At 45.2% G+C, this 144,179-nt stretch overlaps 1 long non-coding RNA gene across 2 annotated transcripts; it reads left to right on the top strand.

The window, feature by feature from the left end:
- Positions 1-41,451: 41,451 nt before the first annotated feature.
- LOC132649191 (uncharacterized) lies at positions 41,452-98,733 on the top strand. 2 transcript variants are annotated; one of them, XR_009587634.1, is made up of 6 exons: positions 41,452-41,829; positions 59,585-59,738; positions 61,604-61,740; positions 71,786-71,894; positions 78,931-79,020; positions 98,301-98,733. It is a non-coding gene; the product is annotated as an uncharacterized LOC132649191 (long non-coding RNA). The 2 variants fall into 2 exon arrangements; XR_009587633.1 differs by lacking the exon at positions 98,301-98,733 and adding an exon at positions 84,511-92,669.
- The last annotated feature ends 45,446 nt before the right edge of the window (positions 98,734-144,179 follow it).

A 144,179-nucleotide genomic window follows, 5' to 3' on the forward strand; every position in this document is an offset into this window, starting at 1 on the left:
ATGTTGACTGGCTGTGTGCCTGTAATGGTTTTTGGTGGTGGTGGTGGTGGTGGTGGTGTTTTGTTTGTTTTGTTTTGTTTGGCCTGCTGATGAGAGGGGAGAGCTACACTTACCTGTAGATATAAGGATGAATATTCAGAATGCAGTTAGGGATTAGGCTGGTCTCCTAGAGTGATGATAGGAGGCTCTCTTCTAAGATCCATTACCTCAATAGCTTTGGGTAGTTGGCTAGGTTTCCAGAACCAGGCACAGTTTCCCTCCTGCAGAGCTGCCCTTAAGTCCCTTAGAGAGCTCATGGTTACTGCCTGCCCGTGGTAGGAGTGTCACTATTGTACTATTAGGGACATCTTGCTTCAATGGCCATTATTGAGGTTCATAAACATCGCAGCTGGGTAGAAGAACTGATTGTTCTTCTTCTTTGATAACTGGCAAAGTACCTTCTAGTAATATGAAATCCAGTCTCCAGGAGGAGGCTTTCAGGTCAGATCTAGCTTGAATCTTCTGATTCCTATGGTGGAAGTTCATGGTGTCTTTACCTTTAACTTCTGAGTTATTTCCCACATGAAAAAAATATATATATATATCAGATATCCAAACATGTATTTTATGAACTGTATAGATAATTGATTTTTAAATGTCATGGGTATATAAATATAACAAATACCCCAAATATTTATTTTATGAACTGTATAAATAATTGGTTAAAAAAAAAAAAAGAGTAGAATATAGAACCCAGACTTTAGAGAAGAACATGGCTTAAGATGATTTTAGCCAGGGAATATTATTAACATCTCATATAATTGTCAAGGTAAGTGTTGTGGGAAGGTCCTTAGTCAGATCCCTTGGATCTTGAACACACCAGACCTAGAACACACCAGAGCTAGAGGACCGAGAACACACCAGAGCTAGAGGACAGAGGAGATACTGTGACCCATGAAGAGCCTTTGCAGTGCTGTGAGAGAAAGGGTCCACCGGAATGGCCAGGACCAATCATCAGAGGCTGACCAGGGTCCAGCCATAGCCTGAAGGTACGAAGGTGACTGAATCTCTTTCTAATTAAACACCACATCTCCATTTCCTGAAAAAGGTAATGTCCCTAAAACATTACTTAAGAAGACAACTCATGTTCATGTTGCTGTGATGACAATGGCGTGAAGGTGGTACTAAGGAAACTTTAAAAACATAACAGAAGTTAAAAACCAGTTGCCTTATTCTGTGTTGATGATTTATTCCCTTAAGGCCAACCAAACCCCACTGAGACACTCTCCACAAGCAGGCTGAGAAGGCCAGCTCTCTCCTGCTTGCTGCTACTGCTGGTCTCAATGGAACTGTCATTCCCCACCCCCCGAGACACACAGCAAAACAAATCTTTATTTACTAAATCAAGACTTTATTTGTAACCTAAAACTAATCACACTTGAATAATCACATCTCTCTTTTTCATGCTTGGGAATTAAATCTCTATCACTTGGAACCAAATATTCAATTCCAGAAATATTGGAAGTCTGCAGACAAGCCAAGGTCTGGATGCAGGGACACCAGGGTAGTGGGCATCCCTAGCATCACAAGGAACATATATGGAGAAAGAGCCCTTGTTCCAGTGGCTGCTCAGCCTGGATTAAATGGACCCAGGCTCCGTGAGCCACTCTGCTCCAGGAAAAAAAAAAAAAAAAAATGGCACAGGCTGACAGGGAGAAAAGGATTGAGTGTTTCCATCACAATCCAAGCCTCTGAATTTCATTTTTTTTTCTTTTTTCCTGGGCTACCCTTGTCCTGCCTTTACTCATTAGATTCCATCACCCCAAGTCACTTCCTATACGCAGCCCAAATTTCCTGTAATGAGGGGAAGCTGAGATGCATACTCTCCACAGCTGCGTTAAGTCTCAAGTTATTGAATTAGGTTGGCATAATTTTAAATATTAACAATCTTTCCAGCCTCTGGTTATTGTCACTCAGTACAGGAGACACATGTCACATTATCTGCCCAACATTGTTTCCCCTTGTCTGACAACAGCACCCCCTTTTCTTTTTGGGTAATTATCCTCCTGCCAATCCAGGTAGCACTGAGCATCATCTGGAGAAGAAAATGGCTCCCAAGAAGGGACATCAGGGGATCCATGCTGGGTTTTCTATGCAGACATGACAGGACAGCAGTCTGTTTCTTAGGTCATCACTGTCCTGCCTCAGGAAGCTTGGGGCATTCCCTGCAGACATGCCCAGGTCCCTCAACCGAAGAGAACTGACAGGATCATCCCAGATGCCTGGATCCAGTCATACCTGAAGCCAGCTGTACCTTGGAACTCTGAAATTCTTTAGGCCAGCCCTTGATCCGGGATACTTAAAGAGCCCTTTCTGACACGCGTACTGTTTAAACTGCAGCTCCAGCCATTATGAGCCTGTCATTTGTCCTTTCCCCACTTGCCCTTCCCCAGGGTTGTTCTCGGGTTTTCTTCCCACAAGCCTAACTAACCTCTATGCAGACCATTTCACTGTTGGTTATAAATTCGGCCCATTGTGTATCTTAACAGTGCTGCACCCAGGCTCTGTGTCCTCAGAAAGTTCTAGAAATGCCTCGTCCCAATGACCTCACAATCTGCACTTTCCCTTACACCTTTTGCTTTTTCTGGGCTTCATATTAAAGATTTTCTATAGCAAGGGTTATCAGTGAGGCCCACAGCACAGACACTGAATAGGAGCTTTGGAGATATCGCAAAGTCTTATGAAATTATATGTAAGTTTTTTCATGAATATTCATATTTACATGCATGAGTCACCAATGCTATATAACAAGTTACACCATATTTTAAGAGCTCGAAACAACAAACATTTGTTATTGCACAATATCTATGGGTCAAAAGTTCAGACGCAGCCCAGCTAGGTACCTCGGGCAATCAAGGAGGAGCACAAATTCAAGATTGCTGATGGGGTTATTTTGCCAATTGGAAAGGCTCTGGTAAAGGAAAACCCATTCTTAGCTTGCTGTCCTTGTTGCTTTCAGGAAGCGGTCTTTCACAGGTTGGGGCTCATAAGCAGCAGGTGCCATACGGAGCCAGTGGGAGACGCTTTGGCCTTTTTGCAATCTAGCCTCAGATGTGGTATCCTTCCACCTGGGCGGGCTACGGTCTACAGGGGAGGCGCCAGCACTTAGCTCATGCTCAAGGTGGGAGGCTTGCACAGGATCTGAATGCCAGGAGGCAGGAGCCACGGGGCCACCTGCCAGGTTTTCTGGTACGGTGCACTCTGAAAAGGATACTCGGAGCATCTGATTTTAAATCACCACCTATATTTGTAATCTCTCTCTTAGTTTATGTCTCCATCAGCAGTTTTAGCTGAATTCTTTATTTTCATGAAAGAAATTGCTGGAAAGTTCTGTGTAAATAGACTAGGGTCAGCTTCAGCTTCGGAACAGTCCTTATAGCCCCTGATGCTAAAAGTTTTATGACACAAAGATCGTATTATCACCTGCTCCCCCATTGGTGCACCCACATCGTACATGGCCACTTGATAGGAAGAGGAACGCTTTTTTAAAATAAAATTTTAATTAGCATATAAGATACCATTATGACTTGTTTTTTGAGACAGATTCTCATGTAGCCTAGGCTAGCCTTGACTTTGTTATGTAGCCAAGGCTGCTCTCAAAAAACAAAATTAAGTTGTCCTATTGGGTGAAAAACATGGCTAGTATTTTTCCATGAATAAACCAATCATACTGCCTAGTATACTGAAGAAATATTGAGCCATGATTACCATTTAATCATGCAGAATATCCCAAAGATATAAAAGGGTGAGATTTAAGATAGTTCATAGATGAACTGATTTGTTTGTTTGTTTTGTCTGTAGGTGATGCTGGCTTTCCTTTCTATTGTGAGTGTGATGGTGTATTCAATGTCACCCTTGCTGCCAGGCACCACTGCCTAGAACCCTCCTAAGACAGCAGACTTCATCGAATATCACTTTCTCAAGAATGCAAAGGTCATCAGCTGTGAGAAAAGGCAAGCAACACCTTAGCATTCATAAGAAAATAGTTCTTACTTTGTCCACACATTGAAAGTGACTTAGGGATCCCTCAAAATGCAGGACATCCCTTAGAAGCCACTGTCACAGACCACTGTACATATATACATATATACATATATACATATATACATACATACATACACGTATACACATATACATATATACATATATACTGCCACAAGTTTTCATGGTGGTTTGATTATATACTTCCTTCTGCTTTTCGATGTCTGCTGGGAAAAGAGGCTTCTAATAAAATGTTCTCAAGTAATGAGCAGGAACAATCCGACATTTCCCAAACATCACTAATTCACAAGTTTTTCCAGAGGAATACAATCACTCAAACCTAAATGAATATTTAAAAAGACCTTTTCTCAATCTGGAAACAAATGTATCTTTCCACAAATAGCACCAAGAAAAGCACAGTGTTGTTTTTAAAGTGCATAGATAACTACTCAAACTTTCACAAAAGCACTTCATCAAAGTCCCACCTGAAGGTCCCACCACTGAAAACTCACCTGTAAGAGCGGAATAGTAAAAAAATTTCCCTCCCCTCATCACATACTTCTGAGCTCATCCCATCGGTGAATTACACTGTATGAAAATGCACTTGCTTAAATCTTTTAGATCCTTCTACCTTCACATTGCAAGTCGCTCCTGTTGGGAATAATTAAAGAGAAGGAAGCTGGGATTGGGTAAGAGGAGAGGGAGGTGAAACAGATGGCAAGGAAGAAATACAGCTTTGGGCATGAAGCTCTGGGAGAAATAAAGGAGAAAGCAGAGGAGGAAACTTCCATTTGAATGGTCCTGTGGGTTCTGGAGAAGCAGAGGGGCGAGGTGGGTGTGGAAGGAGCGAGCAAAGTGCTCCTGTGAGTGAGCTTTAGCGGTTGAAGCCAAATGCATCTACCCAACTGTGTTAAACAAAGCTTTCTGCAAAATCTTTTCATTGAAAAAAAAAAAAAAAACACTTTCAAATATTCTTATGTCTCTGAGACTGGGGCAGAAGACAGGATGTTGTTGAATGTTTGGATAAAAGGCACTTGTCAATAGCCTTGCACAGACACGCATCACACGCTCGAGCGTGCCATCTCTGTGCCCACCACCATCTCCAGTTGATCAAAACAACTCGAGAGCATGGTGTGATCATGGAGACTGTCCTGAGAAGTCTCTGTCGAGGAGAAAGCATAAATGGCAAGGAAGACAGCAATGCCCACTGTGAGAGTCTTGCTCCTATGGTCTCCTTGCAGCTGATGTCTGTAAGGTGCCTATGAGAACTTCGCCTAGCTCGTTTATTACCTCTGTTGTTCGACTCCGCCTCTGTGAGGACAGTAGGTTCAAGATTTAAATGATAAAAAAATAAAATAAAATAAAAAAAGATTTGAATGAACTTGATCAGAGGTCTCCATCCAACCCACAGTAAGAGTGTGTCTCCTGTAGTCTCTGACACAACCCTGAGCTCTCCCTCTCTCAGACTTCATCTGAAGAAAGTGTTCGGATGCCATCTCAAAAACAAAACAAAAAAATCATAACAATTTAAGAAGCCATGTTCCTAGGTCTAACGTCCCTCATAAATTTGAAATTTCTCCTTTCAACTTTTTAACTTTCAAATTTTCTTTCTTCTTTCAACTTTATTGGTTTTGAAACAACAAATTAAAAAACAACAACAACATTGAATGCCAGTATTACATGCAAAATCTCAGAGCCACGTGACTAGCATCATCATAAAATAAGATACCAAATGGCTATAGCATTTTAAAGTGTATTCTACCCTGTATTCATGAGTTTCCCTATGAGGAAAACCACTCCAAGACTGTTGTATAGTCATGAGAATGGCTAAGCTAAAATGGTGACATCAAGTTTCTCTGCGGGAAATGGAGAAATTGGAGGTTTCACTGAATATGGGGAAAATGAACATTGCATCACCAACTGGAAAGCTGGGAATGGCCACTGAGCATCAAATGTAACCTACAGCCCAATTGTGCTCATAGGTGTCTACAGACAGACAAAGGCAGTCAAGAGGATTCAAAACCAGACATCAAAGTAGGAGAAGGATTGGAAAGAACTGTTTCAGTAGACACAGGGATTTTAAAAAAGATAGGTGGGTATGGAAATAACCCAAAACTCATTGTAATCATGAATGAAGCCATTGAAAAATCAAACAAAACTAATTAACAAAAGAAAATTCCTCTTACTTACAAAGTGGGTTATAATGGTAAATGTTCTATTATATGACTTTTACTACAATAATAATAATAATATTCCTGAGACAAAATGAGAAGAATGTTCACAGAATCTCTCAATATGCAAACACTTAAAAGGAAGCCAAATTCTTTCTTTGAAAAAAAATTTACATTTATTTATTCATCTATTATTTTCAGGAGTTGGTTCTTTCTTCTTGTATGCCACTCCAGGGATCAAATTTGGGTCCTCAGGCTTGGTGGCAAGCCCTAACAGTCTCGGTTTAATGGGTCACTACTATGAAAACAAACAGATCCACTCTCTCCTTTCTAAAATGATCAGTAAATCTAGCCCACACCTGTGAGCACACAGTGAGGTCAGGCTCTGCACTTCCCTCCGGAGCTGGGCAGACAGAGGAGGCCAGCAGAGCTTTGATTAGGAAAGCTGACTATCTGTCAAGGGAAATCAGGCTTGATTGCTGTGGTGAGTCTGTGCTGAGCACCACGAGGGGCCAAAGATCAGGATATCATGAAGCAGGATGGAGGCTCCTTCTAAAGTTCCCGGAACCATGTTTCCCTCCTCTGTTTGCAAAAGCCAGTTGGCCTTACAGTCGGTACTATGGAGTACAGTGACTGACAGGGTCCTGTCCCCATTGATCACTTGCCACACTCAAATAGAATACATTGAACTGAACTGATTGGAGTATCCTATCATAAAGACTTTTGGGCAAAAAATTATCCTCCCTAAAATACCGTCTGAAGCCCAGTGTTAGCCAGTCCTGGACAGGCTGAGACAAACAGGGGTTCTAAGTCAGCCTGGACTATTACAAGAGATGGTCTCAAAAGAAACAGAAAATGCAGACTACCCAATGGGGTAAAGAATGAGGTAAAGAAAGAGAAATCCAAGCAGTGTACCTATAAAGAGAGAATTTGAATCCTGAAGAACAAGAAGGAGCAGGAGGCATCTTGCTAAAAGGCTAATCCTTGGATAATCTCAAAAATAACCAATCTAAACCAACAAAACTGAGAAAAACATTGCCATGACTTAGCTTCTCTGCTATGGAATGTTTGGAGACAGAAGAGAGTCGCCACAAAATATGGATATACAACTTGGAAAACGTCCCCAGTGGCTCACTTTGCTCCACCTAACGTCGGGAGGTAAGAAGACAACACACCAAGTGTGCTTCCTGGCATGCTGAGTTCTTAAAAAAAAAAAAAAAAAAGACGGGGGAGCCAAAGGCTTGGGCTCTGTCCTTCCAACCTTCCCTTGTTCTCCTCTGCCAAGCATACAGAAAACTTGTGGACTTATCACTTAAAAGGCTCCCAACCAAAAGGAGACAAACGACCTTCAGTCTTTTTCCTGAGACTTCCTAAGTTCCTATCACAGCAGGGCAGGCTCCAGTGCCAGCTATTGTGTGTTCGCCATCCACCCAACTTCCAGAAAGCATCACTTCCAAACTGCTATGTCTTGGGGCCACTCGGCTGTCTGAAGATCACGTATCACCCCACAAAACTGCCTCCATTCCCACACCCCTCTTCCCTGTGAAGAAGGCACGTGAGCCCTTGAGTCTGATGGAGTTTTCAAGAGGCCAGCTTTCTCCTGTGTGCCCTACACACATTTTTATTTCTAAAGATGTATCATGAGTTCATGACCTTCACCGGGCAGAGGAGATGTTTTCCCTCACCCTGTGCAAATGTATCGACAGTCCTTCCACCAAGAAGATGTAGTAGAGGCACAGAGGACTCACCTGATAAGACACGGATGGGGAACCTTTGCAATGCTGAATCCCGACAGCAAAGATGCGAGCAGCTCACACTACAAGAGATATAACAGTGAGGATAGTGGAAGAAAGGAGAAGACGCTCACACAAAGATTGTCCGCCATAGCCGGAATACGTCAGGATGCTGAGAAACCAAGGAGAGGGATGCTGAGATGACAGATCAAGGATGGTGGGACTCCAAACTTAATGGCGCCTTCCTTTCTAATTACAGTTCTCCTCCCGGGAACATTCCAGAACCAGCAGGGATTGTTGTGATTATTACTATCGCTTATTGCGTGTTGACATCCAAATATGTAAATTATGCACCCAATCCTTTCACCTGCTGCATTCTAAATGAATGTTTTCCGGAATGGAGTCTCAGAGCATCAGTTTGTCGACAAATTAGGTAACGTGCAGGCCTACGTCTCTGTCATAAAATGCATCTATTCACCTCTCTCTGTCCCTCAATGCTGATGTTACCAGAGTCACAACCATGCCTAGCTCTTTATGTAGGTGCTCAGGATTTGAACTCACATCCTCATGATTACCCATCAATGCTTCCTTTCTTCACAGCCCCCAAGACAAAACTCTTGACATTCTTCTATGTGTTGAATTTCAACCTATATAAATATGTTCCTTCGAAGATGCGCAGAGTTGTGGCCCTGCCCTGACAGTGACCCACTCTCAGGAAAGGCGAGGATGCAGGTCCCTAGCAAGCATTAAAAGGGCACTTTGCAACTGGCTCCTGGGTTTCCTATACATTAACTGCACTATGAAGTTCCGGAGGCTGAAGCCTTCAGACCCTTCCCCATCCAGGGCATTCATACTTCCCTCGACCTATTACAGCAGGATCTGTATTTATAATTCATGCTATTCTATTGGTTTCCTTTCCAGGTCTCTCTGGGCTGGTGCTTAAACAAAATCTCTACCCACATTGAGCACATGTCAGTGCTTCCTCAATTAATAATTGATAGTAATGATGATAATCATGTGCAAATGTTTAAGAGTATTTATCTTTTGTCTTTCAACTGAAGGTAGTGACCTTGCTACAAGGGTACTACTGAGGCAAATGAACTGAGACATCCCGAAACATCACTGACTGGATTTCATGTAATAGTTAACAACAGGCATACACCAAACCTTGGAGACATGATATACTGTATTTACCATCATAATTTAAACTGTCTCCCAATGTGGTTCCAACTGTATTTTCCTTAAGAGAACACTTTTCCCTTCTACCTACCCCTGCTCTCAGCTCTTGTCCATCCTCAGTTAAGGCTGAGGTCACCATCAGGCTACAGGGTGGACAGTGATGATGGCTTAGATGAGGCGTGTCCTCACACCAGCAGAATATGTGTTGTTTCAGAGCTTGTGAAGAGGCAATCTCAGATCCACTTGAGTCAGAACCTGTCGTTCATCCTGCCTGCTAGGTAAGCCCCAGTGTTTACCCTCAAACTAAAGTCCCAGGTGAGTCCTAGACATGCTGTGGTTTGAAGGGTGTTGCCAAGGATCCCTGCATAGCTATGGGGATTAATAGCCTGAGGATTACAGACTTTGGGGATTACAGAGCCTAAGGATTACATAGTAGCACCAACAGGACCTAAGGCCGTGTTAGTGGCTGGAAAGCAAATTCTGACTGTGACTAGATCTCTGTGTCTCTCTCTGTCTCTCTCTCACTTTCTGTGTGTGTGTGAGAGAGAGAGAGAGAGAGAGAGAGAGAGAGAGAGAGAGAGAGAGAAAGTATAAAGTTTAAAGCTCAGAAGACAACCTCAAGAATCATTCCTTGGACAGCTTCCACTTTTCATTTGAGACAGGGTCCCTCAGTGGCTTGGAACTTTGACAAATAGGCAGGCTGGCTGGACAATGGGCTTCCAGGGATCTGCCTGCCTCCACCTCCCACCACAACATTGCTGAGACTACAAGCCTGTGCCACTACCCTTGGCTTTTAACATGAAGCCTGGAGTCAAACTCAGGTCCTCACGCTGACGAGGCAAGCACTCTACCAAATCATCCATCTCTCCCACCCTAGGTTTGAACCTTGAAGTCTATATTCCCGGTGGCTGGCAGCCTTCAGGCAAACAGGAAGGAGGCAGGGCAGTGTGAAAATCAGTCCACACTGGGGAAGGGAAAGAGACCAGCTAGGTCTTCAATCATGTCGCTGCACCTTCAGTCGCAGCTGTGCCTAAAGCTACAGCGGCAGTGAGGCAGTTCAAACACCGGACTGCATTCCCTTTCTTACTTGGGGAAACATCAGCTTGAGTTTCTGTTACTAGAAACCGAGCAAATCCTAAAGGATCAAGACTCAACTCCTGAAAGAGGATACCTCCTGTCCATTGACACCCTTGCCACACCAAAAGCAGAGCTGGGCTACATAGTTTTTGAATGTATTCTTACAAAACATGTCCTCGGGGAGCCTTCTTCAATGTATTACCCCAGTGGGGAGAAACTCACAGGCCACAAGGCTACAGGGCTCTATTTTGCTGATGTGACCTCAGCTCCCCTATTCCTCTCAGGGATATAAAAAAAAAAAAAAAGCCATCTCAGAAGTGCAAGGTGCACTGCTATCTTTTGGAAAGAACAGCCAGACTGGAAAAGATTAATGTTCACATCACAGATGGCCATCTTCTAAGTTGGTTAATGGGCCTTCCTAATTTGCCTGACTCTTCACTCCTTTACCAGATAGCTCACTGAAATGTCCCTGTGATATAGCTGCCTTGCCCAAATGCTGGAACTATCTAGGTTGGTCCCCAGGTTTGTCCAACAAAACACATCTGTGCCAAGGCTGCTAGCAGAAGAATTTGCCCTGTTTCTGACTTCTGTAGAACAAAGGGATAGGGAGAGTAGAGTGGCTGACCTAAAGGATCAAATACAGAAGGCTTTGCCTGCCTGCTTCCCTCCTTTGACCTAGCACCCCCCTGCCTACATGTCTCACGGAATAGTTCATGAGTCTTATGTCTCAGATCTCCTGGGGTTGTGTACTCTACCTGCAGCTCTGGGCCTCTTCTTGCCTCCTCTGGACTGCCTTAGCCCCACATTAATTATTTCACTGAGATTGGAATGAATGAGCTTTATAAAGGTCCTTTTCAACCCTGAGACTCTGGTGTATTGTCAAGAGTGCAACGTAGCTGTTTCAGATGGGCTGGAGTTGACCATCACCAACTGCCAGAGAACTCTGTAAGATCAGGCCTACTCATATTCCCTCTTGGAGGGAATGGATAGCCAGAAGGCTAATGAACCTCTCGAGAGCCTCATGAGCAACCCCCCCCCCATCCATTAGATTACATAAGATGTGAACAATTGACTGGGATTTCTTCTGTGGCAGGTTGCCCATCAGTCCCCTTCCCCCCCCAGAGGACTTCCCCATGGTATGACTTGCTTAGGCTTCCTAAGTAGCCCCAACAAACTCAGTGGCTCACCAAAATGGACTTGGATAGAATCCTCTCTTCAGTCTGTGAGAATACCCTCTCTCCCTAGGAAAGTATATACAACTCTGATTCCCCAGAAAATGTCACTTAATAAGGGCTAACAGCCTTCAGAGAGGCAAGTGTTAAAGACAATCAGCTGAAAGGATGAGAAAGAAGATTCTGAGGATGGGAAGGGGCTGGATGTGTGATCCTGGTCCAACTATGCTGACAAGTTGATGGCTTTGGCCAGTGATGCTGGCCTCTTGCCAAATGAAAAACAGCATCGAGAGAGACCGTGATGTTTGGGAGATGAGTGTGAAAGTGGAGAGACAATGGGCTTCTTAACTCAGAAACATACTCATTCCCAGAAAAACAGGAGAATCCTTCCGCACACGTTAGCTGAGCTGGTGAAGCATGTCAGGTTTAGTTGTCTAAGACTTCTTTTGTGTTCAGAGTTTTGAGGCAAGGTCTTCTGTAGCACAGGTTGGCCTCAAATTCACTATGTAACTAAGAACAGTCTTGAACTTCTGGTCCTCCCGACTCTACATCTCACATGCGAGGATCACACTGACAGACTGTCTAAACACTGGGGGACGAAGAGACTCTTGGTTTTATATCTTGGTCGTGAAGAGCTCCTGATATCATTAAAGTGAAAAGTTAAATTTGTGAGGCTACGGAGACAGATAAGAGGTTAAGAGAGCTGTCTCTCTTTCAGAGGTTCTGAGATCGATTCCCAGCACCCACATGGTGGTTCATAACCACCTATAGTGATATCTGGCACCCTCTTCTGGCATGCAGGTGTACATGCAGTCAGAGCACTGTACACATAATAAATAAATAAAATATTTTTTTAAAAAAAGAAAAGTTAAATTTGTTTGTGGGATGTGCTTGAACGACTTAATTATTTTACTTAGATCACAATGTGGGTTAGATTAAAGCAGACACCAAAAGGGACAGTCATCTGCTCAATTTCCCTGTCACCCTAAGAAGTAGCCTTTGCTACAGATCAGAAATAGCTGCAATGACCTGTGAAGACAGCAGTGTTATGCAGTCAAGGCAGAGGCAGGGCTTTACAGGTAAGCTACCGAAAACCAAAGAACCATGGTCTCCCAGCTAAACACTGTCCACGTGGATTTATTTCCCATAGAAAATTACAGATTTCACAGCAGTTTTTTCCCAATAGGTATAAGAACTGGGGATATGTAAGGGGTACTATTGGGCTGAAATCAACATGTTGAAAGACATGGATCATTCTAGAGGCTTCCATGGCTGCCAGTCCTTGATTTCTGGCCACACAGCACTGACTTCTGTGGACAAACGTCCCTGTACCTCTTACTTACAAGGCCACTTGTGGTCACTTTAAGAATCTCTCCAGGGTTATCTCCCTCCTGTGGTTTGCACGGTTTATGTTCCCTAGGGCTCCTGTGTTGAAGCTTAATTCCCACTGTGAGGAATGAAGAAAGCGGAAACTATCCAAGCCTAACAGGTGATTAAGATTAAATATTGGTGGCCTTAAAAGAAAAAGGAGAATTACCAAGACCTATACACATATGCTTTGTCTCTTGGTGTGTGTTTCTCTGACCATGTCAGGACTCTAGAATTTAGAAGGTCATTGCCACAGGCAGACCCTTCAACCTTCAGAACTGTAATATGAATGTTAGCCACTTTATAACATTTCTAAGCTTCAGCTGTTTTATTACAGTAACAAAAAAATGGGCTGATATATTCCATTCTCAAGGTCATTCATGTAATCACATTCTCAAAATTCTTTTTTTTTTTTTCCCCACACAGGCAGACATTTACAGGCTCCTCGCCTGGGATGAGAGTATCATGGGATGCCACTGTTCTGCCTACTACAACAGATATGGGAGAGGAGGTGTTTGAAGAATAGATTGTTAGAGTAGAGAAAATACAGTGCCATTGACTTCTAGGAAGCCCAGGGTCAGTGTGGGAAAAACACACACAGGCAGCAGTTACCAGGCTCCATGCCACAGGTCCAGACTCTTTAAAACCCTCCCAGTCGAAAGCATGAAGAGCAGTGTTTGTTTTGCAGGTTCAACTCCAAGAAGTGAAGTCAGGAAGGAATCCCCATCTACACCGCTAGTGGTTCGTTATCCCTGTTAGACTTCAATTGATGCCAAATATGGGTTAAAGAGGAAAATAAATCTTATGGGTCTCCATGGCAAAACAGACACTGCAAAGTAGGAACCAGTGACTCAGTTTCTCCCACTGCTACCTGTCTTCTGTGTGGAGCCTGGTTTGACATCAGAACCAGGAAGGAAGGGTAAAAAAAACTGGAGGTTGTCATGGATGCAGAGACCTGGGCCTTTCTACATACATACGTGAAAGACAACATTTTAAGCCACTCTGGCGCTAGAGTCAGAGAACGCATTTAATATCTGGCTTTTGTGCCTTTTCATGTACACTTAGAGAAATAATTCTTCTAAACCCATGATTCTTTGAGACAAATTCCTGCAGAGTAAAACGGTCTGCTCTTAACACATTTCTGGAGTTCTGATGTCACTCTGTGACTCTCCATCATGCTGAAACCACATTTGCTACTCTAGATCCTAAATCTTCTCAGTTAAGCTGGTGACTTACAAAAGAATAAAAGCCAAGTTCTTGGCTCTGGACACTGCACCCTGTGAACTTCACAGGTGTGTTTTGTTTGTTTGTTGTTTGTATCAGTAGCCTTTGGAATTGGGAAGCTATTTGGGAAGCATTATGACAAAAACAAAACAAAAAAAACCCAGAAGCAGCATAATCACTTCAAGGAATGGACAACTAACAAACAGACCTGCTTGGTTTAACTGGAGCAATGGATTTTTATTTTTCATTTTTTTTGCAAGGCCTCCTTCAGCTAGACTTTAGCTGCTAGAGGATGATAAATAACAAGGAAGACAACAAGAGGTGAATCTGTACGCCAAAACAAATCCACCCCTTAAAACTCTTTGGCTTTAAACATGCATCTCTTTAAAATGGTCCCAGCAGTCCAGTAAGCGAGCTGTATAAGCATTCTGCATGTCTGCAGATGTGAACACCTGCCAACATCACTTAGCATTTAAAGGCTCCTGTGGCTATCCTTGTGTTTTCAAACACCTACCTATTTCAAGGCATGTTTTCAAAACTGACTTCCCACCACCACCATCACCAAGAGCAAAGGAAGTCAACCAGTCAGAGAAAGGGAATAACTGTATAGGGGTTGACTTTAGTGGCACTCGACTGAGGGGTCCAAGTATTGCTATCGTCTTATAAGGAAACTCAGTCTCCACAGGTCTGTTCAAAGAGACGCCTGTTTGGGAGTCCATAGTTCATAGGAGACTTTGGTCCTAAGGGATGCCAGTAGAGACATGTGACCTGGCCTTTCTGTTTAGTGGCATTAGGTACCTGGCGTTACCCAGTCCTCAGTTTCATTCGGGGCACAGAATGTACTCCTGTTCACAGTGCCCTATGCATCCAAATGAATAAGATTACTCTGATTCACAAAATAGGCCCAGGAAGCTTGGGCCACCAACAATCTCATGCAGATCATGACTAGTGCTGGGGTTTGAGCCACGGGCTTCTAGATTGGTCTCCTGAAAACCCTTAAGACTGGGTCACAGTGTGTTCTCTGAGCTGCCTGCTAGCTCTGTTTTCCTGTGATGCCTATTATTTGCTAAAAACTGATTAATTCCAGTTTAGTTACAAATCTCCTTTTCCAGCTTTGCTTTTTCTGGGCCATTTCTGCACTCCAGCATGGGTTCTGTGCTGTGATTTTTGTGTCCCTGTTTCTTTTCTTGTCTAGCTGACTCACAGAGTCTCTCTCTCTCTCTGCCTCTCCTCTCTCTTTCTTCTCATGAGACTCCCTTCAGATCCTCAGGTGGCATGTTTAGAGCTAATACAAAGGCCTCGGTAACATTTGCTTTTAACTTCTCGCTTGATTTCTTCGTATCTTATTAGACCTCCCCTCACCCCACTGTAACCCAAGTAGGTAGATACTGTTGTCTGCACTGCACAGAAAAAAAAGCTGCAGAGGTCTGGTACACTAACACACCCTTCTCCCTCTCTGGCTTCAGGAACCTAAGCCTCCCCCCTTTCCCAATCCCAGCATCTTGTGTTTGTACCGGTGTGCTGTGTATGCCCAGACTCCTTCTGGCCAGCTGCTGAGTGTCATGAGACGTTAGCTCATTCAGCTGTCTCCACGAGGAAGCTCTCCAACACAGCAGCAAAGGTTCTGTCCATGGGGTTTGGCTGTTCAGAGACATAGGCCTCCTGGTCAGCAGTGTGATGGCCTTCAGTTAATTGACAACAATTCTTTTGAGGCTTGTGGTCAGAGAGTCAGGGTCCTAGGCAGTGAGCACCAAAGGCCCCTGGCCACAGCCACCAGAATCCCTGACTAAGCTGTCTGTGTTCCCAATGGGTAGATAGGGTTCATATGCAAGCAAGTGTCTGTAAGAGGATAGCTGTCTGTCTGGCTGGTCTGATGTTGTTCCCTCCAATTCAGAGGAAAATCTGGACCAGGAGCCAGAACGGTTCTGTGGCTTTAGGTTTACCTCTGACTTCATGCCCAAGTGAAGATGATGAGGTCAGGGGACGTGATTGGCATCAAACCAGTGGTCAAACAACTTGGGCTGTACATTTTGTAATAAGCCCCACCTCCCAACACACACACACACACACACACACACACACACAGTGCGTGGCTAGTGTTTAAAATCTTTTTTTGCTGGTGGATTATCCAACTCCACTATTTTCTTTCTGTGCTAAGAGCATGTGTTCCTTATCTGGGGGTAGATAATCTTCTTTAATAGGCTACCATGTTGGGTTTGTGGGCCACACACAGTCACTATAAATATTCCTGTGTTTTACTTCTTTTGAAAAAAACATAACCTCTTACAAATACGAAAACTATTCTTAGTTCATAGACTGTGCAGAAGGGCCCTAGTGCACATCTGATATGTGAACCATCTTACTACCCCTAAATGCAAATAAATTCATAAAAATGTTGCAGTGTTTGTGATGCTCTTGTTTCTTCTTCTCCTCTTCCTCCTCCTCCTCCTTCTTCTTCTGCTCCTCTTCCTCCTTCTTCTTTTCCTTCTTCTTCTCCTCTTCATCCTTTTTCTTCTTCTCCTTCCTCACTGACTATCTTAAAACTACAGGAGTGGCTGTGATTGATGTCTGCCCTGGCCAGACCTCGTGGGAATGTCTTCACTAGTCACTATTTCCCACCTTGTGGAAATAGAACAGCAGAAAACTGTCATTTTCTTATTGTGTTTGGACAGATCTGCAGGAAGCTTGTGTACTCATCTTTGCCCCCGTCTTTCCCTGCCTGTGGAATGGGTATGCCATCGACACAGACCCCAGCCGTAACCGCAGGCCTTTTGTGCTTCTCTGGTCTGACACATTCCACTCACAAACTACAAATTTTGAGGCCGGTTCATAAGCTGTGGCTTTGCAATGAAAGCTTTTTACTATCTCACAGACCACAGCGGGGGGTGTGGGGAAAACTGTTGGGTGGCATGAGTAATCCCAGAGTAGCCTGAGGAATGCTGGGGTGGGGGTTGGGGTGCAGTGGAGTGAGGGTGAGGGTGGGGTGGCTTTAGGACCCCCCGGATTCTCAAGCACTTCTTTTGCTGCACAGTGACACCCAGCACCTTACAATAAGGACCTGTCTTTTCTTAGTGGGGCCCTGACCTGACCTCCAGTGCTGTGGGGAGCCATAATGTCCCATTCAACCCAACTTCCCAGTGGAAGGCTGCACCCTCCCCTCAGGGATGTTGCAGGTGTCTGCTGGATTTGAAGGTTCGAACCCTGAAGCTAGCCTACCTCGGTGTGAGTCCCCACTGCAACACAAATCCACAAGGCAGTTACTCTGGAAAACTAAATCCCTCTCAACCATGCTGGCTCTGCCATGAGGGCTTTGAATATAAATTATCTCCAAGATCTTCCTGCCATCAGCATCCTAGATCCTGTGGAAGCACCTCCTGACCCGCTACAGACACCTTTATTCCCTCCTTCCTGGAGAAAATAAATAAATAAGTAAATAATAAACTCCCTCACCTCTGCTGCCCTCCCACCCCTCTGTGACTGGCATCCTGTTTCGTGTTTCTTTCTCAACTGAAGTAGAAATAGAAAGAGAAGGAAGTAGAGTGTCCTTTCTTTCACTGATGAATGCCCCCCACCTTGAGTCCCACCTCTCTCAGGGTCACATTCCCTTAGCCCTTAGCTGTGTCCTCCCACCTGAGTCTCCAGTGTCCCCGTTTCTGTCCCCTCTCAGAGGCAGAAGCACACCCAAATGCTCTCTTTCATAAACATATCTGTTCCCCTGCCACCCTACCCCACTCTCCCTCTGAGAGCCTGGTCCTGCACTGCTACCTAAAGTCCTGTGTCCTTCCCTTACTGCAGCAGCCCAGCCTGTGAGTACACAGCTCTCCCTGTCCAGGCTGAGAACCAGGACTGGAGGACACCAGGCCCATCATATCTGTCCTCTCATTGTCAGCTACATTGAGTTATGGGAAAACAGCACCAAGGAAACAGGCTTTGGCAAGTCATAACTTAGACCTGTTTAGAAGGGAATTTCCTACGAAGGTCTGTTCCTCAAGAACCAGCCTTTTCAGTTTTGATCCATCAAGAGTCCTTTGCCTGTCGGATGCACGGGGGTGCTCTCTAAGGGGAGGCTCATTTCCCAGCCAGTTTCCCCAGTCTCTTCTTTTAAAACAAGAAGAAGAAGGAGGGGATGCTCTAAGGAGCTAAGATTTTAAACCTCCCCAGAGGTCAAACAAATAGCATTTTCACCATAAAGATGGTTAGAGCAGGAAAGGGGCCGGTGATGAATTAGCTGGATAAGCCCCTTCCTGTGATGGCTCTCTGGACGCCCCCAGCTGGCAAAGCTTCACTGTAGTGAGGGGCAGCCCCACCGGTGGGCAGATCGGATCACAAATGGAGAAACAAGGCGAGCCAGCAGGAGCCGCAGCAGCAGGGAAATTACTTCCTAATAAAACTACAAAGGGAAGGGCGATAACCCTGCACCGCTGACAAGTATTGTTGTCTTGTATCAAAATCTCTTTATAAACCTGTTTGAAGAAAAGAGTCCTGTTTCTCTTTGAAGTCCCAGTTCAAAGCCATTGACTTGCGGGTTGGGGGATGGTCAGGGAAGAGAAGTCGGGAGCACTAATTATTAATAGTCATGGATCCCTACCTCTGTACTAGGACCTCCTTGAGTCCATCTCATTTAACGTTCTCATTTAACGTTGACATTTTCTACAGGCTGGTGCCCTGTCCTTGCCAGTGATTCTCAGAGAGGGTGGGAAAGATAGAGGAGAGATACTGCCCCATTCCATGATGTGCAAGGGGGTGGGGGTGGGGGTGGGGAGCTCTGGCCCCACTCAAGATGGCTCCCATTCAGTGTAGGATTCTGGCAGCCAGCTCCTGTTTCCTGGTGCCCTTCTCTTCACCCGTCACTGGCAGCCATGTTCTTTAATCTGCATCCACTTACATACACAGTCCCTCTCTCCAAAACCAGGTTTCTCCAGTCTCCAAATGAGTGCCTCTCCAAGTGTAGGCTCAGGACGGGCAGCAAGAGCGTGGCCTGGAAAGCACACGGTCGAGCTGCATCCCAAACCTACTGTGTCACAAACTCTGGAAACCGCTCCTGGGATTTGTGGTTTCCCAAGGCCTAAGAAGAAAAAAAAAAAATCACAGCTTCAACTACCACAAAAGAGCACAGCAATGGACTGAGAAGCCAACTGATGGCCTAGAACAGGAGTTTGTTCCTACGGCAGCACCACCTTAGCCATACTTCGAATGGAGGATGTGAGGGCAGAATGAGGGAGTTTTCTTTGAGGCTGACTCCCCTCCCCTCTGCAGGGTGTCTCTTGGAGAACAAAATAGGCCCAATAAAAAGCTAGACCTTTCCCTCTTTACAATGCAAGGTCATAGGCCTTCTGACCTTCTGGAACTGGCCCCATGGTCCCCCACAGGGTGGACAAGAGATGAACACAAGGTGAGCTGTCTTGTCTCAAGAAGATCAAAGAAGCTCTCATTGTTCTCTCTGTTTGGTGTACGAGCTGGTGTAAGCTGGTGTGACATCCTGTCTGTGCTCTGCAGCCGAGTCTTCACTTCCTTCTCTGCGTGTTAAAATGGCCCTCTCTGTCTCTCTTCCATAGGAAAGACTTGCAAGCGAGACGGTTTTGCTTCCTTGACGCCGGGGCAAGGGTTGGCAAACACACCACGGGCTTCTTTAGCTTCATCACTCAAACCGGGAGGAAGCATTTGGCTAAAAGCAACCTTCCTCAGACATTCTGGCTTTCAGGATTAACACCCCGAAAGACCTCACATCAGTGCACAGCCCAGACACTCATTCCCACAGTCCCAACTTCACAGCTTTTATCTCATGCAGTTATCCTCTTTTCCTTTGCCTTAGGTGAGGTGAGGCCAGACAGGTCCGAATGGAGACTTTTCCGTTGCTGTTTTGTTTGTTTGACTTGTTGTGCTTTGCTTTAGAGAGAGTCTCCCATGGCTTATGCTGTCCCGGAACTCATTATGCAGCTGGCTGAGGTTAACCTCCAACTTCTGATCTCAATGTCTCCACCTCTCAGGTGCTCAGGTTACAAGGGCGTGCCAGCCCACCTGGATTTATTTAGTGCTGGGAACGAAGCCAGGACCTTCTATATACCTGACAGGTGCTCCGGAGGTTCCATCCCTGGTTATCTGGTTATCCATTGTTATCTGCTCATTGTTTACCTCCCACGGTTAGGATATCGGCTCCAAGAGCCCCGGATCCAGGAAAGTTCACTGCTGTTTCCCTCCCAGCCTGAGCCAGCACACTGTAGGTACCCACTTCCTCCCAGAGTCCCTTTGCCCCTGACCCCATCCTACTCTCTAAGAGCGGGCCTGAACCTCCATTTTCAATGTCCCCTGAAACCAAACAGCTTTCAACACTGAAATCTGATAGGTGTGCTGTGTTTACTTGTGGCCGGAGAACACTGCCCCTCCTATTTATCCTGCTCATCACCTTCAGGGCTTTCTGAGACATTAAAAAAACATCTTTTCGTGAAGTACCCCATGGACCCACTGCCCAAGGAAGCAGGGGTCACAGCTTTGGTGACAGCAGAGAGGTGCCGCAAAGCAGAGGTGGGGCATCAAGGCAGGCATCCCCTTCGGCAGAGAGTCCTTGAATTGCTGTTTCACTTTATGCCATGCAAATGAGGGGCCGATGAGGTCATTGCATTCTGCTGGATTATTATCTCTGACATTTTATTCATAATAATTATAGGGCCTTTCCACCTTCAAAGTGCTTTGCAAACAATAATTAATTAATTAACACTCGTCACACCCCGGTGAGGTAGCTCAGTATTATTAATTTATCTCTCCAGTATATTATTATCTATCATCTCCTCCCTCCTCTCTGAAAGGGCCACAGAGCTCCCACGCTGTGCTTCCTTGGGGCGAGGGGTCCCTCCATCTCTCTACACTCTTCCACTGTCCTCAACGGTACCCTACCTCAGGGGTGTGACAGCCGTGTAGACACCTCTTTCGATTTTAGGACAGGTTCACCGTAACCACCCACTCAGTCCTGTGATAGGGGAGTAGTATCTGAACCCAGGATGCCCAGGCCTGTGTTAAATCAACTCTCCAGCTTCTCCTGTCAGCCTCCTCATGTCCTGTCCTGTCTCCTGGTCTTTATTACTGTTCCTACTATTAATCGTTCTAGCACAAGCAGATCTCCAATCCCCTCTTCACCTCCTCTTTGTGCTTTCTTCCTGTCGTTACAACTCTATGCCCTCTTCATTCACCATTCATTCTCCTTCTTATTTGGATTTTAATTATGCAAATTCAGCGTCTCTAAGGGATGCTTAAAAGAAGGGTATGATTGACTCCGCTCTCCCAGCTCTCTCCCTCCCCATATTTTTTTTCTTTATCTCCTCTCCTTGGTACAGATTATTCCTGCCCCCTCCCCTCTTGAATATTGCAACCCACAGCTGTGTCTCGGTCCCTGCTCTCATTGCACAACAGACTCCGAGCGCCCACTGCTTGCCAGGCTGCCATGCCCCGTGCAAAGCACAGAGGTGGGGGCAAGGAGGGTGACAAAGATAAGTCACAGGCGCCATCTCCAAAGAGGGTGCCAGATCCCTGCAAGAGAGTGTGGCAGAAGGGCTACAGCAGGCCAGAGGGGTGGTAAACTGTCATTCTGCCTGGTAGAAGGAAGAGGGAAAGGAAGGCCGAGAGGCTTGCCTACAAAACCTGGAGAAATGCACCATGTGGCCGCAAAGCATTAGGTAGGGGTGAGGGATACAGGCTTCGGCTGTCTCCGATTTCACCATGAGCTACCCAAAGGCAGGTGCCCCATTGCCACTCATTGAAAGAGACTAAAAAGGTAGGGAGGGGATTAATGTCATGAGCATCCAAAGGGGTTGGTAATTTTTCATGGATAAGATACCCAGACAGACAGAGAGAGAGATCTCCAGAAAGTTCCACTCATCTCTGTCCTCCAAACCCCTTGGGGTCCAGCCTTGGACAGTGCTATCCCTGGCTTCCACAGCTTTACAATCGCCATTCCTGGCCCTGCGTTCCCCCCTGTCTGCCCTGCTCCTCTCTGGCATCTGCTCCCTTCATCACATCAGTTGTCTCTGGGTTGCAGATGGCTGCAAACAGAAGGCGCTCCGGGCACGGGATCTTAGTGGACTGGAAGAGTAATGGCAAATAGCAAATGATGTCTTTCCATCACCAGTAAACTTGTCAGCCACGTTTGCTGGTAGCAATTCAAATAGTCTGCTGTGTTCCAGTGCGTACTTGAAAGTGTGGGCGGGGGGAGCTCTGAGAAGTCTGAACTGGCTCCTACAGTACAGCAGTGGGGCTGGAGCTCATCGCCGAGGGCAGCTAGATGGAAGTAGCTCAGCTGGGTGGATTAAAACAACGGAAATGTACACTCACATTTCTTCACACGCAAAGTCCAAGATCAAGGTGAAGGCATGGCTGCTTCTCCTGTCAGCCTCTGGCGTGGCTGGAAAATTGCTTTCCTTTTCCACATGGCCCTCTGCAGTCTTTGCGTGGCCACCCTTCTACAAGAGCGCAGGCGCTGCTGAACTAGAGGCCCAGCCTATTCGAGTGTGGCCTTGTTACAGACAGAGCCTGCTTAAATTACGATGGGGTTGTACACCCCCCCCCGTAAACCTATCGGAAGTGAAAGTGCACTTAATGCAACTAACCGCAGCTTAGTGTATTTGCTGCAGACATGTCCACACTCTGCTCATCAGCCTGCAGCTGCTCAAAATCTACCACAAAGCCGATTGTACAGTGGGGGGTTTTGGTTTGGGTTTTGGTTTGGTTTGGTTTTCTTGTATCTTACAACACTGAATGGATGCAAACTGGGAGAGAAGAAGAACCATTTAGACGTATTTCTTCTCACCAGTGTAAAGGGAGATGACCACTGTCCAAGCGTCATGCCGAAAACCATCTGTAATTATACTAATAATCTACCTTCTCTATACAAAGCCAAATCCTGAGATGCTAGGGGTTAGGATTTCAACTTTTAGAGGGTCCTGTTCAGCCTATGTAAGCTGGGGGTTCACCTGATTAGAACTTAAGCAGAAAGGCACTTGGGATTAGAAGATACCAGAGAGAAACAGCAGGGAGGGATCCAATAGGGATGAAACTGCCTCGGTTTCCCCCAAAATGACCCCAATGTAACACCCTGTCTCGACTCCTCTCATCCCATATGTATTAGCTGCTTTTCTTGCTCCCTGTTATAAAATTCCCCAGTGAAGTCACTTTAAGGGAGGAGGGATTTGTTTTAGTTCACAGTTTGAAGGACTAGAGTGGTTTTTCCACACTCAAACCATAAAATGCCACCTTTCATATGTTTGGCTCTAGCACAATTCTAAATAATTACCTCAACAGCAACAGTAACACTTGGAACTTCTCATGTGCTTACTGTAGTTCAGATACAGTGCCAAGCACCTTGTGAATAACATCTCATTCAATCCCCATAACTTCTTTTTACAGTAGGTGTTTCGCTCATGCCACTTGGCATGGCACCAGCTCTGTGCTAGCCACCTTTGATAAGTGCTTCTGAGCTATAAACTCATCTAATCCTGTTATAATCCAGCGACGTCGCACCCTATTTTATAGATGCAGCAATGAAGCTTATAAGCTTGGAATAGCTGAGTCTTCCTACTCAGGGAGAGAGGCCTTCAAACCTGCTCCTGGCCACAGAAGCGCCATGCTGCCTCTGTAAAGCACAATGGATGACCCCTGCAACGCCAGAAGTTGTTCATTGTTGGGAGCACGGATTGACAGGATGTGCAGAACCAGAGAAGGGTCTTTTGTTGTTGTTGTTGTTTTTGTGTTTGTTTGTTTGTTTTTCTTCAGGATTTTAAGTTTGGAAGTAAAGAAGGCTACACAGAAAAGAAATGAAAAAAAGGAAGCAGGAAACAAACAAAAAAAACCCTTGAAATAAATATCTCCCTCTGATATTCAGACCCTAACCCAATACTATAGTCACTGGGGGTCTATAGAACATCGATGGGGGGTCACTCTGTGGCAGAAGACTTGCCGATCATATCTAAAGCTATGAGTTCTAGTCTCAGCACCTCCCCAAAGCACAAGAGACAGGAGATAAGAGCAGGAGTCCTCAAGACAACAAAAGTGCTCCTGAATACAAAGGAAAGTGTGCCACAGATGACAGTGCCCCTGGCGTCTGGGGTAAAGCTTCCCAGAGAGATGAGCAGGGGCTTTTGAGACAGGCAGAAGATGCCCTTCCTTGAAAGTCAAGCCTGGGTGGGTCCTGCGCTGGGCTCAGCCCAGTCTTCCACACAGCAGTGAGCACCTTGCTCAAAGCCCAGTCTGATTATGTCACCTTCTTTCCTGTCACTCATATTCAGTGACTCCCCTCACCTGCCTTACAGGTAGCCCGGAGCTGGTTAATTCCTTCCCTCGCACTTTCCATGGCTTCACTTTGCATCATGCCAGGCACTGTTTGGGATGGACACAGAAGCAACATCTGAGGCATCCTAAGACCACATCCCCATGTGGGATGTGGCGGGGAGATGGCGGGTGCCTCCAGCCTGACTACCTGAGTTCATCTCCTAGACACCAGACAAGGTGGCAGGCAGCTGTAACCCCAGCACTCCTATGGTGAGGTGGGAGGTGGAGAGAGGAGAGTCTGCCTGAAGCTCATGGGCCAGCTAGCTTGGAATATGTATCAGAGCAGAAACAAAAGACTCTGCTTCAACAAGGTCGACAGAGAGATCCACTTCACAGATCCATGTACCATGGCATGAAGTACACAGACACACACACACACACACAGACACACACACACACACATACACACACACACACACTACAAATAATAAAGAAAATTTACATTAAAAAAAAAGAGTACAGTTCAATTGCAGTGAATCACATGTGTGTGCTCCCATCTCCAAATTTCTTTTGACTTTCAGGAACAGAAATTCTGTCTGCACTGAATACTGACCCTCTGTGGCCCCTCCCCTAGCCCCAGTTTTACTCTCTGTCTGTTCTTACAAAATCGGCTGTTCTGGACAGCTCTGAGCCCTTCACAGTTATGTCCAGGCTTATGATATGAGAACTCATCTCTCCAGGGACAGAAAGCACTGCTAACTAAACCACAGAAGATCCTACTGAATTCCCCACCTTTGAGGAGAGTAGAAAACTCAGGCATGATTTCCAACAAGGCTACCTGCCTGGAGGATTACACAATAACCAGCTTCCTCCACTGCAAACGGCTGAAGAAGCCCTATCCACTCTTTAGTTGTTTTCGGCCTTTCCTGGTGCCCAGATTTTGCGCTATACCAGGCAGCACCCCCAACGCCCTGGACCAGCAGTTGGGCATTAAGTGAGTCTGAGATCTCCAGTGTCTTGGAGCTATCATCTCCAGGTCTCCCACAACTATCCATTCTCCATTTTTTATACCTCTCACCTCTGTCTTCCTCCCTCTCTTCCTTCTTCACTCTGAAGCTCTCTTTCTCAGCCTCATACCCTACACTCATCCTCCTCCCCACTGCTGCCCTCAAAGCCCTCCTCTCTTCTCTCCACCTCTGGGATTCCTAACATCCCTTTTTCAAAGAGCTTAGAACTTTTACAAAAGCCTTTGACTTCAAGCAGCTTCTGTTTTCTGCCCAGAAAACATCCCGAGGCAAGGACGGGCAAAGGGCCAGTCTGCCCGTTGATGTCGAGCAAATTGCAAAACAACCGCTTAGAACATTCCTCTGCCGTACTTATGGAGTTTCATTCTTTCCTCCTGACTACACTAGACCCAGCTGTGGAACGGGCGTTATCTTCCTATCTCAAACATCTCCGTGGAGTAGTTTTTCAGTGAACATGATGGACTACAAGAACTAAAGTCAGCCAGAAGTTTTCATCTCCTCTCTTTTTGATGTGTACACAGAAGCATAAAAGGCTCAGGCTTCAAGACAGGTAGGGGATGTAGAAATGTAATCCTGCTGCTGATAACATTTATTTTATTGTTGGGTTTCCCTAGCTTGAATAGTATGCACGATTCGGGATTTTAGACTAGAAGAAAAGCGCACTGAATTTCAAAATTGGGGTTTATTGATTGGTAAAGGAGGAAACAGCCCACCCCTCTTGCTCCACAAGGAAGCCCACACTCACTCACCGCTGTGGTGGCTCAGGATTATTTCTCTCTAGCGTGGTATGGCTTGAGGATTCCTTACTCAAAATGCTTGGGATCAGAAATGTTTTCCATTTCAAATTTTTGAAACTTACGGATATTTGTGCAAGATGATCTGAAAACTTGAAGTCCCAAATACTCAGAGATTGGATGCGTTCATTCATTCATTGAAGCATTGGAGGTTGAACACAGGGCTAGCGGATGCTCTGTATAAACGTTCTATCACAGGGTGCTTCCCTCAATCCCTGTTACCTTGGGGCAAGGGCGGAGGTTGCAGGGTGGGGATTGTGTTTCTTCAGTTGGGAGTTTTGCTCAATTGGTGTATTATCTAGTTTGCTTCTGTTATTATGATAAAACGCTCCGACCAAAAGCAAATTGGGGAGGAAAGGGTTTATCTCATTTTATGCTTCCGGGTCATAAGTCGTCACTAAGGAAAAGTCAGAGCCGAAACTTAAGCAAGAACCTAAACAGAATCCGTGAAGGAATCCTCCTTACTGGCCTGCTCTCTGGCTCACGCTCAGTTACACAGCCCAGGCCAACCTGCCTAGGGCTGGTGTCACCCACTGTGGGCTGGTCGCTCCCACATCAACCATCAGTGAAGAAGGTCTCTCACAGATATAGTCCCTGTTCTCATCAGTTCAGGTCCCTTCTTCCCAATTGACTCTAGGTTTGCATTGACAGTTACAATTCCCCTGCCTCGGCCTTCCCAGTGCTGGGATTATATGTGTACGTCCAGACAAATTGGAAATGTCTTAAAAAGTGCTAACATGATGCTCAGAAAGTTTCAGGTTTCATAGCGCCTTGGGGTTTGGGGGCTTCAGATTAGAGGTTTCAGCGGTATGACCTGGCATGGGAGCGGTACCCACTCGCTCTCCTAGTAGGGCCAGCATCTGGGAAAGATGAGAGAGAATCAATAAGTGAGTGACTTCACATCCAAGTTGGGAACAAACCCCAGAACTCCAAGGGCCTCAGGTGACCTCAAAGCTGATGAAGAACAGCATGTGTTCTGTCCGGGTGGGAGGCTGGGCAGCAATGGCTGCCTGGGATTCTTGGCCAGTTCTGATCAAGAGAGCCTCACCATGCTGGGTCTGGGCAGAGAATAGTCTCCTGCAGCGGCGCGGCGGCCGGACAGTTCTCCCTAGCCAGCCATCTGCAATGGCCAACCCCATTAACTGACCCTCAATTCATCCTCTCCCATTCACTTCAAAGGACACCCCATGAGGGAGAGAGACAAAAGGCTGCCAAGGGGAGTTGGGGGGAGGGAGGGAACTGGCTAAATAATTAGCTCCACAACTTTCAAAGTAGTCTATAATCATTAATTAATCCACCCACCTGCGGTCCGTGGGCAGATGGACGCTCAGTCTCCCTCCTAGACACGCCCCTTGCTAACTGGAGCCTGGGGGCTGTGTGAAAGTGCACGGGAGCCGAAATGCCACCTGAGAGCAGAGCGACTGAGACCATAGGCTTTGGCTTTGAGATCTGCTGAAGATGAAAATCTATGCTTAACCTGAGTGAGGTGCAGGGGGGACCCAGGAAGCTTTGAAGACAGCCCCCCCCCCCATGGCTGGGGAAACAGGACAAAGGGTGGGGCTTATTTTGAAAGCATGGAAAAGGTGACAGCTCTGGATCTGCAATGACGCAGCTGCCATTGTGTGTCTGTGTCTAAAGGTCTGGCTGTCCTGAGCAGACCTAAGGGAAGAGAATCCTCCCACCTCCCAGAACAGTAGTACTGCCTGGGTCCCCCACCCCCCCACCCTGCCCTGAGAACTGTTCCCACCTGGAGCAGAACTAAGGCTGCGCAGGCAGATGTCTATAGCAGGGGACACGGCCTCATTGCAAGGCTTCCCAGGCCAGCTCCATGCCTTGGCTAGGAAGCCCAGCCCACATGAACTTGACTGCCTGGTGGGTTGGAGTTGGGGACACTGGAAGGGATCCTGGGGACTGAGCCATGTCACACATGACAGCGCCCTCTGCCATGAGCTTCATGCTCAGCCCTACCACTCTACCAAGAGCATCATGCTCAGCCCTCTTTTTTCATTTCTTAGTAGAGTGTGGTGTTAGTGTTACCTGTAATCCTAGCACTAGCCTACCTAAGGCAAATGGGTTATTATAAATCCAAGGCCAACCTAGCCTACTTACTGAATCTCAGGCAAGCCGGGACTGCAGATTGAGATACCGTCTATAAAACAACACACACACACACACACACACACACACACACACACACACACACGGACTTAGTAGGCTCTCAGGATGGTTACACACTTGTGATCTCCCTGCTTCACACTACCTGCCAAGCAGCTGGCATCACAGGCCTGTACCAGCAGGTTCAGCTGTCTCATGGATGTTAAAACTTACAGGCATGTCCAACTGGGGTATATGATTCAAAGGCCACCATATACCCCAGGAAAGCTATAAATACAGCCCAACGCAAAATTGTAAGCTTAATTAAATTACTTTGAGGTTGTTTTTCTTGCTGACTCAACAGGGTAGTTTTTCAAGCACAAGCTTTGTCACTGTGTCAGAAGGGTCAGACAAGCTGGGGGAGGGAGTCTTTCACTTCCTGATAGGCAGGCTATAATATACAGCATTATATAATATATAATGTAATAATAAAACCGGGCTGCATGTTAAGAGTCTGTCCCCACAGACGAGGTCACACTTCCCAGTTCTGCATTCCTATCAAGCCTCAGGAACCACCCATCACTAGACAATAAGTCGACAAAAATCTCACTATGAACCCGGTGATATTCATTCCAGCAAACTCATAGGAATACCTGTGCCCTGTGCGTGTGGATTCCAAAGACAACATCCTAAAACTGTTTGGGCCAGAAGAGAGGAGTCATGCTAGCCAAACTTCCCAGAAACTGATAAAAACGCAGCAGAGAATGATGACCGTGGTGGTGGTGTCAGCTGCTGCTGGGTGCTCACCACAAGCCAGCCTTTTCCCAGGGTACTTTCACCCACTGTGTATATCTCCCTTTTCTTTGGCTCGTCTGTAGCTAGAAGGGGGCTGTTCTTGTCATCCTCATTTTCCGGAAGTAAGAACTGTATACACAGGTGACTCCAAGTGTCATGTAAGTGGAAGAGCTGATTTCCAAACTCTGAGGAAATTATCTATTCCCGAGATAAGAAAGCGTCAAAGCAGCCTTTGGGCTGGCAGCCCTGCCTAGCTGCCCCCTTCTGCTTGAAGGCTTGGTGGAGGGGTGGGTTTTCAGGAGGTACTCTCTGGAGATGGACTCAAGGCAAGTCTTCCAAGGGCTTCTTTTGGCTTCTGCAACACTGGCCACAGCTAGACAAACCCCCCAGGCAGTCCCCAGTGGAGCATGCCCTCTGCCATACATGGGTCACCCTGTCTTGGATGGCTCCCTTGCAGGGTCCATGGATCCATGAGGACCCAACTCCAAGAGAGTGATGCTGTGTGCTGGTCTCCGTCTTTGAGAGCACTCTCCAAATCCCTTCTGTTCTATTCTGAGCTCCAAATGAAATAAATAAATAAATCCACAATAGTAAGATTCATAAACAAATAGTAGAATGGAGGCAGGCAGATCTTTGTGAGTTTGAGATCAGCCTTGTCGACAAGGCAAGCCCAGGACAATCAGAGCTGTTACACAGAGAAACTCTGTCTTGAAAAACAGAGAGAGAGAGGGATAGGGGAGAGAGACAGAGAGAGGAGGTTACAGGGGACAGGGAGAGAAGGCAGTGGGCAATCTCTGCTTATGGGTGCATAGTTTCTAGGAGGAACAATGAGGGTTATATAACCGATGGTCAAATAGTGGTGTGGCTGGGCGGAGATCCACTGAATCATATACTTGCAAGAGTTAAAGTGATAAACGGTACCTCATGCGTCTGTATTTTTACCATAATTTAAAAAAAAAATGCATCACAACAGGAATGAACTTGAAGATGTTATGTGAGGTTAAAGAAGCTGGTTGCAAAAGGGCTGATTCTGTATGATCCGTGTCCTCGTTTGAGGAATAGAAGTGACATAATGACACACATTAAAAGGGAATTTATCAGATTAGCTTACAGGAAATGGTCTGGTTAGCCCAACAATGGTTGTCTCCATGCTGGAGAGCCCAAGAACCCTGTAGCTATTCACTCTGTGAGGCCAGATGCCCGGATAATCCCAAATCGTGACGGAGGCCTGGAAGATTCCTAGAGAACCACTGGTCTCCGGTCCAGGTTTGACAGGTTCAGAGGAACGGCAACAGCAGCAACAGATTAGCTGAACTTGATGGTGAGATAGGACAGGGTAGATGAACATGCAAGCAAGACTGGAAGGCAGCCAGGCCAAAACCAAAAGTTTTCCCCTGGGACTTCCTTTCACCTGGCTGTCACCCACCTGTAGATGGAGTCTCTTTTCACTTCATGCATTAAGAAAATCCCTTACCAGTGTGCCCAGTGGCCGCTCTGTTGGTTGATTCCAAGACCAAGGTATATGAATGTGTTCAGTGCCTCTCAAATATGTGCTTTAAGTTATTAAAATTACAAATATTGTGTCATGTATATTGTGCTGTGATAAACTTTTTATTATTATTATTATTTAAGGACAATATTGTGCAGTGCTCCCTCTAAGACTTTTCTTTGCCAGAGTGTGAATTTTTGGGGTCAGGTACAATGGTATTGTTGGTTCACAAGTCGATGCACTAGCCCACTCCTAGGTTGCTGTGCCACCTGTGACATCACCATTAGTCACCGCCACCAGGGGCCCAGGATAAAAGGACCCCTGCCTCTTCTTATTTCTCTCTCTCCCTCTCTCCTCTCTTGTACTCTCTCTGCCTTGCTTTCTTTCCTGGGGGTCACCCATCATCTCTCTCTCTCTCTCTCTCTCTCTCTCTCTCTCTCTCTCCTTTCTCCCTTCTCCACCTCCACTGAATAAAACGCTTTCCTATCAGATCTGTGTATGCGTGGCATCATTTTTTTAAATAAACACTAGCAAGTATAGAGTATCCTGTAATCCCAGCACTTGGAAGACTGAGGCAGGAGGATGGCCACTCTGGGCTACACAGTCAGTCCCTGTCTCAACCACACAAATCAGAAGCAGGCGCTTTTCCTAGAGTAAAGAGAACACTGCCAGTTTACCACTGCTCCCAGGACAATGACCATGATGGTCTGCTCAATCTCATAAAATACTGTGACCACCTTCATGGTCGTCCTCCCCCACCCCTCCCCAAAACCCAGTCTGTAAGGAAACTGGCCAGCTTCCGGGTCCCTGACTCACCCTTTGGAAACAGCTCCTGAAGGGGAACCCCTTGCTTTATTGAGCTGGCCTATCCTTGTGACCCTGGGGAGAAAGGCCAGTTTCCAGTAGTCTGCTGCCTCTCCCAACCCCAGGAGTTGGGAGCGAGAGGGGGCTGCAGCAGGCATCTGTGTGACTTTGACATTGACAGCAACAAGCATCAGGGCCAGGCCTGCTCAGAAAGTCCTTGATGGCCAGGCACGGAGACCACAACTGAGTGCAGTGGGGAGCCTGCCCAGGCTGATGTCTTCAGACTGGTCTGCTCCTGCTTTCTGACAAGGGCCTGCACTCCTGCCTCCCTGTCTGCAGACTCCTTGGGCCCAGCCTCTGGTGGCAGCTGAGCTGTAGACAGGGTTGGTTTTATGACTGGAGCTGTCGGCTGGAGAGACATGTTTTAAAATTCATGACCTTTCCCATTAGGGTTCACAAAACAGATCAGACTCAGAGATGAAAGCTGCGTTGATTCTTTCACGGGCGTCTCAAGCCCCCCACTCCCACCCCTGTGCCCACCCCTCCTTTTGGCTTCTTTCTCCTCCAGCCTTCCCTCTCCACTGTCCTCTCTGATCTTTTGCTTTTAGCCCTGTTTTTAATCCCAAGGCTAAATGAAAATTGCCCTGTCTCTAAACAGAGGCTGCAGTGAAGCCTGACTCTCAAAGGTATCTCCCTTGGTCAGGTAGGGAGAGGCCAACCAGGGGACAGCTGTCCCAGAGAGATAGAGCCCAGTTTGGAGTTAAAAGGGAGTCAGGCAACAAGGGCCAAGGAGTGTAAAGGCCCATTCTGGGGACAATCCTTCTAGGCTGGAGGAGGCTAGGACATAAGGGGAACCAGAGTCAGGCCAACAGGCATCCCACAATGCTCTGTCTGCCAGGGAAATTAAAGAGGATGTTGCTTTCTGCCAAGGTATAAACAACAACAGACTTCCCGGGGCATCTGTCCTCAGCTGCCCTTCCTTGCGGCATATCGCTCCGCCTGGGCTTCTTCGAGGGCCCCAGTGAAAAGCAGCGCCTCACAGGGTTCTGGGGAAATCTGGTTCTCTTTCCTTGAGGATTTCTGTTGGCTGAAGGAGACCCACGGACAGGGTAATCTGTTTCACTCAGACTGTTGACTTCTATGTTAATCTCACCACAAGATTACCTATATCTAAACAGGTGCTCACGGGAGCTCCAGGAGGACTCCGGCTCTCCCTCAGCTCACTTGCCACCCAGGAAACCTGTGGACTCTTGCAGCTGCAGGGAGAAGGGGAAAGAAGAGATGAGAATTCTTCTGACTTCAGGAATACTGGACTTGTCACAGCCACAGCGAGAGATGGCGTCCTTTTTTAGGAATGATGGATAAATGTATCGAGAACATATTCACTAAAGTCTCTGTATGTATATCAAGCGCAGTTATTCTGTACATAAGCCCCAGAAAGTAGATCATATCCGTCACGGTCCTAATTAATCCTGTGCATCAACTCAGCCACGGTGCCCACGTGCTTGGTCAAACAGCTGTTTAGATATAGGTATGGATTTAATCTCATGGTGGATTAACATAAAAGTCAACAGTCTGAGGGAAACAGATTACCCTGCACGTGGGTCTCCTTCAGCCAACAGAAATCCTCAAGGAAAAAGAACCAGATTTCCCCAGAATCTTCAGGCCGGGGAGAACACAGGGACTCTGCTTCAGAGCTTTGGATTTGTGCTGTCACCTCAGCCCTTTAGTTCCAGGCACTGTGGGTTGTGGGTTTGTTTGTTTTGTTTTGTTTTATTTTGTTTTTCCCTACCTTCAATGAAGTTAACCCAAGGTTCCCTTTCAACCAAACAGGAAAATTCACTGAAGAAATAAAAAGACTTGATATACAAAAACCTAAAAAAAAAAAAAAAAATCAGGGATTTCAGTTTTTCAACGGGAATGGGAAAAGCCCTTTGCAGAGAGGGTATCCATTCTGTCCATCCATCCTGCAGATCTCAGAATTTCCACTCTGGATCCAGTTCCTTAACAGGAACACTCCTCTTCGTGTTTCCCTGGAGAGTCCTGACTAATGCCCTTGGTGTGGTTTGAGTGTGTTTTCAGAAGTTCATGTGCCGGGAGTGGAACTGATGCCTTGGTGGCATCTGGGGGTGGAGCCTTTCGGGGCATCGTTAAGACTTAAATTCAGGAGGCCATGAGAGTGAGATCCCATGACAGTATGAGTGACTTAAATAAGGAGAAGGCAGCTTCCTCTTAATCATGTATGTCAACGTTCCCATTGCTCTGACGAAATAGCCAAGAAAAAGCATCTCGTGTGTGAGGGTCGGTGGTGTGGAGTCTGTCTCAGCTCCCGGCTTCAACAATTTCAGTCTATGATAGGACCCTGACACTTTGGGCCTGTACCTCACACCCCAGTCAGAATGGATGGTGCAGGAAGTCTGACCTAAGGGCAGCCAGAAAATGAAAAGGGAAACAGGGAGGAGACTGGGCCCTTTGTCTTTGGACACCTCCTCAGTGACATCCTTTCTTGTACTATGCTCTATCTCCTACAGTTTCCAACACCTCTAAATTCAGTATGGGCTCCCACCTGAGCCTATAGACCACAGACTGTGGGGACATTTCTAAACCACAGCACATGTGATTAACAGAGCAGGAAAGCCCTTGGCAGACGTCAGGAACTATGCTGTTTGGTACCCTAGCCTCCTGAACTATCGAAAACAATTTTTTCTTTTTTGAAAATGATTGTCCCGGGTATTCTGTTACATCAAGTCAAATGGGTTGAAGACAACACCCGTACACAAGCTTTGCGGATGAAGAAACTAAGGCACAAGCAGTTTGAAGTCCTGGCCCATGTTCTGAGGGTAGCCTGGCATCAGATTGTACCACTTGCTTAGACATACAGGAGAGGAGAGGTAAGCATTAGAGGTGTCTGCAGACTTCTGAAACCAGTGATCTGTGTTATCCAGCTAGGCTTCCCTTTGATCTGTGACTTTAAGTGTGTGATTTAAATCTCACTGGGCCTCCATCTCCCTGATCTGCAAAGCACCGCTGAACACTTCACAGGCTGCTGATGGATTAAACAGGATAATTTCAGGTGCAAATAATCTTTCCCAGGATAGGAGTGTGAACACATATGAATTGTGGGATTAAACAACAGCTCCTGATTCTAATAGACTTAAGTCCCTACTCACCTGACCTACCAGAAATAGTCTTCCGTAAATAGCTTCCTCTCAGATGAATTTCCATTCAAAATCTTTTTATCGGTGTAATGACTACCCATGCCTGTACCGATGGTTAGATTCCCATCTGCTGGTGTTCACAGCCAGACAGTCTAGCCGTCTCTGTGATGCTGCTGATTTCTACCTGGAGCCAAGCAGCACCTCCAGTCGGAGTGGGTTGAGATCCCAAGTGGGACCCACTCTGTGACAGCACATCAAACGATGCTTGATCAAGTGTTTCCTTCCCAGCTGGTGGCACTATTGAGAGTGGATTGGATAATGAGCAGATTGGATAACGTTTTCAGTGGATTAATAGCAGAATGAGCCAGTAGAGGAGATAGGGTCGGTGTGGAAAAGGTAGGTCATGGAAGGGTTGCCACCGAACCTTCCCTTGCCGTCCAGTTCTCCCACTGATAGTTTGTCAATAACCCTACTCCTCCCCCCCAGGTTATGGGGAATAAAACTGAGGATAAATGATGAGAAGCGAGATTTACCTGCCAGGGAGGTTCCAATCGAGAAGAAAGAAGAACCGCAGAGGCTGGGGATACAGCTTAGTGGGGAATTAACTTGCTGCTCAAAAGTGAAGGCTTGAGTGTGAGCCCCAACACCCATGTAAAAATCTGGGTGAGAGAGAGTGTGTCTGTAGTCCCAGCACTGGGGAACCAGAGACAGGATTGCCGGGGCTCCGGGCCTGCCAATATAGGTGAATCAGTGAACTCTGGGTTTAGTGAGAGGCCCTGTCTCAAACAATAAGGTGAACTAACTAAGACACATCACGACCCCCTTACCCACTTTCTCTCAGAGGGGGAAAAGAAAGACCCCCCCCCAAGGAAAATTAACATACTAGTTCTTCAGAAAGAGTTCCAGAGCCATATCCTTGCCTGCCTCCAGAACCTTCATCTGTGTCACCATGCTGAACCCTCATAAGGGCACATCCATCCTTTTTCTTATCAAGTATTAAGTCGCACCCCACCCCGTGAGGAAAGAGACAATGGCTCTTTCCCAACTCTATCCTTTGAAAGTCCAGTGGTGATGAGGAAGCCCTGAGGCCCTCAGTCTGCTTTCCCTCCTCTGTTGAGAAAAGAAATAGTGGAGAAAACCCTAACAGCTACATCAAGAAGACCCTTAGCTGCTTACTGCCTTCATGGTGTCTCCTCCTTAGCTAACGCTGGAGTGTGTGTGTGTGTGTGTGTGTGTGTGTGTGTGTGTGTGTGCACGTGCGCTTGGGAGCACCATGACTCAGAAACAGAAATAAACAAAAGCACTTGTCACATGCTGTATCAGACAAATTAGTGGTGCTGTTTCTAACTAAACACATCTCCAGTCCTGAGACTCCTCCATGAACATGCCTGCTTGATGACATGAATATGTAATCAACAGTATGGAAATATCTGTCCTGTTTTAAACACTGAGAACCCCTCTCTTGAAAAATCAAAAAGGAAGGAAGAAAGGAAAAAAGGAAGGAAGGAAGGAAGGAAGGAAGGAAGGAAGGAAGGAAGGAAGGAAGGAAGGAAGAAGGGTAAAAGTTATCTTTAAAAGTAAATACAAAGTCTTCACAAAGTCTAAGAAAAAATGAAAAAGGATGAAAGAGGGAACCTGATGTAGCATCTGCCTATTTGTACACAGTCTCTCCCCTGTGGCTGCCTGGGAGGTGGGCTCACAACTGGTTAGATTAGTCTTAGTACCATATATGGTGAAGGCTCCTCCCACAATAAAGGAAGATTCCTCTCGGTGGAGTTGCCCACCTGGCCATCCAACTCAAGTCACATTATACCCTTGGATTTCTTGTACCTTGGCCTTGGGTACCCTGTCATGACCCGGTAAGGTTCTTTGGGATGGATTGACTGGGGAGCCAGTGCCTTCTTCAGACTGGGCTCTGTATTCCCCAGCTCTCTCTTAATTTTCACTTTAAGTCATTTTCATCGAGTAATGTATTTATTTGTGTCTTGCAAATGTAGTTCCCAGATAGACTATCAAATCCCAGAAGAAGGGAACCCTGCCTTGACTCTGCTGATGTTCACCAAGAGAGTTTGTGTGGCAACTTGAAAGAAAATGACCCCCAGAGGGTCATGACAGGGAGTGGTGCTATTAGGGAGGTGTGGCTTTGTTGGAGGAAGTGTGTCACTAGGGGTGGGCTTTGAGGTCTCAATAGCTCGAGCCAGTTCTCTTCCTACTGCCTGCAGATACAGATGGAGAACTCTCAGCTACCTCTCCCACGCCATGTCTGCCTGTGTGCCACCATGCTTCCCAGCATGAAGATAATGGGCTAGGCCTCTGGAACTGTACGCCAGTCCTAATTAAATGTTTTCCTTTATAAGAGTTGCCATAGCCATGGTGTCTCTTCACAGCAGTAAAACACTAAGACAGCCTGCTACATAAGGCAGGAGGTGTTCGTTCAGAAACGAAAAGGACACTTCCTGTGAGATTTAAGTCAGGAATTTAATTTCCTCCAAATGGGGCCCCCGAAACTAGGGTCAGGTTCCTCTGGGTCCTGCAGCAATGAGGGTTCCAGAGAAGAGACAAACACTCATGGATTCATCTCTCTGCTATTGATGTCTGCCTGCCTAACACTGGCTTTGGCAGAACCTTCCAGAACCTTTTTTTTTTTTTGACATCCAAAAGACCAAACTATTGGTTGGAACCCATAACCTGTGCCACTGTAGGAGCCGCAGTGGCTAGGGTCCAACTTATAGACATCCGCAAACAAAGAATTACAGTAGTAGCGATGATATAAGAGGACGACAGAATGAAATGGAAACTAAATAAAGCCATAACTCTTGAAGTTGGACTTCTTGCTTATACAGCCTCATCGCCTGTGCCCAGCCGAGCCTCGCTGCCAGCTTGGAGCCGCAGCAGCAGTTTGATGCCAGTTTCTCGAGGGGTACCACACTCCCTGCCGCGTGCCATCCCGCCTAATCTGCTTTAGCTGTATCGAAATGAAAAATGAATAGGAGGCAGATCTTGCTGCTAAAACATATGTGTCAGAAAATCATTACGAGTATTAAATTACAGCAATAAAATGAACCAGAACTAATCTCGCAAATTAAGATCCAATAAATTCTTTTTCATGGACACACCTTTTCTTTAAAAAAAAAAAAAAATGCAAAATAAGATGGAGTCCAGCTGCACAAAATCTGAGTGTGCGGCTTTAGCGGATGGAGTCAGGAAGAGGTGTGAAACCGGAACTTTCAGTGTGATAAATAGGCCTGTATTCTTGAAGGCAGGGTTGGAGGCCAGCTACTGGAGAACTACTGCCCATGTGCCAGATGCTCTAACGATCAGAGTTTATGCTGATGTATCTATGTGTTTTCCATGTACAACTTGTGTAATAATGTCCCCTTCCTTCTTTTCAGTGCTTCCCCCTCCCTCATCCCCCTGTCCTTAGCTGAGGCCCTGCTGACATAAGAAACTAGTAAATTTCTGATAAGCTCTTATTTTGGAAGAGAGGACATGGTCGTTCCAAGTAAATCCGAGGCTGTAAACAAATCTTTGGGGGAGTTGCCTGCTCCCTGGAATAACAGAATTACACCCCACCCCCAAACCCTGCGGGAGAAAAGAGACTGTAATTAGTTCATTGTCCATGAATAGGCACAAAGCAGGAAAAGCCCGGACTGGGCTCTCTTTCAAGGGAGGATCTTGGGGCAGATGTTAATTAAGTGAGCAACTTCTACCATCTCCTGGGAATGCTGAGGAACACCACTCCTTTTTCAGAGGGGACACTGAGGAAAGAGGTGTCCCTTGGCCAAGGACATACAGAAAGAGTAGAAGAGGAAGAAGAAAAAGAAGAAGAACAACAAACAAACAAAAAAAACAGGGTTCATCTCCCTGCTGTCAGCCCTCCTGCCGCTGGCATCGGCAGGACATTCCAGAACCGTTCTTCGGCACTCACCAAACCCAACTATTTATAGCTGTGCAATCATTATAAATAAATCTGTTTATACTGTGGAGCCTTGGCCCTGCATGAGTTAAAACTCTCGGCTGGCAGCTATAAATAGCTGCTACAAGCTCCAATGTGACAACTGACGTATACGTCCTCAAATTGTGACAAATAATGACAAGTTTGTTTGACAAACATTCCGCTGACATTCATCTGATTTTGAATAAGTGGTGCTGCTTTCTTAATTTGGTCCCTGAGGCCCGGGATCTGGAAGACTTTATTCCACCCCCCTCACCTCCTGCACGGGAACTGTCCTACAGTCTGTGCAGTTGTTTTCCCCTGCTAATCAACTGGTAGGGATTGAGGCCATTTAAGGAGAAGCTTATTAAATCCACTGCTTCTCTCTCGGGATGGTTGTGCTGTAGGGGCTTTGCAAGGGTCTGGGGAGTTTTGTTAATGACATGAGAGCCAGAGGGAGAGGAAGGGAAATGAGGGCCAGGCTGGGGTGTTGGGCAGCACAAGATACAATAGGAAGTAGACTTGAACCCAAAAAGTTGGGCTCCTGGGCTTCAAGGAAGGTCTGAGACATAGATGGATGTTCTAAAAGCCACTTAGAAGGAAACAGAAAGACAGGTATGGGCACAGAGGGTTGGATGAGACTGGGTCGAAGTCTCAAGAGCCTGAGGTCCTTCCTCTAGGTCAGATGTTATTAAAATGCATCCTGAGTTTACAGCACCTTAAAATACACACAGACTTGGTCTCCTATCTAGCATAACAAGGCTCTTGCGCTGGCAGAGCTGAGACAGAAGATTATTACAAAACTAAACTCCTGCATCCTTGTCCAGCGCTCCATGCCCATCACCATCACCAGGTGACTGAGGTCTTGCAAACCCCTGGGAACCATACCTGTCCATGCAGCCCTCTCCAAGCAACGGTGGGAGCAGCCAGTATCATCTCCTGTTCTCTACTGCTGTGTCAGTGTTGACTCCGCCAGGGTCACCTGCACTGTCCCTCAGAGCCCTCTAGGGCCGTACCTTCCCTCTGTGCACTGGCGCTGTTCGCTGCATCTCATTCTCCCCGTGTGCATTCTGTGTGTGTGTGTGTGTGTGTGTGTGTGTGTGCATCTACACACATGGGTACATGTACACAAGCAAGTGCTTGCATGTCTAAAGTAAAAGAAAATCTTCAGTTATCCTCTTGGGAGCTGTCAACATTGGGTTTTTTTTTTTTTTTTTTTTTTTTTTTTTGGTTTTGTTTTGTTTTTGAAGACAGAATCTTTTGTTGGCCTGAAACTCACCAAGTAGGTCAGGCCAGTGACCTATGCCCGGGGATCTGCCTGGCTCTGCCTCCTTGGTGCTGGGATTACAGGTGCCTGCCCACACCCAGCCAATTTTAATGTCCAAGCCGTGGGTTAGATTCAGTTCTTCATGCTTACAAGACAAGTCCTTTCCTAACTAAACTATCACCCAAGCCCTCCCTTCTCTGACTTGTCCTCCACAAAGCTTTCATCATCCTTTCAACGTTCAGCTGGAACCACAAAATTGCCGTCCCCTTCTTTCCTCCTTCCCAGCCTGAGATAGAACTGCAGAAAGGGGACATTGCTCTCAGAGCCTGCTTGAGTCCGTTTGATGTCACTATAACAAAACACCCAAGACCAAAGCATGACTAAGTGAAGAGACTTGCTTTTCTCCTAGCTTTGGGGATTGAAAGTCCAAGATCTGAGGAGTGATGCCGCTGGCTACAGTACATCATAGAGGTGGTGTAGTGGAACAAGAGGAATGTGTGTGAGATGGAGCATGGCAAGACAACAGGCAAGAGGGATTCTGGGAGGCTCGTTCCTTCTATCACCACCCACTCTTGGGGGAAGTAACTTTGGCCTGAAGGGAACTACATTAATCTCTCCCTAGGGAAGTGCCTAAATGACATAGTCACCCACCACGAGGCCCCACCACTTAAAGGTCCACCACATCAGCCCTGTCACACTGAGGGTGAAGGTCCCAGCATGTAAAACTTTGGTGAACACCCTCAAATCATTTCCAAACCACAGTAGTGTCTGCCCTACAAGGACAGAGCCTTCTTCAGGTGTGTGCTCTGGTCCCCTTGCTTACCTCGTTATGAAAACTCTGCTTACCTCCCTGAAGTAGCTCCTACATCCCATTGGTCCCCATCTGCCTAAATGAATGCAAACATAATGCCCTGGCCAGCCAAGTCTTAAATGATCTGTTCTGTCCTCTTACACGGTGCGAATCTCCACTCTGCCTTCCAGAGTACCTGCCCTCAGATGGCCTGGTTCCCCCCCTTCTACACACTGACTAGCTTTCTGGACTCCTTATGAATGCCTGTGGAAGCCACAGCTGCCTCCAATCGCCCCGCCCCTGGATCCCTGCCCCCTTATCCCTGGCTACCTCTTAGCTCCAGCCTGTCTTAATCCTGCCTTGCAGAGATCTGTGAATTTGCTTATGTGTAATCCTCTTTCTCAGTGGGTCAGGGGTGCACTCTCTTAATCATTTTGGTGCCATCTAGCCTGATGTCTACCCAGAACAGGGTAATTATAATAGTCAACTTCCTAAAAAAAAAAAAAAAAAAAAAAAAAAAAATGCAAGAAAACAGAAAACAAAAAACAACAGCAACAAAACCCAGGGCAGAAGAGATGGCTGAGCTGTCAGGCACTTGCAGAGAGCCACATTTGGTTCTCAGTACTCACATGGCAGCTCACAGGGATCTGTAACTCTGGTTCCAAGGGATTTGTCCCTAGGATGTTTGAGGTCCCTTCCATGAGCTCATGACAGAACCCAGAACAGGGCACATCAGAGCCCATGGAGGAGAAGCAGATGCGAAGTGCCGACAAGCGAACCACCAAAGTGCAAAGCCACAAATTAAAAACTCCTTAAAGAGCCAAACCCTTGCTTAAAAGTTACAGGGGTGGGGGGAGGACTTCGAGTCCCTTTGTGCATTTCTGTATTAGCACAGTCACACTCGGCCATGCAGATGTCAGTTCCAATAAACACCAGGGCTTTCCAGGGCCCAGTCTCTAATTGAAGGGATTGTTACTGTTGGTGAATGGCTGGGGAATTAATTAGTGCAGGGCAAGCCAGTTCATAAATGCCTGCTTTGTAAGGGGTCCTCGAGTCCTGGGGACCGCGACTCCTGTGGCCGGCTCTGCCCCAGGAACCCGTGCCAGCAAAAGGTATTTATTATCCTTGTCGGCCTCACCTGGAGATGGGTTTCCCTGCCGTGGGCACCACCAGGTTTATTTCTTCCGGACCCAGCAGGCATTATGGGAAAAACTCCCTCGGATCTTCTGGCTCCTGCTCCCACAGCCTGACTTAGTTTATGAAGAAAGGCTTCATTTGCAAGTCAGAGATGGGAACAGGAGTGCAAGCTTTGCACAGCCCACGCCGTTCCCAGTTTGCATGCAGGTTCAAACACGTGCTCACGTGCGCACTACAGGAACACCACGTGCGTACACACAGCTGCTCAGATCTTTGTTAGACAGCGTGCAACTGACTCCAAACCCACTTCTGAGCTGGATGTAGCAAGCCGACCAACCCTTCAGGTAAGAGTTCTTACATCCTAAGACTGTAAGATGTTGGAGGGAGGGCAAGGGGTCTCAAGCCCCCTCCCTCATATAAGCCCAGAATGAACACAGTTGCCATGGATGTCATCTTGAAGCTGAGGGGTGGGAAGGATGCTTCATGATGTTCAAGATGGTGGAACTGAAGATGGGTTTTCATGACTAAAGTTTTTATTTTTTTTTCTTTGCATGGTCTATGCTGAACTTGTACATGTTCTATAGTAAAAATGTTTTATAGCCTCTCCCCAACTCCAATGAATGAGGTTAAAAAAACATTATTTTTGTTTCATAAAAGTCTCTCTATGTAAGTTTTTTTCAACCTTTCCTAACACTGCAACCCTTTTTATACAGTTCCTCCTGTTGTGGTGACCCCCCAACCATAAAATTATTTTTGTTGCTACTTCATAACTGTAATTTTGCTACATGTAATTTTGAATCATAATGTAAATATTTCTGGAGACAGGGTCATCAAAGGGGTGGTGACCCACAAGTTGAGAACCATTGTTCTAGATTCTGGCTGTTACTTTGACGGTTTTGTTGGACCTTTGCAATAGTGTTCTGGTCTTAAAAAAAATTACCCCGAGCCACAAAGAAGTCTGTGACAGTCTCTGGGCTGAGGTCTTGTACCACTGGCTTCTGGTCGACCTTAGAGAGGAAAAGTAAAGGAAGGACTTATTCCTGGAAACGCCATTCTCTCCTCTTCTGTGTCTTTACCCTTCTCTGCCACAGTGTTGTTCTTCTGGCTCTTACCACTCTCTGCTTTGCTTTGGGTTAGGTTCTGAGATCAGTTACTTGCACAGTGGAATGAATTGACTCAATCTGCATCTAACCCCAATGTTAGAAGCTAGTATTTATATTTTCATTCAGCTATATTCAGTTATATAATGAAAGATTTAGGCATCTCTGGAGTGAAAACTCTGGGCTTCTGGCTTCCTTCCTCTGTGGGAAAGCCAAGCCCTGGGGCCAGTCGCAAAGCTCCATGATAAATATCTCCACTTTAGCGATAGCCTATCACCATTTATTACACCTGTCCCCTCAGAAAGAACCCCCTCACAAGGAGTACTGCTTAGGAAATGATTACGAATAACATGTCATCTGCAAAAGCACACAGGCCTGGAGTTTCAAAAGGGAAAACCCTTTATACTTATAAATAAAATTGTACTGTCTCCGTACATATGTTGAGTGACAATGAAGTAAGATTATATCATGATGTTAGGTTTTGGAAAGAGGTGACGAAATGACAACATTCCAGAGAAGTAAAATCTTTGGAGGTCACTCAGTGATCAATGTACTAGGTGCTTGAACTAGGAAAAAGGTGGGGTGGTCTGGTTCCTCATGATTTGTCTCTTTTTTTCATCTCAAGAATTTCCAAGCCATATAATGGAAGTGCTGGAGAAAATGGCTATCCCTCCCTCGTGAAAATGATGGCTCAAGAGTGTGGGATAGTGCACTCCTATAAATCCAACACTTAGGAGGTGGAGACAGGAGGATTAAGAGCTCAAGGCTGTCCTTTGACTACAAAGCAGGTTCATGGGTTCTGTGAGACTCTGTCTCAAAAGGGGGAAAAATGAAAGAAATGGAAAGGAAAAAGAAAAGAAGAAAGCCTGAAACTAATCTTCCCAGTGTTCTCTCCCCTGGGGAATTCTTGGCTAATAGGCTCAGGAGTGAGGCTGGATGGGAAAACAGCGTGCTCTGACTGTGTGAGCCTCCTCTGTATATGTGTGTATGCTCTCAGAGAGAAGAGCAGTGCAGACGGCAGCTTAGAAAGGGCAAGCACTTGTCACTATTGCCTTTTCACTATTCTGACCCACACTGCAGTGCAGTCAAGCCCTGTCCCCATGCACTGCTCAGGAACCAGAGAGGGGCAAGTCCTCCAAGGTCCCACAGGAACTCGCCGAGTTTCCAGATAGGGGACTGTACCTCAAAACAGAAGATGAAGGGATGGTGGTCTTCTGTCACAGGTAGATAAACTACTCAATTTGACTCAAGTTTTGTGGTAGACCTGAGGTCCCCTCTGCCAAGCCCAATGTGGACAACATACCCAAATTACCCACACCCAGGCTTTGTGCCTACAGCAATTCCAACATTGCCTTCCTCTTGTCACCTAAAATCAGTTGAGATCTTGACTATGGCCAGCCTGTATAAAGCACAAAACTCTCCTCTAGAGATTTGCATTTAGCTATGATATGGTAAGTGGTTCTCAAGTACCAGGCTCTGAGCCAGGCTTTCACTGTGCAAAGAAAAAAGAAGCCATTTCTACCCTTGACAAGATAATGTAACAATCAGAAAGGAAGAAAAATTCAGCCAGGCACGGTGGTGCACACATGTAATCCCAGCACTCAGTGAGGCAGAGGTAGGAGGATCTCTGTGAGGTCAAGGCCAGCCTGGTCTACAAAGCTAGTCCAGAGAGCCAAGGCTACACAGAGACACCCTGTCTTGAAACAAACAAACAAAAAAACTGAAAAGACAGACAGAAAGAAAGAGAGAAAGGAAAGGAAGGAAGGAAGATAGAAAGAAAGAAAGAAAGAAAGAAAGAAAGAAAGAAAGAAAGAAAGAAAGAAAGAAATGAAAGAAAGAAGGAAATGAAATGGAAGAAGGAAATACCAGGGAGGTTGAAATAGAAGCTCATGGAATTCAAGCTAACCTGAACTACATAGTGGATTCAAGGCTAGCCTAGCCTATGTAGGAAAACATCATCTCCAAAACTAAACAAACAAAAGTACAGAAAGAAGACAGAGAGAGGGAGGGAAAGAGGACAGATTGATCTTTGTCTCAATTAATCTGCATACAAAACACAGGAAAGAGCCATCGTCCTCCGTCCTCCATCCTCCATCCTCCTTCAGCAGGAAGAGTGACAGAGGAAAGTAAAATCAGAATGTCCTCTGCCAAGCCACATCCCAGGACCATATGTGTCTTGTTGCAGAGATATACACATGAAAATTTGGGAACTGGGCTTGTAGGGTGTGGAACATGAACCACCATTTTTGCCTGGTTTAGCTGACTCTTGTTACAGGTATCACTTCTTTGTCTTTTGCTAGCTCACTTTCAAGGTCTCTTGTCATCCCAAGATTCTGTGCTTGCTTTCTGCTTATTGGATGGCTCACATTTAGTCTGTGCTAAGCTCCCTTCAGGAAGACAACCCCTGACTCCCCAGCATCCAAAGCTGATGTCAAATGATTCCGCCATACTACCTCCTAAACCAACAGCGGGGGAAGGTGAGGGAGGAAATAGAGTAGCATGTGACAGGACACCTCTACTGTCTATGCTTTTTGTTTTTGTTTTGTTGTCATCTTGACATTTGAGTCATGTGAGAAGGGGGAACCTCAATTAAGAAAATACCTCCATCACAATGGCCTGCAGGCAAGTCTGCAGGGCATTTTCTTGACTGATAATTGGTGTAGGAGGGCCCAGTCCACTGTGGTCAATGCTGTTCCCAGGCAGGTGAATCTGGGTGGTATAAGAGCAAACTGAGCAACCCTGGAGAGGAAGCCTGTAGGCAATACTCCTCTATGGTCTCTGCTTCAGTTCCTGCTTATAGGTTCCTGCCTTGCTTGAGTTCCTACATTGCTTGACTGTGATCAGGGCACAGAAACTCAATAAACCCTTTCCTAAGTTGCTTTTGGTAATGGTCTTTATAATAGCAACCAAAAGCAAACTAGGATGAAAACACATAGTAAGTATAATCCTAAGGAAGCCCTGCCTGAATATAGCCTGGCATAACATAGGCATTACAGGGGCAGTTGCTAAATGGATGAATAAAAGAAAGAGAGAGAGAAAGAAAAAAGAAAGAAAGAGAGAAAGAAAGAAAGAAAAAAAAGGTGAATGCTGACATCCTTTTGGCATTAGTTACTTTTCTCCACACTGTGACCAAATACCCAACAAGAAGCAACTTAAGAGAAGAAGGGTTTAACTTGGCTCACAGTTTTAGAAGGAATGTGATCCATGATGAAGGCATGGCAGAAGTGGCTCCATGTGGCAGGCATGTGCCACTGGGACACTTTACCTTACATTTTGACAGAACAGGAAGCAAAAAACAGACAGGCCAGACTATAGATCCCGAGGCCTGTCCTCAATGACCCACTTCCCTTGAGGAGAACCAACTCCTGAAGCTTCCACAACCTCGCAAAACAGTGCCATGAGCTGGGGACCAAACGTTCAAATGCATGAGCCTAGGATCCTAACTGTAGCCTGGCACAGTGTGGGCATTCAGCGAATGGGTGTCAAAGAAGTGAATGGTGGGGTGGGAGGGATACTTTAACACTCAAACCCCAACACCTCCCTCCCCAAAATACAATAATATACAACACAACATTATGCGATGCAAGCAGGTGGCATAAGAAAAGGGTGCATAACTGTAGACGTAACTGCAGCCTGGCACAATGTGGGCATTCGGTAAGTGGCAGTTGGAGAAGTGAATGGTGGGGTTGGAGAGATGGCTGTGTGTACCAGCCACACAAGCATGAGGACCGAATTCAACCCTCCGGAAACCACACCACAAGCTGGGTATGTCAAGGCATCCCTACAATCCTGCCCCGGAGGCACAGAGATGGGGCGCTCCCTGGGGCTCACCCGCCAGCCAGCCTCGCTGGATCTGTGAGTTCATAAACCTAACTAAGGTAGACGGGGATTGAGACGACACCCAGTGTTAGCCGCTGGCCTCCACATGCCCATACATGCATCTGCATACATGAATATGTACACATACACACACAAACAGAGAGAGGGAGAGAGAAAGGGAGAAGGAGGGGGAGAGAGAGATGAGGCATGGTGACACACACCTGCAATAACTGTACCTGGGTAGAGGCGGGAGATAGGATCCTGAGTTCCAGCTTTGCTGAAACTGTGTATTGAGACTGTCTCAGGGGGCAGAAAAAGGATGGATGAGAGCTATAAAAAGATTTTAAGCTACATAAATACCTCCCGTTTCATTCAGCCAGCTGTCAGTGTTATGATTAAATTAAATTTGCTCAGCTCCCTCCACCCTCTGTGTAACAGTAAAGTGAGACCACAGCCACTCTCCCTTCCTTTCCCGCCTGTCAGTAAAGCAGGTCTTTGGCTGCGGGGGTGACTAACTGGCGCTGGTCATTAGATAAGGGTGGCTTTCGTCACCTGCCCCTCAGGATGGATTGACCCTGTGGATGGCTCATCATGTCCTGCTCATCAGCAAGTCTACCTTCTCCTTCTTCAACCTTGATTACTAGCATCCTGTTTCCTTTTTTACTGAAAGAGATGGTAGCGGCAAGCAGCCTCCTTCAAACTTCATGACTAATCATCCATCCATCCATCCATCCATCCATCCATCCATCCATCCACCCAATTCAAACCCAAACACCTCCTTACCCAAAATATAATAATATATGATACAATGTAATGTGATACAAGTAGGTGGTATAAGAAAAGGGGTACATAATTGTAGCCTGGCACAGTGTGGGCATTCAACAAAAAGTGGGTGTCAAAGAAGTAAATGGTAGGGTGGGAGGGATAGCTCTGTGTATGTGCGTGTTTGTGTGTGTGTGTATGAATATATATCTCTATCTATCTATCTATCTATCTATGTATTGCAAAAACAGACAAAAATTATGACATTTGTACCTTTTGGGGGCATGAGTACCAGCCTTCTCTTAAAGGATACAAAAGACAAGACAGAGAAATTTCACCATGGTGGCAGGAAGATAGGCTGGGTAACAGCAGCACTGCTTCTGTGTGGCTTGGAGTGTGACCTGCTTAGTAGACTCTGGCTGGGCATCACATGTGCCCTGATGTGATGGGAGCCAGTGTTCTTCTCGTGTGAGAATGTCAGCAAAGGCAGGCTACCGAGCAGATCGTGTCCAGCCCTGAAACTAGACTGCTTGTCTCTCCCCTCCTGCCCCGACAATGAGCATTCAGAGGCAGTGCAGTTGCTTTGGCAGGATGCTGGGTCCCATCTTACTGACATGCTCTTCCTTGCAACCCACTGTGGCAATCTGGTGTCCAATGAGCTGAGCTCCCACGAGGCAGAGGGATCTCAGGTTGGGGCAGCACAGGACATTCCAGAAGCAGCTGGGCCAATCCATTTGGTGACCATTCCCGGCTTAGGAAGAGAAAGCCTTTTTTTTTTTTTTTTTTCTTTAACCCTTGGAAATGACAAGCGATGTGTTCTCAAAGGCCTGTCTTGTGAGAGGACAGTCCTCTGTGTACTCATTTCCCTCTCCGGAGTGCTCCTCTTTCCCCAAGAGCAAAGCCCTGGAGTGTCTACTAATTTGCTCCCATGCATACTGCAGAATGTATTGCAGGTTTAAAATCACGCAACTGTGGAGAACTCTAAGTGCTCTCTACCCCATCACTGTAGCCTAAAATTCGTCTCTTCTCAACAATACCGTTCATGCTCCTTGAGTGGACTCTGCCAACAGAGTTCATTCAGCTGGGCTCTCAGATGCCAGGAGCCAGATTCTATGTTGGTTTTCATGGATGCATTTGTTTGATTGATTGAGATAAAGTCTCACTATACAACCCTAGCTTGCCCACAACACACTATGTAGCCCAGGCTAGCCTTGAACTCATGGAGATCCACTTGCCTCTGGTTCTCAAGTGCTGGGATTAAAGATGTGAGTCACCATGTCTGGCTTTCATGGATTCCTTGAAGGCAAGTTATAGTCTATATTTGCCTCCTCTGGCCGCTGTAATTCGTTAATATAAACTTAGGGATTTAAAACAGTAGAATTTTAGATTCTTCAAGTTCCGGGATCCTCAAGTCTAAAGTCTAGGTGTGGGCAGGACCACATTCCCTCCGGAGGCTCTAGAGGGGAGTCGTTCTTTGTCTTGCCTGGCATCAGTTGGCTCCTAGCATGTCTCGGCTCATGTCTACATCACTCTAATTCAGCAATTCTCAACCTGTAGGTCGTGATCCCTTTCACAGGGGTCACCTAAGACCATCAAAGAACACAGATATTTGCATTATGATTCACAGGAGTAGCAAAATTACAGTTATGAAGGAGCAATAAAAATAGCTTTATGGTTGGTGTCACCACAACATGAGGAACTATATTCAAGGGTGGCAGCATTAGGGAGGTTGAGAGTCGCTGCTCTGCCTCGACCTTTGCTAATCTCTGTGTTTACCTATTCTGAATCTTCAGGGACATCTGTTGTTGGATTTAGAGTCCTCCCGCCCCGGGATAACCCAGATCTTACTTTATGAAATCTTTAAATCAACTACCTCTGCCAGATTTCTTTCCTGCGTAAGTTTACATGGTCAGAAATTTGGGCAGTTACGATATAGATCTTGCTCCTGAGAAGCCATCCTTCAGCACATCACATTATTTTCTAACGCTTCAGCTTACCCCTAAGTCAGGGCTGGATCAAGGTGCTATAGGGGTCATAGCTGCTGTAGTACAGACTTCCACCACTGTGACAAAATACCCAAACGATCAGCTTATAAAGAGGAAAGGTTTATTTTAACTCACGGTTCCAGAGGTTTCAGCAATGGTCATTTGTTCCACTGCTTTGGGGTTTGTGACAGCACATGCTAGGAACACATGTTAGAGTAAGCTGCTCAGCTCCTGGCACCCATCCGGGATCCCAGATCTTCTTTAAGAACCGCCAGGGACCTCACTTCCTCCCCACTCCCCAGAGTTCCCCACCTCCACACAGCAGCACTGGCTGCTGCCCAAGTCTTTGACACGGGGCCTTTGGAGGTCATGGGTTCAAACATAACTTGTTCACCCACCTGGTGTTGAGTATCGTTTGTGGAGATGGACATTACTTTGGTGTTGATCATATGAAATGAATGAGGAGGCATGATTCTTGCTCCACAGAAGTTCTCAGTCAAGCGAGTCAGTGCCTGTGACATCTAAATCATCAATTATACACTATGATGGATGCTATGAAAACCTTGAAAGGCTTGTCATTCAAGAGTCCTACAGCCCACGTGCCCATTCCAATCAGTGTCATCTTTTTGTTCGTGTGTCACAGAATTGGCTTAACCGGAAAATGAATGCTGATGGAGGAAGAGAGGTGGCATGGGGATGAAAGAGTGTTCTTCCCTGGAGAAGGTTCTCCAGAGCATGAACATGTCTGTCTGAATATTGGAAATGAGGAGAGACGTTTAGTGCAAACCCCGCACTGGGGATGCGATGCATTTGACTCTGAGCAGAGAGTGTTGCAGAGCCAGAGACTGCTTCCCCCTGGACAGAAGAGATGCCTTCCAGAAAAACCGTCTCCAAATTTGTGCACAAATCAACAGCTTGGATGGAGGCCAAGAAGCAAGCTCACTCCTTCACTGCCGAGTTATTTAAGCATTTAATGCTTCAGGCACAAGGGGCTATGTGTGAGCCGCCTTGTAAAAACTCCATGTTGGGTGCACTGGATAGGAAATGGCCTGGCTCCCTCCCTCGCTTACATACACACACACACACACAGAGAAAAAAAAAGCCATGCCGTTCCCTTTTCTAAGACTAGACTCCAGCTGGGTTCCTAAGCAGATACGTGCTATGTTGGTTTGAATGAGAAATGCCCTGCTTGGTGGAGTTATGGAACCTTTACGCAGTGCAGTCTTGATGGAGGAATACATCTCTGTGGATGGGCTTTGAGTGGGTTAAAGCCTCACCCTGCTTCCTGCCCTTTTTTGTCTGTCTCTCTGTCTCTGTCTCTCTTTCTGTCTGTCTCTCCTCTCTTCTCTTTTTCTTTCTCTCTGTCTCTCTATCTGTGTCTGTGTCTCTATCTCACTCCCCTCTCTCCCCCCTCTTTTCTCTCTCTCTTTGCTCTGTCTCTCTACATGTGTCTCTGTCTCTCTCTGTTTCTGTCTCTGTCTCTCTCTCTGCTTCCCATGTGTAACTGAGATAGGATCCACAGGCCTGCCATGCTTCCCCCACCAGTTTGGACTTTTCCCTCTAGAACCATAAGCTAAAATAAACCCTTCCTTCTGTTGTTTTTCATAAGAGAAAAGTAACTAATACAGGATCCAAAGTTGTTTAGACCTTACTCAGGCTGCTAAGATGCCAAGAAGAGACATTAAACAAAACCTTATCAAATGATCTTAGAACAGCAGAAGGTCCTCTCTGTAGCTCCAGTCTTCCATATTTTAGGGGGCAAATTGTAGGTAATGTTTACACAGGCATAGAAGGAGACAGGCTCATAGTCAGTGTGCAAATGACCAAGAATATTGTAACTTAAAATAAGACCATTTTGCTTTGTAAAGAGACTCCTAGACTCTTTCTCTTAAAGGACACATATGATGTTACAGTAAAATGACTTTTCTAGTGATTTTTTCATACTTGAAATTTAATGGACTTCATGAACATTATTCCAAACCAGCCCTTGTCTTATGAACCCTGCTGTTACCTTAAAAAAAATTAAGCTCTGGACTAAAGTTTTTAAGGAAACTGTTAAGGACCTACCCATAACTACCAAAGTGCAAAGATAGTTTCCAGAAAGTATGCTTTGGTAAAAACTTCCGGAAACAAATTCTTTCCTGAGAGAAATGGCTGCTGGGAAACATGGTGGTACAGATTCTGTCATTGCTTCCCGCATGACCTATGTTGGCTTCTGAGTGAAGATGTCAGTGCGGAATCTCAGTAGTGATTAGACTTGGTGATGCCTCCAGGAACCTAGCCCTACAGCTGATGGCTGTTTCCTGGGCGGCAACTGACCTGTTGGGTTCCCAGGACTGCTGTGTATGTCCTTCAGCACAGGATGACTTCTGCCAACCTGGTATAGCTCTTCAAGAACCAGCCAGACACTGGCTTTCCCATGTAACCATGCCCACCACAAAAATCAGTCCTGATTCACATTTCATTCCTCATTCAGACTTCGGGGGCGGGGGGAAGAAGGCAGGCATGTCCATCCCTTGCAGAATAAAGGAATGCTAATTCTGTCCAAAGATGTCCTCTGCAAAGATGGTGGCATTATACACTGTTTACTATGGAGAATCTACTCTTTCTTTTTCCAGATCTTACTGACACACACTACTTTTGCAATACACATCATATGAGGGCCTACTACATGCCAAGCATGTTGTGCTAAATATTATTGATGAAGAAAAGCTCACCAGTCAACATACAGTCTGCTGTACACATCTGAGCATTCTAAAGCATCAGATTCAACAAATCTTGTATCAAACATAATTGAAGTCTGGCTCAGTGGGTAAAGGCACTTGCTACTAAGCCTGATAGCCTGAGTTTGATCTCTGGGACCCATGTGGTAGGAAAAAGAAGACCAGCTCCAAAAAGTTGTCCTTAGACATCCATACATGCACACATACGAACACACACACACACACACACACACACACACACAACACACACACACACACACACACACACACGGAAGCATGGGAATTAAAAATCAAAAGAATAGGAATTAGGACAGTGTGCCTTTACCAAACACGTTCATACATTTTTCTCTTCCAAGTATTCCCTAGGCAATCCGGCATGATAATTATTTCCGTGGCATTTACCTTGTGTCAGGTATTGCAAGAGATCCAGAGCTTGTTGAAAGTGTACCAGAGGATGTGTATAATAGGTTCTAGGCAAACACTGCATCGCTTTAAATAAGCACCTGCAGATTAGGGTCCCCACAGCAGGAAAGCGGGTCTCCAGGTGTCTGTGTCCTGTGACTTGCTCGGGTAGTTCTCCCCTCCCACCAAGTGGCTTCCAGGGATCAAATTCAGGCTATCAGGTTTGGTGGCAAGCTCTTTTACCTGCTGAACCAACTTCACAGTGTGGCAAGCAATTCTGTGGAAGTAAATGCAAAGGACGGAGCTAGAAAGATGGCTTAGTGGTTAAATGCACCCACGTCTCTTGTAGAGGACCCAGCTTTGGTCCCCAACACCTATGAGATAGGCCCTCTTCTGACCCCTCTCCAATGGGCACCTCTCTGAACACATGTGGTGCACATAAATTTTTTTATAATTTATTCATTATATATATCCCAATTCCTCCCCTCAACTCCTCCCAGTCCCACCCTCCCTCTCTCTTCTCCTCTATCCTCTTCTCCTAGTTCACAGAAAGAGGGAGTTCTCCTCCTATGCCCTCTGCCCATAGCTTATCAAGTCTCTTCAGGACTGCCTGCATCCTCTTCCTCTGCCTGAATTCTTCTTCCTGACAAGGCCACATCACCAGGGGCACGTGATCAAAGAGCAGGCAACTGAGTTCATGACAGAGGCAGCCCCTGGTCCTCTTACTTGGGAACCCACCTGGAATCTGAGCTGCCAATTGGCTACATCTGAGCAGGATGTCTAGGTCCTCTCCATGCATGGTTCTTGGTTGGTGCATCAGTCTCTGCAGGACCATTTGGGCTCAGAACTTTTAGCTTTGTTGGTCTCCTTGTGGGGCTCCTGTCCCTTCTGTGTCCTTCTATTCCCTTCTTCTTCCATAAGACTTCCTGCACTCTGCCCAAAGTTTGGCTGTGAGTCTCAGCATCTGCTTTGATCCCCTATTGGGTGGGCCCTTTCAGAGGACCCTCTATAGTAGGCTCCCAACCTGTTCCTTCTCTTCCACTGCTTCTGGTGTCTATCCTGTTTGCCATTCTGAATGAGATTTAAGCATCCTCCCTAGGGTCCTCCTTGTTGTTTAGCTTCTTTAGGTCTGTAGAGTTTAGTATGTCTAGCCTATATTCTACAGCTAATATCCACTTATAAGTGAGTATATACCATGCATGTCTTTCTGGTTCTGGGTTACCTCACTCAGGATGATCTTTTCTAGTTCCATCCATTTGCCTGCAAATTTCATGATTTCCTTGTTTTTCATTGCCGAATAGTATTCCATTGTATAAATGGATGCACATGAATGTATGCAGCACACACACATGAAAATATTTTTTAAAAAGACATACATATGAAGTATCATCAGAGGTGCATATCATCAGAGACCAGTCTTGTAAGATGTCCTCCCTGAGTACATGACAGATAAGGGAGATAGGGATGAAGGTTACACTAGTAGCACACCAAGCTGCTGATGAAGAAGCCAGACCCTGGCTGCAAGCATTCTGAGCGTCACCTTTCTCTTTTGTTCATGATTAGACCAAACTGACACCCTGGTTTCCATTGCTTCTGAAGCCATCTTCTGCACATGGTGGTGAGGATACAGGGAGAAAGGAACCCTCGTACATTGCTGATAAACATGCCCAAATATCGTGGAAATCAGTGTGGGGGTTCAAAGACGATGGGAAATGAACAAAGCTTTTTACCTTCTCCAGTCAGACTCAGAAAGCCAGCGCTTTCCTCTGGCCCCAGTACGAGTGTGTCTGTGAACGATTGACCAGCAATGTGCAAAAACTGTAGCTTACTGGGACTGTCCAACTCTGGTCACCTCCTACCAGGATTAGCTAAACCTGTGTGGTACAGAAGAAGCAGATCGAGGTTCCCGGTCATTATTTGGTACTTGGTGCCACTCCATCAGCGTGAACACAGCATTTCTGTACATTTTTGTGTGTGTCTGTGATGTGTCTGTGATCTGTCTTTGCATCCGTAGGTCTGTCATTTTCCCATTCTCTCACCAGCCCTAGTCAGGGATCCAGAACAAAGTAGGGGAGGATTCAGCAGCCCACTGACGGACCAGTGGATAAGAACACTTGGCATGTGTGCCCAATGGAGTTTCGTTCAGTTGTAAAGAGCAAAACTGTCATTTTCAGGAAAAATGTACAGAACTAGAAAGCATCATGCCAAGAGAAATAAGCCAGACCTAGAAGGGCAGATACTGCACGCTTGCTCTAATATGTGGACTATGCATGTTAGGTTTCTTTGCTTGTTTGTTTGTTTGTTTTGTTTTAAGACATGAAAGTAGAAGGGAAGCTGCCTAGAAAATGAGATCAGTGGAGTGGGGAAGAGAGGTAGAATATGAACAAGAATGCTATGTATGAACAGGTTGTACATGCTATTTTGCATAATAAAGACACTTTTTATAATTTATTTATTTTAATTTTATGCACATTGGTGTTTTGACTGCATGTGTCTGTGTGAGGGTGTCAGATCCTCTGAAACAGGAGTTACAGACAGTTGTGAGCTGCCATGTGGGTGCTGGGAATTGAACCAGGGTCCTCTGGAAGAGCAGTCAGTGCTCTTAACCAGGGTCATCTCTCTAGCCACTCTTCTAATAAAGATACTTTTAGATGCAACTTTAAAAATAAATGACAAAGTTATTTCTTTATCCCCACACTTACCTCTTAAATGACATTTAAATTTAGAAGTCTTTATTTGCAAGAAAAGTCAATAGGACCCAATCTCCTACTCAAGAGTTCCTTGAAAGTGGAAAACAAACCTTTCCCTCCCAGTCTGAGCCCACGGTGCTCTGTACCAGTGCCAACCTTGGATGGCGGCTCTGAAGAACACCAACTGGAGGCCCCAGACCCTCTGCCCATCTGTTGCTAACCAGCTCTAGTGATCCTAAACTTCCTTCCTCCATAGCGTCCAGCAGACCTCACGTTCCAGGAACCTGCATCAACACTCTCATGCTTCTCTCCAGCAGACAAGAAGAAAAAAAAAAATTAAACTCGGGCTGCCTCGCTGTCAATGGCCATCCACTGCAGCTTGAAAGACATTTCAAGAACGCCAGAAAAGGTCAAAGGAGCTACAAGGAAATGGGGGAGAAAAAAAAAATGAATTGGTTTCCCAATCCATGCTGCTCAGTCCTTTTTCAGAACACGACAAGTGGAAAAGGAAAAATCTTTCATGGGCCTGTTTGATGCTCACGGCCAGAGGGGACCAGCCTAGGGTCTGGGAGCAGCGTACGGGGAGTCTTTGCTGCCATGGGCTATCCTCGCTGTGTTCTCCCCACACTGCCACACACTGCTCCAGAACTGCGCTCCCCGGTCTCAGGAATGCCAGCACAGCCGCCTTGTGCAGGACGGCAACACCCTGGGCCAGACAGCGACACAGCAGGACCAAGGTATAGGACAGGCCGAGTGCGTAGTGTGTAGCAACTACCGAAAAATAAAAGTGACCCAAATACTAACCAACATGTGCTGACTACCAGTTCATAATTCATGAGGGAACCACAGAGACTCCCTGCATTTACCTACACATTCATAGAGTCAGACCTACACACTTATTTCTATTCATATACATAACACATACAGCATTCCATACCCAAGCACAAAGAATTTTTTAATCTAATGTAAACAAACAAACAAACAAAACACAACAAACAAACAAAAACTCCATAAGCCTTGGAGTCTTGTTTGAAAGAAACTGTTAACTTACTTCACCCACAAACCATTAAATTAGAAACTCTCAAATGTGTATTTATGTGAACCATGAAGGGGATTCTGAGGAATCATTTGAAAACCCGATCTCCTCTTATGTTTTAGGTAAAAAGACCGAAGTTGGCTGGGCAGCACCTCAGTTGGTAGAGTGCTTGCCTCGTATTCATGACCCCCAGGTTCCTCTCCCACAATTTCATAAACCAAGTATGGTGACACAGGCCTGCAACCCCAGCCCTTTAGAGGTGGAGGCAGGGGGCTCAGAAGTTCAAGAGCACCCCAAGCTACAAAGCACAGCAGCAGCATGGGTATGTGAGACCCCATCTTTAAACAAACAAACAAACAAAAAACAAAACAAAAAAAAAAGCGTAAAAATATTTGCTGAGACATAATGCCTTGTAAGTCACTTTGGGAATTCAACTCTTCGTAACTACTCACAGCTTTTCAACTTTCATATGCTAAGACCTTTACAAATCAGCTGAAAAGGGACCATTTTGAACATCACCCAGTGGTGACGTCAGACAACAGCTGTTTTCTGTCACCGTTTGAATTGTCTTTATTGCATTTCGGCCCTATGGTTTTATAAAAATAAGTGTGGAAATGGAAAATATACACACGGAAATGAAATCCTCATGAATGTAACAAACTGAAGATGAAAGTAAAAATGAGGGGGCCAGTATGGTTAAACACTTACTAGCTCTAAACCAGTGAATAATAATAATAATAATAACAACAACAACAACAACAAAGCTAAGGAACTTTCATAGAATGTTGTGAATAGGTCAGGAAAGATCTAAGGGCAGAGGACAGTTAGGGACTTGGTTGTATTTTGCAGCCTGTGGGGACCGAGACCTTTCTTCTTGCATTGCTTTTTTTTTTTTTTCCACGCACTTCTGTGAAGTGGAAATGCTCAATGCTCAGAAAGTAGCTGCTTATAAAATTAGTAAGCTTGCAGAGGGCCTGAGTTCCTTTCCCATATCCCACCACGGGCAGCTCACAACCTCCACCAATACTTTCCTGGATATGGGACACATACATACACACAGAGAGAGATAAATAAAAATAAAATGAAGCACCCGCAGGTCAGTGAAGGAGGAAACGGGGTGCTGGCCTTCCACTCCTGTTTTCAAAGCCCCATGTAGAGAAGGCGAGGGCTGTGGCTTGGATAACTTACCCCACACCTCCTCGTGTGTTAAAGAGTTGACTCCCAGCCCGTCGCATTACTGGGAAGAGGTGGAGGCTGTAGGAAGTGTGTCTAGTGGGAGGACGTTGTGTCACTGGGGGACGCATGACCATGAGGAATACTGGGAGCCTCCTTTTCTGTCACGCTTTTGCTTCCTTGCTATGAGGGAAGTAGTTTGCTCCATCCCCAACTCTTCCCCCTACTACCATGATGTGCTGACCCTCCATAAGCCCAGAATCAACGAGGACAAACAGTCACCGAAGTCTCCAAACAGAAACCCCAAATCAACCTTTCGTTTTCGAAAAGCTGCTCCTTCGGGTGTTTTGAAATTTTTTTTTCCTAATAATAGAACCCGGACTAGCAACTAAAGAAGGCCCCTTGGGAAGCTCCCTGTTCCTGGGTTCATTATTCGCTCATGTCACACTGCTCTAACTCTACAGAAGGGTCTCGACCCAGCCCAGTGGTTCTCAGCAAGGGACACTTGTGTCCCCAGGAGACATTTGACAACTTCTGTAGACATTCTTGCCATGATTTAGGATGGGGTTCATACTAGCAGCTAGTGGAGGCAAGCCAAGGATAATATCAACCACCCTAAGCAGGGTAGGCCTCCATGCACTAAATCGCATGACCCAAAATGTCAACGTCAGCAGTTCTGTCGAAGAAAATTCTAGTCTGTACAGTCTACCTGTAATTCAGGAATTCAACCTCTATTTTAAAATTCACCAAATCCAGGTCATCTGTTTAAACCCCTTGAACTGTGTGTTTTTCCCCCCTGATTGACAAGGAATGAGTGACTACGTCCGTGTGGCTGGAAGAAGCTAAATAATTCAGAAAGAGACTGAATAATCACTGTCATTTGCCGAGCGCTTCCAGCAATCCGGCCAAGCACAGTTTTCAGAGCGTCTGTGTTTTTTAGCACATTTTATCCTGATAAGAGCCTAGGCCAGTCCACCATGTTCCCTATTTTACAGATAAGCAGTCTCGGGCTAACAAAGGTTAAGGGATGTGATCCAAGTTACAGAAGTCAAAAAAGCTAGGACTGAACTTTAGAAAGTCTGATGGGGGGGAGGGGCAGGACTGAAGACAAGGTAGATTAACCAAAAGCTGGCAAAGCAGCTGAGGTTCCCGCATGAGCTTCGAAGGAGAGAAAAGCTAGGTAGAAAGGCAGCTGGAACAGAGCCAGTGGGTCAAGATGAGATCACAGCAGCTTTTTCCTCTGGATTTTTTTTTTCCTCCCCTCAGATAGGATTTCTCTGTGTAGCCATGCCTGTCCTGGACTCGCTTTGTAGACCAGGCTGGCCTCGAACTCACAGAGATCCCCCTGCCTCTGCCTCCCCGAGTGCTGAGATTACAGGTGTGTGCCGCTGTGCTTGGCTCCCTTTGGGTTCTTAATGCTGACTCTGCCACGGAAACTGCAGTTCTGAGTCCCAGGCCTCTGAGGGATGTCAGGGCCCACTGCGTTACGCCCTGCTGTTTCATGTCTTCTCACCGTGGCTCCATCATGGCCTATAGAGAGAGGCTTCCCCCCACCCCACCCCCACTCACCCTCCTCACCTTCTGTGAACCCAGGCCTCGCTTTGTGCAAAAGCTGCAGACTTGTGAAGGGGACAGAAAGCACAGGCTGGGTTTGAGTCTGCCGCAGCAAAGTGCTGACCAGTGAGGACTGTTTATTAAGATCTTTATTCGAGGTGAGCTTGTGTCAGCTGGTTTATGGAGAGGCCCCCCGGTTTCAAGATCAGGCTTCCGTTTGTCTTCTTTGCTGAGCTGACAGGAGGACGGTGTGGAGAGTGCACCAGGCCCCCAAACATCTGCATTAGAGAATCAGCACTGAAGAGCCACAGCTCCAAATGGAATTGGAGTTCCGGCTGTGGAAGGCCCTTGTCTGTCAATAGATTAAGTTGCTATTTTTACCCAAAGAGGAAGCTAGCGGGAGGATAAATGAGTTAAGGACAGCAGAAACTGGCCTGCCAAGTTATTTCTGCATCGTCGCAAAAGGATATGGGGTGGACTTTTGTTTTGCTTTGTTTTGTTTTTGTTAATGGTGTTTGAAGAAAAGAATACTTAGAGAGCTATCTCATCTCAAATCTGGGTGCTCAGGGATAAATTTACCCTCCTCAGCGTGACCCCCCCCCTCCACCCACCACCCTACCTTGAGTAGGACTCTGAATTAGAAAAGATGAAAGCCTAGGGGCGGTCTGCCTCTGCTTAAAAGCCCAGGCCCTTTCTACCTTCTTATTTATACCTTCTGAGCTTCCAACTTCACCCAGGCGAGACAAGTCTTTGCAGAGGGAACTGTGATTATTGCCAGCACCACACAGGGGGGTGAGAACGGTGAGGGCAGTGAGTAGTTGACACACTATTAATCCCCACACTTTTCTCGGTTAGTGCTGATGAGACCTACTTGTGACAAACCTTACTGAAGAAGTGGCACTCATATAGAAACGGACACGAATTTGTAAAGACATAATTCTGTGAGCTGTGCGACCTGGACACCCTTAAGAAACCACCGCTCAGAAGATGTGGGTGGCCGAGTGATGAGGTGTGAGTTCTACAAACGTTTCTTGGCTCTTGGCGGGTTTAACTCGGGGGGTGGGGGGGTTAACCGTCCCGGAAATTCACCCACCACTAAAGCCATCTGAAGCCAGTGGCTTCTGAACTCATTGTCTCATGTCTGAGAAGAAGGAAATGTGGGCAAGGAGTGGCAGGATGAGAAGAAAATGAGAGAGAGTTCCTCCAGTGGGAGGGACTGCATGGGTGACTACCAAGGAAGAAGGGTAAATGCAGCCATGTTACCCTGACAGGGTGTGTGTTAGAGGAGGGAGGGGTTGGTGGTGTTAATGGATATTATGGCAGGAAATGGATGAAGATAATCTTTATTGGGACTGGTCACTTTTGAGCCCATGAAAGGCCAAGCCATAAGGAGTCTATACAGCCTATGTAAATCCCCTTGATTAATCAGTTACCGGTTCATTCAGGAGAGGAGTCTCTTGTGCTTTTTGATTTCATCTTGATCCACTGTTGGCCCTGCTCTTACTGTCTAAGGCAGTAGTTCTCAACCTTCCTAATGCTGTGACCTTTAAAAAAAAGTTGCTCATGTTGCATGACCCCAGTTATAAAATTATTTTCATTTCTGCTTCCTAACTGTAATTTTGCTACTGTTACGAGTCATAATGTAAATATATGTGTTTTCCAGTGGTCTTAGGCGACACCTGCAAAAGATTGTTTGACTCCCAAAGGGGTCAGAACCCACAGGTTGAGAATCCCTGGTCTAAGAGGCGCTAACCCTTGTCTCACAGCCATGCTTCCATCCCCTCAGCTCATCTGAGGTAACCCCCACCTCAGCTTCTGACAACACAGATTGTGTTTCACCCGGCTTTCACTCGCACACATGCTAGTATTCACTGTGCACCCTCCCGGGTCTAGCTTGTCGCTCAGCTTTAATGTGTGTGGCTCACCCACACGACCATGCAGAGCAGTATTTTGTATGTTTCGGATTTCTCATCCTCCCTGCTGCATGAATATGCTGCTGCCATTTATTTTCCCGTTTTAATGTGAATCGGTCTTATGCTTTACTTAAGGTTAAAGTTGAAAGTGCAGGTTGAAGGGTACAAGAGGCAAGAGACTAAAAATAACTTTCGCCAAATCCATGACTCCTGTGAAGAGTAGATGAGTAGATATGGGATTACAGCTCACACTGGCCTGACTGCAAAGCCCAGGCATTGGGTACCATGTTATCTTGTCTCAGAAAAGCAAGGTTTGCAGGGACTTCTCCCTGTTGGGTGAAAAGGTCCTTTGTCTTAATACTTTGGGAGGCTCGTGGGAGAGGGACGTTTGAACAATGTGGCATGGGTTCCCATCTTCCCATTCCTGTGGAATAATTCCCTCCAGGCATTTCACTCGGTCCAGCTGGCACTTTTTCTATGCTCTGTTACTTTGATTGGCTCTTCCAATAGGCCTGTCACAGTCTCCAGCACTGAGTAGCAGAAGCCGGAAGGGCACATAGCACCTGAGACCCAGAGAGATACTGAGCACAGGGCATACGCTTAGAGCCTTAGCTGTGGAGGTGAATTTGTCAGTGGGTTCACAAGTGAGAGACTGGGGTGAAGGTTCCCAGTTATTTATGTGTGCACACACCCATGTTGTTGCCTTGGCTGTCTTTCCTGCTCCCCATTTCTCCCGTGAATAGTCTCTGACGCCATTACCAGACTCTAAGGCGGACCATGTCCATGTCCAGTAAGTCAGCTAGCTGCGTCCTCATTAGCACTCTTACTGTCTGCACATTTGCTAGAAGGAGAAGAAAAGGAAAGAAGACTCTGAAGGAATATTTAAAGGTGCAGCGAGCTCTCAGTGGTTGATCTGGTGCTAACCGTCTGCCCTCTTCCATTGAATGGAAATTCATCGTAGATGGCCTATCAGCCCGGCACACAGAGAGCACGTAATGGGCATCCCTCTTGGCCCTTACAACCAGAAACTTCCCAACAGACCATCCACAAATGAGGATGTAAGAGACCACCTGTAGATGAACTATGAGGACCTCAAAGGTAAGATTTTAGTCCAGCTTGCTGCCCTGTAAATGGGCTCGGGATCAGCCGAGGCCGAAGCCTGTGTGGTTATCTGGTGGGTTCACAGGCGATTGTGAAGCAAGTGCATTCTCTGGAGTCAGTGAGCGTGGCTTGTTAAGGTGACAGAAGGCACCGGGCCAGCTGAGGTGGGAGCCAGTGGTCTCATTTACATGAGCACTGTGGTGGTACCCAGCCACCCCACCGGAACCACCCATCTGTGTCCTGCCGTGTCTGGGGAATCCTTGGCTTCTCTCCTTTGCCTCCCCTGAAAGGTGGGAGAGCCTGCTAGGAGGCCATTGGCACTCAGAAGATCTCAGACTTTAGAGCAGTCCTTTCAAAATTCATTTTTCTCAGAGACTGTGATAACTGTGAGTCTAGTTTGGACAGGGAGCTGATGAAACAGGTAGTCCGACATCAGCCTTACAAAGAATTATCACTATACACCAAACTCCAGCATTCTAGGATCTGCATAGAGAAAACAGGCTACAGCCATCAAGAGACGAGAGAAGAGAGATGAGAGCGGGGCTAGGTGTCTCCAAGGCCCCTGTCTCTGCCTGTGTGTTAGACTTGGGTCCACAGCCCAGACCTTTAGGATAAAGCCTTCTTCATGGTATAAGCTTGTTCAACTCGTTTTCTGGTCACTTGCAACCAAATATGCCATCCAAGTTTAGAACTTGAGTGCACAAGAGGCAAAGACACAGAGGATGGGCATAATTTCCCCATATTCTTGTTTGCACACCCAAAAAAGGGAGCTCCAGAAGAGGCATGCTGGGCTGTGGACAAAGGGGAGCGAAGGTCATGTGAAACTACTGACTATTGCTCTCTTAGTGGAGGTGGTTGGGGTTGTAGAGAGCAAATAAGTCTCAGCCCTGAAGACTGGCTGCAGCCCCACTCCATCTGGAAAGACTGCAAGTTTATTTAGCCAAATTCTGAAGCTCCCTTTTCCTCAGGTAGAACAGTCGTATGCAGCAAGATCATTAAAGGGCTGTCCTCAATGCTGTCTAGCTGTGCCTATGTCTGCTAAGGCAGGCATTGGTCCATAGGTCCCTGAGACATCAATGGCCACTGACTGCTGGGAATTTCCAGCTTCAGGAACTCATCAGCCCCTGCAGGTAAGACTTCATGACTCTATACTGTCACCTATGGTAGCCTTTAGGGATCTTGACTAAGGTAAATCCAGATCCTTGCCTTGATCCAGAAAAGGACTTCCAGGATGTGCCAATATGAAGCAGTGCTAGAGTTTATTAAAAGAGATTTCACTATAGATTTTAAGCCTGGGCATTAAAATAAAGAGAGGTGTGGGCTTCTTCAAGGAGAGTCCTGCTTCACTGTCGTTACCATTTTGGTGGTTTTTGAAGCTCTTAAAGGGCATTAAGGAGAAGCCTCTGAGGCGTTTCCTAGCGGAGGACATGATGACAGCTGACAGGGTGAAACCCTGGCTCACAAAGCTTGCATGGAAAGCTAATGTTTTTACTGTAAACAAAACTTTTTGTCTTGTTTGTGAGATTTCCCAAGAGATATCTTGGAAAGGAAAAAGGCCACCTGGCCTAGGCATGGCTCATCGCTATTTTAATATTCTTCTTCATATAAAAAGAATAGTGTCTTCAGGTCATTGGCCTTGGTAGCAAATGTTAATTATACTCAAATTCTTGACCTGAAGCTGATAAGAGGCTTCATCTAGACTTTGGAGTGAGTGGACACCTGGGTCTGTCCAGCACCACCCTCAGGCATGGAGATCTCCCCTGAAGCCCTGTCAGCCTTCCCCTGAAATTAGGAGGCAGAAGCCCCTTCTCTGTATGAGATCATCACTTACCCACTGTCTTTCCTCCTTTCTTAACCTCAAGGAATTCTCTTAGACATGTAAAGGTAAGGGCGAATATAGGGAGCAAGTCTGATATTCCTCCCTGTGGGCCTTGCCCTTTAAAACAAGGACAAGTCAGCAAAAAATGCCAGGCCTGAGAGTGGCTTTTGAACCCCTACTACATCCATCCCCTGAGGTGACAAACAGTAGATGACCTGGCTGCTTCCAGAGAGAGGAGAGCTGGCAAGGAAGAATGATGAGATGAGGGGGCTACAGAGAAGGTGGAGGGACATAAGTGAACTCTTCAAAGCTATTATCTTGATGCAAGATACTGGGCGCCTTCCTGCATGACGGAAGTACATATGCGTCATTAATTCGCTAGCTTCCTGTCTGTATCTCTGGGTTCCCAACTCTCTCTGCCTTCTGCACAAGGCACAGCAAGTTCTATATTTGAGCAGCTGTCATCCTCTGCATAGCCAAGCTCTGCAATGCGCAGAGGAAGCAAGCTAATCCAGCAACGGGATGATGGAGGTCAAAGGGTACTACATGAGGCTCTTCATTAAATGAAGAGCTGACAAATTTATGAAAATCATGCATCAGTTAATCCATTACTCATAATAATTAATAGTTAATTAACACTGAGATAGAGCCTGACCCTACTTTTCATCTCCACTAACTCTGAGTACCTATTTGCAGTCCCAGCTCCAGGGCAGAAAATGGAATGCACACGGACAGTGTTCAAGCCAGCCCAAGGCTAGTGGAGTAGATGAAATGAACCTTCTAATAATGGCAGGACTTCCTCCGAGTGTGCATGTGTATTTCAAAGTTTCTAGGATGGGAGAGGGAGAGACGGTTCAGGGTTGAGAGTGCTTCCTGCTCTCAAAGAGGAGCAGAGTTAGGTTCCAAGCACCCGCACAGGGCAGCCCACAGCAGCCTGTAACTCCTGAGCATCCAACCCTCTCTTGTGGATTCCACATGCACCTGCACTCACACATGCACATGTGCACACACAGAGACACGTGTGCACATCATGTAGAATAAACCAACTAGATCTTTATACTTTGGAAATCACGGCTGTAGTCAGTTCTTACAGTTTGTCATTGCCCTGGCATCCTTTCGAACACAAGCTTGGCTTTCTCTAGCAAGGCCACTCACCTTGACAGCTTCCAGTTCTTAAAGTGATCAGCTGGGTACCTGCCATAGTCAACGACCAGGCCAGCTGGGTACAATGGACTTGCTGTCCGGTGACCACATCTCTTATGTGGACATGAGCTGTGCTGCAGTGACTACCTCAAAGGTACAATATGTCTTCATAGACTTTATTACTGCTTTCTCTACCAGGTGGGTCCAACTTTTTGACATTGGAACACAACATATGTATCTACAAAGCTCATATCTGAAAACACACACACACACACACACACATACACAAACTTCATGTTTTAAGTAAGTTTGGGATTCACTATCTGGGCCCACATGGTCCATGGGCTGCAGGATGAATGTGCCTGCCTGGAACTCACCAACTAGACCTCCTCTTAGGAATTCTGCTTGGATACAAATCTAGACCCCAGTAAATCATAAAGTCAGTTCATTCACTCCTCCTCCCCACTTCCTGTTTCTCCCTAGTCCCTCCCTCTCTCCTGTTTTCTTTTTCTCTCCTTGCTCGCTGAACATGCGTGTGGCTGATGTCTCTCTTCGGCTCCATGGACCGTGTGAAGCATGTTGCCCTCCTGTCTAGGATCTGTGAACTGTGCACTGCTTCTATGACAGTGCAGGTCTTGTTGAATTCCTTCCTCTGTGACATGCCTGACTGATAATCCCAAATCTAGCCCTGGGTGCTTAGGCTAACTAGAAAAGGGAAAAAATAGGAAGCTGTATGAGTGTCCACTTTCCCAGATCTGAGGGCATATGAGAAAGTAGCCTTATGGTCCTGCAGCCACAGCCATTCTGCTCCTGTACCATCCCTTAACCACGATGGACTATGCCACTATCAATCCTTCCTCCCTTAGTGGTTCCTTGGCAAGTACTGGCCACAACAGAGAGAAAAGCCACCAATACAGAAGCTTTGTTCAGATCAATTTGCAGGTTTGGGATGCAATTTAGTTTTGTTTCTTCCAAGGATTACAACAGTATATACTGCTATAAAGAGTGGCTGTCTTTTCTATAACATTATTAGTCACTGGTGATTATCACCTGGATAATCAATAGTTTGGATTGGGGTGATCTTGTCCTCCTGGGGAGCATGGTAGTGTTTATGGTTTTGATCATCATGGACAAAGAGATGTTGCAGGAATCTCATGGAGAGGGGGGGGTCTAGAAATCTGCTAAATGCCTTATAACAAAGACTCATGTAACCCGCAGGGTCAGTAGTGCAAAGCTGAGAAACTTTGGCCTGGGTCTGTTTACTCACGTGTGGTTGTAGAGCATTCTATTCTAGTGCCATCGCTCATGTTTTATTTATTTATTAGCCAAAACAATCATATAAAGGTAAAAGTAAACCTTCCTGGCCAACTATTTGGTTTCCCTGAGGCAGAATTCATGTGGTAAATGTCAGTAAATGCTTGATTCCTTCACTTGCCAGTTTTCAAAATAATAAGGCAGTACTGTTCAGATGCGATAGTGCAGGCATCGGTAGCTACTGAAACATGTGGAGAGGTCCAGTGCTTTACACCCCCAAGTTAAGTGCTTAACGAAAGAAAGAAAGAAAGAAAGAAAGAAAGAAAGAAAGAAAGAAAGAAAGAAAGAAACCCATTGGTTATTTCCAGAACCCAAGTAACTGCACCTGGTGATGGCGGCAGGTGATGATGTAAGCAATTGCTAGGTCTCTGAGGGCAGGCCAGCAGCATTGCCTGCACACTGACAATATTGCCACTCAATGAAGGCAATCCTAAACAACATTAACAATGAAGATCATTCCCTCTGAGAAAATTTTTCCTCCCACCCTCTGGAATATCTCTGACTGGAGAGAAATCAGATACTTCATGGTTCCCACCCTCAAGTTGCCAGGAGCCTCGCAGAGAATGATAACAGCTTTATGAAGTGATGGGGTAGGGATTTCAACGTCAAGGGCAGGGTTTACCGGGGAGACGTCAGTGGAACTTAACTTCATAGGACCAGATCTGGGCTTCGTCCAGGCAGGGGAGAAGGAACAGACCCACAGCAACACTGAGGCAGGACGCGTGCTGCATAACACAGTCCCTGTGTGAGAGAGCTCAGGGTGCAGCTGGGCAGGCTCGTGCAGCAGCAGAAGTCACCTCCAGGAGGGCCTTGGTCCTGGAGCTAGTGATGAACAACAGAGCATTCTTTTTTCCTTACACCCTTCCTGGGCTATAACAAAATGCTGTATGTATTAGCTTCTTTTCTCTCTTGCCACTGTGACCAAAAACCAGACAAGAAGCAACTTAAAGGAGGAAGGATTTTGGCTCATGGTCTGAGAGGGGACTTTCTATTATAAACAGGAAAGGCATGGCTACTGAATAGCTGTATCCATGATGACATAGGCCCACAACTCTCAGATTTCAGGGGATCAGCAAAAAACTCAGACCAGAAACACAGCCAGTCAATAAACCTCAAATCCCACCATAGGCTCCATGTGGTGAAGATTCCACAACAGTGCCACCAAAAGAGACCAAGGATTTTCAACACACAAGCCTGTAAGGAACACTTCACATTCAAACCAAAACACCATACAGTCTACCCACTTGAAGTAAATTATTCAGTGGCTTTTAGTGTATTCGCAGCACTGTTTCTCCATCAGCACCAGTTTTGGAATGTCTTTTTTTTATTCCAAAGAGAAACCCCACATGACTTAGCTAGGATACTCCAATCCGTCTCTTGTTAAACAAAGTAGAGAGGGGTGAGAAAATGGGGATTTTCGTATTGGACATATTTTTTCTCTCACCTTCCACTTCCCAGCACCCAACATAACAGACACAAATGGACGACCCATCCATCCATTCATTCATCTTCAGGATGCGAGTGTAGGGACCTACCTGTAGCCCCAGAATCCTCACTCTTCACCAGCTGCGGCCACTCACAGTCATCCACTTGTGCACCAGCCCTCCCACACCCAGACCTTGCTTTCTCACCTTGGCAGGGAACACCTGAGGGAATGTTGCTGTGATGGCCTTTGCCTTTGGCAAGTTTACACACATCTGGACTTTGTTCCCTGGAGCCTGGGCTCAGCAGCTCTGCCCCCAGATTTCCCACCTCTGGGCTTGTTCATTATTTCTGAGAGCTAATTGACTTCCTCTCTGAATCCTCGCTGTATACCTACCCACCTTACCAAACCATCTACTTTTCCTTCCTCAAGATGGGGGAAGGAAACGTTGTTCCCAAAAACCAAAACATGAACCCATGACATACTTAATAATGACATAGTTCTTCCAAGTTCTTTCTAGGCTCTAGAAAACATGGTCCTCGTTTTAGAGATGGGAAACACATGGGGCTCTGAGAGCTTTTGTGCTGTTTCTAGGCCTGTCCCACACACAAATGGAAGCACCTCCTTGCAGTGGAAGGCTGTGACACTGCCATCCATGAGGAGGGCTCTAAGCACACAGCGATGCCTGCTTCTTGTCTCACAACAGATCTGTGCGCAGGACTAACGGAGCATGTCTGGAAGGTCAACCGAGTCCCAACTCCCTGTGACTTTCTGCCTTGCTACCCTTAGCTTGGGCTTTCATCTTCATGGTCAAAACTTCTCCTCCAGATTCTAGCTTTTTACCAAAAAGATAACAGCTTTTCTAAAAGTCTTGTTCAGTAGGCAGCTTCATCCATTTTCTATTGCCCGGACAAACTACTAGAGACTAGCAGCCTATGAGTAAGAGAAATTTGTTTGGCCCTTAAGGCTCTGGAGACTGAGAAGGCCAAGAGCAAGACATCTGGTCAACATCTGTCGAGAGTATGCTTAGTCTGTTGTAACATGACAGAGGATGACACAGGGAGATAGAGCCACTGGCGTCATCACGAGGACCTCACATTCATAACCTCACAGGATCTCTCCTAGTGGCTCACTCTACCAAACACCATTAATGTATAAATTTGGGGCTTAAATTTCTAACAAGAATGAAGATATTTCCAGGTCATAGCGGGAGGTATCAGCTCTATTGTAATGTTTCTGCTATAAACAGAACCCTATGCCTCTTGTATAAGACAGAACAAAATGGGTATTGGGGATGAGACCTGCAGTGTTGAGCTGATGTTTCTGATCTTGTCCTGTCACATCACCCCTAAACAGAATCCAGTTCCTCTGGCCTCTCAAAATGCAGCTGGCCCCACATCCAAGCCTGGCTGCTTCTCTCTGGCTCACCACGTTCTGCTGGATTAAACCACCAAGCAGGGCCTCTATTGGCTGTGAGCTGAGTGCAGAGTCCCATAGGCAGCTGCTAGGCACCCAGCCTGACCTAGCCTGATTGTAACCACCTTGAGTGGTTAAATCTTCCACTGTGTAGCTCTGGGCAGTTTTCTTCACATGATTTCCCAGCCATCAACACAAAAAGAGTGTCTGGTGTCCTTGAAACTACAACACTACCATACGACATGGGATAAGCCAGGTACACTCAGACTTGGATAAAGTCCCTTTTGTCCTGACAGTAGATAAGCCTTTCCTTCTGAGTCACAGGAACCAGCTGCTCTTGCTTGCACCTAGACCCACACACTTCTGTCGTAAGTCCCTGCTTCACTGCATCCTGTCTGCTTCCCTTCAGTCTCTGGCTCCTTGGAGCCAGTTCTCATGGACCGGGGCCAGGGAAGAGGTGGGTCGTTTTTATTGATTTTGCTGCTGGCGAAAGTCCCTGCTTTGAAGAGAGTTAAAAAGTCCCGGGGATACGCAAGGTAGCCCCCCTGGCTCTCTGCTTCCCAGCACTCACTGAGCTGCAGGCCTTCATGAAAGCGCGTCCAATGAGCTCATTTCCAGATGTGCCAGGAGCCCCCTTTGCAGAAACCAGACCCACAAGGCCTCCGACATAAATTATGTCTTAATTACCATTATGAGATGAATGGGAAGATCTGAGCGGCACTAACCAGAGGGTGGGGGATGGGAGCCAGGAGAGATTCAGGAGATTTGAGGAAACAGAGGATACAATAAAAAGTCTAGCAGAAACACCCAAGTTCACACATGCCTGCCTTACCCTCCATTGCCTTTAGTTGATGGGCCCAAATGGCCTAGGAAGCTTAGTTGTGTGACAGAAAGCCTGGCAAGGTTGTATTTTTCCAAGAGGAAAATGTATGGCCCGGTTCAGCTGCCCACCCCAAGAAGCCCTGCTCCTGAGGCTTGGTCAGTGAGGGTTACATGGTATTAAACCTTGTCACATCCCCCTTTCACATTGAACCCAACATGTCCCATGTTGCTAAGAAGAACACAGCATTCCTGGGTCCCTCAAGTCAAGTAGGGTCAACTTGCCCAAACTCTCAGAAAATTAAACAAGGACAAGCCTTACTGAGTATAAAGCCATCTTGTGTTTTCAGAGAGTATCCTTCAAAATTGTGGCCCCTAGCGAAAACTGTAACACTATTTAAGAAGTACCAGGCACTAGGAAGGATGTGAGTTTCTAGAATTCTGGCTTTTAGGCCTGAATTCTAGGCTAGCCAGAACACTTCCTGCCCATCTATTGGCTGTCTCAGGTAGGAAAGGAGGATTTAAATTAAGGATGATTAAAAACCACTCCTGTCTCCTATTCTGTGTGCTCAAGTGCAATAAAGCACGTGGGTCTTTCTTTCTGCATGAATTCTCTTAGAGAAAAAATATGAATCAAAGATGCTCACGATAATGATGGTTGAGTGGTTACCATGAGCCCTTGCAAAGCACTTTTAACCTGTTAGCTCTTAATCCTCACAGCAATTCTATTATGGAGTGATACTAACAGCGCAAACCTACTAATGAATTAAGAAGAGTATGGAGAGATAAGTAGCTAACCACCACATTTCTGCTCAGGGTAGTCCAGACAAACCTTCAGTTTAACAAGCCCAAAGCTGAGCTTCCATCTCCCCTCCTCTACCTCATACAAACATACCCTTCCAGTCTTCCACTGTCAAATAACTAGCAATCCCCACACTTCCTACAATCCAGACCAACTGCCTTTGCTGTCCCCCCAACCCCAAGGCCCTACAAGACATGCTGTCTTTTCTTTCTAAATGAGCTAGCTGCTTAGGATTTTTAAAACAGTTTTGCAAAATTTAGATGCCAAAAAAAAAAAAAAAGAGGGCATTCTCCATTTCATTCCATTACAACTTGGAATTTATTTAATTACAGAAGAAGCGTCGGCAATAGATCAAGTTGCCACTGTCACATACATGATCTCTGTACTCAGACCTTTTTAGTGGCTTCCCATCTCACTGTGGCTGAAATCCAAAGTCGTTTACCTGTAAGGTTCTCCTCCACTGTCCACCCCTCTGGTACTCCCACGAGCCTCATTCCCCCAGCTCTTACCCCAACTCAGCCACACTGGCCTCTTCCTCCTCTTCTCAAGCACACCAGGCCCCTCCCTCTCTCAGGCCTTGCCTGGCCTGCTCTTTCTTCACACACCCCAGCCTCTTTCCTCACTTTCTTCTGAACTCCGTACCTTCCTCTTCTGACCAGGTTAAGTGACGCTTCTCCCATGCTCCTGAGTCCTCCTGGCTTGCTTTATCCTGGTTTGTTTTCATCTTCGGTGGGTATCTGTGTCTGACATACAGTATATGCTGTGTTTATTTTCATCCCCATTTATTCCTCACAAAGTTAAACTTTACAAGGACAGACAGGCTACTGTGTACACTGCGAAGTCCCCAGAGCCAGGGACAGTGTCTGGTGGCATTCCAAAAAGGCCACTCAACAGACCCAAAGTGGCCTTTGTTTTCTAAACCTAACTCTTTTCTGATATTTGTGACTAGTGAGTTTTTGGCATAGCAAGAGAGCCCACGATCTCTCACATGAAAGAGGGTGGGGAAATAATGCCTTTTGTATGTCACCTGTGCTCTTTAATTACCTATAACACAACCCACTGTGGATTTCTGAATGATACAAGGCATTTAAGCCACCAATTACCTAATTATTTGACTCTTAATGAACTCATTAGTGAGTGCTTGTGACAGTATAGACTAAGGCTGAAGGGATTACCGTCTCCTTCCACACCAAGGCGAGTCACATACCCTAATATAAACAAACAACAAAGTGATTTGTTAAAGACAGATAATGAGTGCAATATAATGATGAAAATAAACTTTTAAAAAGCCATTTATTTACTTCAGAGCTACCTGTGAGAGATGGAAACTGCCGTTACTGCTACAATTATGGCAGAGAGAAGTCAAACAGTGCTGGAGGGTGAAGAGTGAATCCCAAGGCACACTCATTTCCCAGGTGAGGAATTTTATGCTCATTAGCAGGTACTTTCCAGTTCTTGGCATTCGGGAGTCTTGGATAGATGACTGTGAATCACCATCAGAAAGCCATAAATGAGGCAATGGAGTTAAAACAGCAAACGTTCAGAATAGACATCTGCTTTAACCACATGACAACATAATTAATTATCCACACTGGGATAATTTTGACAGGGAGAGAAAAATAAACAAACACTATATAATTTTTAAGGGTGCATTTGTAGATTGACAAATTGGTTTCACTAATGGTAGGTCTATAAAATCATTTAAGTCATAAATCACTGCCAAAGGCAAAATTATTTCTCAAAATTAAAAGGGCGATGTGCATTAAAGCGAAAGTTTTAAAGTTTATTAGATTCATTTGTCTAGGTAGTTTTAAAACAGTATTAAGCAGAATATCATCCCTGGCTTCTAATCACTTATTATAATAGTTGTGTGATATCTCCATATATGATAATATGTTGATGGTATTTTTTTGTAGAATATATCTCAATATGTGAATAATTTTCATAAAATCACCTGCAATCTTTTCTAATGTTGAATTGTGTATTTCATAAGTGTGAAGTTACTGACACTCAATGGACTCTTCTGCCCAGGTGTTGTTTACCCTGAGCAGTTCTGGTATTGAAGCTGGGGCCTCACACCTGTTGGGACCCTACTCCACTCTTAGACCACAGCCACAGCAAGAAATCGTTCTCTCTACAAAAGCACCGCGTGAACTGAGAACACATCCTACAAAGTGGAAGATAGTCTTGGTTCTCACGTCTCTTATTCAAATGTGTTAACATCTCAATCCAATCCAAATCTCTTTTTTTTTCTGGTTGAGCCCCAAACTTGTGGTCCTCTTGTTTCAGCGTCCAAAGCACTAGGCACATACAACCATGTGGGGTCCTTTGCTTGTATTCTGTCCCTGGAAGAAACAGCTCTCGTGGCTAAGAAATAAAAGCCGTGGTTTATTCTGGAGCAAATATGAGTGACCGTGGGCAGGAATGTACATTTAGAGCTCCACAAATTCAATGTTTCAATAAGAAGAGTTTTTATAGTAAGAGAACAAAAAGAGTTTATAAGTCAAGGGATTGTAAAATAGATTGGTAGCAGTATCGGAGGGCTGGTTTCCAACAGGGTGAGGAAATCTTCTGATTGACCTCAAATGCTACCGGATGACATTCTCAGCTCTGGGGTTGGTAGAAGCTCATGGTCTGCTAAGTTAACAGACTCCAAAAGGCTTTTAGTCATTATCACAGTATGTTAGTGTTGAGATAGGGTTGGGCAAGGCATAGCTATTTAGTGGGTTAATGCTGGCCCAAGATAAGGTGCAATTAGACCTGGACCTGCAACTTTCCAACCTCACCACAGCGTCACTGCAGTCCTCAGTCAGTCTTGGCTGGCACAGCTTCTGCCCAGGGATTCTCATTCACAATCCGGAGAGAGCTTCTCTGGCAAATGATTTATAAAGCAGAGCTTATCCACTGAGCTAGCTGCTTATGATTTTTAAAACGATTTTGCCAAATTTAGATGCCAAAAAATAAAGGGCATTCTCCATTTCGTTCCATTACAAATTAGAATTTATTTAATTACAGAAGAAGCATTGGCAATAGATCAAGTTAATACAAAGCAACATTAACCCCACATTTAAGTAATATCATTTTTTCTACACTTCCTTTGGTTTCCTATGTGGAAGTTCTTCTTCCTCTTCTTCTTCTTCTTCTTCTTATTATTATTATTATTATTATTATTATTATTTAGGATCAGCTTATGAAGAATCAAGTGTCACTGTGGTTTTTTTTTCTTCAAACAAAATTTGTTTTCTGCTACTTCTCCTCACCTCCTCCCTCTCCCCCACCAGAAGTCCTGTTTTCAACAATTATATTTCCCTAAAAGCTTAAAGAGCTGAAGTTCTTTGGTTCACAGTACAGCCAATCTTTGCTTAAAGATTTACTAGCTGATTTGGACAAAATGCAAACAATTTTTAGGGAACTCATTTATTTTAAGAAAGGGGGGGGGAGTAAAAGGTCAGTGTCCTCTTGGTATGCTGGCGTTGGTTTTCAGAGTGGCCTTCCAGGGAGGGCCCAGAGTTTCTGAAGTCTAAGAGCAGGAAGAAAAGGGGAAAAGGCTCATTCCGCCATGCACGGCGTGTTTTCAGCTTGCCTTCATCTCAATCACAAATATTTTATAGTTCGATTTCTCTGTGTATAAATAGAAATGTTTATGTCTGTCAACTGTGGCTTCTGTTTGGTTAGGAGACTCTCACAGCTGATTTGGGTGCAATTACAAACGATGAATACACTGCACCCAGTTCCAAATAGTTCCCTGTTCCGTGCATTTCTTAACTTAGTTATAATACTCTCTCCCACTTTACTGTGCTTTCAAAATCTATCTCTTGTTGCGCTTGTCTTGAATTGTTTATCGTTTGTCTTTCTTTGATAGAATGAACTCCCAAAGCCTTTACTTTGATCCCGTAACTTAAGTGGGGAAAAAAAAAAAAGTCAAAGTATTGTTTCATCTAATTGGTTTTGTCATGAAGTAACTGATCTAAATAAGTATTGTTTAACCATGTGTGAAGTTCTATGAATGGAGCCATTTGATCATACTAGCAGCACCAAAAAAAAAAAAAAAAAAAAAAAAAACATCTGAGCAAAATACCATAAAAGAATAGTCATGTTTTTAGATGAGCAAGTCATATTTCCGGCGTGCCATGTAAACATAGTGACATATGTTAAAACTAATTTTTAAATAACTTTTGAAAAAGGGATGTTGTCTTCTGAGTTTACATATGATCAGTATGTCCCTGCTATTTGTGCCAAATGACAGCAAGAATATGAAGGGGATTCACAGTCATCGCTCACTATTTTGAGAAATGGTTATTTGGTATTTAAGTTTTTATTAAAAGGATGCTTTTAGCTTAAAGAGTTTGTGTTTGTTTTGGAAAAAAAAAATTCACAAAGGTTATGAAGAAGAAAAGAGTGTCCTGCCAGCAAATCACTGACCACACGTGCGGGCCTGAGTCTGCATCTCCAACATATCTACAGACAGCTGGGCGCGCAGCATGTCTGTAAACCCAGAACTTGGAAAGAGGAGAAGGTAAATCCCTGGAGTCCGGTGAGGGATTCTGTCCAAAAATAATGAGGTAGAGGATGAGAGACGAAGACACCCAGTGTGTCCTTCTGGCCTCCATTCACATGGCACATGAACACATACACGCGCACACACACACACACACACACACGTACACACATACACCCACTCACAAAGTCAAAACAAGGAGGGGAAAATCTATCACCTACATAAACAAAGAGAGCCACCCTTGTTCCTGCACATTGCTTCCAGCCTCTCTCCCCTATACCAAAACATGTGGCTGATGGAGTCCTGGGCTCTGTAACACTTGCTCACTTTATTGGTTCTGGGCTTCTGGAGGACCCTGACTAACATGCTGGCCTTGGACAACGAAACGACGGAGCCCTCCAGAAACAATCTATCGGGCCGACAGCCTGTCTAACCTCTGGAGTGTGACTGGATACATCGCTACAGTTTTAAGCTACCCGCTCTATGTTGCTTGTTACGGCAACTGTGAGACGCCAACGAATGGCTCTCTCCCCTCAGGGGAGCCTCACAAGTCCTCAGAGCTGCTTCTGACTTACTCTGAAGACAGCCGTATCTCTCGGTCTTAGCAATGTGGTAAGTACAATTTTTAAAACTCTTAGACTCCCCTGGAACTGACCTGATACAGGAGCAATTTTGACTTTTTTTTTTTTTTTTTTTTTTTTTGTAACACAAAAAACTTTGGTACCCACAAAGGGGGCCAAAGAGGATACAGATGGTTATGGTTGTGTTGGAGACAGGATTACTTTTGATACCTCGGACTTCTATGTGAGCTGTCCCCCAAGTCCTAAAGTACACCCCTCCCAGACTCCACCTCTCCATGAGAAATGAACATATAGCTTCATCAGATGCCCATGGTTTCATAAAATGTCAAGGAACTTATGTTCTCTGATCATCTCCAAATCCCTTTCTCTGCTTTAAAGAAGCCTTACTGTTCCTCCAGAGCATACCTCACAGGGACAGGAAGTTGAGGGAGAATGTTCTGAAGGCCTAAGAAGAAGGAGAAGAATGTCACGTTACCTAGCAGGTAACAGGTTAAGGCTGAACTTGAGCCTTAGGCCATTCCTGAGACACCCGGGACTTATTCCCTCCAACCACCTTTCTCTTCATGTTCCTCGGGTACTATCCAGCGCTGCCTTCTCTCTGTTCCTTAGCGATGCATGAACATAGTCACTGGCCTTCTAAAACTTCATCATTCGTCCTCAGACGCATTACTTAACCTTTATGTGTAAGCAGGGCCTTCATTTGGAAAATAAGTGTGATAGTATTCAGCCATAACGTGGAAAGGAGTTTAAAGGAAAAAGAGTGAAGCCGCAACACCAGTTACACACATTCTCCATAGACCTCAGAAACATTAAGGTAAATGAGAGACAGCAGAAGGCACACGTGTCAGATGCTTTCATCTAGATGGAATATACAAAGTAAGTAAATTCAGAGAAACAGGACGTACCTTGGAGCGTACCAGAGGAGGGAAAGCTGGGAAACAAGAGGGATTCCGTAACGGCTTAATGAATCACTAGGTTGGATTATGTTCCTCCAGGAAAAGGTAAAAAGTATAGACCCAAACAGCTGAGAATGTAACTTCTATAGATATTGACTGCATTGATGGTCCCCAAATCCAGTACAACTGGCATCCTTTCAAGAAGCAGGAATTTGGACACAAAGATGAATATGGGGATGACAGTATGCACATACACAGGACAGTTCCCTTAGGATGAGGATGTTGGAGATGCAGACAAGGGCCAATGGATCATTAAGACTGTAGTCCATGCCAGAAGCAAGACAGAGGCACGCGGAGAGTCCTCTCAGCCTCACAGGAGGTCCTGCATCACCTGAGGGCCTTTCTGCCCGCAGCACTATGAGGGGACACTTCCCGTTATTTGAATTCTCTAGGTTTACAGTGTGTCATTAGAGCACACTGGGGAAGTGAGATGTGCAGTTTCCTCTGGGGGTGATGAAAATGCTCCAGAACTAGACAGAGGGAGAACGATATGTTGGAACTGTATTGAATGTCATTGACTTGTCAATTCGAAGTGGCTAAATTTGATGTAAATTTCACCTCAGTAAAGTGGATGTCCATACACACACATGCTCATGCACACAGACAAACACACACTCGCATACACGTACACACACTAACATGTACCACAGTGAGGTGCTGAGGGTTTTCATTGGTTCAACCCACAGGAACTCAGACACAGACCCCGCAACACACAGACCTCTGGGTGAGCGCTGCAATATTTTCCAGTCTTCCAACGAACTTTCCACCTTTAGACCTCAAATAAGGAACAAGCAACTGAACCCCCAAACTGTGTTCCCTTTATGTAGACCCTTCTAGCTCTCTCCTGCTAACTTAAGCCATTGAAGACGACGATGAGACATTTCACAGCAACTCATTTTTCCAGGAGTTTCCCATCCGGAAGATAAATTCTAGCTCCCCTCCCCGAGGCCACCCTGACACCAAGTATTCAGAAAATTATATTGGGCCAAATCTGTAAAAACTTCAGTTATTTCCATCTCAGCCTGCAGAGAACCTGTGTGCAAGAATGAGCCCATCAGCTGCTAACAGCAGACAAGCAAGCTGTCTTTCTCCCAGTTGCCCAAACGGAAATCCACACACCTGACCTGAGGTACAGGCTCCAATCGCAGGGTCACTGTCCTCCACACAGTTCATTTCATACGGGTGGGTGGACAATCTGCTGAAATGATTAAAGACCCAGGAAAAGTAAAGAGGGTTTTAATCACCCACAGAAAAATTACTGACTCACCTTAAAGGGGCATTGCTTCCCCCATTCCACCTCCCAGAGTGATGCAACAGGAACATGGAAAGCTTTGCTTTCTGTTGAAAAGCCAGCCCGTGAGAGATTCGGTGTTTTGTGAAATAGGAAATTGATCAAGGGAGAAAAGGGCAAGGGAGAAGAATTGTGCAAGGGAACTAGAGCAATGGAAGGTAAAATTCAAGGAGACACATTAGACTGCAATGGTCGATTTGAATCAAGCATGCCATAGATTTGGGGCCAGCGTTTTTGATAATATATGCCTCAAATTATGTCCTACAGAACTGCAGTTAACATGGCCCAGCACATGTCAACCCAGTGTGTCTTCGTGAAAGCCCCCTTCTCCAGTTATTCATATTTTACGGTTTTTACGCTGGGTGCCATCTGTGAGCATGTAGGGAAGGGAGCTACAGCTCTCAGCCCTGCGTCTGGCCAGCAGCTCCAAGCACTGGCTTCAGCCACACATCTCACACCGGATACATATTTATGTCTGAGTTGTGTTCTTCTCCACCAATACGCACTGTGGAGTCTCCGTGTCACTCCCTTTCCATAGAGGAATCAGCTAATGCCACAGTCAAACACTGCTGGAGGAGGAAAGGAAAATGCTGTTTTCCAAACAACAGCGAGTTCAAGACCTACGTGGAACATGGGACTCTCATCACCACATTAACAGGCTGCTGGGGAAAGAGTTCTCCTCACTTTCATCTGTCATCACTATCACAAAAACGGAAGCTGCATTTACAAACATACTGTCTAAGATAAGCCATGTGAGAAAATCTGCAAGTCAAATTAATAATAATGATGAAAAAAATAACGATTGAAGTAATTGTAACCTCTACTCCCAGCACACCTAGACCAAGCCTTGCACTGAATAGTTTCTATAATTTATCTGTTTTAATCCTTCCAACCGCCCGACAGGATACATGGCATTATCCCCATTTTGCAGATGATGTAACTGAAGACTCAGGGAATGTTGCCAAGCTCATGGGCTGTTAAGTGGAGCCAGCAGCTAGCCCTCCAATTTAAGTTTCTCTAATTCCAAACCCATGATGCTGATTATAGAGTTGTCTGCCCAGAGGCAGGTTTTCCCATACCTGCTGGTCATCTCCCCTCGGTGAATACAGATTCTTTCTGTTACAGGGGGCGATTTTGCTGCAGTTTCCATTGCTGTGCTTCTGTGTGACCAGGACTGCTGCTCTGACATAGGCAGACGCCTGGTTAATGAAGGAGGTAAGCGAGTGTGCTTGCTGGCTGGGTTTTAAAAGAAAAGCCCAAGAGTTAAAAACAAGTGAATATAGTTATTGCAAAGACAAATAATAAAAATGGAGAGCCCCTGAAAGTATTGGAAGGGAAATCTGGGTGCCCTGCAGTTAAGATATAATTGCTAAAGAAAGGAAAACAGAGGGCTGAAAGGGATGAAGAAACCCAACCCACAACCCTGAAATCTAAGGTGAAGGCAGAGATGAGAAAATGCTTCTCTTAGGTAATTAAAACTAGAGTCTTCCAAGATATGAAGTTAGACACCTGAAAATTATATATTTCTAATTTCTAATCCATATACTGGAGTGCCATAGGCTAGGCAGCCTCCCAGGTATTAATGAAAAGGCTGCAGCAGGAGGCCTAAAAAAATCACTGCAGCATGCCAAAGCTAACAATGTGAGCCCAGAAAACCCAGGAAAAAAAATGGCCAAGTAAATTTCCTTGAGAGGTTGATTTTTAAATTGTTCTCAAACCGGCACGACTTCTCTATACTGCCATATCTGTATGTCTGAGTATGTCAGTATGTCCACATGTCTGTGCTTGTCTGTGTGTCTGTGTGTGTGTGTGTGTGTGTGTGTGTGTGTGTGGCAGGGTGGGGCACGGGGTGATTCTAAGAATATTTTCCGGATGGCATTCTCTTTCTTTGAAAGGTACCTTATTATTCTTTGATCTGACATCACCCCAAAGTTGAGCTAAAGTCTAATGACTTCCCACACTTAGCAAGACTGGATCAGTTCCGGTACTTAGACCAAAATGGATGTGCAGCCGGAGACAGACGAACCCACTTCTGCTTTGGGCAGCCTGTTACACCGACTTCTAAGCCTCTAAAGAGCCTGGGTGTTACAGAGCCGGGGTGTGAAAGGCCAGCACTGCCTAAATCCTGCTTCCTGGTTCTGTCTTCTCCTCAGGCAGAACACAGGCTTTCTTCCAAACCTCTCTCCATGTCTAAGCCTGCTCGGCCCCTGCTGGTGGGGTATAAATTAATCTCAGCTCTGTAGACAGCATTTTGGCTATGTGCATCAAAAATATCAATAATATCCTCTTCTGAAAACCACACAGAAATATAATATGCACAAAAGATTTATGGCTGAAAATGTTAATTACAGAATCAGTTAAAACTGGAAGGAAAAATACAGTGTCCAATTATGGAAGGATGTTTGGGCAAATAATAATCCATCCATTTATGTAAGGATATTTTTATCATTAAAATGATTATGATATGCTAAAATAAAAAGGAGCTATGAATTCATTACAGTAAAAATTCCGCCATAAAAATACCACCCACAGGATGAAAAGTGCCAAATATATTTATTTCTACATAGCTGAATTCTGTTTATATATATAAAGGAAATAACATTTCTTTCTTAGGTATTTTTTCCTTTTTCTTATCCAACTTTTATATAATGGATGCTAATGTCTTACTTGAAAGTAGAAATGTCAAGTGGGAAGACCCAGATACTCCACAGCTTCATGACCTCAGCCCGGGACTCAACACCCCTGAACTATGGGTCCCTCTCCAATGACAGGAAGATCACTTGTTGATGAAAAGAGTCAGTATTAGGAAGGCACTGACAAGTAGTAAATGCTAGGTAAATATTGCCCATTATTATCAGGCATTTATTAAGCACCTATCACATGCAAATATGTAACATTTTGACACAGACAATGGCTCCATATTCTTAAAGAGGGAAAACAGAACTGTAAACAGATACTGACGATTCTAAGAGGTGAACTCGGGAGAGTACTGAAAGAGCATAGAAGTGAGTCCAGTCATGTCAACACAAGAATTTTCACACCCATTGTCCACTGTCGTTAATACTAGAATCCCTCCAACAGTCTGACACCCAAATACCATTTAACGTTTATATGTTTAAAGTGACTTGATGGAAAGCAAATATCCACAGATTGACTGTCCCCAAGGCAGACAGGACAGAAGCCCATCCCCGCAAGGGTATAGAGCATTTTGATGTCCGCCCATGGCTGTAATCTGCACCACCATCCCAGGTCATCCTCACAGGGGAACCTCTAAAAAAGTGACCTCTATGAAAGCCTAGAGGGGCAGAGTGAGCTGGCACAGTCACTCTGCAAGATGGAACAAAGACACGACACACGCCCAGGTACATCAGGAAGCAAATTGGCATCCCCAGAGATGCTACCGAAAGGGCCTCCCATCAGAAAGTGCTCACCTGCTGCCGCTTGGGCCTTGCATGTCGTCCAAAGAGCCACGTGTGAAGGTTTGCTCTGAACAGTACCAGCAGATGGTACCGTTATGAAACGGTGGACCTGGTGGAGCAGATTAAACCTTTGGGAGCATGTAGCTGAAGGAGAGACTGGTACTGCAGCCGCTTCCTGCCTCTCCCCCTTTGGTTGCTAATGGTATGGACTGTTGCCAGTCATGTGCTCCTGCCATGGGGCAGGGCCTCACCATAGGCCCAAAGGCAATGAGTCCAAGCAGCCTTGGACTGCTGTATACATACATACCTGGCATACATGGCATACATCCATACCTGTATGCCAAAAAAGACCTTTCCCCCTTGAAATCTTAGCGTCGTTGGGTATTTTTCATAGTGGTGGAAAACTGACTAGAACATCACGCTTTCATTTATTCTATCATCTTTACTATCCCTATCACGTATCATTTGATGACACAGATACTGTTAAAAAGTTTCTGAGGTTTATATATCACTCCACCCAGTGATATAATCTTATGGGATCACTGTCATATATGCAGGCCACGTCTCATGACATATGAATAAAAGTTTATAGAAGGTAGAGGAAGAAGGAAGTGAAGAGGATTTAGAAGATTCTGAATCAGCCTAACATGATGATCTACACAATAAAGTTAGGATCAGAAACAATTTCTCCATAATCATCTGTATTTAATAAGGTGAATTTTCCACTCACAGTAGAGGCAAAAAGGGTTTCACATACCAATAATCACACAGACAGTTGGGAAAAGCCAAGCATGAAACCCTAGAAAGAAGCCATTTGAATAGCCCACTCTTAAGAGCTCATCTTTTTTAGCAAGAACCAAGGAATGAGACACAGACTTCTTGTTGACCTCAAGACTCTGAGATCAGGTACATTTTTGTACTTGTTAACTCACCTTTCGTTTACATCTGACAAGCACTTTTGAATCTATAAGCCATCCCTGAAGGCTTCTTAGTCTTACTGAGAAATAGCAACGCGGTCTGAGGAAAAACAATACTGAATTTGAAATCAGTTACCTGGCAGTGATCCTGACTCAACTTCTGGTTAGTTGTTGGACTTACCAATTGGCTTGAGCACCTCTTAGCTTTACCTTCCCCGCCCCCCCCCACAACACTGACGTACTGACGGCCACCCCTTTAGATTGCTGAGAAGTCAAATGCAATGCATGATGCCTTTTGATACCTGCCGTAAAACGGCGAGGTTCATAAACACGACGGCCTTCTGAATAAAATAATGGATTTTTAGAGCTCAAATACATCCTTACACACTAATCAGAGGTCGAGCAGAGTGACTACTTGGCAATGGTGCCAGTCAATTGGACCATTGCTGAAGTCACTGACTGCGATGGTTAATTAAGCTGACAACTTGACTGAACTCGTAATCAGTCACCTGGAGGAGACACCTCTGCACACATCTGTTAGAAGATTCAAAAAGGTTCAGCTGAGGAGAAAAGACCCACCCTGAATGCTGGTGGCACCATCCCAGGGACCTTACTGAGTAAAAGGGCACAAAGGGAGAAGCCTTCCAAGCCAGCATTGATCTCTCTCTCTCTCTCTCTCTCTCTCTCTCTCTCTCTCTCTCTCTCTTTTTGCTGCCATCCCTCTTGATGTAAGCAGGCAGCCTCCTGCTGCTGTGCCTTTCCTGCCAAGATGGACTGACACTCAGACCGGGCAAAATAAACCCTTCCTCCCTTAGTTGCACCACACCAGTTTTTTTGCTCACAGAAGTGAGAAACACAATGGATACACCAATAGACATATTTCCCAATGAAATTAGAACCACCAAAAAAGGAAGAGCTTTCTTTTTATGCAACTCACATGGCTTTCATCCAACTGGAGGGATTAATCTACTGTTTGAACATCTAGGTTAATAATATACATTACTGACATAAAGAAATGAAGAGCCGCTGTAGGATTAGACAAATCTCTCCTGGGCCCTACATTTTGGTGTAGAATCTATGATGCTATGTATGGCTGTTGTCCACACATTCTTCTGTTGCCAAAACGGGCCTTCCTCATACAATGACAGCCAAGCAGACGCTTAGCAACTTCCCCAACCATAACTGGATGCAGTGATTGTCACGAGTGATGAAATATGATTAGCAAATTACAGCTCTGATGTTTTATTTTAAGGGCACATAAAGAAAATGAATGGATTGAGCTGTTTTGCATTTTTCAGTTGAATCATTTAAAAACGAGTGGGTAATGGAGAAGGCAAGAATGATGGCTGGAAGAAAAGGCACAAATAACGTGCCACTTCACAGCCTATCAGCATAATTCATCCTCGCCTCCAGCCCTGAACTGTTGTATGGTGTTGCTGTACATGGTTAAACAGCTGCCATTTATTTCTGGCATCTTTATTTTAGTGCTGGATAATTTGGCCTGGAATTTTTTTTTTTTATTTCATATAAAAATGCAGAAAAAGAAAAACATTACATGGCGGTCTCATGATGGTTTCACATGGTGTTGTCGTTACTAGTTAGATCACCCACGGGACTTAAGCAAAGGCTCAACTTATTTTGTAGGTGTGTGGGGGATGTTTCCTGTCTCATGGCACATCTACTTTACAATAAACTGCATTGTGGCAAAGCCCAGGGCTTGGGAGATCCTTTTAGGATCTTCGCTACCTTCCAATACCTCATACAGGAAACAGCACAGCTGCCTTTTGTTTCTGTCTTCAAATCCTCGACTTTCAACTCTTCACACCTCTCCCACAGAGTTGGCAGTGAAGCAAAATTCCATAAACCCCTCATTTCTCATTGATACCATTATAAAATTAGAGGCGCATTCCTTTGGAAATAAATTTGGCACTGAATCATGATTGCTGAAGCACAGTTAGGAATATCGTATGTTTGTAATTTGAGGACTCGAAAGGCTAACGCAGGAAGACTTCTGTGAGTTCAAGGTCAGCCTGAGATACAGCGAGAGACCTTGTCTCCAAAAATCAATGAGAGGCAGGACTGTCAGAGGAAGGGAAGAAGAAAGGGAAGGAGGTTGGGAGGAATGGAGGAAAGGAGGGAGAGAGGAAAGGAGGGGGGTTTAAGCACATCTTTCAAACAGTAAAGATACAATACTCAAAACGACGATACAAGAAGAGAGACTTAGGCATGAGCTCAAGCTCACCAGATAGCAAACCCAAGATCTGGGTTTTTTGTCATCTGTCCTTAAAGAAGTAAAGAATGTTAAAGTGGGTTAAGAGGTATTACTTTATGGCGCACACAGATTAAAGGTGATTGTGATTATGACACAGGTTCTACATTCGTATCGCTCAAGTTGAAAGCATGACTAAGATTGAATTACTGTACGGAAGCTACACCAACAGGTCAGGTAGCCGCATCGATCGAGACGGCTTCTCCTCTCTGACTGTTTTTAAATGCAAGTCTTACATCATTCAGACTCGTTAGCGATCTCTGACCTGTGGCTCAGTGAACAAATATCTCCTTGCAAGCGTGAGGACTGCGTTTGGATGGCCAGAACCCATGTGAAGTGGGGCACAGTGGTGCACAGCTATGATCCCAGCCCTCCTGAAGGGAGGCGGAAGGGGGAGACAGGAGAACCTTCTGGAGCTTGGGAGCAGCTAACCTGGTGTACTCAAAAGTGAACATCTAGAAACCTTGCCTCAAAGGTAGAAGGCAAAGACCGATACGTAAGGTTCTCTTTCGACCTCCATGCGAATAATGTGCCGCATCTGTACTCACACACAGACACAACAAGCACATAACACACATATACAAATACAAACATAGTCTCACACACACACACACACACGCATATACATATACACATACACACACATCACATATGTGTAAAGATATTAAAAGTTAAATTAAAACCCTTATTGCTGGTGGTGCACACCTAAAATCCTAGCACTTGGGAGACAGAGGCAGGAAGATCAGAAATTTGAGGCCAGCCTGCGCTCTATGAGACCAATGTTTCAAAAGACAAAACAGAATTCTTACTGACTTTTCAAATTATACATATAAAACAATCATACATATAAAACAAATTAAACACTTCAGAAAAAACATAACATAAATAATGAAAGTTATGTGTAACTACCAAATCCATTGTTTCTGAGTTCTGATTGAAACCATGTCCAGTTATGTTAACTATCCCCCCGCTCTGCCTGAATTGGGATAGCTGAGGTCGATCATGCTGGGACTATTTTTTAATTGCCTGCCTTTACTTTCAAATGGTTTCTGGACACAAAACAGATTATGTGGGCCTTTGACCTATAACATACCTCCAAAAGAAAGGCCATTATCAGCCACTGTGGGTTTAAGTATTCTCTATTTCTTTTCCCATAATTTGCTTTAACTTATCCTCTTATAAACTGAATTTTCTGTTTTGTTTTGCTTTTGTTTTTCGAAACAGGGTTTCTCTGTGTAGTGTTGGCTGTCCTGGATTCGCTTTGTAAACCAGGCTGGCCTCGAACTCACAGCAATCTGCCTGCCTCTGCCTCCTGAATGCTGGGATTACAGGCATGCACCACTGCGCCAGTTCAGCTGAATTTGTAAACACAAGATTTCTGATGTGTTCATCTTTTGGTTTGAAACTAGGCAATGAAATTTCACTTTCACTTCTTTTGCATTTCCAAGAAGATGTGCTGGGGAGTAGATGGTGACTAGCAACTTTTTAAAAGTCCCAGGCAAAAGGCCATTTTATCTGAGTTCCCTCTGTGAATCAGAGAAGCAGATACTGCCTGAACAACTGGAGTGCCGCAAAAAAAAAATCGTTGGATCTCAAGATCACTTACTTGGATAACAAATGAATTGCTTAAAAAGACATTTCTTTATTACAATAAAAATAAATACTTAAAATAAGATTTTACAATGCTTAAGATATAGGGTTGTAAAAGAAAAATAAGGCACATATGCAGTCCCATTAGAAGATGCCCTGCATGAGCTTAAAAGTTATCTCATTTACTTCCCATTTCTGTAACGCTTTAGATCATAAAAGCTATGGAGACATAGTGGGGAGGACTCACGAGATTATCCCTCTGCTCCCACATCCAACACTTTTCTCCCTTGCAATCCAAGCCATGTCCCCAACTCACTTTGCAACAAGCTCAACCAGGTCCTCTAGCGCTCAGAAGGTTGAGGAGGAACGCCAACACGCTGGGTCCTTACGAGACTTCACATGCACGCTGGGGGAGCAGCCATGCCACCTGGTCCCTGCACTGTAGCCTGAACAACTGCAGCTGCCATGTCATAAACAGCAGAGGAAGCCCAAGAGTCTGGCGGAGTCTGGACTCTGATGACTACACACTGCCAAACCAGTATTAACGGCTGCCTCTCTCCAGACTGCTCCTTGCTTGTTTAAGCTACCATGAGTTAGATTTCATGTTTCTTAGGGCCAAATGTATTGCAAACCAACACAACACCTTAGCAGAGCCTGGTTTCTCCAAGACCCTAGCACCTACACCGGAGAAGAGGCAGCCAGAGGCCAGAAACCCCTTCACTCCGTCGACTCCTAGACAGAAGTAAAGATTCTCTGCAAAGCAGATTCCACAACATACAGAAGCACATGACACAGGAGCTAAAGTTGAGAATCAAGAAGAACATCTCTGAGATAAGCCTATCTTATCTTCAAATGATGATTTGCATCTTTCTGGAAAGTGATAAGGTTTCTGTACTGCAGTAAAATAAGCGACAGTCCCTCTTCGACCACCAACCCCCTACTCTATCCCTCCTGGACCACCAGCCTCCCTGCTCTGGTCCCTCCTGGATTGTCAGCCTCCCTACCCTATCGTTGAGTTGGGCCCCACCATTTCAAAGAAAACAATCTTAGAACATCAGGCAAAGCTACAATTCAGACAGGAATGCCAAACATAATCCAGATGTAATTTTGTCACTATTAACCCCGTTCTGGGGTGACCTGTTTTCAAATGCAAGCTCTGTTGTGGGGCTGCCTGCTTGCCGGACCCAGCTGGGCTCCCACTAACCCTTTGTAACCACTCCCCAACCTCTGTGCTTTTGTTTTCTAGTCTGTAGAATATGGAGAGACAGAGAATCCCTGAATAGAATAATTGCAGAGAGTAACTCAAGTGTGGATCATTTACAGTAATGAATGGCTTGTGTTTAAAACAAACAGAGCAGGGAATGCCAAGAGCTCAATAAATATTATACCTTATTATAGGTGTTTAAAAGCCAACCCCACCTTACACATAAATATTCATATAGTGTGTAAGTATCAGCATTTGTGTAAAAATGTATGTATAAACATCATTTTTATTTGTATTCTCAGGTAAAATATGGAATGATGTTTCAATTTTATCACCCCAAATGCAGAGACAGACAAGCCCCCAGTGAATAAATTACCTTTTTGTCTTTTCCGTCTACTTAAAAACGTTGGGGAAAAGGGAGACCTGAAGAGATGGCTCAGTAATTAAGAGCACTGACTGTTCTTCCAGAGGACCTGGGTTTGAGGCCCAGCACTCCCTTGCTCACGCACAACCATCATAACTCCAGTTCCAGGGGATCTGGTGTCCTCTCCTGGCCTCTGCAGGTACTAGGCATGCCCATGTTTGCACATACACGCATTCAGGCAAATACATTCATACACATAAAAATACATCTTTTAAATACATTATTTATGCCTGTAATCCCAGCACTCAAGGAGGTAGAGGTAGGCACATCTCTGTGAGTTCAAAGTCAGCCTGGTCTACAAATCAAGTCCAGGACAACTACAGCTACACAGAGAAACTCTGTCTTGAAAACAATACAAAAAAAAAAAAGAAAGAAAGAAAGAAAGAAAGAAAAGATTATTACATTTTCTTTACTGTGTATGTGTTTGTGCACACGTGTGCCACAGCTCACAGGTGGCAATCAGACAGCAACTTTCAAGGGCAGTTCTCTCCTTCCAACATGTTTGTCCTGGGGGTGGATCTCAGACCATCAAGAGCTCGGAGGGCGGCGGCAGGGTCCCTTAACCTGCTGAGCCATCTTGCCTGCCCCTGCCTCTGCTTACAAAAATAAACAAGTGAAAATTTCTATGTCAGGGCTCATTTGTGTAATGAAACCCTAAAAAGGCTCTCCCCTCTCTTCTTTTCTTTCTGCTTGTTTATTTTTAGATGAAATCTCACTCTGTGGTCCATGCTGGCTTTGAACTAACAACCCTCTGACTTAGCCTGTCATGTGCCACCAAACTGAGCCTCACTTGATGTTATTTTCATGAAAACCTGAGAGAATACAGACACTTCCTTGGAAACCTTTTCAGATTCGCCCTCTTTGAGTATCAGTTGCTAATTGCACATACACGATCAATCAGCAAACAAGCCTGGGGTCTTGTTTGGTTAGTCCTTTTCCTGCTTGCAGAATTTACTGTACTTCCTGTATAGTTTCTATCTTAACTGTCCCCAAAGGCTCAGTCCCCAGTGTGTGGCATTCTTTCGGAGTTGTGGAACCTTCCAGAAACAGAGCCTACTGGGGAGTTCTGGTCTGTCAGAATCCTCACAGGGAACTGTGGGATTCGGGTCTCTCCCTACACCTTTCCTTTTGGTACCTGGCCATGAGTGGAATGGACCTTGTAGACCCATGATTTCTGCTGTGATGTGCTGGTTCTCCATCACCTTCCAAAGCAACAAAGGCCACCCAAAACAACGAAAACCTGCAAAACTGCAAGGCAAAATAAATATTTTTTTTTATACTTAGACTATGTCAAATATTTTGTTTCAGCAATAAGAAGCTATTTAACAAATGGCCTCTGTTCTCAGTCTTCAACTTTTCTTAGTTCTATTGTTTAAATTTGTGATTCCCTTTAGTAACTCTCAGCTGTTCAGTCTTCTAAATATTTTACACACTGTTGCTCATCTAAAATAACTTCCATCGGCCAAGAAGGGTTGTCCTTAAGCTAACTAATTTTTTTTTTCTTCGCATTTCCCCATACTGAAAGGACTGGTCATTCCCCATCCATTGTAGCTTGTTCCGACCAGCCAACACCCTCCATCTCCTCTCTAACCTGAGCGTTCTTCAGGCTTCCTTTCTTTCGGGGTTTCAGTCTTCCCAAAGCCTGCTCTGTCTGCCAAGCGCCTTCTCCCACCCTTGCGCTTAGAATCCCGGATGCCTCTGCAGCTCCGACACTGCCTTCCGAATTGCCTTCCTTCGCTGCTGCAGCTGCCGTTACTCCTTAGCCATGGTCAGTCAGAGCCGGGGGGAGAGACCTGTCCCCTCTGTACCCTGTCTCCCAGGTTAGAAAGTCGTCACTGCCACATTTCAGTTGTCAGCACCACGATGCACGGATCAGATAGTCCCTTTTATTCTTTCATCTTGGCAGCACCTAAGAATTAGTGTCTAATGACACAGAGGCAAAAAGTTAATGGAAATTTAATTGGGGGGAGAAAAACAACAATAATAAAAACCTAGTATCCCAACAGGAATTAAACCCAGTGGCCATAACAGGAGGCAAATATTCCATCCTCCGGGCTTTGGAGAGGAGTGGAGTGTACTTGGCTACAGAGAGGCATCATGTCCGTAATACAGGTGATTCCTGTATTTTCCCAGTATTACTTTGGTCAACAAAATGAAGAAAGGAAGTGAATTCCAATTTAAATGTCAGAGCTACCTACTGTAAGAATTCTGAACAGAGGGCCTTAATGAAAATAGGATTTAATTTCCTGTAAATGTTTGAGTTCTTTAACCCTAATATATAGAAGTGATGAATATTTATACCAAAGAATTGCATCTTCCTCACAGAATAGTGTTTAGTCAGCCACAAACAAAGGAATTGCGGGAGAATTTTTTTTTTTAAGGATTTTTATGGATTTTTCTGGAGGAAATAACATCTGGATAATTTTGTGCCTTCTTTCATATTTTTCTCCAAAAGGTTAAGGTGTACCAAAAATGCTGCAAGCATATTCTTAAATAATATCTTTACTTATTCTTTTAAAATTTCATGCATGTATAAAGTGTATTCTAATCTGATCCACCCTCAACTCAAGTACAGTGTTTCGAAGGCTCCGCATTCTGGCTGCCTGCAGGGATTTAAGCTATTGGGCTATTGTGATGCGTTTTTAGTTTTTAAATGAATTAAGCTTATCCAATATTTTATATCCAGATTAACCTAGTTTTCATCCAATCTCTGGTACTTAAGGGAAGTAGGGCTCCCTGAATAAAGTAGGAACATTTCAACACAGTGAGGTTGAAATGAGGAGAAACCTCAGCCTCTAACCTCATTTGCTTTCTTCATTTGTATCTTTTTTTTTTTTTTTCCAGACAGGGTCTCGTTATGTAGCCCTTACTAGAACGTAACTTGCTGTGTAAACCAAACTGGCTTTGAACTCGCAGAGATGTTAACATCCTCAAAAGCACTGGGCCTAAAGCCCTGTGTGCTTTCCGCATTCAAGGCGTCTTGCTCTTTCCTTATGCCTTGTGACGTGGCTGTGTGCAACACAACCTGAGGCTCCAACTAAACCAACTGTTGAATCACTGAAAATTCAGCAAAACGTTCTCAGGAAGAAACAGTGCACTGCAGGATGCCAGAAATATTAAAACCCAAGCAAACACTACAGAAGTGGCAAGCTTCCACTGAACGTTTAGAAGGGAAAAGAAAAGAGAAGAAAAACCTGAAGATTTTATTTTCAAATATCAACATATATTTAATACTAGGATTCACAAGGTAGAGATAGATCCCTGTGAATTCAAGGCCAGTGTGGGCTACGCAGGGACTATGAGAGACCCTATCTCAGAAGAAGAAGAACTAATCACAACAACAGCAATAAAAAGAATAAATGCAAATCAGAATGTCAACAGATGTTTTTTAAAGCCCTTAATAATAATAATAATAATAATAATAATAATAATAATAATAAACTCTGTCTACTTTTATTTTATGTGTATGGGAGTTTACCTGTAGGTTTGTCTGCATACCACATGCATGCAGTACCTGTGGGGGCCAGAAGAGGGCAATGAGTCCCTGAAACTGGAGTTACAGATGGGTGTGAGTGGCCATGTGGGTACTAGGAACTCAACCCTGGTCTCAAGAGCAGCAAGTGCTACTGAGCTGTCTCTCCTACCCCTCAAAATTATTTTTAAAGGGCCTTAATCCACAGCCATTAATAAACATCCTTGCAATAAATATCTGGGACTCTGGTTGGTGGTGGTAGAAAAACCACAGTTGTGGAGAAACTGAAAGAAAAGCATATGGAACCCATAAGCAAAAATCCACAATATCCCTGTGTTCGGGTCATTTAGATAGCTGACCTGAGACTGACAAAACTTTTGCAAGCTTCATGATAGGTATTTATAAGCCTCTGTTATTGAGAGAATAAAAATGCCTTTATGAGTTGTTAATCAATAAAAGATAGGTTTCAAATGCTTTAACTTCATCCTCAATTAGTTATGTTGAAAGCTATGTTAAAAATGAACTAATGAAGATGGAAGATCAGGTGTCTTAAGCTTGGGTGGTGAGACAGGCCCGGTCCTTACTTGCCTCTGATCCTAATTCATTCCCACCAGCAGTCCGTGTCAAATATCTGTACTTTTTAGTCTAATTAAATGTCACTCACACCATGGAATTTTGTCTAGTTCTGCTTTCTCCTTTCCTATGCAGAGGGAACACTTTACTTGCATCCGTCCGGTAGAGACTACAGTGTTGTAGCGTAAGCATCACAAGCCTGACATTGATATGTCCTACTTCTTCCTTGAGAAAGAAGGTCTTAAGGATATGTGTCATTCTCTATACATGTGTCCTTCCCAAAGCACTAAGCATTAAGCCTTGCCCTTAGTAACAATCAATGAACATGAGTTGAATTACTTAATTAAGGTTTCTGTCCACTCAATATAAAATGTCTGCTTGAAGACAAAGGCCAGGCAATGAGAAGGCTCACTGGGTAATCGATACTTCAATTTTTATGCGTCCAATCAATGTTGTATGTTACAGTAAATAAGGTGCCATAGTATTTATCTGCACACACTGTGAAATGTCTCTTCTGTTTGCCCTCCCCACCAGAAGTTGGTGACTTTGGAAAAGTCATTGCCCCCTTTCAGGGGCAATAAATAAGGCAATACCAGCCAGTCTCTCATACATGGCACTCTTGCAGCAAAGGTGGTAGAAAAGATAAGACACAAACTAACAAAAATCTTAGCATGTGAGGACATGTATCTGTTAATGAGCTTGGTTTCACAATGCACAGTTCATGCAAATATCAAAACATTTGTTGATATGTACCATAGATGCAAACAGTTGTGAGGTGTATGAACCCATATGGAGCTCAAATCAACCCTCACATAAGCACTGCCAAGAAGCTGCTCTCTTACCTAGGCTGAGAAAATAAGAGAAGGTTTTACTACCAGGCCCAAGGCAGAGGTGTCCTGGCAGGCAGGATTGCTCACGAGGGCCACATTGGCTCTCCGTGTGTCGTCTAGCTAGAAGGAATACTTTAGCTTCTCCCTTCCTCTACAGTTATTCTTATTGGCCAAACCTAGCCATAGAGCATTTTGTGATGTTGTCTGGAAGTATTGTCTCTGAGGTTGATGCTGGGCAGGAGACAAGAGCAGGTGCTGCTACTTAACTTCAAGGCTATTCCTGGGATACCCAGGTACCCCCACAAGATGTACCATAGAAGAAGTAAGTTACACTTATCCTGAGAGAAAGATCACCTTGAGTCACGGTGACCTCATCTTCCCCCAAACATTTTACTGCACTCTCAGTTTCCTCTGGAAGGAAACTCCAGTGTATCTGAATTACCGACATCACTACCTTGTGCTCTGGGAACATTAAGTAAAACAAGACTCATTTGAATACATGCATAGCAGCACGGAAAGTGCAGATGTGATGACAGAGACAGCTACCATGGCAACTGGGCAAGTAGCACACACAGAGCGGATACACTGAATGAAGGATAGTCCCTGTCTAAGGCAGGGCACAGTGGAGGGGCTTCAGATTTTGTCATGCTACTCAGAGAAAGAGAGAGAAAAAAAAAGGCACAATTCAAAGCTCATTAATTCAGCCGGGCATGGTGGCACATACCTTTAGTTCCAGCACTGAGAGGCAGAGACAGGCAAAGAAGTTCTGAGTTCAAGTACAGCCTGTTCTACAGAGCAAGATCCAGAAAAGCCAGGGGGACACAGAGAAACTTTGCCTCAAAACCAAACCAAACCAAGCAACCAAACAAACAAACAAACAAAAAAACAACCACAAAAGAAAAAGTTATGAACTAAGCTGGGGATGAAGACTTGGGGTTGCATTTTAACATTCACTGGACCCTGAATATGATCCCTAGCATTGTGAAATAAATAAACAAAATTTTGAGCTATTTCTAGAATTTTCCATGACTGGGCCAAGAATGATGGGGAAGGACGGGATCTCGTTTTCTGTATCGGAGCTATCCCGTTAATAGGATGGGGCATGATGTCTGCCCCATTCCTCTCACCACAGAGACAGGAGTAAGTCCAGTTAGTGATAGCACATCACGTGCTACTAAGCGGTTTAGAATCCAAGAAGACAGCCAAAAACTCCTTGTGGATCTGTTCATCTCAAAGATGACCAAACTTTATATTGCTGGGACACACACAACAGGGTGAATTTCGCTTTAAACAACAACAAGAAAATCCAAACGGCACACTTACTTAATCTAATGGATCAGGAGAAAAAAAAAAAAAAAATTCCCAACCTGCATCTGAGTTTAAAATGCTTCATCCAAGCTGTTTCAGTTTCCTGATCTCAACAGGGTAATATCCAAGATACACAAGAAGCACCAAGCGAGCCAGGAAAATCACGTGCCTGCTCCTACAGTCTGCAAGCTGCCATTAGCAACAAGCTTTACTGCTAGGGCTCTCTCCAACGTCCTCCCCAACCCCCCATCCCCGTGGCTACTTTCCACAGCACTGCCTCCTCTAACACGCCAGGTCAGTGCTGAGAAAGAACTCCAACCACAAAGGACCGAAAAGCAAATATTTTTGCCCAAAGCTAATATAACAAATTACACGCAAGATCTAAACTGCAAGAACCTTTTAAATGGTGCAAGTCTGCACAAACATACGGCATCCCATTTGCCAAGACTTAAAAATTAAATTAAATCTCAGTGGAAGACCCCCTTGGGGGTTTATAGAGCCAGGGTTCTGGCCTCAGCGGGGTGGTAAGCTCCCCTAGTCATTGGGTTTCTGTCACCAGTCTAGGCCACGCACACATAAGGACTTGAGAGTGTCCTGAGCTTACACAGCTCCATGCAAGACAGGCTTCTGGGCAGTCAGAGGCTCACCTTTAATGGCTTCCAGTGAGTGCTCAGTTGTACTCTGTGTCTGCGATGGTTCATTTTGAGTGTCAACTTGACCGAATTGAAATCACTGAGGAGGTTGACCTCTGGCCATGTCAGTGAGGACATCTCCAGAAAGATTTAACCGAGGAGGCAAGATCCATCCTAAACTGGGTAGCACCACCCCACAGACTGGAGTCCCAAGGCAAGGAAAAGGAGAGAGGAGGAAGCCGGCCAAGCTCCAACATTTATGTCTACTTCCTAATCCAGCCAGATGTGAGGAATCTTGGCTCCAGGCTTCTCCTACCATGGAGACACCTGCCACCATGCTTTCCTGCCCTGGGATACTAGACCTTCTCAATTTGTGAGCCAGAAGCAACCCTTTCTGCCCTGGGTGGATTCTGCTCAAGAACTTGGTCACCATGACCAACCAGGAAAGTAGCTAACACGGCTTTGCTGTGCCATGTGCGTGACTATCCAGTCTGCCGATGGCAACAGGGAGGGCGCATAGAGCTGAAGCCAAGTTCTGTTTCTGCCAGGAGCAAGATCGCCTGCTGCTGGAATAGTCACACATGGGTGCTCCCTGCCTCCTCGGTCAGCAGGTTCGTAAGTTCAGAAAGGGTGCATTACAAAAGTCCCACGAGGGGCCTGATGCCTAACAGGGAACACAACAGCTCTCAGAGTTGACGCTACCCTGTGGAACGTGAGATGAGGGAAACATCTGGACACAGCTGCTTTGGAGGGAGTCACCACCTTGATGAGCGTTTGCGGTTAGACACTGGAAACCAGCAGACCTATTGGATTGCGGCTGCCTTTGCCGGCGGCTATATTGCCGAGCATTCAACCCAATTCTCTATTTCCTGCTTCTTCGATCCTGGCTGAATCCCCGAGCAGCAGTGTGGATGAAACTGAAGAAGCCCATTTAGAGAAAATAAGTGCAGGAGGGAAACCAGCCATGTAACTTTGGAGCCAAGCAGCCGCATCTGGCTTTGTTTTGCTCCCACACTCAGTTGGACACCAGGCAGCAGCGGAGGTCACATTTTGAGAACTTGGAGAAATATATGTATTTTTTTTTTAAAAGTCAGTGTGTGCCATCGGTTCTGCATCGGTTTCTCTTCTGACTTTTCTTATGCTTTGATTTCCAGCAGAATCTCGAATACATCTTCTTAGCCTTGCCCATCGGCAGGGAGATGTCTTACTGCCAATGACTGATTGCTCACTCTCACAGATGGTATGTCTCCAAACGTCCCCTTGAAAAATCAGGCTAGTAGATGGGCCTCCAGTGCCTGCAAAAAGCAGCAGGTCGCTGGCCACCAAATCCAAATTCAAGTACAGCAGATGAGACAATCCCACGCAGGCATGCTGGCCAGCTATAAGCAGGCATTCACACAACATTCAGACCTACCAACCAACGATTTGGGGAAAAAAAAAAAAGTCATTGTTTCTGAAGAGAGGATGATAAAGAGGGAAATGAAGAGACAAAGGAAGAATGAAGTATGTCCAGCTCCCAGACACCAGCCATTAACAGAAAGTTAATACTCAGTATGGTCCCCTAACATGAGTCACTCTATTCTTTTCTGTGCTTTGATGATTTTCTACAATAAATTAAGGTCCTCTAATAATCAAAAAGAAGTATCCTCATTTGCTAAATGTACTTGCTTCTTGAGTTCTGGTCATTGAATGTTTTGACAATGGGGTTGGAGAGGAAAAATTAGGTTTGTACGTATGTATGTGTGCATGTATGTATTTATCTGTATAATTGATTCCTGGGTTTCAGAAAACAAGGATTGAGATTTCAGAGAGTGACAGGTTTATCTAACTCCATTTGGTTCCTGAGTTCTGAAGGAAACATTTGGATAATGAAAGGCAAAGCAAACAGGGAATGGAACTAAAACCCCTCTCACTTATCTTTATTTATGTGTATGCGTGTTTGTCTGTAGGCACACCACATATATGTATGGGTGACTGAAGAGGCCAGAAGAGGGAGTCAGAATCTTAGAATGAACTCATAGGTGGTCGTGAACCACCCATACATGGGTGCTGGAAACAAAACTTGGGTCCTCTGCATGAACAACAAGTATAATTAGCCACTGAGCCCCTTATATTGATTTTTATAGACTATCTTATTTTTCTACTTCCTATATATAAGCACCAACATATAGTGTGATAGGAAAATGTTCGAGTTCTATCAGTGATGAAGTTTGATGACCTATATGTATAACAAAATTTTATGTTTGTTTTATTTGCTTCTTTCTTTTCTTTCCTTTTTGTTGTTTGGTTTGAGTTTTTGTTTGTTTGTTCTGTTGGTTGGTTGGGTTTTGTTTCGTTTTTTTTGTTTGTTTGTTTGTTGTTTGTTTGTTTGTTTTGGTTTTTTGTTTGTTTGTTTGTTTTGCATGGGCATTTAACCAATGCCAGAGTCTCAATCTGGCTAGATAAGCACTCTACTGTTAAGTGCCTCCCTAGACCTTTATCGATTTTGAGTGGTCTCCCTAGTGGCCCAAGATGGCCTTGAACTTGCTGTGTCGCTAAGGTGGCCTTAAGTACCTGGTCTCCCTGTCTTCATGTCCTAATCACTGGGATCTCGGATATTGCCTCAGAGGCTAGGGGAACTCCTGGAACTAAAGTTGCAGGCAGTAGTGAGCCATCCAGTGTAATTTCTAGGAATTGAACTTGAATCCTCTGCAAGAACAGTGCTCACAGCCACTAAGCCATCTCTAGCCCCTGAGATCCATTTTTAATGTTAATCTGTGTTCCTAAATATTGTATCAGTGAAGTAAAGAACTAAGAGACACAGGCAAAAACATGAAATGAACAATGAAGCATGACTTTTTGGCATCAACCATGAAGGCTTCACTATGCTTTGGGCAAACTAAGTTAGAGAAAGTCTTGGCCAAATGCCTATGCCCTATGTCCTATGCCCTATGCCAAGAAGCTAAAAATTTGTCAAGAAACTAAGGAACTGACCATTTTATATAAGTACTGAAGAAGAGCTGTCATAGCTGTCAAATGAACACAAGAAAATATGTAACCAGAGGACTAGAATTGTTTTCAATATAAAAGTAAAAGGTAAGACAGACCTTATGGGGATTTTTTTCCCTCTTTTTTAAAACCTTCCATATATATCTGAACATGTATCCTGCCATCACTCGTTTCATATTCTCTGGGATATTTCACAGATGTGAGTTAGGTTTGGAAGCACAGCTCAGAAACCCATTGTTCAGCTTAGGAAGCACCTCACACCCTCCCGCAGCATTACATTCATCCATGCTTGGGGCCTCCAGTCAGCGCTGCCAACATCTGCCCCAGTGGATGGCCACATTAGTCAGCACACAGCAAGCCCAACGCAGTCTATGTAAAAGGAGAATGTCATCAAGGCCAAGACTATCGAGGAGCAAAAGAACTCAGCTAGCCTCAAAGGACAAGTAAAACCTGACCAATGGCCCCATGTCACCATGGGTTAACTGCCCTTACTGTGCTTAAAAGTAATGCAATTGACACATAAGAAAATATTAGCTTACTTCTGACTAACAGGGCTCAGCACTCCATACTCTTTGCCATGATTCCAAGGCATCATACTTTGTAAGTAAGTGAAGGATGAGAAAGAGGAGGGTGAGGTGTGTGGGAAGAGGGGCAAAGCTGATCACTGGCAAGAGTCCTAAGAACCCTCACTTGAAATAACAGCAGTCCCTATGTGTGGTACCAAATGTTGTTCTTCACAGCAAACCTGTCCTAGTCAGTGTTCTATTGTTGTGAAGAGACTCCATGACCACTGCAACTCTTACAAAGGAAAGCATTTAACTGGGGCTGGTTTACAGTTTCAAAGGTTTAATCCACTGTCGTCATGGCAGGGAGCATGGTGGCATGTACGCAGACCTGGTGCTGGAGAAGTAGCTGAGAGTTCTACATCTGGATCTGCAAACAGCAGGAAGAGAGAGAGCCTCTGTGCCTGGCTTGAGCTTCTGAAACCTCAAAGCCCACCCCAGTGACATACTTCCTCCAACAAGGCCACACCTGCTAATAGTGTTACTGCCTGGTGACCAAGAATTTAAATCTATGAGCCTATGTGGGGCCATTCTTATTCAAACCACCACACAAGCCCCATCAGAAAGGTGCTGTCATTCCCATCATATAAATGAGGGGAAAAAAATCAAGGGGAAAATATGTGATCATTTTCCAAGATCTCTCAAACAGAAAATAATGGAGCTGATTTTCCAAACTCAGTATCATCCCTGCTCTTTCAACCTATGTAAAAATCCATCCAAATTTTAACCAATGGGGATTTGGACAGAAAGCATTAAGAATTCAAACAAACATAAGGGCTGGTTTTGTTCTATGGTTTGTTCTGCATAAGTTATTTTATCAATGCCATTTCTCATGCTGCTGTTTACTATTTCCTTAATGGAGAGATGCTATCAGAGCAAACGCCTAATGTTCTTCTTTCTTATAACTTCAGGACACAAAAATCTCCTCAGGACATCATCAGCATAAGGCCAATTCTGTGTCCACACAGGATCCACTAGTCCAGAAAGCTCTCTTCGCATCTCCCATCTTCCCCAATTCTTTAGACCTTGTGTTGAGCTGTGCAAGCACCACTGTTGTCAGCAACCATACTTCCCCTTCACAGCTTTTCTTACCCACTCCACATTCTGAGCACTTGAATCCCAAAACACAACTTTTTTTAAAAAAAGGAAAATGTTCACTGTCAGTTCAATCAGGTTTAGAATCAACTAGGACACGCAGCTCTGGGTGTGAGTGAAGGCCTTTCTGAGAAAGTTAATTGAGGAGGGAAGAACTGGGAGCATCATTTATGGGCTGGAGTCCCACAGTGAATATAAAAGAGGAAGAGAAGAAGGCTAAGGAGCAGCGGGATTCATCTGTCTCTGCTTCCTGACTGTGGCCATAATGGCACCACCTCATGCTTCCTACCACCATGCCTTCCCTTCAACAGTGGGCTGTACCCTCATCAACCATGAACCCCAATAAACCCTTCTTCCTTACATTGCTTGTGTTGGGTAAGTCATCACAGCAGTGAGGAAAGGTATTAACAAAGAAGACCCATAAAGTTGAGACCAGGGTACCACAAGCTCATACCAAGCCAGCTAGCACTTGGCTGTGGCAGGCGCTTAGTGCTCTGTTGTTTGTGCTCACCCATCCTGAGTCCTGTCCCCTGTGTGACTGTTACAGAACCTCTCTCTACCTTGTCTTAAGATCCTCAGGCTAGGCCAATACCCATCTTCTTCACCAAGTTAACCAGAGACCTTCTAGCACAATCTGTACTTTGGGACCCCTTCACCTACATGGACTGCCTCCTCTTGGTTCTCCACTTTGTCTTCCCAATCCCACAACATTCCTCTCAGCAATCCTTTCTGAAGCCAGCCCTGGTGTTTCCTTCCTCCTCTGAAGCATTCCTTATTTGCAGCTCTGGTTCGGCTCTCGAGGTCTACTGCCAAGAATTTCCCATCGTTCCCCTGAATCTTCTGTTAATATTTTAAATTGTGCAAACAACAGTGTGGATTATCTCTTTTCATGCACACATCCTGTCTACTCACCTGCAAACTCCAAGGTTCTGTCCTCTCCCATCTGCTCATCTCACTTTCTAATGACTCCCGTGGATTGATTTCTCCCACTTGTGTAACACCATGGCTCCTTTCATAGTCTTTTCCAGGCCCCACTCAAGGGCCACTGGCCTAACGGTTCTCCCTTTCTCTTAATCAGTCCAGATGCCTACTATTTTCTCAAGGCCACCTCTAGTTCCAAGGAAGCCTTCTTCAAAGTACACGGCTCAATAATTATCGATTCGTTTTCTAGGTTTCTGTAAAGCAAATTTGTTACATGTGTATGTATGTGCACACTTGTGTGCATATACAGGCGTTCATATATGACAAGGCATGTGTAAAGTCAGAATACAACTGGTAGAAGTTGCCCACTGTGTGGGTCCCAGGGATGGAACTCAAGCCATTAAGCTTAACAGGAAATGCTACCTCGTTGGCCCTGCATTTCCATGACTCTCATGTCTATGCAAACTATTCAATGCCTGCATATATTCTAGTCTTGCTATCTGAGAGAATTCACATCTCTCGTGTCTCTAAATACAGTGTTCTTCCTGAAGGCAACAGCCAAATCTTCATATGCGTGTTTCTCTAGCACAGTGCAGGGGGCTCTGAATTCTTCTGTAAGCTGCTTGCAGTCTGTCCTTTAAAAGTTAGAGCATCAGGGCTGGAAAGAAGACTCAACGTTTAAGAGCGCTTGGTAGAGAAGGCTGGGGTTTGGGTCTCAGCACTAAAACCAGGCAGCTAAAAGCCACCTGTAACTCCAGCTCCAGGGAATCCAACACCTTCTTCCTGCATCTAAGGCACCAACACAAAGCGCATACTCATCAAAAGAATTTTTAATTAGCCAATTAATTAATTTGACAATAATAATGAATCCTAAAAAAATAAGAGTTAATAAAATTCAGGATTTTGGTTTCAAATGTGGCACAGGAAACAATGATCATAGCTGCAAAAACAGAAAGAGAGAGAGAGAGAGAGAGAGAGAGAGAGAGAGAGAAAGAGAAAGAGCGAGCGAGCTCCAACCCTAAATCTTCGGAGGAACAAGTTTTGTATACTTAAGAATCTCTTTTCACAGGTCACCAAATTTAAAGACAGTGCAGACAGCCTCCAGCTTCACAGGGTTGCTTCAGTTCGTTACTTAAGAGCTGAAAAGGCCTCTCAGAAGAAGCTGTCTGGATCCTAACTCAGCCTTCACTTGGCCAAGCGCAGAGTCACATGTGGCCAAGCAAAGCAGAACCGATGAAAGCCGGTATGTCCAGCTTCCTTTCAAATCAGCGGTCCTAACTGCTGCTAGCTTTTAACACGGCACAGGTCACACCTGTGTTCTCTAGCCAAGAACATTGGCCAGCTCAGCACCTTCTGAAGCCCAGGTGGCTGGAATCCAAGGCAAACATGAAAGGACAGGTGAATCAGAGCGGTGAGAACCCAGCAGCTGCCACTGTAATCCAGGGAGCTCACCCACAGTGCAACAGGGCAGGGAATAACTTGCAGTGAGTTGGACTTAGAACTGCTTCAATTTTCATTCTTGTGAGGATAATAATTCAGTAATTGCTGATGGTAAATTCTCCCCACCGCTCTCCCTGGTCTAAAAAGTTTTATTATTTCTCCTGGATTAGAGGGCTAGGTTTCATGTTAAAAATGAGGTATCCCAGTCTGCACCACACACAGCCTTCATGGAGATGACAACAAAAGCCAACAACCTAACCCTGCTGCTCTGGATGTGAGACGGGGGAATCACCATGAATTTAAGGCCAGCCTGGTGAGTATTGGGAATAACTGACCAGCCAGGGCTCCATAGCACAGAGTGTCTTAGAAGCAGAAAACAAAGAGGCCAACAGCCCACACTCTTGGACTCTGCCTTTGTGAATTAAGCTCATGGGAACAGCCAGCCATGTGGACTCTTCTATCCAGTGGCCAGCACAATCTCAGGATCATTATTTCAAAAGAGATCAGAAGGAAATCTAAGGTAAAGAAGAAATACCATGGGTTCAGCATCTGAGTTTGTTTCTTAGGTCCACCAAAAGGCACTTAGAGAAAAGAAGAAACAGTACTAATTCTTCTAACATAGGGCTTAGTCCTTGCCAGTCTTGATGTCTCTCACATGTTACAGTCTTCCTTATACAAGACACTTTGACCTGGACTGTTCTCAGTTCTGAGAGTTTAGAATTGCAATGTCTTTATTCATTCAGCAAATAGATATTAAGCATTTAAGGTTCCAGGTGCCATCCTAAGTTCTGAGACATAGAAATTGCTGAGGCATAAGTCTCTGCTCTCCAGAGGTTTGTGTTTTACTAAAAGGAAAGAGCCAGTTAACAAGGAGGAAGCCAAGCAGGGGCAAATTCTGTTATAATTTGATCTTGAGTGACCTCTGGGGGGCCATATGTACAAGGCCTGGTCTCTTGTTCCTACTGTTACTGGGAGGTGGTAGAATCTTTAGGGGGTAGGCCTTAGTTGTGGGAAGCTTGCTTATTAGGTGTGTGCCTCTAACAAGGACCATTTGTCCCTCTTCTCTCTTTTCTTGCCAACTGTTAGAAGGTAAAAATCTTCCTCTGCCATATACTCCCATCATAATGTACTGCCAGGTCACGGGCCCTAAAGGAACCAAATCAAATGACCATGAACTGAAACAATGGACCAAAACAAATCATTCCTCTTTATAAGTTGATTGTCTCAAGTATTTTGTTATAGTAACAAGGTGCTTGCGAATGTAGTGATAGGAACTGCTGGAAAAAATAGACAAAACTAAGAAGATGATGGAGGAAAGTTGGTATGAATTGTTGAAGGGTTTTCAGGGAAAGTCTTATAAAAGAGATAGTGTTCCAGGAAGATCTAGACACTGGCCTACAGAATTGTGGAGCAGTTTTTGAAAGAAAGGAGTCAGAACTATTGAGTGCTCTGGGCAGGAGAGGGATTGATATGTTTGCCAAACAGCCAAGAAGGGTAGAAGAACGTGAGAAAGGTAGGGAGTAGAGGGAGCTTCTCAAGGAAAGGCAGAAAGCCATCTCACAAGTCACCTTGAGAACACAGGCCCAGCCAGGGCTGGCATACAGACAAGGCCCTTTCTGGAGACAGAGACACACCAGTTATTTCAACAAGGCTTAATTTAACATAAAACAAAACAAAAATTACCTCAGTTTAAAGTCCCTATCCTGATCCTGGTAAGTGAAAGGATAGGAAAAGAAGTCAAGTTGCCTTTGAGGTAATTACAGGGGAAAACTGCCTCCACCCTGAGGTGGGGTAACAAGAGGATGGTATTAGATTATCAAAGTTAGATGCTCACAAGAGAATCCCATAGGGTTGGAGCCCATACCTCAGAGACAGATGGGGTGATGGTTCCATTGTCCCTGAAAAAGTGACACGAAACTAGTTCTACAGTTAGGCTAAGTCAAGTTTGTCCTCTTTGATGAGCCAGAAGAAGGCAATGAAAGTTGAGAGGGAAGCTACAGCCACCATCAAACTGAGACTCTAAGCTGGGCATGGTGGCACACGCCTGTAATCCCAGCACTCGGGAGGTAGAGGCAGGTGGAGGACTGTGAGTTTGAGCCAGTGTGCTCTACAAAGAGAGTCCGGGACAGCCAAGGCTACACAAAGAAACCTTGTCTTGAAAAATGAAAACAAAGAAGAAGAAGAAAAAAAGAATTAGGCATGGAGTAAGAGATTCCAGACAATCATCACAGAAGGAAGGAAGGAAGGAAAGCTATAAATAGATTCCAAGAAGTGTTGGGTCTCAAATTTAGGCCAGTCTCACTCAGTACCTGTGGCTCCTCCCATCACTTCTCAGCCCCTCCCAACCCCAAACCCTCCCTCCCAGGGACTGGGCTTCCACTTCCCTATTTAAATCAGCCATTTGGCTACCTGGTCTCTTGCTCGCCCTTACCCAACCCCCCACCCAATGCCAGCCAAGTTCAGTGTGGACTCTTCCCTCTGCTTGCTTTCTGCCTTATATCTACAATAAAAACCTTCTTCATAGGTCCACTGCTATTCCAGGAGTAGCCATAGCTTTCTCCTTTTACTTCGTTTTTTTTCATTCAATCCACAAATCCTTTAAGATGCCTGAACTGTGTCTTCAAGCTAGCCCAAGAGGGCAACAGAAACCATGCCTGGAGATGAACTTTTAAGACACGGGGTTGCTAGTCAGGTGTGACTGGGTGAGCTGTGGATGAGTCAGAAGTAAACACTGTACCCTGACAGTTCCGGGCCTCCAGCTCAGGTGCCACGCCCTCCAAGCCAGCCTGGGAGCCAAGTGCCTGCCTCCATTGAGAGTTGGCCTCTCTCTCCGTCTTCACATGGCAAGGCCTCTCCTTCCAAGAGCTCGGCTACACGGTTATGTAAGGTTCTCCTGAATTCCTGGGCCAAGAACAGAGTCAGTCAGCTGCCTGCTTGGCTAGATCGGTTCAGGAAAACCAGACCACACAGACCAGGAGAGAAGCTGATGAACTTGCTATGCTCAAGGGCAGCCAGCACTTCATCTCCTGACCCTGGCTGTGAAATCCAAGCTGCCCTTCGGCTCAGCATGAAGGACCTTGGAATGAAGCCTCTCCGTGACCCCCTTCCACTTGGCTCTTCTGACAACCTTTTCCCTCACAAGTGTCCAGTGCTTTCACAGTATCAAAACCCTCACTGTCTAAAGACTCCATTCCAAGCAGCTGTTCCTGGAAGCTAAGACGGAACCTTCTAGAACAGTTGTTTCAGGCTGGCTGAGTCAATGCCTCTGGAGATGGGCCCAGGAAAATGAGAAAAAGAAAAATATAAGTTCTCTGAGTCTTTGTGCTGTATGTTTTAGAACTCACTGTTGTAGATTCTCAGTTCCCTCTAGGAGGCTAAAGCCATCATCACTAGAGGGACTTGAAAGGATAGAGAGGACATGGTGATCACTACTGAACCCTTGTCTTCTTCCTTCTCTCTCCCCCATCGCTGGCAGCAGTGAACAGGACAGACCACATCGCTAAACTCAGTCTCTCAACCCCTGTGCAGCTGAAGCTGAGTCCCACCCAACAGACTTCTGTTATCATCTGAACTAATAGAGCCAGGATTCTTAAATGGCTGATGGAAGACTCTGAGCCTTTCAGAAAGGACCTTGCTGCAAAAAGACAGGACAGGGAAAGACAGAAAATGCCTTTCCATGTGGGAAGAAGCTCCTGCAGGGCTGAATGCCTGATATTTTGTTTGTCAGTCTTCTGCCGTGGGCTGGAGGGATGGTTCCTCACAATGCTTGCCTTTAGAGCACAAGGACTCAACTTTGATCCCTAGAACCCATGTTTGGGTGACAGAGAGGCCGAGTGTGTGTGACCCCAGTGCTGGTGAGGTGGATTTGGGAAGGTTCCAGAAGCTGACTAGCCCATACATCCTCACCTACCATGCAAGTTCCAGGCCAACGACAGACCCTGGACCACTGAGCAATGACCATCAAGTATGTACACGTGTGCTCCTGAGCACATGCAAATGCAACTTTGAGCCTGCTTGGCTCTTTGAATAGTCTCACAACTCCAGCAACAACTTCCTAGGAATAGACAAATGACCACTGAAAATAGGAGAGATCCGTCTGCTCGAGGCCAGGCTTTACTCTCTGCCAGAGGTGACCTTGTCAGTGCACTTGCTTGCATAAAACAATAGTGCCTAGCCCAGGATCTATCCTGAGGACTGAATAAGGGGGAAAAAAAAGAAAGAAAGAAAGAAAGAAAGAAAGAAAGAAAGAAAGAAAGAAAGAAAGAAAGAAAGAGAGGAAAGAGAAAATATATGAGGGTGTGAGCTAGTCTCCTTTCTTTCTCTTTGCCTCAGTTTCCCTAACTGTCACACAGACATAGCAAATTCAGACATCTAAACCCCATTCAGACGACTGGAGCTTCAGCCATTCCCATTTTCAACAATTCACATTTCTCCCCCAGCGCTTGCTCACCAGCCCCTCCCCCTCTCTTTATTTTATGTTTTTTTTTTTTTTTTTTCCTTTTTATTCATTCCTGAAAGCTTCTATTATCAATCACTGCATGAGGTAAATTTTCAAATCAGCAGTCAGGGTTTTTAAGCTGCACGACTCCTATTACAGGCAAAAGGAAGCAGGTGACCGACACCAACGCAATCTCAGAAAGCCAGGCTGCAGAGGACGGACGGGGCACCCTTCCTCCAGTTCATTCCCTCGTTTTCATGGCTTCCACCAAGGGTGGGTTTTTAACAAAGCCTTTCCTGAGGAAGGTTCTACCTTGCACAGGAGGTCCAAGGGAACAAGGAAGAGAAAACCAAATAAGGAAAGGACGGTAAACAGAACCCCAACACGTGTTTCTTTGGCATTTTAGACCATCTCCCAGCGGGCTCCAGGAGGTAGCCATTGGTCGTGAAGCTGCTTGGCTCTCTCTGTCACTCTTGCTTTCCCTTTCTTCCGTCTTTGCCATTTCCCTGAGGGATGCTGCCCTTCTGATCTCCCTGACTACATTTTCCAGCACCCCGGGAGTCTTTCCTTCCCAAGCAGAGGCACCACACCTGCCCTTCCCTGTTCTGGCCTCCTGATTTTTCATGTCACACCATGGTTGATTTTTTCATTGTGCCTTCATCCAAGACACTTGGTACCGTTGGGTCTCCCTGTCCTTCGGAAAAACCCCACACACCGAGTTTCAGACTCTTACACAGGACAATTACATGGTCCCCTGTGTAATTTCAGCCCATTTAAGGTATTACGTCTCCCATAATGCCTTTGGTCAGTAGTTGCTACGTACGCACGTATAGTTTCTGGGTATGTCATATGTCTCAACACCACTTCAACACCATTTCCACACAATAATTAACGAATGATGTAAGAAGAAAAGTTCTGCGCTGTAGGATGTCTCAGCAGTTAAGAGCGTGTCCCGCTTCTTCAGAGGACTGGAGTTTGGTTCTCAGCATCCATGTCGGCCAGCTCACAACCACCTCTGGAACTCCAGTTCTGTGGCATCTAACACTCTTTTCTGGACTCCGTGGGCAAGTGCACTCACCCCTACATACTTACACACATAACTAAATGTAATAAAAAAATAACTATTTTTTTAAAGGAAACATTCAAGTCCAGCACAAATGAATAGTCCAGGATTCACATTACCAATACCTCTTGCTACCCCTATGTCTAGGTGAGAGAAAGGGCTTCTTTTGTCTCCTTTCTTCTTATTCAACCCCATGGCCTAGAAGGCAACAGAGAAGCAAAGATCTTGAGGTTTGGAGCAAGAGATGAGAGAGTTATCAACAGCAGTTGCTGGAGAAGCTGGGAGGCGACGGCTCAGATGCCAGAAAACTCGTGGCAGTGTTTCCCAGCATGCATTAGTGACCTAGCAGTGAATCCAGTGGTGTACCCTATTTGCACTCATTTCTATCTGTAGACATAGTCCCTATTTCTCCGTCCCCTTAGTCCTCCTCTGCACCCTGAAGTGTCAAGCAAAGGCTCAGGACCCTGCTGGGAGCACCACCTAACCACGAATCTGAGCACTTCACCTCCCCCACTGCTTGCCCTTTGGGGTAGAGACATGTCTCATTTAGACCCTGTCCCCAAGTTCACAGCCTCCCTCGGCCAGGGTCGACACTCAGTTGATTCCCTTGCAGCCTACACTATTCTGCCAACTCTCCCATCACCCCTCGCCTGTCACCAGACAAAGGTAAGCATTGCGGAAGAAACAGATGCCCACGCACAAGAGCCTCGGCTTGAGTCTCCAAGACAGTAAACAGCCTGCATGGGGCAGTGTGGGCTGGAAGAACCGTGGGGAGCCAGTGAAGAGAGCACTTGCTGAGACTCCTCCCACCCACCCCCATTCCCATCCCCAACCCCCACAGCGGAGCACCCACCCACCTCTGTGAAAGATGAGCAGACTACGGAGCTCTCTCGCGTTTAAGTTCAAATGGGAGATGGTCATGAGGAAAGTCCTCAGCCTTGTACAAACATCAGGGTTCTAGGAAGAGTTTCCTGGCTCCAACGACGTAGGCATTCCCCATAAGGTAAATAAACCCGGGGTGTGTTGACACAGAAAAGCACAGAGTGGGAGAAAAGAAGGCCGTGGAACATGGAACAAGGCAGTCAGGGTGACCCTTACCTCCTGTCACAAAAGGCTCTTGCGCTGAAAAGACCGGAAACCTTCCTGTTTTTATTCAGCTGAAAATTTCTGCATCAGCTGGTAGCCCACATCCCATGGTCTGGGCAGTAGGGGACTCAAACTGAAGGCTTAAAATACTGATAGGAATGGCTGAGACGCCATGGAGCGGCTTTTCAATATCATTCTAGTTCTGAAAGAAGAGAACCTTGAGGCTGGATATAGGCAGGACGAAGGCTTGGTATGACAATTAGTCTCCATTGGCAATGCGCTTGAATTAGTAAACACCAAAGAGATTAATGAGGCGCATCTCCGGGTGAGGTTGTGAGGGTATTTCCCGAGATGAGTAACTGATGGGAAAAGATGCATACTGGATGAAGGCTTGGATGGATGGAATGAAAGAGGAAAGAGGAGAAAGCCCGCTGAGTGCCAGCGGCCCTCCATCCCTGTTTCCTGGTCCACTGAGATGAAAGGAGTTCCAACTACGGTTTCCTACTACCATGGGGCCATCCAGCACCATGCCTTCATTGTCGTGATGAGTTATGGGCCCTCGGACTGCGAGCCAGAATAAATCTTTGTTCTCTGAGCTTGCCTTTGTCGGGTATTTGGTCCATCAAAGAGAGAAGCAATTAGCAAACAGAGTGTACCAGGCTTTCCTGGTACCGTCACAGAAGGCTGCAAGTCCCTCGCTAGAGGAAGAGAAAGAATCCCTTGAAGAAAAGAGCATGAGACCGTGATGGAGGCTTGTCTTCCAAAGCATTAAGAGTAGGGGAGGGAGGCAGACTGGATGGGTAATAATTCACCAAGATCAAGGGACTAGGGGATGCCCTTGGTGACCCAGGCTCTCAGAGAAAACCTGCATCAGGAACTCAGGCCCTCAGTCTGTGCAACACTGCTAAGACAACCTCTGCCACCTCCCCTGCCCCTTATCATTCCACCAGACTGCTTTTTTATTTATTTTATATTTTATTATTATTTTATTTTTTTAATGGAAGGATCAGACCATGTTCAAGGCCAGAACCAACAACACCTTCAGTGACATTGGTTTTGTAGTCTGTAGAGTTGCTTAGAAAGAGAATGGCCCGGCACCTCCTGTGAGTTTCCTCACCTCAAAGTTGTAGTTGTGCATCTCCCTGAGCAGCCACACACAGGACAACAGGAAGCAATTCATCCAGCCTGTCTAGTGTCAGGTTGACACTTCAGTTACCCCCATAAATGCAGGCGCGGTTCCCCAGCCAGCCAGAGAAACTGAAACAAACAAACAAAACTTTTTCCAATCAGAAACCACAACTAAGGCCAATAGTAAAGTTATCACTGTAGGCATGAAAACCAAGAGAGTCACAGACCCAAATTCCAATCAGTCAGTTCTGATTATCAGCTTGACAGGAATTGTCCCCTAGGAGACAAGCCTTTGGGCACACCTGTGAGGTGTCAGCCTCTTATCTTCATTAGGCTAATTGAGGTGGGAGGTGGGCGGCACCATTCCCTGGGCTTCTGTCCTGGACTGCATGAAACTGCAAAAGCTAGCTGAGTCCCTAATATTCGTTGTTACTCTGCTTTCTCGTCATGATGCACCGAGCCCCTAGAACTGTGAGCCAGATAAACTTCTCCTTCTTCAGCTTGCTTTGCTCAGGGTATTTTTTTTCATAGCCACAGGAGAAGCAGCTAAGATAACCAACTCTCGTATTTCCCAATGCTGTGATCTGGGGCAAATTCCCTGGCCTCTAAAAGTCAGTTTCCTTTTCTGTAAAGTAGAAGCTGCTATGAGGAGCAATGTAAGAACTGAAACATAGAGACGCCAATGATGATTGTTGTCATGCCAATAACAATAGTAAATAAGGGATCAGCTGACTTAGCAAGTCATAGGAAAAGTGTTTGCCATCTCTTGAATATGATTATTAGCAGACAACCTATCTTTAGTTTTATGCAAAAATGTTCTGCTCTGATTAAAGCAGAAAGCTTTAGGAAGCAGCCCTGTTTCATCTAACATCATCATCCTTCCAGTGTAATGAAAGTTTTGGTTTCTATAAAAACTCAGTTATGTTATGTAAATATGTTTTTTGTTTTAATCCAAAGTGTGGGATTTTAGTTTGGACTTTAGTTTGTCCACAGCTGATAAGTGCCTCCTGTGTGGCATGGTCTTTGCCAGCTGGTAACAGCCTGCGTCGTGCCTCATGGAGAGGGGTGTGGTCTAGGACTGTGAAGGACATAAATATGAGAGCCTAGAGAGAGAAAGTGTGGCATTTTTGAAAGACCTGAGATGATGGTGTGGCAGCTTGGCGGAGACAGAGAGAAACGTTTCAATGAAGGGCCTTGGAGGAGACTGCTTCCTGCTTTTGCCGTTCACAGAGACTGGAGCCCATTGTCCCTAAACAGCAGGGAGAAGTAAAGGGGTCTGGCCCCCTTTCCCCACTAACCTTCTCTCTCTTACTTGTGGTTAAAGGGTTGGTGGAAGGGAGGTAGAGGCTTAAATAGCCCAAATAAAATAAGAGTTTAAAAATGAGCGTAACATTCCAGTATCAACAAAAAAGTACACCTGTTTTTTGTACATCTGAAAAAAATTGATTAAAATAAATTAGCCTGATGGTGACAGCAGAAAAGGTGCTACGATCGATACCCAAATTTACACCAAAGTTTTGTTTTCTTGCTTTGACCAGTGTAAAGACAGCAGCAGAGACATTAGCCACTGTCTCTGAACTCCACTCTGTCTAGACACATTTCTACTAAGGCAGCCAGGTTCCCTTTTCTGCACTGCTTGTTCACTAAAATGTAAGGGTGTAAGAGAGAGGGTGAGACCTCCATCTTAACCCTCTTTGTATACCTATGCTCTCACAGTAGGTCAGGACAAATGCATGAATGGTCCGTCCACATGTACCGGCAGGCAGAGAGGGCTCGGTGATAAAGGCGCTTGATGGCCAGCTTGAGGACATGATTAACTTCCCAGAGACGTTTTTTTCTATGATGGAATGGGAGAAAACCTAAGAGAATGGAGCTGGAAACAGGGCGTGTATTCCTTCTGTGAAGCTGTCGTGTCCTTCGATTTGTGGTCGTAGGGGTCCTAACCCGGGGCCCCCATCCGTTAGATGGATATGAACACTAGCTCAGCCCCAGCAGAGGGCAGAAATACTCAACATTACCCCAAAGAGCCCCTGATTGTTCGTGGCATGAGGTGATTTGGCATTAGAATTCAGTGCTAAACCCATACCACACCCCAACAGTTCCCAGGACCTTTTCCCAAGCTCCCTACTCCTTGCTTTTACTGTATAAGCTTTCTAATCTAATCATGGCTACCCCCTCCCTTCCTTTTATTTTGTTTTTTGTTTTGTTTCATCATCTGTTCTGTATAGATTACCACACTTAGACCTGTGACCCCAAGGGAAATCTTGAGGTGATACACTAGACAGGTGTGAGTCCTGCCAATACCTAAAAATCAACAAATTTCTTGCCTTCCATTTCCCCAGAAATTAAGGAGAAAAAAATCATTAACTTCATAAAAAGTAACTTTTTCTCACAGGGGTCTCAAGGCATCGAACACAAATTGTCTCCACTTCACTCTATCCTGAGACGTGTATCTATGGGGTCCTAAGTATTGCCACTAGATTCAGTCCAGACATCAGGTCCCTTTTAATGCCACTAAAAGATGGGTCAAGAGGAAATCCACGTAAAGAAGAGCTAAGGATGGTGTGTCTGTCATGGTAAACACTAGGGCAGTTCCTCAAAAAGAAATAAATAAATAAAGGTAAGCCAATACAATGTTACCATACAATCTTCAAAGTCTGTACCGGAAAGAGTTAAAAGCAGACACTGGATGACATGCTTGTATACCCATGTTCACAGCAGTCAATAGTGTTCACAATAGTCAAGAGGTGGAGACAACCCAACTGTGATGACCAGACTGTGATGGATAAACTAACTGCAGATGTCCAAACAGTAGAATATTGTTCTGCCTTTAAAACGTCCTGTTTAAAAACAGGGTTTATTTTCTTCTTTTGTTTTATTTGGTTTTTATTATTAGATGTGTTGTTAATAGTGGTGGTAGCTGTTTTGTTTTTGTTTCTGTTTTTTTGTTGTTTTTTTTTTTCCCCTTGGGACAGACTGAGGAGTTGACACTGTCTTGACCATATCTCAGGCTAGACTGGAATCCACTAGCCTAGAGCTTGCAATTCTCCTGCCTCAGCATTCCAAGTGCTAGGATTACAAATGTGCACCACTACAGCCATCAGAAGATAATAAATTCTTACAGAGGCTGCAATATGGATCAACTTTGAGGACATAATGCTAAAGGGGAAAAAAAGAAAGTTAAAACAGACAAAGACTGTGTGATTCTCTTTAGATGGGTACCACAGCCATCAAGTTCATAGAAAGGAAGAACAGTGGTTGTTGACCTGTGGAACATACAACAGGGCATCTTATTTAGTGGATAAAGCATTTCAGGTTTGCAAGAGAAAACAGTTTTTGAAGATTGCCTAGTAACCTGCAGTCAGCACATTGAACTACAGACTTAAGACTGAATTTATTTTTATGTCATGTGTGCTTTGTGACAGTTTCATAAAGGGAAAGGGATGCCACCTGTTGGTCCCCAAAATCCAGTCTAAAAGGCTGACCCACATCACCCTCAGATCTTGCCATGGCAATTCCCAACCAGCCAACAGGAGTTTCCTATCCCTGAACACAACCTTCTTGTGCTGCACAAGAATAGGTTAGGTTTGGTTTGGTTTGGTTTGGTTTAGTTTGGTTTGGTTTGGTTTGGTTTGGTTTGGTTTGGTTTTTTGAGACAGAGTTTCTCTGTGTCACCTTGGCTGTGCTAGAACTCACTCTTGTAGACCAAAATGGCCTTGAACTCAGCTATCTGCCTGTCTCTGCCTCCTAAGTGCTGGGATTAAAAGTATCCACCACCACTTCCCAGCTCAAGAATAGGTTTTTCATTGTAGCACAACTGAAGCTACAGAAGTAGAAATATCAAAAGCTCCCATCTGTAGTAACATTCCTTTTCATAACCTTGTGATGGTTACATGAGTCTAAACAAATAATTCATTGGGCCAAGTGCAATGATACATATCTATAATCAAAGGGGGATTTATAGGCAGAGGCAGGAGGATGGTTGCAAGTTTAGTCTACATAGTGAGTTCCAGGCCAACCAAAGCTATGCAGCAAGACCCGGGGGAAAGAGGTGGGGGAGGGAGGGAGGGAAAAGGGAAGGAGTGATGAAGGAAGTGGGAGAAAGATAGGAAAGAAGGGAGGCAGGAAGGAAGCAGGAAGGAAGGAAGGAAGGAAGGAAGGAAGGAAGGAAGGAAGGAAGGAAGGAAGGAAGGGCCCAACAAGCCATACACTTGGGATGTAGACACTGTTAGACTCCAGGTTCAGTCCTGCTTTGTTCTTGCTGGCTTTATTCATATAGCCATCTCCTCCAAAGATAATACTAAAAGGCTTCTCAGGGCCTGGTGGAATATAAGGCAGGATGAGGAGTGTGATTTTTGCCCACTGATGTCATTGTGATTTAGAAATCTGAGGATATAGAGGGAGGAGGAGAGAGCATGAGGTAGTGGGACAGCTATGTTCTTCTGCATCAGGGAAACAAAGGCTGCTGGTTGGTTGTGCAGCCGTGGTTCTCACACAGGCCAGCAGGCAGGAAACTCAGCCAGTGCTGATGACTCACCCAAGCCATGGAATAGTGACCAGTTTTGTTTTTATAAGACATGCATACACATGTATGTACACCCCGCCCCCCACACACACACTGCACCCTCAAAGCCCAACTTCAGCCTCACCATAAGAAGGACTGAGATGACTGCATATGTCTTAGTTTCTCTTCCCAGTGCTGTGATAAAGTACCCAGACAGAAGGGCTTGTTTTAGTTCAGAGTTCAAAGTGCAATCTATCGTGGCAGAGAAGCCACAATGACGGGAGCTTGAGGGAGCTGGTAGCATCACATCCACAATCAGAAACAGAAAGGGATGAAGTGATGCTGACACTCAGCTTGCTTTCTCCATCTTATTGAATTCTAGGAACTCCTATGTAAGGAATGGTCTACCCACAGTGGGCTTTTTTTTTTCTACCTCATTACAATCAAGACAACCCTACAGAGGCATACACAGATGCCCATCTCCCAAATGACTCTAGATCCTGTCAGGTTGACAATTAACGCTAATCGTCACCCTGTGAAAGTATTTATTGTGAACGATGCTCCACGCCAGGGGTCTTTGGCAAGCAACAAGCTGTTATGGACTTTGTATTCAGTCTGTGATAAGGGCCCATTCCTCTGGGAAGATGATAGAAATGGTAGTCTTGAAAAGTCTGATGATGGCCAACTACTGGAAGATTCCCAAGGGCTGACCCCAAAGCACGAAGACAATGGTATCCCCAAGGAGCGAGATGGAAACCCCAGAGCTCCAGGTTGGAGGGAGTCACTTTGAGGCATTAGAACTCAAAGTTCTCAGGCAGTCTGGCACCCTGAAATAGGGACATAGGGGTGTGTCGTTGTCAGCTGTTTCTACACGAGCCAAGAAGAGTCATGTCTGGCAGAACACAGGCCGAAAGCTGCTTCCTCCTCCTCTGTGAACACTAGCTGAGAGGGAGGCAGGGGTGGGAAGGATCCAGGGACAGGATTTGGTGCCAGGGAGATGACTAAGGCCTGATGCATGTACCACGAGTGTGTGGGACTCACAAGTCTGGAAGAGAACATGTTCCAGGCATAACGCAGGGAAACCACGCAGCCTGACTTATCCAGGACTACCTGGACTGCCTGGTGGCTTTGGCATGGAGGGTACGGCCAGGGTACTGTTAACTTCTTCTTCCTCTTCTTCTTCTTCTTCTTCTTCTTCTTCTTCTTCTTCTTCTTCTTCTTCTTCTTCTTCTTCTTCTTTTTGTGTTCTTTTCATTGACAAGCAAAGTGGAATCCCAGAAAAGCAAGGAGGAGGCCTTCATCTCCCAGCAGATTTATGAGCCTTCAGGATGCAGCCTGTGTTTGTCAGGCCAAAATGGTGAAGGAGGGCTAACAGGGTCAAATTACAGCTTCCTATAATAGGGCAAGTTAAATAGACAAGCTTTCCCACCCTGAGGAGAATGAAGCAGAGGTCAGTGCTAGTGGCTTAGAGCATGAATGGACCTTCCCCCTCCGTTCCCAGCAACAGTAACAGACAGATGCGACACGAAAAGGGACACACCTGATTAACCATGAATACAACAGCTGTCGCCTCCCCACCAGAACCACCACTCCTCACACCCTTCTTCTGCCTGCTTTGTTTTTAACTTTTTTTTTTTTTTTCAAATAGCAAAAGGAAATTAAACCTACCATTAAAACTCAAGTTAGTGGGAGGGGAGAGTGTTGGCAGGCAGGCCTTTGTGTCTCTGCTCACAGGCACGTAATAGGTACCTTCTATCTGGCCTTTCATCTGAAGAAGAGCCCGACCTACTGTTAACTGCTCCCTCAACTCAAAACCTGGAGACAGGGCGGCCGTGGGTGGAATAAGATGGAGGTGACTCAAGCAGGGAAGGAAAAGGTATACGTGAAGGCGGGTCCCTCCTCTCCTCCCCTTTTCAGTAGCTTGTCTCTTTCAGCTGGAATTCCTTGCTGCCAAAAAGAACACCCACCTTTAAGACGAACTGATGATCTCAAATTTACAGAGGAGGCGGCACTCAATGAAACATTGCCCTTGCATGGAAATGTGCTTATTTCAACTGAACCTGAGGTCACAGGACAAAAAAAAAAGAAGCCAGTAAGGTACACTTTGGCCTCTCAGCTGCAAACAATCCCCAGGTCACCTTCACTTCCAAGGCCTTAGCAATCAGAGAGGAAGGACTCTCTGAGTATTGAATTGCCAAGAGTCTCTAGGGGCATGATGTAATCAGGTGAGCTTCCAGAAGCCTGGCAATTAAAACCATGAGAGTTAATCTAATTTTTAAAAAGGTTTTCTTTTTTAGTTTTGGCTTGGCTTGGTTTGGGGAAGATTGGGCTCCTAAATTAAGCATCCAACTCCTGAAGTCTGTATTGCTATTTCTTAAAATGTCTCTGTCTATTGTCCAAAAATCTCTTCTGTAATTTCAAAGACAGGATGGTAAAGATGATCAGTTATCACTGTGCAAGCACAAAGCTTCTGACAGGAGACAGTGGGTGGTAAGAGAGCAGCACAGTCCCTAACAGGCATCCAAAGACTGTCCTAGATTCCTCACCTAGGTACCCATGGAAGTTCACAGTATCTCATGACGGCCCAGCCCACTGAAACACTTTCATCTTCCATCAAGAACTCCCAGAGGAGGGCTAAAGAGATGCCTCAGTCAGTGAAGTGTCCAGCTGGCAAGCACAAGGACCTAAGTTCAAACCCCAGATGTCACAGTTTTTAAAAATCCAGCCATGGTGACGAATTTGTCAACCCAGCACTGGCAAACTTGGGATCCCTGAGACTTGATAGCCACTCTGTCTTGCTTGGCAAGTGCCAGGCCAGTGAGAGACCTTGTCTCCAATAATGATAGCTAGATAAATGGATAGATAGATAGATAGATAGATAGATAGATAGATAGATAGATAGATAGATAAGGAGAGGGGGCACAAGAGAAATAACACTGAGGTTGTCCATCGGCTTTCACTAGCATGTACGTGTACACATGTACACAGGCACCTGCACACAAGTATATACAGAGATGTAACAAACAACAAAACCCTCAGAGCTCTCATTCAACAGAGTCAGAAAGAGTAACTGAAATGCTAGCAAACTTGGTGTCAGATGCCAGAGAAGCCCAAGAGTCATAGGGCACCGGAGTAAATTCCAAAACACAAAGGAAGCCTCCTCAGGGGGTCAACTTCCAACTCTTCTTTCTTCCAGTTGGCAAACAGCCATGTCTGCTCTACTCTCGGGGCAAATCAGCAGCCCCGTCTCAAAGCCTCGTGAAAAAGACACTGTTTACCCTGCCAGCAATACCATCTCCACAGCTCTTCTCCAACGCCTCCAAGTATCTCCTTGGCGTCCCAAAGCCGTGGCTTCAGCAGCGCGAGCCTGTCTGTTTTCAATGCTCAAACTTTTCACACATGGCAAACGAATGGCACTTTGAACACTACCATCATCTGGCTGATGAGAAAGCTGTTTTCCATTTCTGCCAACAAATACTTGTGGTTTATCATGACAGGAGGGAAGGGGCTGAAAACACACTTGGGTTGGATTGCGTTGATAACATTTTTCATCTTTGTAGCTGAGAAAAGAAAAAAAAAAAAAGCTCAGAAAATTCTCCTTTGATGTTGCAGAAAATGGCAATAGAGTTGACGCGGCTGTTGGCATGCTGACTAAACTGCATTCGTGAAAGGAAGTGAGTTAGTGTCATCTCTTCTCTACCAAACACGACATAGGATCCTAAGAGCCAGGATTGGACCAAGAGTTAAAAAACGTTAATGGCCTGGCGCACATGCTCACCGGGGCTGGGGGTGGGAGGCGGGGCATGGGTTCCTCTTTACCGTCAAGTGGCAGTGTTGCCTTCTCGGCTTCCCGCCTTACCAGGTCCAAGCTTCTGTCCTTTGCCACACGGTGACACGGTGTCTGGCCACCGTGACATTCTGCCCAGTCACGTGGGACCAAAACTTCCGAAACCATCAGTCACAAGGAATCTTTCTACCTTCACATTGCTCACTAGGCGTTTTCCTCACAACAAGGAGAAAAGAAGCTAAGTGCAGGAAGTATGGTGTCTTTCAAAAGGTCACTTTGAGTTTCCGACCTGATTTCTTCTGCGTTCATCTGTTAGGACTGCAGCAGCAAATATCAAACTGGGTGGCATAATGTAAGAAATACATTTCCTCATAGCTTTGGAAGCTAGTGCAAAATCAAGGAATTGGCAAGTCATCCTGGGATCACCTTCCTTGGTTTGTAGATGGCAGTCTTTGTTCCCTGAGTCTTCAAGTTCCCTTGACACAGGTCTATGCCCTGCTCTCTTCCTGGAAGGATACTAGACTGGCTTAGCGGTCACCTGTGTGCCCTCATTTAACCAGTATCGCATTCTGAGGCATCAGAACTTAGTGCTCCAACACAGAATTTTTAAAGGTATGCCACTTACCCCTACCACCTGCTGGTGGGGGTGGGGGAGAGCACTCAGTACTGAACTGAATAAACTCAGCTCGGTTTCAGCTCTCACAGACTCTGAGCCTGTGGTCTGGACCGGCAAAGGAAAGGAGCTGAACACTCTTCTGGTGTCCAGCTTGCTATGATTGTGCAGAACAAAGCGAGCAGAAGTGGGAAGGACTATGACATCACTAAAGAGCATTCTCTCAGAAGGATAGCCAGCTCCTGGGATCCCCGTGGGCATTAAAGCCATGTTATCTCTTTCCAGAAAAAAAAGAAAAGAAAAGCGAGGCTGCTGCTGCAGAACAGTGAAAGTGACTTACAACTGCATTCCTTTACCCCACTGGACCTTCTCGAGGTCCTTCTCAAAAGGGTTTTCCCCTTCACATCGAGAAACAGCAGGAAGGAATGGAATGACTAGCCAAATAAGCAGAATGCTTTTCCTGTGACACTTTCAGCTGAGCAAAACCATGACTTCTTACGTGAGTAAAACGAAAGAAAAGTGATAGCAGATGACTAACCAGGGTGACAGGAAGATGTACGGGGGTTCGGGACACCATGAGCTTTTCGAAACAAGCAAGGCCAGTCCTGAAATGAAAGTGGGTGAGCAAACGCCCTCGCAAAGGGGGCGCAGGAAGAGCTATGAATAAGAGACTCGGCCCCAAACCGACATGAGTGTGTGATTTGCTTAGTAGTTCCAGCAAGAGCAGCAGTGGGCTGGCTGTGACGGGTCTGAACACCCTCTGATACGGACTTGCAGAAGAACCAGGTGGCTTTATTCTAGATGACAGTTTCTTACTAATCACCCTTCATGCTGCCTGATCGTGACACTGTGAGTCACCAGGGTTCTCTCTGGAAGCCCTGTTCACTCATGGGCCACGTGTTGGCAGCGATTGGGAAGTGAGCGAGTCCAGAAGCCCATGATCACAGACGTCCATGGGGGGTGGGGGCAAGAGGGTCTGTATGTGTCATGGATTGTACTGCATCCTCCCCCCCACCCCCAAGCAAGAGCTGCCCTGAAGTCTTAACCCTCAGTTCCTACAAATATGACTCAATTAGAAAGCAAGCCATTGCACACGTAATCATTTAAGAGGAGGACCTACTTGAACAGGGAAGAACCAAAATCCAATGTGACTGGGAAATGCCCAAAGAGACATGCACACCAAAGAGCACACACCATGCGCCAATGGAGATAGACATGGGAACAATGTATCTATAATCCAAGAGTTTCCAGGGTGTTAGTTACTTTAGCTGACAAAGGGGGCTTATGGGAGAAAAGACTTATTTTGGCTCCCAGTTTCAGAAGACACAGGCAGCTGGTAGACATGACCTCTCCAGTCAGGGGTCAGAGAAAGGTAAATGCTGATTGTCACCTTGCTTCTTCCTTTTTCATCTTTTATTCAGTCTGAGATCTCCTCGCACTCCCAGCCCCTCAGGGTGGGTCTTCCCTGATCAGTTAATACTCTTTGGCAATGCCCTCATGGACAGTACCAAAGGTGTGCCTCACCAATAGCCTAAACACTCTTAAATACAATCAAGCTGTCAAAAAAAAAAAATGAACATCACAATCAGAAACCACCAAAACCTAGGAAAAAGTAAAGAATTCTCTCCCTTTGCTTCAAGAGTTCAAGCCTTTAGAAGCAGTAGAGAATAAAATGTCCTGCTCCTCCAGTCTATGGTGCAAAGGCAGGCACCACAGTGAGACTCACAGCTACCAACAATCTTTGAACCACATGTCCTCCTGTCCCATGGAGTCTAAATTGATAATATTTATAATGTTACCCTCTTGGGAACAGTTGCTTGTTTGCTTGCTTGCTTGCTCGCTCTTTTGGTTTTTTGAGACAGGGTTCTCTGTGTAGCCCTAGCTGTCCTGGACCTCACTTTGTAGACCAGGCTGGCCTTGAACTCACAGAGATCCAGCTGCCTGTGCCTAGTGCTGGGATTAAAGGTGTGCACCACCACATCCGACTGGGAACAGTTTCTTTTTCTGATATTTTAGAAACATACAAACTTTTACTTTTTTTCTTCCTTTCTCTTCAACATTTGGCACAAAGACTCCACAAGTTAAAGATTCAAGAGACTCTCTATTTTCCCACTCTCTGAGGTCTTCACACTCATGGCCACAACCTCGGCGAGGCTCTAGACCTTCATCTCTTGATGAGACTTGAACTGAAGTGACTTTAGACTAAAGCCTTGTTAGCTAGAATCCCGTTTTTGCCAGCACTTTAGCTCCCAAGGTGATGATAAGGAAGAAACAAGAGCACAGCTGGAGAGGTGGCTCAATGGTTAAGAGCCCTGGCTGTTCTTCTAGAGAACTTGGGTTTATTCCCAGCACCCATATACTGGCTCACAACCCTCCATAACTCCAGTATCAGGGAATCCGACAGCCTCTTCTCGCCTCTGGGAGCACCAGGCAAGCATGTGATACACAGACATGCATGCAATAAAACACCATAGCAAGAAACAACTTTTAAACATTATAAAGAAGTGAAAACATTTTTCCTTCTCCCTTGTGCTGTTCTTAGAATATTATTTCAAAAAATGAAATGGAAAATGTTTTTTGAATAAACAGTTTTGCAAGAGAAATAGAGAACATCAGTTAAGAGAGCTTTTCCAATGATAGTCCATTAAAGCTACCAGCCAATTAAGTTACTGATTGAGGTTTTTCTTTCAATTTTTTTTTTTTTATTATTATTTTCCCTTTTCAAACAGGCTCTCACAATGCAGCCAGGGATGTCCTGGAACTCATGGTAATTCCCCTGCCTCAGACTCCCAAGTATAAGGACGACAGGCATAAGCCAGATTTACAGCTCAGTATTTGCTGATGCTAAGAAAGCCAATATACAAATGGATTGTGAACAGGCTGAGTATAAAACAGAACTATGACCGCTTCAGGAAGCCAGTCTGCCACCGTAAGTCAGACCTGTAAGACATCAGGCCACTGTCTTCATCAACAATCCAGGAAGCTGAATCATAACTCCACAACTGACTCAAAATAGCTAACCCTGAATAACAAGTGACAGCTTCTGTAATCTTTGTCTGTGACTCCAATTTAGAACCAATCAGAGTAGGCCAAATATGCACTCCAGCCAATCACATTGGATGCCACACTTCCAAGCCACTCCTTTCAGCTTCCCCATGGTGCATGCACCTGAAGCTTTTCCTCTCCTCTTGCCTTTGCCTTGCTACGAAGCTCAAGTGTGATCACCGACTCCCTTGCTGTAGCAAGTGCTGAATAAAAGCCTTTGGCCCTGCATTTACCATCCATCTTCGTTCATTCCCACACCAACAAAAGTATACTACATATATGACTCATTGAGGGTATAAAGAAAGGCATATGAAGCATGATCTTACCCTTAACAAGCTTTAAATATTGGGGATTTTTAGATGAAATAAGAAAGAGTGAGAACCACCATCACAATGACTAAGCCATTGATAACACAAATGAGGGCTGATAATACAAATTCTGAGCAATGGGCACAGCATTTTGGATGGTGACAGGTTGCTTTAATCTGGATCAGCTGTCATCTGGACTTCAGAACACAAAAGAGAATTCGACTGGACCGCCCTCACCTACCCAGCTATTCATACTTGGAATTGGTAGAAACAGAAAAGACCTTGGCAAGAAACCTTTTTGTTCTGTGATTATTTTGCTGTCACCTGAAGAGAAGGTGACTTATTGGGAATGTCCCTCCTTTTCTTTCCTAAGCCCCATAGTAGTCAGGACCCTCCTGTAGTCATTAGAACACTAGGTGAGACACTATGGCAGAGTGGGCATTCTAGGTCAACTTACTCATGCTCCCATTTCAACTTCTTTCCCCCAATGTCTTGGCTGTTCATTAAAAGGAATCTTGATCCATGACATCTGTGATGATTTGTCATCACTGTCAGCCTGATGAGGTTGAGATTCACCTCAGGAGCGTACCGCTAGGCGTGTGCATGCAGATGTTTCCAGAAAGGCTTAATGGAGGAGGGATGAGTGGCTCTGACTGTGAGTGGCGCCATCCCATGAGCTGGGGATGCAGACTGAACTCAAAGGAAAGTGGAGAAACTGTGGGCATAGGCAGTCATCTGTCTTTGCTCCCTCGTTGTAAATACAACAGGACCAGGTGCCTGGGCTGCCATGCCTTCCCCACCCCACCCCCACCAGAAGGGACTGTGTCCTCTTTAACCATGAGCCATAATAAATTCTTAAGACGCTCCTGTTGGAGCTTTTCTCAAAGCGATGAGAGGGGTTACAAATATACCAGGTGACTGTTGAAGGCACCTTTCCTGAGGTCGGGGTTTCAAAGCATCCAGGAAGCAGGACTCCTCTGCCTAAATTCTAGACTAAGTAAGAGGCCAGGAGTCGAAGAGACAGAATGGGAAATGTCTCCTTTATTTAAATTAACAAAGTCTTGGTTGGAAGGCATGAGTCTGGGACTTCAGCCTTGTTACTATTATGCCACTATGTCACCCAGCTGGTATCCGGTAAAACTAACAGACAGAATACTTGTTGTTGCTCTTTAAAACTTAAGGCCTGGAGAGGCAGCAAGTGCTTTATTTCCCAGGCTGTTCCCAAACAAAGCAGAGAAGAGGAGCCACACACACACACACACACACACACACACACACACACACACACACACGCTCAGTTGCTTTTTCCACACTGACTGAAGTTCCTCTTTGGCCAATGGAGTGAGGAGAGGATAGGGCTAGCCCAGGGACCCATTCAGTGCAAACATGTCCCCGTTGTAAACAAGAAGAGAGAGAAGTAAATGTTCTCATCTAACGCTATCAGGTAGTGCTAAGCTTCTGCAAGACTGAGAAAACACGCATGCCGTGAACGCTATCATCTTAGCTTGTAGTTCTGGGATTCGTGACAACTTTAAGGTCTGAGGGGAATAAATATACTCACAGAGAAAAATCTCCCAAGCTCGAGCTGTGGCCCGTGATGCAGGCTCACTCACCAGGAGCCTGACTTCCTGACCGAGCCCTGATGTGAAACAGCCCTGTTCTGAGTCAAGCTCACTTATCCTCTTTGTACCCTCCTAGTCATGCAAGGGGAAACAACACAGGAAAGGTCCACACCACAGAGGCAGAGATGTGAGGCACAAGAGCAATGTTTCTCTTTAAACAAACAAACAAAAACATGGAACAGCTTTTTGTCACTATGTAGAAAATTTCAGCACCATAAATGAACCCCATGAAAGTGAATAAGGGACACAGAGTTTCCTTTACGTGTAGCTTAAGGCTCAGATGCTTCTTCTTCTTCTTCTTCTTCTTCTTCTTCTTCTTCTTCTTCTTCTTCTTCTTCTTCTTCTTCTTCTTCTTCTTCTTCTCTTTCTCCTTCTCTTCCTCCTCCTCTTTCTCCTCTTCCTCCTTCCTCCTCCTCCTCCTCCTTCTCCCCCTCCTCCTCCTCCTTTTCTTCCTCCTCCTCCTCCTTCTCTTTCTTCTTTTAACTTCATTTGAAAAGTTCATAGCTGGCAGCCTAACACACACTTGAGATCAGAAACCTGGGGTGGATTCCTTCCTGCCCTCAGGAAAGCTCTTCCTGAATCATCCCTTCTAAACCAGAGACCTGAGCAGCCCTATTGAAGGAAATTGGCATTAAAGAAAACACATCAGTTCTCTTCTTCAACTTGCTGGAGACTAAGATTTACTGATGGGCCAGTCCTTGACCGTGATGTCATCATAATTCCCATGCACCAGACTGATGTTAGATCTACTTTTTAAAAACGATATAGGTGCAAAAGATAGCTCAGCAGGTAACAGGCCTGACATGAGCTTCACTCCCAAGACCCACACCAGAGAAGGAGAGAAATGAGTTGGGTAAGCTGTCCTTTGACCTCTACATGTGCACCATGACATGGGCACACCATATGCATGCTGAACTGGGCAGATGTCCTTGCAGGGATATCTTTTATGAAATGTTGTGGTGGCCTCCATGATAACCTAGGCTCCTTTAAGACAGTTACTATCGTATGAATAAGAACTTTTTTATTTATGAACCTCCAGCCTTTTTTTCCCCTATTTTGATTTGGGGGTGGGGGCGGAGAGGACAAAAGTCCACTCTGGCCTCGGACTTACTACGTACCTCTGATTCTCCTGCCTCTACCTCTCAAGGCATGTGTCACTACATCCACTCTGTGTGGTGCTAGGATGGAACCCAAGGCTTCCTTCTCTCTCTGCCCAGGGGACTACACACAAGGCTTCGCCATCCAACTTGCTTCTCCTTGTTAAGGTTGACATAAGAACTCTACCTTGATTCTGACAACTTTTACAGTTCTTCCACAGTTTCTGTTGGATTAAGAAAGGAAACTGAGTATGTAGTATTTTTAACGTTTAAAATTACACTTACTTATGGGGCAAGAAGACACGTGTGCCATGACACATATGTACAGGTCAGAGAACAATTTACAATATTCGGTTCTCTTCTTCCATCGTGTGGGTTCCAGAGATTGAACTCTGGTCACCCGGCTTGGAAGCAAGCACTTTTAGCCCATGAACCATCTGGCTGCCCTGAATCATATTTTCTCGATGTTGGACTCACTCATCTCTTTGTTTGCAGAGGAGAACAAGGAGGAAAACCAAACAACTGATGTATGTTCCGGTTACTGGAGACAACTTCTGAGAGTAACTAGACCCAATGACGTCACGTGGTGTTCCCTCTGTCACCTACAGAATCTCTAAGATCCTGCAACTGCCTACTCACCCCATCTGAAACAGTCTGCCCTCATCAACTGGTGTATTCAAATCTCTCTCTCTCTCTTTCTCTCTCTCTCTCTCTCTCTCTCTCTCTCTCTCTCTCTCTCTCTCTTCCTGTTGGAAAAGATCAAAAGTCAAAGCCCAGTACAGGACAACCTTTGAAGTCCCTCTGCAGTTCTCTGATGGTATCTGTTCAAGTTCTTAGGAACTAGCTGAGTTGTAGGCAGGTGCTTTCAACAGACTGCTCCGTGCCTGCAGGCAGAAAGCAGGAAGGACATTGAAGCCTCCACAGGCAAAACAGAAATTACCCCAAATGCTCTCAAATTTATCTTTATTTGTGGCACTGCCTGTAAATGACTTTCTCATGGGATATGGTTTGAATTAGAAATACTAATCTATCCCTCCCCCACACTAGTCACCATCCCTCCCCTGGGGTTGTGCCATACTCCTTTTTGATGTTCAAATCCTAAGTTTAATCCGAGTGTTCTGTTCTACCACTCATTCCTGGAGCCTGCATCAGACATAATTCTCAGACAACAGGAAGTTGGGTTCCGGTCATGTGACCAGTTCCGTTCTGACGCCCAACACTCTAAGCAGCCTTCCTGACATGTGTTTATAATCACGTGAAGTTATCTCTCTGACAGCTTGAATTGCCTTCCATGGGAAGCGGTCCTTGGCATGGTGCTCATTAGGAAAGCCTGCTCCTGGGTTTTGTTGGTGGTTTTCAGCTGGCAGCCCAAATAGGCAAGAAGAGCCTCATGAAAGAAGGACAGACCCAAATCGAGAGGTCTAGATCCTCAGCATAGATCTGCCACTGGTCATCTGTGTGATGGAGAAGGTCTGGCCTGGCATCTACCATTGCTCAGTGATATCCTGAGAATAAAACAAAATAATGCTCTTTAAAATAGAAGGATGTACACAGTTAAATAGATGAAGGTAGTATTTTATCGAAATAATCTTGTTTATATGAACGAAGCAAGAAACAATCTAATCCACAAATAAAAACGTAATCATTCAAAAATATTTATTAAGCCTACAGGGAACAACAGCAGGCACTTGGTGATAAAAGAAAAACTGAACACAGCCCATGCAGTCAGAGGTTGAGAGATTAGTTTGAAAAGTGGGCAGAGAAACAAAAGAATTATAGCAACAATAAATATTTGCACAATCTATGTATCACGTGATATGCAAGCATGGAGGCTGCAACCAGCCCCGCTGGCTCAAGCCAGTAAGAACAGAGGCGAAGGTAATGTTTGGGAAGAACCTTAAAGAGTGATAAATACAATGCCCAGACAGATAAGTAAGAAAAGAAGCATCACTTACAAAACTTCCAAGAAAAAGATTGCAGCTGGTTCAGTAAAAAGAGAGCCTGTCTGCAAACCTGAGTGCCCTGGATACCTCAGGAGCAAGGCCCGCGTCTTATGTGAGCCTGGGTTGCTACATTTGCCCTGTGGGCAAGACAGAGCCAGTAACACACTTTGAGCATGGATAAATTAGTCACGGTCCTTGCAAGAAACATGTGGCTTTCTGAAATCAGCATTTTAAGAAGAGTTTATAAGGGCTATGTTCAAAGGTGAGGGTGGTGTGGAGAAAAATTGCCAAAAGAAAAAGGCCCCTTGGTCACTCTCCAACTTGGAAGAGTAAGGATGGAGATAGCCGGTGCAGTGTGGAAGAGAGGGGCCTGTGGATGGAAGCTGTCAGACTCTCCCACAAGATGCATACCGTGAGCTTCAGGGAAGGAACTGAGGGACAAATGACCATTCTCCCTTGTTGCTTCCATCTCCCCTACCTCACCAGTGCCCTTCATTGGCCAAACCCAGACAGAAGCCTTAGGGTAAAGATGATTCTGAAAAATTGTTTCCAAAACAGAGAAGAATAGATAGCCGTAGAGGAGTAAGGGTGGCCAGATTAGAATTTCATGATGTTCACAAGACAGCAATGTGATCAAAGGGGACCAGGGAGCACATGCCAGAAATGACACAACCAAAGTGAGAAGTGATCGTTGATGTCAGAAAGCAGGAAGAGCAGCAAGGAGAAGGGGTGGACTGGGAGACATTTTTGAAGAGAAAACCTAAAGAACTCAGTGGGTACTCAGTTCTCTCTCTCTCTCTCTCTCTCTCTCTCTCTCTCTCTCTCTCTCTGGTGGGAGGTGTCTGGATATTTGAGTGCTGGATGTATCTGGGTATGTAATGCATAGGCAATAAACAAAACAAAAATACAGAAATGACTATAGAATGTAGCCTGGTTTTGTTTTTGTTTTGTTTTGTTTTGTTTTTGGTGTCTGCAATCCATTCTTCTGCCGGCAGTTAATTTTAATGATGATGCCAGCCTTAGACTTGGAAACCAAGAAGTTTACTTCATGTTGGACATAGGAAGATATATCACCTGAGAAGCAACGTGGTGGTTCTGGTGGGGTTCCCTAAAATGCTGTGTGGGATCCAAGAGCCTATGAACGTATTATCAGCTGAAGCTGTAATTAAATGTAAAACTCTGGAGGAGATCTTCCTCATTCAAGAACGACCAGTTATTAGGGTCCTTTGTTCAGGATTATTCAGGGACACCCTATATATCCAGCGGCCAATATCCCATAAGAGCCATTCAAGAGTCAGCGTGGAGGCGCATGGAGGTTACGTGGACACAAAAGTAAAGACTAGGAAAAGCAGTCATAAGTGACAGAGTGCCTGGAGCCACCGGCAGCTGCCAGAGACGGGAAGGATTTCCCCTAAACCTCCAGAGGAAGGGAAGCTGTGCTGACACCTTGATTTTAGACTTCCAGCCTCAGGGACTGTGAGGTAATACATTCCCGCTGAAGCCACACTGTGGTAATTTGTCATGGAGGTCCTGGGTAGAGAAACAGACCATAGAAAATCATATTCTAATGACTAAGTATCTGTGCTATAAAAGACATGAGGCCAAAACTCAAATTCATCATTTTTCCCCCTGTGTCAACCCTGTGTGATATGCTGGCTTTGGGGGGCGGGGGGAAGCATGTTGTAAAGTTATTAAATCCACATGGTTTTAGACCCCACATGTGCAAAACACTGTATGATGTTCATGGCACACCGAGATGAGCCTATCTAAACTGGAAAAAAAAAAAAAATCCAAGTTCTCCCAACCCTCACCGTCAGCACCCAGAGCGGCCTTGCCAAACCACGAGATGAAAGTCTTCACGCGGTCAGCACTCGGCGCGGCCTTTGTTTGGCTGCCGCCTTCACACACAAATATCTGCCCCGGGGTGGGGGTGGGATGGGGGAGGACACACACAAGGACTCGTCTTGTTTGTGTCACGTGTTTCAAAGTGCTGTGGTTGGCCCAAACGGAATAACAATCATGTGAAAAGGAGTCACGGGCGGCTTGAAATATGCTTCAGAGTGATCTCGATTTTCATTTTTTGCCGGCTGGGCTTTATCCCTTTGTGGGGGAAAACTCCGACACAGAGAGAACAGGAGTTTGAAGGTAGTTCGGCCCCAGTAACACTGAGGTTTAGTCTCCTGTGTGTCAGTATAACAAGTCTCTAAGCAGGACTAATGTCGTTCTCAAAAGGCTGGCAAGTTCTCTTGGGAATGAACGATTGCTCGTAAGAGTAAGCCTGAGTCTGGGGAATTGAAGATGGTTCAGTGGGTAAACGCGTTTTGTTCGTGGACATCTTGAATTCTATGGCCAGGATCTATAGTATAAAAGGAGAGAACTGGCTCCTGCAAGCTGTCCTGTGGCTTCCACACACATACTTTGGTGTGTGTGTGTGTGCCCTGGTCACATATATACACACCAAATAAATAAATGTGAAAAGAATTTAAAAGAATTTGGTTTTCTTCCTTGCACTTCTGTCTTACTTACAAAGCTCCATATCACAACCCAATAAAAGGAGAATTCACCAGATACTGAAGAGTCACCGGCCCCATAATCTTAGACTTTCCAGGTTTCAGAATTATGAAAACAAACAAACAAACAAACAAACAAACCTTTCTTTACAATGAACCACTCAGCCTATAGTAGTTAGTAATAGCTGTAGAAAGTTCTTTCTAACTTAGAGCTTGTTCCTTCTTACCTAAAACAAAATTTCCATTTGAGTATGATCTCCCATTGACCAGCTGACCTTGTCCCTTGATTCTAGGCTAAATCCTCATAGTGTAAACCTGTGAGGACAGTCCCATCTTACTGGTACAGCTGAAGACAGGCCAGTGAGATAGAAGGGGCCAGAGATTTTTGATGAGGTGCTTGCTTTTTTGGAAAAAGGACTGGCAACCAATCTCTCTCTCTCTCTCTCTCATCTCCGTTTCTGTCTCTGTCTCTCTGACTCTTTGTCTCTGTGTGTGTGTCTCTCTCTATGTCTCTCTGTCTCCCTCTGTCTCTCTCTGTGTCTGTCTGTCTGTCTCTCATATACACACATACTGGTTTGTATCCAGTGCACACAAGAAGTTCCCCAGGATCAAGTCACATTGCACATACAGCCATAGAGATACCCCAAGTGCTTAGAGCATCAGCCAACCTCTTCTGAGTCAACATCCTTATTGCTTAGCCCACTCTCGCAGTTTCTGTCAGTTGACAGTGCACACACCCTAGAACATATTGGGTATTTTCTGAAACTGTGTTACCCAAGACCCCCCCTCCGGTGAAGTAATTACCCAAGACACCCCCCATGAAGTAATTACCCAAGACACCCCCCCATCACTTAGCTTGTCCTCTCTGAGTGAGAAATGAGACCCACACACGTTAAAGGGCCTAGCCCAATACATGAGCCATGTTAGACACTCAGCAACACTTTGGATGGTCCAGGGTTTCGAAGCTCACTGCCTGGGGGATGCTGTAACAGGGATCTACAGCAGCAGTGAGCAAGCTACCTTGATGGGCACATTAGCAGACCATCAGCGGCCTACTCTGCTGTTCTGAGGACTCCAAGGGGAGTGACGGCACCAACGGCAGTACGGCTAGGGTGAGCACGGCACAACTTGGCTTTTGATCAAGATGAAGCAGGTTCCTGGTGCTTCACTCCAGAGTCATTCCTGCTCATATCAGGCCTCGCATTACAGACGTACAGAAAGACAGAGAAAGGATGCTGCTTACTAGCATCTGAAGTGTCAGCACACTCAAGCTATTCCCAAGAATGCTGGGGATTCTGGCCATCCCATTGCTTGAAAAGGAGACCCTGGGTGTCCCCTTCATGTCTCCTCAAGTGGCCTAGTGTACTTTTGGGGCCATCAAAAGAAGCAGGAAAGAGCAGAGAGGGAAAGTGGGATAGGAAAAGAACAGAAGAAAAAAAGGGAGAGAAAGCTGGAGGAAAGGAGAGGGGAAAGGCACCATGAATGCACTGTGAGAGACCTTGGGGTGTTGGAATAGTTTAAAGACAGATACTTAAAGCACACAAGTCTGAGGGTGCCAGCCTGGGTAGGAAGCTACAGCCAGAGTAGCGAGTGCCAACCTCATCTGGACTGTGCCTTGTTCCATTGACTCAGACCATATCAAGCAGAGCACTAGAGGCCTGCCTGCAGCTCACCTTCCTTTGCCACCTTGGGAGAAAGCAGAGCTTCCCAGATAACATACAGATAGCATTTTTTATCCTCTTCTTCACCTAGGCTGTGTGTCTACGTAGCATTATCATGTCCCAGGAACAGGAGGGAACATTCAGATTTGGAATGGGGAGGTGGGGGTGAGGGAGCACGGAGGGACCTTACCTTCACAAAGCTACTAACCCAAGTCAAATGCCCCCAACCCAGCAAAGACATCCTGGAAGGTTCGTAAAATACAAAAGATTCCAATTCTTATCTGTCAAAATGTTCAATCCTTATTGACTTTAAGAACACCTCTGTGGCTGGGGAGATGTCCCAGCTGGGACAGCATGAAAAGCTGACTTCAGATCCTTAGCGGCCATGGAAAAGCCAGACACAGCACACATCTGTAACCCCAGCTCTGGGTGAGGCAGAGACAGGAGATCCCTGGAGTTACCCTCCAGACAGGCTAGTCCAGTCCACCATGAGTTTCAGGTTCACTGAGAGACCCTGTTTCAAAAAAAATAAAGTGGAGAGCAATTGAGGAAGACACGTAATGTCACCGTTTATCATCCTCACACAGGCACACACATGTACACAGAGAGAGAGAGAGACAGAGACAGACAGACAGACAGACACAGAGAGAAAAAAAGATAGAAAGAGCCTTGATGTGCTTACTCAAAATTCTACTTCAAAAGCATTAAATTCCCTTTTTACCCCCCAAACTGACTATAAAATCCCCAGTAAATTTTAAATATTTATACGTTCATGCAATCACTTTGCCACATAATCACCTGAACTTGGGCTTTGTGCAAATATGTGAACTATTCAAAGATAAAAAGAAGCCAAGTTACTACCAGAAGGAAACCTGTAACAGCCTTCATCACTGTGGGAGAGAAACATCACAGAAGCCTGGTCGTTCATAAACTGGGACCAAGACAAAGCCAGCACCACCAGGCACAGGAGCCCCTTCCCAAACCCATGGAGTCCTCACAAAACCCATAAACTCATTTGGGAAGTGAATTTGTGGGTGTTTCTCTTCAGCAAAGCCTGATCAGTGACCCCACATTTCCATCTAACAGCGCAGGCTTGGTGGAGGTTTGTGGGCAGTGCTGAGCTTTTCCCCTGGAGCCCTGAATTTTAAGATCTACTAGTTTTAAAACGTTGTGCCAGAAATAACTTGCGGGCTCCCCCGAACCTCTACCCAGTCTCTTGCGATAATGTAGTCATTCTCCATTAATGTTCCAACTAAAAATAACTAAGCCTGCTTTTTGTTTGCAGTCCAGATTTACACTGGAACCCCTCTGGGGAGGTGACATGGTGGCATTGACCCTTTCCCCTGCTCTCCCTCGGCCTCCCCGTTCTCCTCCAGGGCAGGCATTTGACTGACAGGTAGGAGCTGGAACCAAAGCTGCACCCGGATGCTGAAACAACAAGGCTCGGTCTGCAGAGTTCTGTACTGTCAGTCACTCTGGGTTCCACGCAAGACTTGATCAAGTAGAACTAACGGGTAAGGCTCCTTCTTCCCAGCGATTTACTGTTCCTACAAATACTTCTAGAGAGAAACAATCGGCAAGAACATCATTAAGGAAGAGCAAAGATCATTTGTAAACCCCACACTAGAAACAAATGAAATGTCTTAAGACTACCCAAACACAGTGATTCCAGACAATACATTTGGTTACACCTGGCCATAGAAAGAATAAATACTGACAGACCCAAGACTTGGATGGACTTGGTGGCATTACGCTGAACAGAAAAAGTCTCAGTGGGTGATATCCTATATAGTGCCGTGTCTGTAGCAGCCTCGATTTGACAAAGTCACAGACTAGAACACAAGATTATAGCTGCTTTGGCTATGGAATGATGGCTGGGACCTGAGAATAAGACAGCAATGTGTTAACTAGTTTTCTCCAGCTGTAGCAAAGCACCTGTGGTATCAGCTTACAAGGAGGACAGGTCTATTTTGGCTTATGGATCCAGACATCCTAATGATCCCTGTGGTCTTTGGGCCTGAGGAGAGGCAGGTATCATGAACAGGAAGTATTCACACAAGAAATGCACAGTGGAGCAAAGCTGCTCCCCTCATGGTGACCAGGCAGAGAAAAAGGAGAAGCAGAGTTCTTGGTATCCGCTCCCTGACACCGCCAGTGACCTCACTTCATGCTACTAGACCCCACCTCCTAAATGTCCTATCTCCCAGTAGCATTACAGGCCTCCAACAGGAACCTTAGGGGATGCTTATCTGAACCATCCTAGATATGGTGAGGGAGATCTCTGTGGTAGGAGAGGAGTTCCCTATCTTTAATTGTCTGCACATGTAATAAATTGGCATAGAACTGCACATATACTTTGTACTGATGTCAGTTCCCTGATGTTTACACAGGGCTGGAATTATGTAACGTTTGGCCTTCGGGGGGGAAATTGGGTGATGGGTACCCAGGAGCACTCAGTATTTCCTTTGCTAAGCTTGCAACATTTGTCAAGTATGTAATTACTCAGAATTTAAAAATGGGGAAGGGGGAAATACCCAAGAAGGACAAAGAAGAAAAGGAAAAGAAACAATAAGGAATGGATATTGACAATTCCAGAGATAAAAGGTGACAGAAAAGATTTGGACGAAGGGACAGCAGAGTAAACATTAGAGGTCACAGTCAGGCAAGCTGACAGCCAGAAACTGTTTGGATTGTAAATTGCAAATGAACTCAGTGGACAGGGAAGGGGAAAGATCATTGAACTGTTACCCCTGAGTGACAAGGGCAGACATGCAGAGCTGGTGAGCAGGAAGACTCAGAGTAAATGTGGCAGCCACAGCTGCAGAGACATCCTGGGGGGGGGCAGCTGCTGCTCTTCGGGATGTGACACGCAGCCCCTGCCAGGTGAAGCGATGGCGGCAGAACGTGTCTGCCTAGGGAGGAAATATCAGGAAAGGGAGTCATGCCACAAAGTCCGCAGGTCAAGGAAAAGGAGAGTGATTTGGAGACACCAGCAGAATTACTGATAAGATCATGCTGATGTGACGAAAGTATACCACAGGGAGGTGAATCCGAAGGAGAAAAGAACACACACGGGTTTAGAAAGTTCCAGGAAAAAAAAATTTTTTTTAAAGTTTGGGGAAGAAATAGTGCAAAACTCAGGAGACAGGAATTCCTGTAAGTGGATCCACAAATAAGCAGCAGCCTATTTTCAATCTTCTAGATTTATCGGGCAAAAATCTTTGCCCCAAAATCCTAGTGTCTATCATATATATGTTAGGCTGCCTTTTACATCCGAAACACATGACCTTCATGAGTCTCATTCATGAAAACTAACCAGAAACTACAGGGGCCTCATGGCTAGGGGGAGGAGTTCCCAAGAACATACTAAAATCTGGAGATTTTAGTCATCGTTGTAAGAAATCGGAATTTGAGGTTCAGTGTTCTCTTCAACAGCATAGAAAACACACTGGAAAGAATGAGACCGGTAGCCCCAAAACAAAGGGGGAAAGAGTAAAGATAATTGGCTAGTCTTTATAAACACAGAAGTTACTAGAAAAATCTCTTTCTCTTTGCTTCTGCTAAAGTCACAATCCCTACTGCTTCAAAGCATTCACTTAAATGTGGGGCAAGAAGTGATGTTGTCCTGAAAAAGTGGTTGGACACAATTCTTTCTCTGTTTATTTATTTATTTATTTATTTATTTTTTATTTTTGCCACTGTGCCTTGCCTCCAGCCTTGGATAAGCAAAAGACAAATAAAATGACAAATTACGAAACCCAAAGGACACAGAGAACTTTGGCAGTTACTGTCCCTCTGACAATACAAAGAAATTATTTTCCTCAGCAGTTGTTACTCAAGTTATTCACAAAGAAAGATATACATTTTCACACAGACAGCTTGGGTAAGTCAGATCAAGCCCGAGCCTCAGACCTTTGGACCAGCAGGTAGGACCAAGAGAATGGAAGAGAAGCTGGATTTCCCCCAATCATGAATTGGGGGAGAGAAATAGTCTTAACTGAAGAGCTTCCAAAGCACTCCAGGTGGTAGGTTTGAAAGACCAAAAGCTGAGTATAAAATCAGGAAGCAGCTGGGATGATTTATACAGACAGGTGACTTAGCCCTGAGTGGTGGCACAGGCCTTTGATCTGGCCACTGAGGAGGCAGAGGCAGGAGGATCTCTGAGTTTGAAGCCAGCCTGGTCTGTAAAGTGAGTTCCAGGAGAGCCAGGGCTTCACAGAGGAAACACTGTCTCAAAAAACAAAACAAAAAAGAAAAGAGGAAGGAAGGCAGGAAGGAAGGAAGGAAGGAAGGAAGGAAGGAAGGAAGGAAGGAAGGAAGGAAGGAAGATGGGAAGGAAGATGGGAAGGCAGGAAGGAAGGAGACATTATATGTAGATTTCCTCCCATATAAAATCTTCAGGAAAATCTTTTTCTTTCCCCCTTGAATAACATATTTCATCTTGGAATAGTCAAGTGTGGAGCCTGCTCAACATTAGCACATGGGAGGCGGGCAAGATGGCTCCAGATGGCTTGCCTTGCAAGCATGAGGACCCGAGCCCCATAGGTGCTGATTCCCCGAACACATGTACAAAGCTGGTGAAAGACCCCCGAAGGTTGTCTTCCGTCAGGGAGACCCCATACCCAAAGATCAATGAGTCCAGTTGTTCGGATGCAACCAGCAAGAGGCTTTATTGAGTACACGGGTACCCGGGGCCACAAAGTCTCTCGGAAGACTTGCGCGCCTCTCGGTTGGGGTGACGGGTTTTTATAGGGCTCGGGAGCAGGAAGCGCGGTTACAGAAGCGAGAAGCATAGTTACAGGGGTCTGATTGGGTGGTTTGAACAAAGCCGTAGTTAAGTCACGTACCCAGAACAGGGAAGGCGGGAAGGCAGATTGTGAGCCAAGTCATGTACTCGGAACCGGGAAGGCGGGAAAGAATGCAGCGAGGTAGCTCTCCCCTCAGGGAACTTACTGCTATACCGCGCCTACTCTACATAGTGTTAACAATCGCTGCTTATCTTTTGGTCTCTCACTGGTAGTGCTGGAAAGGTGGAAACAGGAAGATGCCTGGAGCTCCCCAGACATCTGGTCTTGCCCAGTGAATGAACTCTAGGTTCAGCGAGAGATGCTGTCAGAAAAAGTAAGGTGGAGCAAAATACACCCCCCCCACACACACACGCATGTGCACACCCCACATAGATGTACAATGTACTCAAACACAGGAACTCTTACACATGCAAACACACACAGAGAGAGATCAGAACAAATACAAAACCATAAGCAGATGTCCTTTTAGTAACTATCAATCATTTAAGATATTAAAGACCTAAACAAAGCACAGGGGAAGAAATGAGAATGAGGATACATTTCATATTCTTTTATTAAATTTTGAAATTCACATACTCTGTTTTAAAGAGACCCTACTGACTGGTTCATAGCATGCATTTCTTAGATTCCTTCCTTCTGGCCTGGTGTGGTGGTGCATTGTCTTTCTGAATTCCAGAACTTGGGAGGCAGAGGCAGATGGATCTCTGTGAGGTTGCAGCTAGCCTGGTCTACAGAGTGAGTTCCAAAACATCCAGGGCTACACAGTGAAGCCCTTCTGAAAACAAAAACCTAGCAAAATTCAAGGTAATACTGAGATATTTTCCTCCCATGTTTCTGAGTCCCTCTTAGTACCACCAAGGTCATTTTCAGTTCTCTTGTCTCTTCTCCTGACCCAGAAACTTCCAAAGTCTTTCCAGAAATAGTTCCCTTTGTCTCTTCACAAGCGACATGGATTTCTTTTGTTCTTTGCTTCTGCCTGCTGTAGGATATCATCTGATCATGGTTCTTTTATAAAATGCATGGTTTATTCTTTGACCACATTGCCAGTAACCTGAAATACTATTTTTTCCAGAAAGGCTGGATATTCTGGAAATCAGAAAGAAAAAAAAAAAAGAAAAGAAAAAAACACAGAAGCGAATCAAACATTTTATCCCTCAAAATTAAATCTATCACAAAGGCAGGCTAGACCCTATTCACATTCATTCTGAATCCAGGTTGTTTCTTCTAAAACAAAGCATAAATAAGGTACAGTATATGTGTCTAAAGCTAACCGGATGGGTTTTGCTCATCCACACACATCTGTGAGACTGTCAAGCAATTTTGTAGAGAAGTATTTCAACAGTGAGGCCAATGTTTGGGAGGTCAGCACTGGTTTGGGGGTAAGAAGACCTGTTTTCCAATCCTGGTTTTGTCCTCATGACAGATGAAGATGCTCAAGAAAGCATCTTTCTGATTGAAAAGTCAATACAAGAGAAAAACAAGCTTCCCTTGCAGACAACAGAAACAAAACGTGAGGCATACCAGGGCTTCAACTGGTAGAAACTACTACAGAGTAATGATAGAATCCTTTCGAGGTAAGGCTTAGTAGGAGGAAGCTGGGTTTTTGGGGTGGGAGGCAAGGCCCTTGAAGGGATATTGAGATGACTTCCACTCTTTCTCTTTTGCTTCCAGACCACCATGACATGAGCCGTTTTCACGCTTACGTGATAAGCGTTTTTACCACAAGCCCCAAACCTGCAGTACCAAACCACCAAGGGCTAAAACTCCTGAAACCAAGAGCCAAGAAGAACAGTTCCTCTTTCAGAGCTGAATGGTATCAGAAACTGACTAATGTATATCACACAGAGATGCTACACCCGTCACAGCTCTTTATCCTTACTACCCAAATCTAAACCAGCCAGACAAAAAGATTCTACTGATGCAAACTACTCCCCCAGATGATCTGCTTGGTCGCTAACTCGCTCTTTCCGATACTGTACTCTGCCTCATAGTTCCATCTTCTAGGTGTTTTTTTGTTTGGTTGTTTTTTTGTTGTTTTTTTTTTTACAGTCTTTTCATAGTCTTTTAAAAGCTTCCAAATTCATAGGAGAAACAGCACTACAATTATTTTCCCCTGGGTCTGCAAGGCCGCATGATGCCAGGACATGGCATCATGTAGAGAAGGTGTTGTGCCCAGTTCTGAACCCCAAAAGACCAGGTATAGACTTCGCTGTAAATACATGACGGTTTTGCTTTTTTTTTTTTAAATTGTATTTGTGTTTGAACATGGGACGAAAACTTCCTGGGAAAACAGGAGAGGAATGTGGCAGCCCACGATCTAGGAGAACAAGGTTTTTAAAGGGCAAAACCTTAAGCAGGGACTTACATGCTTTGACATTACATGATTGGGTAAGGGAAATTGACTTTTGAAATGATTGTCCACTTAAGGTGCCAAGACCACAAACAGTTCTGGCCTGGTCATATGGGCTGGTTTCCTAGCAACTGTATAATTAGTGGGCGGGGAAAGAATGTGTTAAGGCTGGCTTCCCCCCCCCCCACACACACACACACACACTGATAGCTGGACATATCTCCATTTGCTGGCCTCTGTTCAGGCTTGTATGCTAAACTTTAAAACAATACCCACTGATTTTTAATTCTTTGGTCTCTCAAAGGGATGGCAGTATTGGGTCCTATCCATCATAAGATTGTCACCCCCATCTGGGTAGAAGGATGGTTTTTCCTTCTTTATTATCCAAGGGCTCTGTCTTCTCTGTGTTGGCTTTCATAATACTTCCATAATAGTCTTGGTGAAATATCTTGCATCAGGTTCATCCTGCTCAAAAACCCTTCGGCTACCCACTCCATAAGTACCTATTGATTCTTAGGCTCTCTCTCAGCTGTCAGTCAATACAGCATGATGTGTTTTACCTCTGCAATAAGTGATAAAGGCAAGCTATGCATCCATAGCCTCCTTGCAAGTCAGAGAGCCTTGTTTTATCACTCTTTAGCCTTCCCTTGACCTGTAAAGAAGTTCTCAATGTAAGACATCATTACAACAGGTTACAGATAAAAAACTAAAAACAAAAACAAAAAAACTAGAAAATAGGCTTTTCGCTTTTCTATAGGTCCTCAGCCAGCTTTTGACACTAGCACCATGGTCTTTGCAGTCTGTAGCCATTCTCTTTTATTCTATTCTCTTGCCAAAGCCAATGCTGCTTTGCCTTTTTAGAGACAGTATGCGGAGAGTTTTGCAAACACTTTGGTTCAATGTAGACATGCTATCTTGATTTGAATTCTCCTAGGAGCTCAGGACTTTCATTAGTTTCATTCATAAGCCTTTGGATCACATGACAGATAAGGTTGAGAAAGATACGAGATAAAAATGCAGAATACTTAGGTAAACTCAAACTTCGGATAAACTCTTTTTAATAAGTGTGTGTGTGTGTGTGTGTGTGCATGTGTGCATGTGTGCATGCATGCACATGTGTGTGTGTACATGCAGGGCCTGTGGGGGACAGAAGAAGGGGTCAGATCCCCCAGAATTGGAGCTGCAGGAGGTTATGAACTGCCTGCCTTAGTGCTGGGGGTGAAGCCCTGACCCTTTGAAAGGGTAGCAGGTACTTTGAAGCACTAAGCCATCTCTCCAGCCCTCAGATAAACTCTTTATTTTCAAGATTTATTCATTTTTTTTATACATTATTCTGCTTGCTTGTGTGCCTACATGTCAGAAGAGGGCACCAAATCTCATTATGGATGGTTGGGAGCCACCATGTGGTTACTGGGAATTGAACTCGGGACCTTTGGAAGAACAGCCTGTGCTCTTAACCTCTGAGCCATCTCTCCACCCCCTCAGATAAACTCTTAATCATTTTAAATACCTGTGTTAGTTGTTTTCTGTTGCCAGGAGAAAAGGCCCCGACCAAAAGCAAGTTATGGAAGAAAAAGTTTATTTTGGCTTACAGTTCCAGAGGGAGACTCCATGATAGTTGGTGGGCAGCATGATGGGAGCAGAAGGCCAGAGCTGGAAGCAGAGAGATCATTTCAAAGTCAAGTGCAAAGCAGGGAGAGCAGACAAACTGGGAGTAGGGTGAGGGTATGAGCCTTCAAAGCCTACTCCTTATGATGTACTTCTTCCAGAAAGCCTCTGCCTCCTAAAGGTTTCAAAGCTTCCCCAAACAGTGCCAACTTTGGACCAAGTACTTCTCTATGGAAGCCTAGGGGGGTCATTTCTCTTTCAAATCACCAGATTGTCCCACGCTATACTGGGAACATAAATATGCAAAAAAAAATTTCATTGTTTATTTGAAATTCAAATGTAATTGGACATCTCACGTTTTATCAGGAAACCCTACTGATAGGTTATCCAAAACTAAGTAAAAGATTAATCACCTGGACACCAGAGACGGTTTCAGAGTGGCAGAGCTGTGACAGACGAGAGAAGGGAGGAGAGAATACGCAAGCCCAGGCAGCCTGCACACACAAATTGTGTATCTGATACTGAGAGCCTTGCCTCCTTCCACTGACTCAAGGTGACTAATTGCATCTCAGGTGTTACTACAAAGCAGGGAAGCAAAGAGGGGAAATTACAGAATAACAATGCATAAGTACAGCTGTTCCTCTTTAAGAGAGTGAATTTCCCCACAAGGGTCTCCAGCCATCCTGCCTTAGAAGTATGTCCTAGATCATGTTTTCGTGAAGGTAGGAAGTGTGGATTAATAGGCTCCCTAGAAAGCCACCACTGTACAGGAAGCCATTCCAGTCCCTAGAGTCACAGCTGTGGGTATGTTTAAACAGAAAAATAAACAGCCAAGCCCAGAATTTGGGAATATCTCTGAAGACTGTAGACAACTCCCACAGTCTCCAAGGGGGCTAGAAGCATACAAAAAAAAAATTGAGGGCTCCTTCTCCTTTGTAATATGATTTCTTGGCTGGAGAAGAGCTATTAGGCACCCTGAGATGCTCTGTAGAAATGGAAGATGATATTGTATTGTATTAATGTCACTTAATGGTAGCTGTCAATGATAGTGATGGAATAAATATGGAAAAGGAAATTACTGTAATTGATTGACAGTCCAGAATCTTCCACATTCGACCTAATGAGAGGAACCTATGAGCAGCAGCTTCCAGTGTAAGTTATTAATGCAAATCGCATGCACCACACTGGCATGCAGAATTATGCAATGCCATGTGAATGTCTTATCCATTTCACCAGGCTTGTCTTTATCCAGAAAAAAAAAAATCACTGACATGCTGATTAGTATATTAGGAGAGTTTAAGAAGTTTGGTGGTAAAGTAGGTGCCATCACGGGGTTATTAATTTAGTTCTGAACAAGACAAACAGCCCTGCGCAGCCCATCAAAATCACTACATAAATCTACAAGATAACTTTGTCAAGGCCAATGGGAATTTACAGAAAAGTCTTGTGATATGCGGAAGGAATTAGCAAACAGATAAGGAGCACGTGGTCTTTCTAGAAAACCACTCTCAAGGACTCAGTACCTGTGCAGAACCAGATGCCTGCCAAGACGCCAACACCGCTGTTGCACAAATGTTCAGAAACATCTCATAGACCCAGAGGTAGGAGGTGAAAGAAATACCAAGTCCATGTAAGGTCCAGGGCCTCCTTTGGGGATCCCAAGGAGCTTTAAGTATTACCCGGGAACACATCTTCTACGACGAGAGGTCTGTGAAGCTGAAAACGTCAGTTGTCAATTGCCCATTACCTACAATATCCCAAGAACCTTAGCTCTGAGAATTCTAGACCCTTAAGCTCTTTGCTCTCTGCACATTTTAATCTTTTAAATTTGGATCAAGGCCAGGCATCATGACACACGCCTTTAATCTCAGAACTCAGGAGGCTGAAGCAAGAGCAGGCTGCTATATATCAAGTTCCAAGCCAGCCAGGACTACACAGAGTGACCTTGCTTCAAAAAGCAAAAGAAAGCAAAATTTGGATCACTACAAGAAGTGCCTGAAACTTCTCGTTCCATCTTCTACCACTTCCTGTGACTTGGCTGCTTATAGTTACACAGATTGGAAGGCACAGGGCCGGGAAAGACAGAGACGGGGGAGAAGGCTGTGAAGGCTGTGCACTAGAATTCTCCATTGAGAGTTTTTGATTGGTAAATAGATGGAGTTTGGGGAATTCTACAGAAACACTAGCCAGCTTTTATGTACCAACTACTGGCCTAGGTTTTTTGGATACACACGGTTCCCACCCTCTCGGAACTCACATTTATTTGGTGAGCAAAGCCCTATGAGGTGGCCATAAGAGAGTGCTAGAGGACAGCAGGTTAGGCTGGTACAACTGGAAGCTGGGGAGGCTGGCACTGTGGAAAGGGCACTTGCCAGGGCTCCATAGGTACCAAGTTTTCTTTAAAGTGATACATTTTAAAAATGTGTATCTTTGTGGTATTCTACACGTTTTGAACCTGATCTACATTGGACTGGCTAAGCCAAGCTAATGGACATATCTGTGACATCAATACATTTGCTTTTTTTTTTTTTTGCCATGAGTCCAGTTAATATCTACTCTTTTAGCAATTTTCAGGAGCACAATAAACTATTAACCATAGTAAACACTTGTACAATAGCTCCCTTGTGCTTACACTTCCTGTCTATTGAAATTTTGCCCCTTTGACCAATAACCCCACGGTCCTCCACTCCCCCTGACCCCCCCACCCCACCCAGACTCTGGTCGCCACCCTTCTATCTTCTGTGGGTTCTGCTTTTCAGATCCCACATATAATAGAGATCATGTAGAGTATGCCTTTCCATGCCTGTTCACTGTATTTAAAGTAATGTCTTCACGGTTCATTCATATTATTGTAAATAACAGGATTTCCTTCTTCTTAATGGCTGAATATAATTCCCTTGTGTAGTAACGCATTTTCTTGGTGTGTTCATAAATGACTGGGCACTTAAGTTGAATCCATATCTTGGCTATTATTGAGTACCATAATGAACAATGGGAGTGCAGATCTCTCTCCTTTGTGTTAATGTTATTTCCTCTGGATGTACACCTGAAAGTGAAACTTCTGGACCAAATAGTAAGCCTACTTCTAATTTTAAAAATGATTCTCCATAGTGTTTCCCATCATAGTTATGTTCAACGTTGCCTTTTTCTTAACTTCTAATGAAAATGTGGGTATCAAAAACTGTACTCATGATTTCACTGTCATGCATACCAATGGAAGGTTTCCCTTTTAAACAAACTGGTTTCTTAAAAAGGGACAACTTACAAAACACATGAAGCAATGAATAAAGGACTTGGACTAGCAATGAATAAAGGACCAGACTGCAGGGTTGGAGTGTAAATGGCCACAGTTAGGGGAAGCTGGATGATGGGAAAGCAACAAGAAAGGTGAAGGGCTGGCTAGAGGAAACAGGCCTGGGGAGAACTGAAATAACAACATAAAGAAAGAATAAGAGAGTTGCCTGGGAAAGTCCGTCGGCATGCTCACATGCATGAGTTTTTTATTCCCCCTCTTTCACCAGCACCAGTGCCCCAGGGAACAGTGTGCTCTCATCAAGTTTTCTGTGGAATAAGGAAGGCCCTTACAAGGTTAAGTAAAACACCACAGGTCACCCAGCAAATTAGCAGCTGAGTAGAATTACAACACAGGCCATCCTTGGCCCAACCGGGGGCAGCGTCCCTTGGCTCCAAAGCTCTGGTTGTGCAGCAGGATGGAAAATGAAACTTTATATAAAGAAAACTGAGCAAAATTGAGAGCTTCTGCAGGAAAAATAAGGCTACCGCTGGTTTCAAAACTACAACCTCACTTCGGGTGCTGTACGATCCAGTTTGAAGGTGCATGGAGAAGCTTGCTGAAAACACATTCTGTCTTCTCCAGCCCCCTCCCCTGACGCCTCTTGTTAGTGTTTGAATATGAAATGTTTCCCATGGTCTCATGCGTTTGAGTTCTTGGTATCCAGCTGAGGGTGCTGTTTGGGGAGGTTATGGGACCTGTTAGACATGGTGCCTGGGGCTAGTTTTGAGATTACAGGTTGGCCCCACTTCCTGTCTTACTCTTCACTTCCTGTCTGTCTCTCTGTTTCCTGATGTAACCAACCATGTGTTTGTTGCCACAGCCATGAGCTACCCTAGGCATTATTTCCTTTTCTACCGTAATGATTTCCTTTTTACCATGATGAATTGTGCCTGTAAGCCAAAATATATCTTTCCTCCCTTATATTGTTTCTGTCAGATATTTTGTCAAAACAATAAAAACAATTTTCATATTCCTGAAGAGCAAACATGGACACACTGGAGAAGTTCACAAACCAACCAGTGTCTACCACTCACCAGAACAAGAAGAGGTATGCCATGGACAGTGAGTATTTCTATCCTAGTTATAAGTGGACCCTCCCTACCAAGCTCAAAAATATCCTTATAGCTCAATGAATGGGCAACTTGTCATCCATGAGTTGCTCCAGACCGCAGGGAAGCCAGTCTCTTTCCCGTGTCCACCATCTTGGAGATCTTCATGCCCACAAGCCTGACACAAGCCTCCACACAGCATAAAATATAGAAGGTGTTCCACCGAGTCTCTACAGGACTGAGCTCTCTTGATGTGTGAGAGTCTTCCTCAGGGACTCCACTACCCTGCCAGTGCCTTCTCGCCTCAGCCAAGACCAATTACTGCCTGTCTCTTTCACGCTCTGCCCTCTCTCCATCCCTGGTCCTTGTGCTCTCACCCATTTCCAGCACCAGCTCCTCTGACTCGTGCATGAGCCCAGCATGTGTGTATGAATCTTGACTGGGTGCCAGTCTCTCCTATGGATCCTGAGAGGCCACTCTTGCTTCTTACCCCCACCAAGCTTACGCTTCAACAGAAGGAGAGAAACACACAAGGATGGCAGCATGTGTATGGGAATGTTTTCCAAAAGCCTAACATGAAAGGAAGTGGCCAACTATAGACTTTGCAATCAGGGAAAACCTCTCTGGGCAGATTACTCTAGAGTGCACTCTCTAAACTCCGTGACAAGCAAGGGGACAAGCAAGTGTTCTAGGTAGAAGAGACAAATCACACACAAGTATAAAGGAAAATTCAGAGTTGAAGGAGGGTCAGCTAGCGCAGTGCCCCCAATGGGAACATTAACAGCGATGTTGTGTGAGGTTGATCCGGTAACCA

This window comes from Meriones unguiculatus, chromosome 19 (genome assembly GCF_030254825.1).
Source record: "Meriones unguiculatus strain TT.TT164.6M chromosome 19, Bangor_MerUng_6.1, whole genome shotgun sequence".
Classification (NCBI taxonomy): Eukaryota; Metazoa; Chordata; class Mammalia; order Rodentia; family Muridae; genus Meriones; species Meriones unguiculatus.